Here is a 144,179-nt window from a genome sequence, read left to right as displayed (position 1 = left end):
CATACCCCCCATCATTATGTTAACCAAATATGCTTCCTTATTCTTCCCTCACATTTCCTAGGATGTATATCTTTATGGCTCTCCTAGGATGTACCTCCTTTGTTGAGTCCCAGTGATGACTTTAGAAAGATCCTCCAATGCAATGGCACTTGTAATTGAAACACTTTCTTCATCTGATAAATAATCGACCTGGTCAAGAAAGTTTTCTATTACTAGTTTCTACTTGTTCTTTTTGTTTCTGGGATGTGAGCTTTAACTTGTATTAAATACTTATTTAGTGCTTATTGAGGTGATCTTGGGGTTATACTCTCTTATGAATAGAATGATTTATATTAACAGTTTTTTTATTATCTCACAGTTTTAATATAAATTACAATACATTAAAATAGCTGGAAAGTTAAAACTCCTGGGTTTCATTTGCTTTTATATTTTTCTTTAAAATACTTGCCTACATACTTTAATTTTCAATCAAGTTTTCGAGGAATAATTTGCATACAATGAAATCCACTTATTTAAACTACACAGTTTAATGGATTTTGACAAATTTATATACCCATGAAATCACCACCATAGTTTAGATATAAGATATTTAAAAAAAAAAAAAAAAGATATTTTCATCATTTTTCTTATGTCCTTCTATAGTCAGTTTCCTTCTACCTTTAACCCCAGGCATCTACAGATTGCTTTCTGTCAATATATGTTAAGTTGATTTCTTAGAGTTTCACATAAATGGAATCATACAGTATGTACCCCTATGTCTGACTTCTTTCATTCAGCATGTTTCTGAGGTTCATTCATGCTTTGTATATATCCTTTTATAGTTTTGTGTATCTCCTTTTAAAAAGGAATAGTCTATTCCTTTTTATTGATGATTAATATTCTATAATTTTATCTGATTAACATTTGGATTGTCTCCAGCTTGAGCTATTATAAATAAAGCTGCTATAAACATTCGTGTGAAGGTTTCCCCAGTGGCTCAGCAGTAAAAAATCTGCCCGCAATGCAGGAGACTTGGGTTTGATCCCTGGGTCAGGAAGATCCCCTGGACTAGGAAATGGCAATCCACTCTAGTATTCTTGTCTGGGAAACCCCATGGACAGAGGAGCCTGGAGGGCTACAGGCCGTGAGGTCACAAAGAGCCGGACACAACTGAGCACACATGCAAACATTCGTGTACAAATCACCATGTGAATGTGGGTTTTCCTCTATCTATGGCTGGAATGACTGGCTCCTGTGGTGTTTAACTTTATAAGAAACTGCCAAACTGCTTTTCAAAATGGTTTGAAATGCTATATTCCCATCAGTAATATTGATTAATGGAGAAGGAAATGGAAATCCACTCGAGTATTCTTGCCTGAAAAACTTCATGGACAAAGGAGCGTGGTGGGCTACAGTCCATGGAATAGCAAAGAGTTGGCCACTACTAACCACACAGCACACACACGCACAATATTGATTAAAGCCTAATTCTTGCTTTCAAGCAGGTCTCCATCCCCAGGATGGAGTCTAGTCTACCCTCTCCCAATCCTTGTCATTCTGTGGATAAGTGGATGCCTAAATTTGAGGGAGGAAAGAGGAGGGAAGGGTGGGGAAGGTGTGGGGTCACGGCGTGGGTATGCTGAGTCGCACAATAGTCCCCTTGGTGGGCATTGCCTGGGCATCTATCTTCTCAGACAATGTGGCAATGACTCCAGATTCTCACCTTGGGACTTGATTCAGCAAGTGCTGAACAAAGATAAATACTACAAGGGAAGAGGAAGTCGATAGAAAGGGCCCACTGTCATGTACGTGAATGACCCTTTGTGCTTGTTTTTTATAGAACGGGAATCCTCAGCCTCTTTCTTTTTCACTGTCAGAGAAATGTGCTTGCTTAATTGCAACCCCTCCCCCAGCCTTCACCATATTCCCAGCCAAAGAGGAACCAAAAGTTCTGCTGTCAAAAGGGGAAGACAATGTAAAGTGACTGTCCCCAGACAGTAAAAACTCACATAAAACTAATTTTAAGTTTACACAGCCCCAAGCAGCTTCAGTTGCTAGGTCTGTAGGACATAGGTCTTCCAGCCATTAGACAAATAGGCCATGGTGGTTGGGTACCATTATTTCAGCCGAGTTTTCCGGTGGCATTGTGGGCAGCTGCAGGCTGTGTCTTGCTAAGTTACTAAGATGTTAAGTGGGCACAGAATGTACTGATGGATACCCAATCAGAAGGACTTGTCCAACTGCAGCAGCAGCTTAGCTGTCACCCTGGCACAGATGGCCTCAGCTGCAGAGAGTTGCCTTGTCCCAGGGCAGGCCTTCCCAGGCTGGCCCACTGATAGTGGAGGTGTGGAGGTTGCTGAAGCCCAGGTCTTCGGGACCAAGAAGTCATGGGGCAATTCTGATGGTCTGGTTAACTCTGCAGCTTCAGTAGGGTTGACTGAGGCTATCCAAAATCTTTTTTTTTTCTTTAATATTTTATTTATTGACCGGCCTGGGTCTCCGTTGCTACATATGGGCTTTCTCTAGTTGTGGTGAGTGGATGCTACTCTAGTTATGGTGCATGGGTTTCTTTTTGTGATGGCTTCTCTTGTTGCAGAGCAGGGGCTTTAGGGTGCTTGGGCTTCAGTAGCTGCAGCTCTTGGGCTCAGTAGTTGTGGGGCATTGGCTTAGTTACCCTGCGGCAGGTGGAATCTTCTCAGAGAAAGGATCAAATCTCTGTCCCCTGCACTGGGAGGTGGATTCTTAACCACTGGACCATGAGGGAAGTCCAAGGCTGTCCAAGATCTTGACTTCTTCTGTCCACTCTTGCTCCTGCCTTCCTTCCTTTCCACCGATGTTACATCCAAGAGCACTTCCTAGTAAGCATGTGGCACCCTAAAGTCTGTCTCAGAGTCTGCTTCCTGAGAACACATCTGGAGCAATGAGTTAGTAAAAAGTAAGCTGTGAAATTGTATGAACCTATTTGTGCAATGAATGAATATATACTTCTGTTCAGTTCAGTTCAGTTGCTCAGTCGTGTCTGACTCTTTGAGACCCCATGAACTGCAGCACGCCAGGCCTCCCTGTCCATCACCAACTGCCAGAGTCTACCCAAACCCCTGTCCATTGAGTTGGTGAATATATAGTTACAAATGCACAAAAAAATTGTGGAATCATACTGAAAATACTGTTAACAATACCTACCTCCACAGACAAGGGCTAGGGTCTTTGGGGAGTGGAGAGGTGTTACTTTATACTCTACTATACACATGAATCTCTTTTTCTTATATAATTTAAAAAATCTTTAATTTTAAAGAGACACTGGATTGCAATATACAGGGTTGTCACAGCTACTATTTGGGGAACACTTTCACTCCCTATACATTAGCATGCATTCTCTAATCCTCTCAGCGATGTGGGGAGGTGTTTCATTATCATGCCATTTTACAGAGGAGGAAGCTGAACTTCAGAGGTGCCAAATGACTGATCCAGGAGCATCTGTTACTCAGCAGTGGAGACAGAATAGACTCAGGCTCACCTACCAAAGTTCAGGCACTTTCTGAGCTCAATCAGGTTGCGTGTCCTTCTGTCAGTTCAAATGATAACCTCTCTTCTATGTGGACAGTGTGGCACGATGGAAGGTCAATGAACTGGCTGTTGAGTCAAGCTTCTGGTCTTGTCACTGTCATTAGTGACCTCTGAGTCATTTACTGTCTCTGTGCTGCACTTATCTATAAAAACTCGAAAGGCAATTTGGTGTAGAAAAGAGATCTAAGGGCCATTGGGTTTGACAGAGCTGAGTCCTGCTAGTTACTGTGTGATTTTTAACAAGTTATTTAACCTTTCTGAGCCTCAGTTTTCAATTATCTAAGGCAGAGAAAATAGACTGTAAGTCTCAGGGTTGTTATGAGAGTTAAACAAGGTAATGTAACAGCACTTAATATATTGCAGACACTCAAGAAAGAATTTCCTCCTCCTTGGAATGTAACCTTTGGTCCTTACAGTAAAGAAAAAAAGTTGTCCATAGTTTTAGCATAAGTAGCAAAGAAAGTTTGGTAAAGAAAATATATTTAATGTATGTGAGAGAACTGGTTTGGGATTCTTTTGTAGATTAGCTGAACAAAGAAACCATTTTTTCTCATGGCCATTGTTTAAACCACATAAGCTCCACATGAGTGAAACATCTGTGAGGGGGGATGGGCTACCTTGGAAGAGAACAAGGAGGACAAGAGATTCTACTCAGAAAGTGTGAAGGGAGAAAAATCAATCCCTAGATTTGGGGAGAGTGGTGCTGTCATGGATTCAATGGTGCCCCTGAAAGGTATGCCCATGTCATGACCCCTGAAACCTGTGAATATGACCTACTTTGGCAAAAAGGTGTATGCAGATGTGATGTTAAGGTGAGATCATCCTGAATTACCCGGTGGACCCTAAATCCAATCTCAAGTGTCCTCAGGAGAGATGTGGAAGAGAGACAAAGGGACAAAAAGTCCATGTGAAGATGGAGATGGAGATCTGGGGTACGCAGCCTACATGCAACTCCTGGAACCACCAGGAGGTGGAAGAGGCAGGATTGTCCCCCAGCCCTTCAAGGGGTCTTGGCTCTGAGAACACCTAGACTCCAGACCCTGCTCAAACCTTGATTTTGGACTTTTGGCCTCCTCAACTGTGAGGATGAATTTCTGTTATTTTAAGCTCCTCAGTTTGGGGTAATTTATCACAGCAGCCATAGGAAACAAATCCAAATGCAAAAGAAGATTTTAGTGCCAAATCTGGGAAAAGAATTAAGGTTAAAAGGCATCCCCAAAAGGACCTATTTGACTAAATATGTAGGGTTAAGTAGTAAGAATCAGACGTCAACTAGATTACATGTTGACCTTCTGAAACTAAGTCACATGAAGGAAGTAGACTGGCGGAACTGCCAGGAGTTAAGGGCAGGAAACAGAAGAGGCCGTGTTTCATGAAGTGAGAGTCACATCATTTCAGATCCTGACCCAATAAGGGCAGAATGGATTCTCCAAACACTGGGAAATCCAATAAGGGCATAAAGAGATGTGACCATGTTCCTTTTAGGATAGAAAAATATATGTATATATACAATAGGAGATGTTCAAGAAGCAGGATGGGTTTCCTTTCAAGGAGCCAATGAGTAGTGTCATGTGCTTTCCTCAAAGTCAAAGGTGTGAGAGGAGCAACTGACTGATTTCTAGAGAAAGATCTCTTGGAGAAATGCATCAGAGAGAAAGGGTGTGAAAACATCTAAATGTCCAACACCAGAGGGCTAGCTAAGTGACAGCATGATCACACAATGGGACACAACGCAGTCACTAAATAAGGCTCTGATTAATAGTCATTGAAATGAAAGATGTTCAAGACATTTTAAGTGCAGAAAGCAAGGGATAAAACAATAAGTACAATATATCCTCTTCTCATGTGAAGATAACAGTACCTGCTTTGTGGGGGTGCTATAAGAATTTGATTAATATATGTAATGGACTGAGCAGTACCTGGAAATGGTAGATGTCATACATCATGACAATTATTATTATCATCATCACTTCTTTCTTGTATTCAGGTCCATAATTCTGACCTCTGGGGGTGTTTTGGAATTTAGAATTTTTCAAATTTTACAAAGGTGCCCAATTATGGAACACATTCAGTCTGTTTGAGGCAGCAACCAAACCCATTAATCTTTCCACAGTGAGGCATGACTATTCACACTAACTGGGATAACTAAAGACTGTAAACAGCACTACTTCAGTTTGGATCAGGCTGCACAGCCATACAAATTTGCTGAAAACTTAAAAAACAAAAGCAAAAAGGTTTTACTTTCTGAATCATAGATGAGGGGTTGTAAGCCTGTGTTCCACATGGGCATCAGGAAACAAAATGCTGTTGCTGGTTGATGGAATTACAGATCATTTTTATTTTTACTTTTGACTTAGTCATGTTTTAAATTTTTCTGCAATTAGAATTTATTATTATTACTTTGCTATAGTTTCCTGAATTTTCATCTATTCTGATAAACATAACGCAGGAGGAGTAATGCATGAACCTCAAAAGGATCTTAGTCAATATCAGGCTCACAATTCTCATTTTTGCCCTTAAGAAAATATTTTTCTGGTGAAAGTGGAACACCTAAGTAGATGGAATGGAGTTTTCAAATCCTTTTCTTGGGCCTTTAAGCCAATCCCAGCCAACAGTCAATATCCTGGAAGATCAAGCCCCCAGGAGTCTTAATTTAACCAGGGCTTACCAAATGTCTCCTGCTAAGTATGTACTTGTTTTATATTAAAAGGTAAAACAACAATAACAACAACAGCAGCAACAGACTGGAAGAGAATCGTGAGAATGTGGGAGGGAAGAGGGAAGTCTGTGTGGACAGTGTCAAAGGAATAAAGGAAAAAGGAGCAGGTGAGGCAGAGTTCTCTTCCCTGCCTTCTGAGGAAGGGGTAGGAGGGGTTTCAGTGGAGCAAAGAAGCAGGTAGAGGGACAGTGAGTGAGAAGCAGAGAAGAGTGAACTGTGTCAAGAGCCAGGAAGGAGGTGTAGGTAGTTGAGCAAAACTGTGGTCCAGCGAAGCGGGGTGAGGTTGCTGCTGGAGGCTAACTTTGCAGCTGAGGAGACGGCAGGGCCCCAAGGGGAAGTGTCCACGTTAGAAGGTCTGCAGAGGCCCTGCTGGGTCCTACAGGCAGTGGAACTGGGGCCCTTTCCTGCCCAACTACTTGGGCGCTTGAACAATTTGAGGACGGAAATTACAAAATAAAGAGGAAATTTCAATGAGTGTATGTAGAATTTTCTAGTGGCTGAGAATTTCTTAGAATGTAAAACCAGGAATGTGAAAAATATATGTATAAGATTTTAAATAATATGTTGTATTTCTTTATAATATATAATATATGATAAGATTGGACTGCTGATTGTAGAGGGTCTTTTGCCCGAAGGATGGGCTGCCTTGAAGAAGGAAGTGACCCTAAGCCAATGGAAATCACAGAAGAAGAGGGATGCAAAGCACTTGCAGAAAATCTAAATAGAAACGGAGCTTTTGATTGGGCAAGTCATGGCTCAAACTTCAAACACATTGAAAGGTAGAAAGTGCCAGCTGAGGAAGAAATCAGGTACCTACAAAACTAATGGCCCCAAGCTACTTGGCCTGAGCCCTGCCCTGAGGACCCAAGTACGTCTGCTGGTGGAGGGAGACAGAGGAGCACCAATCTCAAAGGGAGAAGACCCTCCCTCCAGAGAAGACTCCAGGAGCTAACTCCCTCTCAAAGCTCACAGAGGACCTCCACCCCAGCCCTACCAGTGAAGTCCACAGACTGCCCGGGACAGAATGCTCAGATTTTCTTTACGGTTACTAAGCATAATCCACATGGGAATCTGAGCCTGTTGGGACGGCCAGCCCCTTATGGCCTCCAGTCCCTGAGGGCAAGCCTGAGAAAGGAGCTTCAGAGCAGCAGTGGTTCTTAAACTGTGCAGTGCTCAGTTGCTCAGTTGTGTCCGACTCTTTGCAACTCTATGGACTGTAGCGCGCCAGGCTCCTCTGTCCATGTGGATTCTCCAGGCAAGACTACTGGAGTGGGTCCCCATGCCCTCCTCCAGGGGATCTTCCCAACCCACGGATTGAACCCAGGTCTCCTGCCTTGCAGGCAGATTCTTTACCATCTGAGCCACCAGGGAAAGCCCACATAAACTATATATTTATTTAATATATCAACATTTGAGTGGTGGAAAGAAATTGTGCTGCCCAGGAGCTCCAACCAATGTGAAAGTGTTAGTCACTCAGTTGTGTTCAACTCTTTACAACCCCATGGACCATAGACCATCAGGCTCCTCTGTCCATGGAATTTTCCAGGCAAGAACACTGGAGTGTGTTGCCATTTCATTCTCCATCCACCCCATGAGTAAAGGCAAATAAACACTTGTCATTTGCTCAAACTCTGCCTCCTCTGTCCCTCTGTTCCTGACCTATAGGCATTTCTTCACTTGTTTGACAAACGTTTTCTGAGTATCTATGATGTGCCAGATAGTGTGGGTCTAATGATCAGCTGGCACAGTCTGGGCCCTTGAGAGCTCTTTGTTCCATGGAGGTGATAGATGATAGAATCTGCCACAGAGTAATGCAAGTTGAAGTAGCAAGAGGTGGGTGAGGGGAACTGGGAGGAAGCTAAGCTAGGAGAGCTACCCAGAGAGAGGCTCTCTGACCTGAGTACTGAGAAAGGAAGCGAGGGAGAGCAGTCCCAGTAAAGGGGGCAAAATGTACAGAAGTGTGGAGGCTAAGCGAAACAGCTCGGCCCATTCATGGGAACTATAAATCTATTTCAAGCAGAAAGTGGTTTAGGGGTTGGGGAGGAGCAGAGAGAATGGTGAGGAAGGGAAAGAGAATAGCATAGTGAGTAGGTGGAGAATAGAATCTACCTAGAAAAGATTCATTGAGTGGGTTTTTTTTTTCTTTTTCATTTATTTATATTAGTTGGAGGCTAATTACTTTACAATATTGTAGTGGTTTTTACCATACATTGACATGACTCAGCCATGGATTTACATGTGTTCCCCATCTTGAACCCCCCTCCCACGTCCCTCCCCACCCCATCCCTCTGGGTCATCTTAGCGCACCAGCCCTGAGCACTTGTCTCATGCTTCAAACCTGGACTAGCGATCTGTTTCACACTTGATAATATACCTGTTTCAATGTTACTCTCTCAGATCATCCCCCCCCTCACTTTCTCCCACAGAATCCATAAGTCTGTTCTATACATCTGTGACTCTTTTTCTGTCTTGCATATAGGGTTGTCATTACCATCTTTCTAAATTCCATATATATGCATTAGTATACTGTATTGGTGTTTTTCTTTCTGGCTTACTTCACTCTGTATAATGGGCTCCAGCTTCATCCACCTAGTTAGAACTGATTCAAATGTATTCTTTTTAATGGCTGAGTAATAGTCCATGGTGTATATGTACCACAGCTTTCTTATCCATTCGTCTGCTGATGGGCATCTAGGTTGCTGCCATGTCCTGGCTATTATAAACAGTGCTGCGATGAACATTGGGGTACACATGTCTCTTTCAGTTCTGGTTTCCTCAGTGTGTATGCCCAGAAGTGGGATCGCTGGGTCATACGGCAGTTCTATTTCCAGTTTTTTAAGGAATCTCCACACTGTTCTCTATAGTGGCTGTACTAGTTTGCATTCCCACCAACACTGTAAGAGGGTTCCCTTTTCTCCACACCCTCTCCAGCATTTATTGCTTGTAGACTTTTGGATAGCAGCCATTCTGATTGGTGTGAAATGGTACCTCATTGTGGTTTTGATTTGCATTCCTCTGATAATGAGTGATGTTGAGCATCTTTTCACGTGTTTGTTAGCCATCTGTATGTTTTCTTTGGAGAAATGTCTGTTTAGTTCTTTGGCCCACTTTTTGATTGAGTCTTTTATTTTTCTGGAATTGAGCTGCAGGAGTTGGTTGTATATTTTTGAGATTAATTCTTTGTCCGTTGCTTCGTTTGTTATTATTTTCTCCCATTCTGAAGGCTGTCTTTTCACCTTGCTTATAGTTTCCTTTGTTGTGCAGAAGCTTTTAAGTTTAATTAGGTCCCATTTGTTTATTTTTGCTTTTATTTCCAATATTCTGGGAGGTGGGTCATAGAGGATCTTGCTGTGGTTTATGTCAGAGAGTGTTTTGCCTATGTTCTCCTCTAGGAGTTTTATAGTTTCTGGTCTTACATTTAGATCTTTAATCCATTTTGAGTTTTCATTGAGTGGGTTTAAACAGGCAAAGGGCATGATGATCTTGCTTTAGAAAGATCATTCTGGTGGAGAACAGATTGGAGGGACAAAGACTCCAGACAGGAAAAGGAGTTAGGAGGCTTGAATTAAGAGAAGAAGAGAAGAGATGATGAAGGTTTGAGTTAGGAAGAAGCTTTTGGCTTAGGCCATTCAGTAGTTGGTGGTGCCCCACATCAAGATGGGAACCATCAGTGTGTGTGTATGTGTGCATGCTCAGTCATGTCCGACTCTTCATGACCCTGTGGATTAGTAACCTACCAGGCTCCTCTGTCCATTTTCCAGTCAAGAATACTGGAGTGGGTTGCCATTTCCTACTCCAGGGGATCTTCCCAACCCAGGGATCAAACCCAAGTCTCTTGCACTGGTAGGTAGATTCTTTATGGCTGAGCCACCTGTGAAGCTGGAGACTATAAGAACCAGTTTATAAATTTCAGTTTTAGGGACACTGAGTTTTAAGTATGCAGACAACAGTTGGAGCTATGTCTCTGAACATATGAGATAAAACTGGACTGGGTTTATAGATTTTGGAGCCAGTCAGATTTGGATGGTAATTGAACTCGAACTGCCTGAAAGAGATCATCCAATGACAGTATATAGAAGGAAAGCTGACCTGAGACCCTGGGAAACACCAATGTATATGACTCAGATGGAGGAAAACTGTCCACAGAGGAGACAGAATGGGTGATCAGAGAGACTGGAGAGAAACCAGGAGAGATGGTGGCTCAGAAGCCAGAAGGGGAGAGGGAGACACAAGAAGTTATCAATCAAGAAAGTCAAATATGACTAAACTGTGAAGTGGAAGAGAGATGGAGGGAGACAAACATGTTTAAATAATAATGGGAAAGAGCTGAAATTCCCTGGCAATTCAGTACACTTTCACTACAAAGGGTTAGGGTTCAATCCCTGGTCAGGGAACTAAGATCATGAAAGTCATGCAGCATGGTCATAGAAAAAAAGGACAGCATGTCTGAGAGAAAGAATTTGAAGATGGAGGAGATGCAAAGACCCACAACCATCTTGTTTGATGATGATGATGATGGCTTATCCCAAAGTTTTATCCCTGACTATGTGTCAGAAAATTTGTTATGTTTTTAAAGTAATCTTAGAAATCTTTACATGATGGAGATTTTCACAATCACAGACCTAACAAATGTTAACATTTTGCCAATCTTGTTTCCTCTAATAAATAAATAAATAAATAAATAAACAGGACCAAGGGATTGGAAAGTTCATATAAAAATATATTTCTGGGCCATAAAATACATTTTAACAAATTTTTAAAAATAGAAATCATATAGAAGTATGCCCTCAGACCACAGTGGATTTAAGCTAGAAATCAATACAGAAAGATAGTTGGAAAATTCCAATATATTTGGAGATTAAATAATGTACTTCTAAATAATGCCTCGGTTAAAAAAGAAATGTCAAGAGAAATTTAAAAAACATACTGAACTAAATGAAAACAAAAATACATCTTACCAAAATGTGTGAGTTGCAGCAAAAAGAGGGCTGAGGCAAATTATAGCATTATATATATATATTAGAAAAGAAACAAGATATTCCACCTTATAAAATTAGAGGAAGTAAAGAAATACTAGCCTAAGGCAACCAGAAAAAAAGAAAAAATGTTAAAGCAAACATTAATGCCCTTGAAGACAGAAAAGCAATAGAGAAAAATTAATGAAAAAAAAATCCTGTCTTTTGAAAAAAAAAAATCAATAAAAATGATAAACCTCTTGCCAAGCCAAGTTTAAAAAAAAAAGAGAAGACACAAAAAATGAATATCAGAAATGGAAAAGGAGTCTTCTCTACTAGACATTGAAAGAATAAAAGGATATTATTAAAAAAGAACAAACTTGGTACCCACAAATTTGCTACCTTAGATGAAATAGACAAATTCATTGAAAGAAACTACTAAAACTCATACAAGGAGAAATAGATAATATAAACAGACCTATAGCTATTAAAGAAATTGGATCAATAACTAGTAACCTTCCAAAACAGAAAGCAGCAGACCCATGTGGGTTCACTGGTGAGTTCTACCAAACATTTGAGAAATAAATGATACCCATTTTATATAATCTCCTCCAGAAAATAGAAGTAGAGGGAACACATCTTAACTCATTGTAAGATTCCTGCATAACCCTAATGCCAAAGCCAGATAAATATAAGAAAAGAAAACTATGAACCAATATCTCTTAGGAATGTAGGCGTAAAAGTCCTCAACAGGATATTAGCAAATCAAACTCAACAATGTATGCAAAATTATACATCACAACACAGTAGGATTTATCCCAAGTATACCAGGCTGGTTCAACATTTAAAAAATCAATTAATGTAACACATCACATCAACAGGCTAAAAAGAAAAAAACGTATGACTATGTCAGTAGGAGAAGGAACAGCATTTGACAAAATCTAATTCTCATTCATTATAAAAACCCTCAGAAAACTAAGACCAGAAGAGAACTTTCTCAAGTTAATAAAGAATATCTACAAAAATTTACAGCTTTTTCTTTCTTTTTTTTTTTTTTTTTTGGTCCTGCTATGTGGCTTGCAGGATCTTAGTACCCAGACCAGGGATTGAATCTGGGACCACAGCAGTTAGAGTGCAGAGTTCTAACCTCTGAATTGCCAGGGAATTCTCAAGCTAGCATCACCCTAATGATGCGAAAATAGATGTTTTCCCCCTATGACTAGGAACAAAGCAAGGATGTTCCTTCTTACCACTCTTATTAAATATTTTACTGAAACTGCTAGATAATACAAAAAGATAACAAAAGGAAGTAAAAGGTGTACAGATTGGTAAGGAAGAAATAAAACTGTTTTTGCTCACAGATGACATGCTTGTCTATGTAGAAAGTCCCAAAGAATTGACACAAAAACTCTTAGAACTAATAAGCTGTAATAGCAAGATTCCAAGATAAAAGGTCCATTGCTTTTCTATATACCAGCAATGAATAATTGGAATTTGAAATTAAAAACACAATATCATTTATCTTAGCACTGAAAGAAAGAGAAATTCTTAGATGTAAACCTAACAAAAATATACATAATCTGCAAAAGGAAAATTACAAAACTCGATGAAAGAAATCAAGTGAAAGTGAAAGTCTCTCAGTCGTGTCTGACTCTTTGTGACTCCATGGACTGTAGCCCACCAGATTCCTCTGTCCATAGAATTCTTCAGGTAAGAATACTGGAGTGGGTTGCCATACCCTCCTCCAGGAGATCTTCCAAACCCAGGGACTGAACCCGGGTCTCCCACATTGCAGGTGGATTCTTTACTGTCTGAGCCACCTGGGAAGCCCAAGAATACCTGGAGTGGGTAGCCTATCCCTTCTCCAGGGGATCTTCCTGACCCAGGGATAGAACTGGGGTATCCTGCATTGCAGGCAGATTCTTTACCAGTTGAGCTACCAGGAAAGAAATCAAAGAAGAGCTTAAAAAATGGAGAAATATTTCATGTTCATGAATAGGAAGACTCAATACTGTTAAGTTATCAATTCTTCCTAAACTGATTTATAGATTCAGTTTAATCCCAGTCAAAATCCCAGCAAGTTTGTGTGTGTGTGTGTGTATCAACAGATTTATTTTAAAGTTTATATAGAAAAGCAGAAGATTGAAAATAAGCAGTTCAGTGCTGAAAAAAGACCAAAGTTGGAGAACTGACAAGACTTACTTTAATGTTACAAGAATCAATATGAGGTGGTATTGACAAAAGAATAGACAAATAGATCAATACAACAGAATAGATAGTCCAAACATAGACTGACACAAATATAGTCAACTGATCTTTGACAAAGGGGAACAGGCAATTCAACAGAGAAAGGACAGTCTTTTCAACAAATTGTGATGGAAAATTGGACATTCATATGCAAGAAAATGAATTTAGACACAGATCTTACACATTTCACAGAAATTAACTCAAAATGATTCACAGATATAGCTCTAAACCAAAAAACTAAAATTTCTAGATAATAATAGAAGAGAGAATGTAGGTCACCACAGGATTAGCTATTATTTTTTTGATACAACACTAAAAGCATAATATACAATAGAAAAAATTGATTAAACAGTCTTTATTAAAATTTAAAAAATTTACAAAAGACATTTCAGAGAATAGAAAGACAAGGCACAGGTTGAGAGGAAATATTTTAAAACATGTATCTGATAAAAGACTTGCCAAAATATAAAATACAAAAACAACTCGTAAAACTCAACAATATGAAAACAACCTGATTGAAAAAAATGGGCAAAAGATCTGAACAGACACTTCACACAGATGACAAACACATGAAGTGATACTGAACACCATACCTATATCATTCAGTTCAGTTCAGTCACTCAGTCGTGTCCAACTCTTTGTGACCCCATGAATCATAGCACGCCAGACCTCCCTGTCCATCACCAACTCCCAGAGTTTACCCAAACTCATGCCCATCGAGTCGGTGATGCCATCCAACCATCTCATCCTCTGTCGTCCCCTTCTCCTCCTGCCCCCAATTCCTCCCAGCATCAGGGTCTTTTCCAGTGAGTCAACTCTTCGCATGAGGTGGCCAGAGTATTGGAGTTTCAGCTTCAGCATCAGTCTTTCCAATGAACACCCAGGACTGATCTCCTTTAGGATGGACTGGTTGGATCTCCTTGCAGTCCAAGGGACTCTCAAGAGTCTTCTCCAACACCACAGTTCAAAAGCATCAATTCTTTGGCGCTCAGCTTTCTTCATAGTAACTCTCACATCCATACATATCATTAGGGAACTGTAAATTAAAACAATGAAATACATTACAAAACTGTGAGAATAGCTAGAATTCAAAACACTGACAATACTAAATGTCAGAGACGATGCAGGGCAACAGGAACTCTCATTCTTTGCTAACAGGAATGCAAACTGGTACAGCCACTTTAGGAGACAGTTTGGCAGTTTCTCACAAAGCTGAACATAATCTTGCCATACAGTTGTGCTCCTAGGTATTAATATTTCCCCAAATGAATTGAGCTTATGTCCAGATAAAAATCTACACACAAACATTTATAGTAGTTTAAATCATAATTGCTAAAGACTGGAAGCAACCAAAACGTCCTTTAATATGTGAATGGATAAATTGTGAAATATCCATATAATACAATATAATATTGTTTAGTGATAAAAAGAAATGAGTTCTCAACCACAAAAAGACGTGATGGAAAGTTAAATGTATATTTCTGTTAAAGAAGTTGAAAAGGCTATATACTGCATGACATTTGGAAAAAGGCAACTATAGAGACTGTAAAAAGGCAACTGATTAGCATGAGTCCAGAGGCGTTGGGAGTGGGATGAATAAATGGAGCACAGTAAATTTTTAGTATGGTAAAATGATTCTATGTGATATTGTAATGGTGGACACATGGCACTATGCATTTACCAAAATTCATAGATGTAGAACACAGAGAACCTTAATGCAAGCTATGGACTTCAGTTAATAGTAACACTATCACTAATGGTTCATCAATTGTGAACAAATGTACCGCATTAATGCAAGATGTTAATAACAGAAATTCTGTGTGTGTGAGTGTGTGTGGTGGGAGGGTAGGAGAGTATATGGGAAGAGGGTAGATGCAAAGTCTCTGTGCCACATCCCCAATTTTTCTGTAAATCTAAAACTGTTCTAAAAAATAAAGTATTTAACTAAGAAACATAAATGTCTGAGAACAATTTTTTAAAAATTTACAAGGATATGGGATGGGAGAGGGCTGAGACTAGCTAGATTCACAGTCAATATCCAGCTACTAAAAGACTGCATTTCTAATGCTTCACTTTCAGATAGAGATATAAATAAACTTGTTAGATAGGACTTCCAGAAGCTTCCTAAAAGGGATGTTGGACAGCTGCATGTACTCTTTTTGCCCTTCCCTGCTCTGCTTGCTTCATGACTGGGATAAGGGATATATGGCTGGAGTTTCAGTAGCCATCTTGGAGCATGAGGCAATCCTGAGAGTGAAAGTCACTGCTAAAGGATGGCTGAGCAGAGTAATAGAAGGAGATTGGATTCTTAATGAACATGGTGCTACCATGCCAACCCTAGCCTACTGTACCAGACTTCTTCTACATGAAAGAAATAAACTTATTTATTGGTTAAGCTTCTGTTATTTGTATCTATGCTACTAGCTAAACACAATTCCTACATTATATACAAGATAATAAAATTTATTGTAATGCTGTTATAATAAAATCATACATAGCATAAGAATAAATAAGACAAGTGGAACCTAATAAAGAGTCCAGAAACAAATTCAAGTGGGGACTTTATAAATAAAGATGACATTTTGTTTAGAGGGGAAAGATGGTTTACTTAATATATGGTGCTGGCAGAACTGACAATCCATCTGGAAGAAAACATGGTTACACTTCTACCCCACATCACATGCAAAAATAAACTCCAGATGGATTAAAAATCTAAATGTGAAATATAAAAATATTAGATAGAAATGTGAGGGATTATTTATAAGATCGTAAAGAAGAGCTTCTGAAGGAAAAGATAAAATGCCGAAACTAAGAGTCGCCACCTGAAAATAATGGGCTTCCCAGGTGGCTCTGTGGTAATGAATCTGCCTGCCAATGCAGGAGATGTGTGTTCAATCTCTGGGTCCAAAAGATCCCCTGAAGGAGGAAATGGCAACTCACTCCAGTATTCTTGCCTGGGAAATCCCATGGACAAAGGAGCCTGGAGGGCTTCAGTCCATGTGGTCGCAAAGAGTCAGACACGACTGAGTGATTGAGTACCTGAAAATAATAGTCATATATTACCTTTTAAAAGTAAATGCATTTTTATATATCAAAAGAAACTATAAGCAAAATCAAAAGACAAAAGATGAAGAAAAATAAATTACTTTGAATTTCATCAGTAGAAAAGAAAAGAATTGATATATTATGGCCACCATGGAGTATTATACAAGTTTTAAAAGAATGACTTAGATGTGTATTGACCTAGAGTCATGTCTGAATCAATGAACTTCTCAAGTTCTCGAATGTCTATTTGAGAACTGTGTTCACTTAAGCAACAGAAGAAACAATTTGTATTTCATCTATTATGGAAGGAGTAAACTGAGGAAACTTGAGCAAATTGTCACCATATTTCTTTTTTTTTTTAAATTGAAGTATAGTTAATTTATAACATTGTGCTAATTTCAAGTGTACAGAAAAATGATTTAGTTATATATATATATATATATATATATATATTCTTTTCCATTACTGGTTATTACAAAACATTAAGTATAGCTCCCTGTGCTATACAGTAGGTCCATGTTTACCTATTTTATATACCGTTATTTAGTTGTTAAGTTGTATCCAACTCTTTACCGACCCCGTGGACTACAGCCCGCTAGGCTCCTTTGTCCATGGGATTTCTGAGGCTAGAATACTGGAGTGGGTTGCCGGTTCTTTCTCCAGGGGATCTTCCTGACCCAGGGGTCAAACTCATATCTCCTGTATTGGCAGGCAGATTCTTTACCACTGAACCACCTGGGAAGCCTTATTTTATATATAGTTGTTCAGTTCAGTCACTCAGTCGTGTCCCACTCTTTGAGACCCCATGAACTGCAGCATGCCAGGCCTCCTTGTCCATCACCAACTCCCGGAGTCTACCCAAACCCATGTCCATTGAGTCGGTGATGCCATCCAACCATCTCATCCTCTGTCTGTCCCCTTCTCCTCCCGCCCCCAATTCTTCCCAGCATCAGGGTCTTTTCCAATGAGTCAACTCTTCTCATGAGGTGGCCTAAGTATTGGAATTTCAGCTTCAACATCAGTTCTTCCAATGAACACCCAGGACTTATCTCCTTTTGGATGGACTGGTTGGATCTCCTTGCAGTCCAAGGGACTCTCAAGACCCTCTTCTCCAACACCACAGTTCAAAAGCATCAATTCTTCAGCGCTCAGCTTTATTTATAGTCCAACTCTCACATCCATACATGACCACTGGAAAAACCATAGCCTTGACTAGACGGACCTTTGTTGGCAAAGTAATGTCTCTCCTCTTAAATATGCTGTCTAGGTTGGTCATAACTTTCCTTCCAAGGAGTAAGCGTCTTTTAATTTCATGGCTGCAACCACCATCTGCAGTGATTTTGGAGTCCAGAAAAATAAAGTCTGACACTGTTTCCACTGTTTCCACCTCTATTTTCCATGAAGTGATGGGACCAGATGCCATGATCTTAGTTTTCTGAATGTTAAGCTTTAAGCCAACTTTTTCAGTCTCCTCTTTCATTTTCATCAAGAGGCTTTTTAGTTTTTCTTTGCTTTCTGTCATAAGGGTGGTGTCTTCTGCATATCTGAGGTTATTGATATTTCTCCCGGCAATCTTGATTCCAGCTTGTGCTTCCTCCAGCCCAGCATTTCTCATGATGTACTCTGCATAGAAGTTAAATAAGCAGGGTGACAATATACAGCCTTGATGTACTCCTTTTCCTATTTGGAACCAGTCTGTTGTTCCATGTCCAGTTCTAACTGTTGCTTCCTGACCTGCATACAGGTTTCTCAAGAGGCAGGTCAGGTGGTCTGGTATTCCTATCTCTTTCAGAATTTTCCACAGTTTGTTGTGACCCACACAATCAAAGGCTTTGGCATAGTCAATAAAGCAGAAATAGATGTTTTTCTGGAACTCTCTTGCTTTTTTGATGATCCAGCGGATGTTGGCAATTTGATTTCTGGTTCCTCTGCCTTTCCTAAAACCAGCCTGAACATCTGGAAGTTCACGGTTCATGTATTGCTGAAGCCTGGCTTGGAGAATTTTGAGCATTACTTTACTAGCATGTGAGATAAGTGCAATTGTGTGGTAGTTTGAGCATTCTTTTGGATTGCCTTTCTTAGGGATTGGAATGAAAACTGACCTTTTCCAGTCCTGTGGCCACTGCTGAGTTTTCCATATTTGCTGGCATATTGAGTGCAGCACTTTCACAGCATCATCTTTCAGGATTTGAATTAGCTCAACTGGAATTCCATCACCTCCACTAGCTTTGTTTGTAGTGATGCTTCCTAAGGCCCACTTGACTTCACATGCCAGGATGTCTGGCTCTAGGTGAGTGATCACACCATTGTGATTATCTGGGTCGTGAAGATCTTTTTTGTAGAGTTCTTCTGTGTATTCTTCACACCTCTTCTTAATATCTTCTGCTTCCGTTAGGTCCATACCATTTCTGTCCTTTATTGAGCCCATCTTTGCATGAAATGTTCCCTTGCTAGCTCTAATTTTCTTGAAGAGCTCTCTAGTCTTTCCCTTTCTATTGTTTTCCTCTATTTCTTTGCATTGATCGCTGAGGAAGGCTATCTTATCTCTCCTTGCTATTTGGAACTCTGCATTCAAATGGGTATATCTTTCTTTTTCTCCTTTGCTTTTCACTTCCCTTCTTTTCGCAGCTATTTGTAAGGCCTCCTCAGACAGCCATTTTGCTTTTTTGCATTACACCATCGTAAACAAATAACTGCTGAATAACAGTTTTCCTGTTATGCTTCCCTGACAGGGAAAGTTCCCTGAAGTGCTTCCTTGATAGCTCAGTTGGTAAAGAATCCACTTGCAATGCAGGATCCTCTACTGCAATGCAGGAGACCCCAGTTCGATTCCTGGGTCAAGAAGATCCCCTGGAGAAGGGACAGGCTACCCACTCCAGTATTCTTGGGCTTCCCTTGTGGCTCAGCTGGTAAAGAATCCGCCTGTGCTGTGAGAGACCTGGGTTTGATCCCTGGGTTGGGAAGATCTGTGGAGGGAAAAGTTACCCACTCTAGTATTCTGGCCTGGAGAATCCCATGGACTATTGTCCATGGGGTCACAAAAAGTCAGACACAACTGAGCTACTTTCACTTCTTTTTTCTTTCTATACACCATCAAGCTGGTTTTCTTAAAAAGTGAAATAAAGTTGAAAAAATTATAATAGGTATGATTACAAGGAAACTTGATTTAATAGGCATAAATGACTTTAATTTTCTCCCAAATCAACAAGTTCAGCTACTATATTTGCAGCTTCTCACTCTTGCTCTGTACCCACAGTTTTATTTCATCTATCAGCTTCTTTCTGATGGATGAAAGCATGCATTGATTTACCTGTTATGCAGCAGTTGTTTGTTTATGAGAAGCAACTGTTTATAAAGGAGTTATGAGTAGTTATGGACTTGGTTATTAGAAGAATCAAAGATAGCAAGCAAATATTTTGCTATCTGCCACTGATCAAGAATAAAAATATCAAGAAACAGAAATGTCATGATATAATTTTATATAGAATATTAAATATTTAGAAAAGCATATTAAAATAGAGCTTCCATATTTAAGGATAGAGTCACAAATTATCCATGTATGTGAAATGGATTAAACTACAGGCAGATTGCTGTTAAATAAAAGCTCAACTTTTTCTATAAGTAACTACAATATATACCAACAGCTTCAATTGCTTATTAATAGACAACATCTATGTAGAAGGGCTCATTGATATTTGGTAGTAGAAGTACAATCGAACTGTTTTGAAGACTCAGAGGATACAGCAGCTGTAAGGGAGAGAAAACAAAGTGAAAGTGAATTCGCTCAGTCGTGTCCGCCTCTTTGTGACCCCGTGGACTGTAGCCTATCAGGCTCCTCCGTTTACGGGATTCTCCAGGCAAGAATACAGGAGTGGGTTGCCATTTCCTTCTCCAGGGGATCTTCCTGACCCAGGGGTCGAACCCAGGTCTCCTTCATTGCATGCAGGCAGATGGTTTATCCTCTGAACCACCAGGAAAGTCTAGGAGACGGATCATCTCAAAAGGAGAGAGCAGGAGAAGGGAGCTCCAAACCGCCCAAACCTCTGCTGAATTTTTTAAAAAATTTAGCCAGTGGTCTTAATTATAGTGTGATAGTGCCTCTGATTCAATAGACTATCTACCAAGATACTATTATTTGGCATAAGAGATGATTTTATTTTTCAATACTGGGGGAAGGAGTTTCTTGTACTATTGCAACTTTTCTATATATATTTTAAGTTTTTTATGAAATGACTCTCATCTCATTATAATATCTTTTTCAAAGAAGGCTTTGATATGATATACAATATTTATATATATATTTATATATAATATATAATTATATATATTGTGAAAGTGAAAAGTGAAAGTCGGTCAGTCGTGTCCAACTCTTTGCGACCCTGTGGACTGTCGTCCATGGAATTCTCCAGGCCAGAATACTGGAGTGGCTAGCCTTTCCCTTCTTCAGGGGATCTTCCCAACCCAGAGATGGAACACAGGTCTCCAGCATTGCAGGCAGACTCTTTACCAACTGAGCTACAAGGAAAAGACAAGAATACTGGTATGGGTAGCCTATCCCTTCTCCAGCGGATCTTCCTGGCCCAGGAATCAAACCAGGGTCTCCTGCATTGCAGGTGGATTCTTTACCAACTGAGCTATGAGGGAAGCCCAATATATGTAATGTAATTATAATATATAATATAATAAATAATTGAAGTTCCATTCCCCTTTATATACTTCCTTGTTTTTTTTAACTTTTTATTTTATATTGGAATATAATCAATTAACAATGTTGTGATAGTTTCAGGTGGACAGCAAAGGGACTTAGCCATACATATACATGTATCCATTCTCTGGCAAACCCCGCTCCCATCCAGGCTGCCATATAACATTGAGCAGAGTTCCCTGTGCTATACAGAAGAATCTTGTAGGTTATCCATTTTAAATACAGCAGTGTGTACATGCTGACCCCAAACTCCCTAACTATCCCTTCTTTAGATGGTACATGAACATGGCATTGAATAACATTTAATTACACAATAAGAAAATTATTCTTTTCAATTATTTTGTCCTTAAATTTAAATCAAACAGAAAGTTTCATTCTGGTGCAGGTATGACTTGAGCCCCTAATCTCTGCTAATCTCCCTTTTCAACAGAGGGGTGGCTGCAGGCTGAGGGGCCTTCCAGCATTTTGTGTTTTCTTAATTTTATGGCAAGGGATATGGCTTTCCATTTATGGTATTCATATAAGACTTTCCTTTTAAAATAAACTTAAGTAAACAAATGACTGAAATAAAATAATGAAAGTAAATAAAGCAGGTGAAATGCAGCCATGACAATATTTGTGATGGTATTTTCACATGATTGAAGTTGGGAAACATTGTCCTGATTTTTCTGTTTTGAAATTTCCTTTAAAGCAATGGTTTTGGCAAACACTGAGATCCTTAGTACATTCATCACAAAAATTCTCAGCTTCCCTTCCTAGGTTGGGAACCCAGCTGGGATGGAATTTTCATCAAGTCATCAAGGGAGAAAAGTAATGTAATGTGGTGAATTTTTACCTAACACAGAATACATTCAGTTTAAAATATTTCTTTTTTTTCTGAAATCATACTGTTTCTACTTTTTTTGGTGTTAAAATCCCTCTCCTTTCTTGTGAAATGATAGTGATAGTATGGATAGATTTTGTTTTGTTTTTTAATGTCCTTGCTTAGCAAAATTAAAAAGTTGGAAATTAAGAACTTGTACTTATCCAGAAAACACAAAATTTGGGTGCATTGCTCAGTCACTTTCTATTCATGGTATGAGTCTTCTCAGTCACCTAGCAGCCTTGAGTATTTCAGGAAGGATGATATGGTCTGCTAACCCTTGAACTATACTACACTATATAGGGCAGACTCTGTGCACCCCAGTTAAGGCTGAAAGAACTGGACAGAGATCTGCTTGTTGCTCACCACAGTGGAGAAGACAGAGTTGGAAGTTTGAGTGCAGCCAGAATCACTACCTCCTCTTGAAGAACACTTTTCAAAGGCAAAGTAGAAATCAGTCTCACCAAATATCACTTACAATATCTAGGCCACCATCCAGTATTACTAGGTACATGAAGAAATAGGAAAGTAGGATTCACCTTAAGAGAAAAGGCAATCAGTGAAGACTGACCCCAAGATATGCTACATGTTGCAATGAGCAGATAAGAGTTTTCAAAGAACTATTATAACTATATTCAAGGATGTAAAGAAAGATGTATTCAGAGTGATTGAACAAAGAGAAACTATCAGCAGAGAAATGGAAATTTTAATAAAGAACCAAATGGGAATTCTAGAACTGAAAAATCCATTGGTTTGGGCTTAAAAGCATTTTAGAGACCACAGCAGGAAGAATCAGTAACCTGACTACAGATTAATAGGAATTGTTCAATCTGAAGAACACAGAAGGGAAAAAAGGCTGAAAAAAAATGAACAGAGACATAAGTGTCTATAGGATAATATTAACAGGTCTAACATATGTGTTAATGAAATCTGAGAAGAGATGAAAAAAAAAGAATGATGCAGAAAAAATATTTAAAGAAAAAATGTCTGAAGCTTCCCCACATTTGGTAAGACACATAAAATTACAGACTCAGGAAGCTTAGTTGACCTCATACAGAATAATACAGAGAAAAATCACATCTGAGCTTAATATATGCAAACTACTGAAAATCAAAGATGAAAAAAAAATATCAGATTGGCCAAAAAGTTCATTCCAGATTTTTCCATGCCATCTTATGGAAGAACTTGAACAAACTTTTTGGCCAACCCAATATGTAATTTAATGTAATCATTTAATGTAATTATTATACATAATATTAATATACATTTAATGTAATTAATATTAACATAATGATTAATATATAGTTCCACCATTTTACTATTTATTTACTATTGGTCCCTTCTTGTATTTTGCTCTTCTGACTCCCTTTTCCTGACTACTTACATTTATTGGTATATGTAAGATTTGCATTTTAATTTATTTATTGACTATTTAGCCATACATTTTAAAATTAACTTTTAGTGACTGTTCTAGGGATGAAAATATACTGTGCATTCTTGATTTTTTACAGTCCACTTAGAATTAATATTTTAATGCTTCCCATAAAATTTAAGAAATTAGACAGTCTAGTCAGGGCTATGGTTTTCCAGTGGTCATGTATGGATGTGAGAATTGGACTCTAAAGAAAGCTTAGCGCTGAAGAATTGATGCTTTTGAACTGTGGTGTTGGAGAAGACTCTTGAGAGTCCCTTGGACTGCAAGGAGATTCAACCAGTCCATCCTTAAGGAGATCAGTCCTGGGTGTTCACTGGAAGGACTGATGTTAGCTGAAACTTCAGTACTTTGGCCACCTGATGCGAAGAGCTAATTCATTTAAAAAGACCCTGACACTAGGAGGAATTGGGGTCAGGAGGAGAAGGGGACGACAGAGGATGAGATGGTTGGATGGCATCACTGACTCGATAGACATGAGTTTGGGTAAACTCCGGGAGCTGGTGATGGACAGGGAGGCCTGGCGTGCTGGGGTTCATGGGGTCGCAAAGAGTTGGACACGACTGAGCGACTGAACTGAACTGAGAACAATTTACTCTCTCCTCAGCCCCTTACATTATACTGGTGTTGTTCAGTCACTGTCATGTCTGACTCTTCTGCAACCCCATGGACTGTAGCCTGCTGGGCTCCTCTGTCCATGGGATTTTGCAGGCAAGAATACTGGAGTGGGTTCCCATTTCCTTCTCCAGGGGGGTCTCTCAGACCCAGGGATCGAACCCATGTCTCCTGCATTGGCAGGTAGATTCTTTACCACAGAGCCACCAGGGAATCCCTACTTTAAGCTACAATTGTCATATAGATAACATCTACATGTTTACAATATGTGTATCTGCCAGCAGAATCTGCTTTCTGACCATAATGGATCTAAATTGGAAATCAACAACATTAAACTATCTTAAAGAAAACCCAAATATTTGGAGATCTCACTTTTAAATTACCTATCACTTGAAGAAATTACAGGGGACAGTAGAAAATATTTTTTACTAAATCATAATAAAAATAGAACATATAAAATCTGGGGGATGCAGCCAAAGCATTGAATGGGGTAGACTTATGCTTTAAATGTTTATATTATAAAAGATGAATGGAATAAAAACAGTGGCCACATGTTCAACCTTAAGAAGCTAGGTAAGTGCAAAAAATGCACTTAAAAGTGAACACAAAGTAAACAGGCAGAAGGAAATAAAAAAGAGTCCAAATCAATGAAGTAGGAAACAAAAAGTAGAAAAATTAGCAAAACCAAAAGTTGATTCTTTGGAAAGATTAATAAAATTGATAAACAGCTATTTAGAATGACAGAGATTGAGAGAGTAAGATTGAGAGAGAAAGACAGAAGACACAAATGACTAATATCAGAAATAAAACAGGGGCTATCATTATGAATCCTACAGAGATTAAAAGGATAATAAGAAAATATTAAGACTGATTTCATATCAATAAATTTTTGAAATTTATTAAATGGACAAATTCCTTGAAAAATACAACTTATCAATATCGGCACACTCCAGGAACCTTGTCTTTTGAGGGGACTATAGAACTGGCTAGCGAAACCTCACAAAAGAAATTTTAGACATGGCTAGTTTTAGCGGTTAAATCTATTAAACATTTACAATGTCAAGTGTTCTGTTAGAAAATAGAGGAGAAAAGAATACTTCCAAACTTGTTTTATGAGCCCAGATTAACCTGGATACAAAAACTAACAAAAGATGTTACCAAAAAGAAAATTACAGACCAACATCCCCCATGAACACAGATAGAAAAATCCTTAACAAAATATTAGTAAGTTGACAACATGTAAAAAGGATGATATATCATGACCAAGTGGGGTTTATTCCAAACATTCAAGACTGGTTTAACCCTCTAGGAACTTGTGGCAGACAAAGATGAAACATGAGATTAAGGAAAACATTTTTCCACAATTGCTCTCTTTTACTAATGGGGGGAAAAGTGGTCAGATATAGCTAAAAACACCAGACTAAGAATCAAGACCAGGATTCTAATCCTGGTTGTGCTTCCAACTCAAAGTTTGTTAGAAAGGTCACTTTGCCTCTCTTGGTGTTAGTTTCCACACGTGTCCAATAATGACCTCTTAGGGCCTTTCCCACTTTAATATTCTAAGAGCATATGAGGCCAAGTCCTAAACTTTTTCTCACAGCTGCTTAAACTTTCTGCTTCAGCACCTCAGAAGGAAGAAGTAGAAAACGTGCAAGACTTGCTTTCATGCACAAATGAAGACACCATCTGTGTGAGACTTGAATTGCCGAGGACTCAAGGGGGACCCCTCACTTGAGAGCACCCGTGTGTCCTCAGGAAGTAATTTTAATTTACTCTCTGAAGTCATCCAGTATGTCCTTATGCCATGGAAAAGACCAAGGACTTTGGGTTTAGAATCAGTTGGATTTGAATCAGTTATGCTAACTACTGAATGACTGGAAAAACTAACATCTCTGAATCTTAGTTTCTTTATCTCTGAAGTGGAGATAATACTTGTGATTCAGAATTATTTTGAGGGATGATTATAAGATAGTATAAGAAAATTCATGAATTATAGTTGATGCTCAATAAATGTTAGCTTCCATTTCCACTTCAGTAAAGAATTAAGTTTGGTTACATATAGCAGAATACACAAATAATCATGGCTCTAGCAAGACAGAGATGTGTTTATTTCTCTTTCATGTAAAAGAATTCGAAGGTGGGAAGGCTGGAGTTTGTATGAGAGCTCCATGATCAGTAGGGAACCAGATTCTGTCCACCTTTGTGGACATCTTTCTCTGCTCTCCTTAGTGTGTGACTTCCATTCACATGGTCACCTTGAATCTAACAGGGCTGTCAGATCTCCAGCCATCCATTCACATTCCAAGTAGGCGCTAAAAGAGAGAAAAAGGCAAAAGGAGTATCTGGCAGCAGAGTTAAGCACACAATAGAGAACTTTTTGGATCCCCCAGCTAATGACTTCCACTTACTTCTTAGACTCCTCTAAGTTGGGGAATGAAGTCTTTTAGGGGGGCACATTACTGTCTCCAAATAAAGGGGTGATTGTGTTACTAAGGACAATAGATATTGGGTATGCAGTCAGCGATCTCTACAGCACTCCTTTTTCCTGTTATTACAGTCACTTTGGGTTTGGAGATCATGGAACTGGCATGGAATAGCTGGTGTGGCTTGTGAGTCACAAGTCATGACAAGAGAGTCAGCTCTTGCGTAGCGCATGGATTTGAATTCAAAATCTAGTTTTGATCCTTCTAAATACGTGACCATGGATCAGGCAGATTACCTTTTTGGAGCCTTAGTTTCTTCCCCTGTGAAATAGGATGTTAATAACATGCCTACCTCACAGGTTTCAGGTAAAGATTCATGAAAGCTGAATGAGTGACGGTACTCTGAGCAGAGCTGGCCACATAGCAGATGCCCAACAATTTGCTTCTCTGAACTGGAGGTCCAAATTGGAAATGGCCTCTGCCATTGCTCAAAATGCCCCAAGGAGACAAGTGGCAGAAACTTCATGGGGAGTGGCCATTTTGGTAGGTAAGGAAGGAAGCTCAAAAGAGGGCTAGGTTCTTAGAACTTGTCTAAAAAGCTGCTTATAATCGCAGAAAATGATCTATATAAGTTCTATGAAAGAACTGTACAGAGTTGTGACAGTGCATTGATAGGGGCCTGGGGGTGGGTAGGAGGTGTGGCTGACAGGGTGTGGAGGTCAGAGAAATCCTGAACATGGGGAATAGCTATAACGTATAGCAGGTAGTAAGCTTATCTCCTTTTTCAGAATTCCAGGTCTGTGGTAGCTAGAATAATGCCCCTATCCCCCAAAGATGTCCACATCCTAACCCCTAGAACCTGTGAATACACTGTTACACGGCAAAGAAGAATTAAGGTTGTAGACAATAATAAGGTTGCTAGCCTGCTGACCTTAAAACAGGGAGATTTTCCTGGATTATCTGTGTGGGACCAATGTAAGTGCTAGGCCCTTAAAAGTGAAAGGCAGAGGAAACACAGAAATATGTGATTAGGGAAGCAGGGTCAGAAAGATGTTGTTACTGGATTTGAAGATTGAGGGGGGCATGAATCAAGAAATGTGTGTAATTTCCTGTAGAAGCTGAAAAAGGCAAGGAAATGCATTCTCTTCTAGAAACTCCAGAAAGGAACCCAAACCTGCCAACACCTTGATTTTAGCCTGGTGTGGCTCATGTTGGACTTCTGAAATACAGAAGAGTAAGATAATCAGTCAGTTCAGTCACTCAGTCATGTCTAACTCTTTGCAATCCCATGGATCCTCTGTTGTCCCCTTCTCCTCCTGCCTTCAATCTTTCCCAGCATCAGGGTCTTTTCCAATGAGTCAGTTCTTCAAATCAGGTGGCCCAAGTATTGGAGCTTCAGCTTCAGCATCAGTCCTTTCAATGAATATTCAGGATTGATTTCCTTTAGGATTGACTAGTTGGATCTCCTAGCAATCCAAGGGACTCTCAAGAGTCTTCTCCAACACCACAGTTCAAAAGCATCAATTCTTCCGTGCTCAGCTTTCCTTATAGCCCAACTCTCACATCCATACATGGCTACTGGAAAAACCATAGCTTTGACTAGACCGACTTTTGTCGGCAAAGTAATGTCTCTGCTTTTTAATATGCTGTCTAGGTTTGTCATAGCTTTTCTTCCAAGGAGCAAACATCTTCTAATTTCATGACTGCATCTTTTAATTTCATATCTTATTCATGTAAGATAATAAATTTGTTTTATTTTAGGCCATTGAAATTGTAGTAATCTGTTATGGCAACAGTAGAAAATTAGTTCTTGGACTGAACCCTGATATTTCCATTTTAAAATGTCTTTCATTTCTTTCCACTTGCACAGAAAACCTATCTCTCTGTCATCTCTGCTCTCTGGACATCGCTGAGGACTGCAAGGGCACAGCTCCGTTCAGATCCACTATAGGAGCGGCAAAGGCAGTCGGATAAGACGTGTCAAGCGAGTGCGAGGGTGAAGGGAGAGTTCTAGCTCTGGTTTCAAACAGGCCTGGTATAGAACCTCGGGGAGCATCTGCTCTCTGTGGGAGTCTGAGCAAGAGATTTGGCTTGTTTCTTCAGCGCTAACCTGAAGGCCATGATAGGTGCTACCTCAAAGGCACAAAAGGCAATGGCTACGATACCGTGCATTTGACATACGAGGTTATCATTAACGCTCTTGTGCCTTCTGGAGATCGGGAATTCCAGGAAGGTCACTGGAGGGTAATCAAGGGCAACACCAAGCACCAGGGCCAGGTGCCAGAGAAGATGCCTCTTCCCCTTCCTGCCCCCTCCCCTTCCTGCCTGGGCAGCGGCTCAGGGAGAAAGCCCCAGGGAATGGGGAGATGGCTGGGCCACCTGTGCGCACTGACAACCCCCGCCCCAGTTCGCAGAGGCCGTGCAGCTAACCCTTCTGCCTCCGTCCTCTCTCAACGCTCCCCCGACTCGGGCAGCCCTTTGGTGGCCGACCCGACTGATTGCACGGGGAGCCGGGCGCACGAAGCCCCCCTGCCTCCTCCCTACCCTGAGTGAGCGATGGGGGTAACGCGGGGAGCTGGCTGGCTGCGGGCCGGTGGGGGGCCGTTCTCACTTCCCCTCCCCAACCGCCCCGGGAGCAGGTGCCGGGGGCCGAGCCCCGTCGGCGAGGCGGGCCTTGTGGACACGCCCTCGCGGCGAGTCCTCGCTGCCCCGCAGGAGGAAGCGCCAGAGCCGCGGCTGGTGCTGCGCGGAGCCGGGCGCCGCTCCCGTCCTGCGCCAGGGCCGCCGCCGGGCCCGCTCCGGCTCCGGGCCCCGCGCGCAGCGAGCCGGGCACGGAGGACCGCGGCCGGCGGCATGGCAGCCTCAGGTGCGTAGGCCGGCGCCGGTCCCCCCTCCCCCGTCTCCCTCCGCGCACCCTCCCGCCGCCGCCGCCCGCCGTCCGCTGTCCCCTCTCGCTGTCCCCGGCTGTTCCCTCGGCTTGGCGCTGGATCTGTGTTCTTTCTGTTCTTTCCTCTCTTCTTGTCGCAGACTTCCCTCCCCAGCTTTCTCACGTTCCCCTTCCCAGGCTGTTGCGCGATTCTCTTCAGCCCCTGCCCGACCTTCCCCTGTCCCTCATCTTCTGCGTCTCCTTTTCTCCCTCCAGCACTGGCCCTTGAGCTTCCGAGGGTCGATCTCCCCGTTGAACTAACTCTGTGAGCCGAGAGTAAAGTTTAAAGAATGTGGAGAGCCCACTGGTCTCTCCGCCGGCGAAATGCTTCTCTTCGGGTCCCATCGGGCCAATAGGGGGCGCTCAGACAGTCCGAGTTTGGAGATGGGCTTTGGGCCGCCTGCCTTAACCCGCTTCCTCTTCCCTCCTGGGCTTTGTTTTTTTGTCTAGAATTTCAGTAGGACTCTAGGAACACCACTCCTTTAGCTTTACTTTTCTTATGTCCTTGTCAGAACTTTGGGGACTGGGGAGAGGTGAGGGTAACTGGGTAATCTACCCATCAAAAGTTGCCAGGAGTCTCTTCTAATTAGCCCTGGGCTCCCTTCTGGTCCGTGGCGGGTACACTTGGCAAGCCTCTCACTCATTGAGATCCAGAACAAGCACAGTAATGATGATGAGACAACCAATGAGCACTAACTATGCAGTGCGGTGGATACTGTGCACCTAAATACGTCCTCACTGGTGACCAGGACACCCTAATCTCTGCTCTTCAAGGAGTTTATAGTCTGTGAAGGCAAGCCATAATTAAAACAGGGAATTATTAAATGAGAAGATTAGAGTTACCATGTTTGCAAGTGCGTTTACTAGTATCTTTCCATCCCATCTTATGATGTTTTAGTAGAGATAACATGTGAAAAAAGGATGTAAAATCTTCTTGAAAAATAATATCTAGTTGGCTGGGAGGAGGTGCTGTTTTTGGAGAAATTGTGGGCAGATGCTAGAATGAACGGTCAGCTTTCCCCAGGTCCCCTGAGATACACTCTTCTAATTGTGATTTGAAAGAGAAGGCCAATCAACGGTGACAGTTCCCTTAGATTTGGTAATGCAAACTCCGTATTTAAGGGAATTGGGAAGGTAGCTAACCTTAGCCTCCTGGCTCTCTAGCTGGGCACTACAGGTTAGAAGAACTTGTACTGTGAATAAGGTGATAGTAGGTTCGTAGTCCACACATTCCATTTGAAAGCCAGTGCAGAGTTAACTAGAGGGAGTCAATTCATTCAACATATATTTATTGCAGGCACAGTTCTAGGTGTCAGGTGTATATTTAATAAAACAGACATAAGCCATGACTCCTTGAAGCTTATGGAACAGTGAAGGAAGGCAGGCAATACACTGAATAAGGAAAGTGCAATGTGCCTGCGTGCTTAGTCATGTCCAACTCTTTGTGACCCCATGGACCATAGCCCACCAGGCTCCTCTGTCCATGGGATTTTCCAGGCAAGAATACTGGAGTGGGTTGCCATTTCCTCTTCCAGGGGATCCTCCAAACCCAGGGATTGAGTCTGTACCTCCTGTGTCTCCTGCATTGGCAGGCAGATTCTTTACCACTGAACCACCTGGGAAGCCCAAGGAAAGTACATTATGTGATAAGTGTGGTGGCAAAACAGTAGAGGGGTAAAGGGGGTTGGAGATACATTTTTAAAGGAGGCTGCAAGGTTAGGTCTCATCGAGAAAGGGTCATCTGAACAAAGACCTGAAGGAGAGCAGGAGAGGAGGCTTGTGGGGGAAGAGGACTTTAGGCAGGGGGACAATAAATGGGTGGATATGATATATTTCTGGAACAGGGAGCAGGCCAGAGTGGCCACAGTAGGTGGGTGATTGGGGAGAAGTAGGAGATAAGATCAGTGATGCTCCCACCTCTATTGCTAGGAACAGTTCCGGCTGCTGAGTCCAGGAAACAGCATACTTTGGGTGGAGAAAACCACCCCCCACCAGTGTCCAGTATTCATTGCCTCAGTAGGTGTGGCCAAAGGGGCTAGAATGATGTGCTTCTGTTCATACGGGGACTCAAGCTCAGTGGCCAAACCTGGGCCCCTTTATGGGCTCTGTAGTGGCTTTTTGCAGATATCTGTAATGGTTAAAGCTTTCAAATCTTCTTGCCATAAGCATTCTCTGTGGTGAGTCACCACTCCAGTTTCTGCAAGTGGGCCTTTCTGAGGTCTGGAAGGACCAGGTCCCGTGGTGGACGGCACACAGGTGAGAGCGGTGAGACTGTCTCTTTGCCAGAATGCTGTAGTCTCTGGAGCCATCCAGGCCACTCTTCTACATGTCTTCCTCCTTTTCTCTTCTTCCTTTGCCTCTTTTTTCCCTTCTTCCTCCCCCTCTCTGTTCTCCTCCATCTTTTAAATAGTTTTTTTTTGAGATGCATTTCACATACCATGCTATTCACCCAATAAAGTATACAATTCAGTGGTTTTTAGTATCCTCACAGACATGTACAGGGCTTCCCAGGTGGTGCAGGGTTAAAGAATCGTGGGTTTGATCCCTGGGTCGGGAGGATCCTCTGGAGTAGGAAATGGCAACCCACTCCAGTATTCTTGCCTGAAAAAATTCCGTGGACAGAGGAACCTGAGGGCTACACTCCATGGGACTGCAGAGAATCAGACACAATTGTACAATCATCATCACAGTCAATTTTAGAACATTTTCATCACCTCAAAAAGAAATTCCATATGCTTCAGCCATCACTCCATTGTCCCCTCTTCCTCTCTAGCCCCAAGTTCTACTTTCTGTCTCTGAAGATTAGATTTCCCTGCTCTGGACTTTCACATAAATGGGATCATATAGTATGTGGCCTTTTGTGACTAACTTCTTTCACGTTGTATAAAGTTTTCAAGGTTCATCCAAGTTGTAGCATGCATCAGTACTTCGTTTCTTATGATCCAATCATGTGGTCTTCTTCAGTTCCCTTCCACTGAAGGGTGAGCATTAGTTTCTTTTCTTTTTTTTTTTGGAAATGAATATTTGCTTGTTGAAATTGAGGAGAATCTTGACTCTCTATCTGAAAAAACTTGGAAAACGAGGTGAAATGAAATGGAATCAGCCTACCCTGGAATATTCTGTAGGCTCCTGATGATGTCTATTGTATTTACTCTTGAGAGAGAGGAGAGAGGAGCCATAAGTGATTTTCCCAAGTGGCCAAGCCTGGTTGAGTGAAAACTAGAATCCTTTCCTCTGTGTATCAGCCTCCAGGTATTTGAAGAAACCTCTCATACCTTTTTCTACCCCCACAAGGCTTCTCTTACCTCTAGATCCTTCTTCCATTCCTGGACTTATAGGACAAAAGAGCTTGAAGGGACCTACAATTTTTCTGTCATGTTACTTTCTGTCTGATCCTTGAAGTCCCTCAGTACTCCTGCGAAGTCTCTGAACTTGAAACTTTCAGAGTCTGGAAGCCCCTCGTGTTGTTTCCAGATCTCTCCCTATTCCGGTCACCTTCCTTGTGTCACGCCCCTCTTCAATATGGTGCCCAGATTCAAACTCGAGCTCCAGGTTGGATGAATGGAGTGGTCTGGGCTGGGTAGTTTGAGAAGCTGCCAAGCTCTTCTCAGGTCTTTTCTGGGGTGGATTCTGGATCTTTCAAAGGAAGCTGTCCTTCAGTCACTGTTCCTTACCACCGTCACTCCCTGTTGCCACCAGCCAGCCGTGCCTCTACTGTTATCCACTCCTTTCTCCTTTGAAAGCCAGACCTGGTCTCTAAGCTCCCCAAGGATAAAGACCCTTCCTTATTTCTGTCTGGAATTTATAGACTCCTTATTGGCTCTTGTATTTCATTTCTCTAAATAAACAAACAAACAAAAATGGAGGAATGATTTGGCACATGTGACGAAGTGACTTATGATTAAAGGAAGGGAATTCTCATTGAAGAAAAGGGTGTCCCTACGTATGAGAGAGAGTCCCTGATGAAACGTTTAGTCCCAGCAGGTTGTGGAAGGACTTTGACTTCCACTTTGGACTTTTCTAGAATTTCCCCAAGTTTCAGTTTCAGCAGCAGAGTGAAATTCAGGAAGATGATAGATCTCGTTGTCCTCATGTACATTGAGGCAAAATTGCTTAGACAGAGTATATTGGTCTGAAGTCACACCAGGAGTTGGTGACCAAGTAGGTTGTGATATTAAATAGCCTGAGGTACTAACCACTTCCTTCTCAAGTACTGGCATACCTCATTTTATTGCACATGGCTTTATTGCGCTTTGCAGATATTGCGTTTTATTTTTTACAAATTGAAGGTTTGTGGCAACCCTACATCAAGCAAGAGTATTGGCGTTATTTTTTCCCCAACAGCATTTGCTCACTTCCTGTCTCTCTGTCACATTTTGATAATTCTTAACAATATTTCAAGCTTTTTCATTATTACTATATTTGTTATGATGATTTGTGATCAGTGACCTTCGATTTTACTATTGCAACACATGGTTAAGGCTCAGATGGTAGCATTTTTTAGCAATAAAGCATTTTTTAATTAAGATATGTACATTGGTTTTTTATTATTTTTTTAGACTTAATGCTTTCACACAGTTAACAGGCTACACGGTATAGTATAAATATAACTTTTATATGCACTGGGAAACCCTAATTTGGGAGACTTGATTTTGCAGTATTCGCTTTATTATGGTGGTCTAGAACCAAACCTACAATAACTCTGAAGGATGCCTATACTTTCACTCAAAGAGGGTGAGTGAAATTTAGCACCAGAACCTCGGGAATGAGACATTTTAAGTAGATTTCCATTTAGAAGAGGCTAACCCTTTAAGTTGGAGAAGGAAATGGCAACCCACTCCAGTACTCTTGCCTGGAAAATCCCATGGATGGAGGAGCATGGTAGGCTACAGTCCACGGGGTTGCAAAGAGTCGGACACATTATATTTAAATTCTATTTTTAAACTTTTATTTTAGAAATTTTAGATTTAAAGAAAAATTGGGATGATAGTACAGAGAATTCTCATATATTGTATACCTCATTTCCCCTATTATTAACATTTAAAGTTTTCTTGATGGCTAGAAGTCTTTAGTGAGTAGTAGGTATTGCAGTGTGCTGTTAACAGAGGAGCAGGAAGTGGTGAGGCAGGATCCAGGGGGAACTGAGTACTCCCTCGTCCATGGCCCCAGAACTTGTCTTAAAAATGTTGTTTTGCTTTTGAGTCATTGAATTGATGCTTCTGAACTGTGGTGCTGGAAAAGACTGAGAGTCCTTTAGACAGCAAGGAGATCAAACCAGTCAATCCTAAAGGAAATCAACCCTGAATATTCTTTGGAAGAACTGATGCTGAAGCTGAAGCTCCAATGCTTTGGCCACCTGATGCGAAGAGCCGACTCATTGAAAAAGACCCTGATGCTGGGAAAGATTGAGGGCAGGAAGAGAAGGGGACAGAGGATGAGATGGTTGGATGGCATCACCAACTCAATGGACATGAGTTTGAGCAAGCTCCAGGAGATAGTGAAGACAGGGAAGCCTGGCATGCTGTAATCCATGGAGTCACAAAGAGTCAGACATGACTTAGCATCTGAATAAACTCCTTAGAAAAGTGGTATAAATCACTCATAGCTACATAGTCAGGCAATGTACCGTTGCTGCTTTCCTGCTAAGACAATCAGTGCTCTGAGACCCAAGTTTCCTTCTTAAGGGTATTTCTTAAGTACCTTTTAAGGGTGCTCTCAGAAATCATTTTCTTGCTTCTTCCTTACTCTTTAGCCATCACTTGTCAACCCTGTTGAAAACATTACCCATGGTTTCTCCATCACTAATGTATGGGACCACAACCAGTCTCTTCTGAAACCTTACTCTCCTAGTTTTTTTTCATAAACTATTTCTAGTATGTTTGTCTCTGTATGTATGTGGAAGGAGGGTATGTGACTACAGCTTCTTACTTTTGTGCTTTTAAGTAAATCCTGAGCACAGCATCACTAACTTTGCATCCTTAATATTGTAATGAAATGTAGTCTTGCACACTGCCTACCTGATGGGCCATATTCATGCCCATTCATATGCAATTACCCTTTACATTTAGAAGAACATTTGCTTCTTAGTATAAAACAGCCATGTAGGGAGGAGGAGCATAAAGAAGACTGGATGTTAACTCTGCTTTTTCTCAGTGTGAGCTCCATAGTTATGTAGCTTTGCCAATTTTATTCCTTTTGTAGTGCAGAAATTATTTTTCCATCTAGGTTCAAAGAAATATTCTACACAGAAGAAATTGGCAAAGATTTCACTTTGTGGAAGGCTGCACCACTGGTACATTTAAATTTTGTCCTTGATCTACTTAACTCTGGGACCAGAGTAAGCATTCCTAACAGGGACTGTTTTATTCAAAACTGAGGAAACAGACCATGTTCAGGATTGAGTTCGCTATAGAGCTACAGATGTCCATGGTGTCTTCAGAATTGCTGACTTTTATTCCAGTCTCAAATTGGCTTCTTTTAAATTTTGCGCACCTTCCCTTCAGAAGGACTCACAGAGGCTGATGCACTTGTTCCTACTGAAGCCTATTGGGTTTTATATTAGTACTGAATGAGGCGCTCCGAAAAGAAACATCACATTTTTGTTTTATTTACTGTTTTAAAAGATTTGGTACTGTCATCCTGGGGGGATATCAGAACTGGTGTTGGGTTTACATTTTATATGCCATTATTTTTATTTTGAATATGGAGATGGATGGGGCCAGGAACGGGACTTCCTTCCATGATGTTTTCAGAACTGAGAAGCTCAGGTCTTGCCCCAGTCCCGCCTCTGACATTCAGATAAATGTGGCCCAAGGATGGCATTTAATTGTGCTAATCCACAACTTAGATGAATCCTGTTTCACAAAGTTCCCAGCTTCCATCTCTGAGTGGGAGGAAGGCTCCCTGTTGCCTTGTAGATTCGTAGATACTTCTCTGTGCTCACCCCTTCCAAATCCCTTAGAATAGTTCTTTGAATTAATGGGAGATGAGGACTCACAAGTGTTATGTTAAGAGCCAAGCTTCTTTGAACTTCCATAATGGAAAATAAGAGTTACTGCTCATAAGATTCTTGACAGAATTCCTGATGGGAGGTAGCAGGTGAAGTTGGCAAGAGGACGGGATAGGAAACCAGGGGGGCAACCTCAGTTTCAGTCCAGACTCTGAACTAATTTGCTGAACGTAAATTTAAATAAATTCCTTTATCTTTTCAGATGAAGTATATCTTTTATCTGTAAACGAGGAGTTTGGGATCACTTTGTGATCCTCCAAAGATTCAACACTTCTCTGAGGCTTTGGACTCTGTTTCTGGCATTTGTATTTTATTACAACAAGAAGAAAGCCTATGTGACAGACCATGTGTGGTGAGGGGAACTTTATAAATGGCACTGTATAGGTCAATGTGTTAGTTCAACCATGGTTACCTTTACATTAATGCATTGTTTATATTACTGTGAGGATAATGACACCGGCTACTGAGGGTTTACTACATGCCAACCACTATGCTTAGCAATTTACATAACATATTTAATTTAATTCTCATGAAACGCTGATAAATATTGCCTTTATATTTCCATTTACAGATAAGTAAATGAAGTTTAGAAAATGTAAGCAACTTGCGCAGGGTTTCATGGCTACTACTTCAGAGAGCCAAGATGCTAAGTCTGGCTGCCTGATTCCAAATCTGTGCTTGTAACCACTGTGTTTGGAAAAGCTAGGTTCTGGGATCAAACTGAAAGTGAAAGTGTTAGGCGCTCAGTTGTGTCTGACTCTTTGTCACCCCATGGACTGTAGCCCGCCAGGCTCCTCTGTCCATGGAATTCTCTAGGCAAGAATACTGGAGTGGATAGCCATTCCTTTCTCCAGGGGACCTTCCCAACCCAGGAATCAAACCTGGGTCTCCTGCATTACAGGCGGATTCTTTACCATCTGAGCCACCAGGGATCAAACTGCATTGGTTCAAATTCTAACTCTGCCACTGGGGCTCTTGGATAAATTACTTATTCTGCCATACCTCAATTTTCTCATCTTTAGAATCTGGTTAGTAGTGGTATCTTGGAAGGTTGCTGTGAACATCTAATGAATTTTCTAGGCAATAAGCTTGGACAAGCTGCAATGTAGTAAGCTCTAAGTAAGTGCTTGCAGTTTCTTTCATCACTGTCATCCTATACTACATCAGCCACGGGCAGGAGAGGATACCAGCAGAAGCAATAGCATATGCAAAGATCTGAAACAGCATGGGGTGTTTGGACAATGGCAGGGAGTCTGGAATGGTAGGAACACAGGCTGTAAGTGGGAAAGAAGTGGGGCAGGTATGCTGGGGGTGAAGCGTGAGAGATTGTGGGTGCCAGGCCCCTCGTCTGGGTGGTGACTCTCGCAGGTCATGGGAAGCCCTCGTGGGAGCAGACATGTTAACGTGCTTCCGTGTCTCCTTCTTGCTCAGGGATGCCGGGAGGATGCGACATCCTCGTCGTTTACAGCCGAGATGCTGAGGAGTGGTGCCAGTACCTCCAGGACCTTTTCCTTTCCAGTCGGCAGGTCCGCGGCCAGAAGACGCTGACTTACAGGCTGAGCCCCAAGACATCCTTCTCCGCCGAGGACCTGAGCTTCTTTCTCCATGTGCGCTGCATTGTGGTGCTGCTGTCTGCGGAGCTGGTGCAGTGCTTCTGCCAGCCGAGCTTGCTGCCCCTGCTGCAGAGAGCCTTTCATCCTCCGCACCGCGTGGTGCGGCTGCTCTGCGGGGTACAGGACAGCGAGGAGTTCCTGGACTTCTTTCCAGACTGGGCCCACTGGCAGGAGCTCACCTGTGACGATGAGCCTGAGACTTACGTAGCAGCTGTGAAGAAGGCCATTTCTGAAGGTAAGGGTCTCTTCTGGAGTACAGATATGCAAGCCCTGGAAAAAAATGACCCATCCAGGCCTCAGGCATTTCAGGCGAGACATTGTGGTATTAATGGTCATCATTCCTCTTACAGACTGAACCTAGACCTCACTATGCTAAGAGCCCCAGTCGTATTTACTGGTTTAGAGCAGCCTGTTTCTGGAATGGGATTGTCCCATCCCAGAATAGGGTAGGTTAGGTCTCCTGGGTAGGGTAGGATAGGGTAGGTCTCCTGGACCACAGGAAAGAAAGACGACACTTTTCCTTGAGTTCTGTGCTAGGATAAGCCCTCTTTTTAGAATTGTCTACACCTCAGAAGACATTGGACAGAGACTCTAGCCTAGAGGACGGTGGGGGTGGGAGGCTGAGACTTAGTTTGGTGGGGATGTGCGGACTATGACTTCCAACCTTCCTGTTGCAAGCCACTTCCATTTTTTATCATCAGGTGACCTTAAGATTTTGGTTGAAAAGGTGTCACTTTTGGGTAACATGATTATAGAGAAAAACCTCCCTTCTCTTATTTTCCACCAGCCTAGCTTCTGTCCTTTGCCTTGTTTCTCCTTTTAAAATGGGAGAATTCTGAGCCTCTCTGACGGGACTAATGACTTCAGTGGCCCCAGGAAGTATGACAAATGCTCCGATTAGCAGTACCGGAAGATGTGCTCTGGGATGGATACATGTCACAGCTTTTCTTCCTCTTTTTGTTTTCTATTTTTGTTTCATTGTGGGCTATTGAGCGAGCTATGTGTTTATCTTTTATTCTCTTGCCATTTGAGCTCTTATACACCTGATGCCAGCAAAGAAACTTGGAAAATAATGGAGCAATGTAACTATGCTCAATTATTCCTGGTGTGCCTTGGTCATTAAAATTTGACTCATCCACCCCGTCTCGTTTGATTTGTGAATCAAGAATTCACAAATTCTTAGTGATCTTAAGTAGCTAGTAGAGTTCCTAGATGCTTTTATCCCAGGGATGGCCTGCTCCAAACCAATAAATATGACCAGGTGACCTAACACAGTAGGATCCCAGGCCATTCTGTAATATAAATGACAAATGTGAGTATAGAAGAAGTCTCACTTGAAACTCCTGGGACCTGGATTTTTCCAGAGTTTGCTTATCTTTACTTCAGAAGGACACAAGGATAGGGGAAAAAATGCATAATTCATACTTGCACGATTATACTTCATTTGTTTGAGGGGTCTGCTGAAATTTACAGAGAAGTGAGATGCAACTGGTTGTTGCAGAGCTTCTGTCACTGCTTAGCTTATGATCTGGTGGGCAGGCTGCTGTGACCCACCTGTCCATCATTCTGCACACCGTGGCTATGTCGTCACTATACTGACTTCATGGCGTGTGCACTAACAGACTGTTCTTTCAAATACTACAGTGGTATTGTTTTTAAAAATAGATGGTAAAAGGGATTCTCTGACTATTGTTTGGCTGTGTCTGATGTTCAGGTGCTTAGACAAATTGATCGCTTATAATATTTTACTTTTCACTAGTGACTCTGGCTCAGTGTGCTATGAGCCCTTAGCTTCAAGTGTTTCAGAAGGAATGACGTGTTTCACAGTGGTATTTCTGTTCTGAAATCAAATAACCTCTCATCAGAAAGAGATTTTTTAAATGGGAGATTAAAACCAGCTGCTTAGTGGAAAATCTATGTTGTTCAGAATCAATGGATATGTAGGGACGAATGGAATTATAGGAAACAGTATGAGGGAGGATGGCTTCTGCCGCCAATGTCACTTTCATATCTGATATTAGACTTGTGAATTTGGGGATTTGAGGTCTCTGTGTGGGGAGGCTAGAATGGCTTAGATTTGCTTTGGGAATGTCCATAGCTGTCTCCCTCACTTGGCCCAGTAATGGGGGGCTATATCTCTGATTTTTGTGCTGGACAAGCTTTCTTAACAAATGGAAGACTCAAAGTTTAACGTTGTAGCAAAAATGAGTAACGACACTCTATTGCCTGGCTCTGATGCTAAGTGGATGCCCGATATTGGGCAATTTATGTAGCCTCTTTGGGTTTCAGTTTCCTCTTTTGTGGGGCTTCCCTGGTGGCTGAGACAGTAAAGAATCTGTCTGCAATTCAGGAGACCTGGGTTTGATCCCTGGGTTAGGAAGATCCCCTGGAGAAGGGAATTAGCTATCCACTCCAGTATTCTTGCCTGGAGAATTTCATAGACAGAGGAGCCTGGCAGGCTACAGTCCATGGGGTCACAAAGAGTCAGACACGACTGAGCATCTACTACTAACACTTCCTTCTCTTCAAGAGGCGGGCTTACACTTGATCTAAGACACTTTCCAGGGCTGAAATCTATGAGTCCCTTAGGCCAGAGAGTCTGAAATACTTTTGAAGCACCACCATCTTGTCCTATTTCGTACCTGCTTTGACTCCCAGGAAGCTTAGAGCTAAAACAGTGTTTAAGGATCATATTATCCCTATACTATGTTTCTGGTATGAGTATGTCCTTAGTTATAGTCTCTATAACTTGTGATAATTTATTTTAATATCCTTCTTGTACACGTGAGGTTTTCCTAAGGTACTTCAAAATAAAAGTCAAAAATAAAATTTTCATACACCCCACTAGTAAAAGCTGCCCCAGTCCTTTGAGAAATAAATACATGCAACTTGTTTCTTTGACTTTCTCAGTTAAAACAATTCCAGTGGGAAACATAATGGAAATTTGATAATGGGGATGCACTAATGGTGGAGACAATAATTGTGGGGTTACTGATTGTAGAGCTCTTGAAAGCTACAGGGAGACACATTTCAGGCATCTTTCTAACAACTGAAGCGTGCAAAGATGGGATGGGTGGCCTTTTGGGGTGGTGCGTTCCACATCACCAGGAGTGTGCAAGCAGAGACTGCATGTATGGTAAAAGGAATTCAGCTTTGGAACCATGGTGGGACCATGTGACCTTCACAATTTTTTGATCATAAAGTTCTCTTACTTGAAGTTTCTGGGGTTTTTTTTTTTTTTTTTACTAAGGAAACATGTCTATACTGAATCCAGTCTTCCTGCTTCACCAGATCTCCCTGGGGTTTCTAATTCCCAACTGAAGAAATATTGGTCATATTCCTACTATAACCCCAACATAAAATAACAGGAAAAAGATTTCAATTCATAATCTATGTAACCCTTGAAAACAGTAAAACTCCCAGAATATTTATATACATATATATTTTTAATTTTAAGGTATTTTGTGAGAAAATGTGATGAAATAAATTTTTATTTTAAGGCAGGGCAAGAAAAAAATTAAACATCAAACTCTCTGTGTGTATTTGGACCTCTCTTCCCCTCCCCCATGTGCAGTGTACATCCACGTTGCACACTGGCCCACGAATGGGAGTGCCTGCTTGACCGTAAAAATCAATTTTTTCTTTCTTCTGACACTAACAATGTAACTTAAAATAATAGTTTTCTTTCCCAACTTTGTACAGGGTCGTGATGACTTGTTGCTCGCTTTGTCTGTGCCTACCTGGACCATCTATCCTTGATGAACTTTATGTAAAACATCAGTATGTCATTTTGATGTACAATCCTTTGTCTCAAAAATGTTTTTGACTGTGCCTTTGACTTCTAGCAGGTAGGAGAGCTTTCTGAGGATCTACTTGCTAGGTTATAACCCTCAGTATGACTCAAATAAAATTCTTTTTGTCTTCTTAACTTGATAATTAGTTGAATTTTTGTCAACAAATATTATTATTTAGTAAGATATTCATTGAGACCATTTAAAATTTAGGCTAAATTTTAGACCACTTAAAATTTAAAATAAGGCTTAAAGATCAAAAGCTTTAGAGAATAGAACAGGTAATAGAGGTAATTATTCCAGAAACTTGGATTGGTTGTGGTGGTGGTTGTTCGTGTCTAACTCTTTTGCCACCCCATTTTCTGTAACCCACTAGGTTCTTCTGTCCATGGGATTTCCCAGGCAAGAATACTGGAATGGGTTTCCATGCCCTCCTCCAGGGGATCTTCCCAACCCAGGTATTGAACCCGCATCTTCTGCATTAGCAGGCAGGTTCTTTACCCCTGAGCCACCAGGGAAGCCCTGAATGAGGTTACAGGTAGTTAGTTATACTTTCACTTGCTGCTGTGTTATCTAAATAAGTACTTCTCAAACTTTAATGAGGGCGGGAGGACCTGGTATTCTTGTCAATATGCAGATTCTTACTCCAGGAGTCTGGATGGGACCCAAGACTCTGCATTTCTAACAAGCAATCAGGTGATGTTTATGCTGCTGGTTAGGGGTCTGCTGAAAACTGAGCTAAGGTCTAAGTCACCCTTCCTTTGTCAAGTCAGTTGTCTTGTACTTCTGTTATGCCTGGATCATTTTCTCAGATCTCTACTTTTCTGGAAATGAAGGCACTATCTCATAAGGTTATCTCCTGGACCAGTGTTTACGTATAAAATAAGACCAGTATTTGGTGCTTAGCCCAGCAGACTTCAGGATAGGGCTCTTGAGTTCTCTTCCTGGTCCTTGACTCACAGATTCAATGTTAGCTCTGACAGCTTTCAACCTCTTAGTTTTCCAGGCGTAAGTGGTCCTGACATCAGAGTAGGGGTATGCTTCCATCACAATCCTTACTGCTTCTTCATTTAACAAGCGTGTTGATTATAATTACTACGCCACTAAAAATGTTTGGGAGGTTTTATTTCCTACCCCCTCTCTCCAAATTTGTCAGTCACCTTAAAACTGAGCAGACGCTTTAATTATAGAGTCTTCCATGTGTTGTAACAGCCACTTTATTTCCCAAGGCCTTCATCTGTAAAATGATGGGGTTGGACCAGATGATTTGGAAGATTTCTTCCAGTGCCCCAGCACTGTAAGATATCATTGTGAGTTTTCCAAATAGATGGCAAATTACCCAGAATCTTTTAACCAGTTTAGTTTAGTTCCAAAATGTTTGCAGTGTTATATACCCAAGGCATAGAAAACTGTACTATTGTTCTGAATTGTTTGGATTTGTTAGGTGATTATTTTAAAATAAGGAAGTGAGAAAAACCCAGGTACAGTGCAGAAATTATTTCCTCTTTTTATAAGCGCTCTTTTTTTTTTTTTTTTTTCAAGCGCTCTATTCTTTACTGCAAATCTCATTGAATGTAAAAATAGATTCTGTTAGTCTGTGTGGGAGAGGTCTTGATGGGAAACACGGAGTTTTATTTCAAAAGTTCTCATAATTTAGTGTGTTCATATTTGTGTGTGTGTGTGTGTGTTGAGGGGAAAGGGAACCACTGAACCAATTCTTCCAGTATTATTCAGTATTACATTGGAGATCTTGTCTGCTTTCTTATATGTATTTTCTCTTTACCTCCCCTATCTTTTCTCATGCTCTTTTTGCTTCTTATGCTCAGAATCATAATGAATTTTGCCTTTTTCACATGGGGAAAATTTAGAGGGATATGTCCCTCTGGCCTTCCTTTGTTGATGTTAGTATTCTAATCTGATTGTTAAACTGGAGTTTAAAAGGAACACAATTGAGGTACAAATACTTTTAGCTAATCAGATGGATTCCAAAGTCTTCTCCCAGATTTAAAAAGAAACATTTTCTTTTTTGAAATAAAATACAGTTGACCCTGGAACAACCTGTGGGTTAGGGGCACCGACTCCCCTGCCCCCACCCATGTAGGCAAAAATCTTTGAGTCATCCTTTGGTATTGGTGGGGGATTGTTGCCAGGACCCATGTAGGACACCAAAATCCATGCATGCTCAAGTCCCACACAGGCCCTTGGTATCTCTGGTTCTAAATTTATGGATTGAACCAACAGGGGATCATGTAGTTGATCATTTTTATTGAAAATGAAATCTGTGCATAACTTGTCAGTGCAGTTAAACCCATGTTGTTCAGAGGTCAACTGTAATGAATGTTTATCATAATGTTGAAAAAAAGAAAGTGAAAAATACACCTGTAGGCTATTTCCAATTAAAAAATAATAATGTTGCAATAAATCTCCACATAGCTTTATGCCTAAATCTTTGCCAATCTCTGTGGATTTCCACCTAGCCAGTCTCCGTAGAGTTCCTAGAGATGGTGCTCACCTGCTATGTGCATCTCCCCACTTTCCCCGTGTGACCTGAATTCATGGCCCCTTACTGTGGTTTTTTGTTGTTGCAGTTTATGTACTTATTTTTCTTTCCCTTTATGCCTAAGTCAGTGATTTATGTTTGCAGTTTCTCTTGCAAAGATACTCATATGGAGAACTGCCCTGAACCGCTCCTTCTCCTCATGGAAAGAGCTAACACTAAGGTGATGCTGTGACAGTTGCTGTGTGTAATACACTGGTCACTTCATGGGTATTTATTCCCCCCCACAGCCCTGAGTGGGTAGATGGTTTTACCATCAGTTCACAGATGAGAAAACCGAGGTTCAGCAAGGTTCAGTAACTTGCATGCAGACTGGGAGCAGCTCACATGGAAACACTGGGCCTTCAGACTCATGCTCTGCTTTGTCTTGCTTACTTCTAAGCCTCTCCCCCCAGTCCTCCTCTTCCTCATGGAGACAAGAAGCGGGAAGAAAGCCTGGGAAAGAGAAAGGATTAAGGACAAGGAGGCTTCCCTGAGTTCTCTAGACCACAGGATCCCAAGTCAGACTGGATATTGGCATTGCCGCCTACTTTGTTTAACATGCTGGTGTCCCCGCCTTACTCTAGACCGACTGAACAAGAATCTCAGAGGTTGGTTCAGACAAAATGAATTTCAAAAAGACTCTGCGGTGGGTTGTGATCTGCAGCCATGCTCTGGAGGCTCTGCTCCGTGCCTGCAGCCCTGTCCATTGGTTTTCTGGTTGGAGGAGCTGGCAGCAGCTCAGGCCTTGTGGGCTGTCACAGGGCAGGTCACGGGGCAGTGTTCCCAGGGGCTTAGAGCCTGGCCAGGTCACAGCTCACTTCCACGTCACAGGCAGCAGCTTTTAGAGAGGGGAAGAGAGACAGACCCTCCCAGCAGAGGGGAAGTGGCTGCAGCCTCCTTGCTCTCCCTGGTGTAGCAGCCTCGCTGATGGTAAGTCTGTGATGGCTTCTGGGGCGTCTGTGCTGCCTTGCAGAGACTGAGGGGAGAATCTGGTCTGGGGCCTCTTAAAATAGCCAATTTTTGTTCTGCTGTCCTCCCGCCTTGTGGCCTTGGGTTGGTGGGTCTGCTGTCTCTCTGCTGTGGTTTAGTCCACACTTAAGGTTCCTCCTTAAATGACCCTTGCAGAAATATGTTTCCTTCGCACAGTCTTCTCTTTTGAAATAATCTTTGATTTGGAGAGAAGATGCCCAGCTGGGGTGGTAAAGTCTGTCCCAGTGTCACTAAAAAGCTGCAACATGTCCCAGGGTCTTTGGATTTCCCTTGCCAGGTACCCTGACCACCTCATAGAACGAGATGCTTCCTCCTAGCTACACCTAAAAACAATCAACGACGACTAATGCCCATGATAGATTTTTGTGCCCATGGATCTGTATGAATTTCCCACAGAGCTGTGGGCCCAGGTGGTGTTGTGGAATCGGCCACCCTGCTGCTTCGAAAGCCGCCCAGAGACAGCCTTCTTCTCCCAGTTAGACTTTCTGTGGTCCCTCAAGGAAAATATCTGCCAGTCACCTTGTCAACTGTGGTTGGTGAGGTGCAGTGAAAAGGGAGTGATGAATGCTGAAGTTTCCACTGGTGTGAGAATCTCAAGTTTGCACCTGTTTTTGTATACATTGTCTAATGCAGGCCGGAATGGAAATATCAGATGTAGGAATTTTATCGGTTGGTTTCTTACCCTGTTGTTTCTGTAGTTCTGTAGTGAGTTCTGCTACTCACTTCTCCTGCGATTATTGCTAGAGGAAAATACTAGGATGGAGGAGTGATCTGACATTTGCTTTACCCCTTCAAAGCCCTTTTGTAAACATTATCTCATTTGGTCCCTGCTATTTTCTTGTAGTGTTATTTGCTCAGTCGTGTCCAACTCTTTTCGACCGCGTGGACTGTAGCCTGTCAGGCTCCTCTGTCCATGGGATTCTCCAGGCAAGAATACTGGAGTGGGTAGCCATTCTCTTCTCCATTCCCAACCCAGGGATCGAACCTGGGTCTCCTGCATTGCATTTTCTCATAAGGCAGACATTATTATCATCACCATTTTAAAAATGAGGAAAACAAGGCCTGGCAGGTTCACACAGCTGTTATTCCATTAGAGCAGGATCAGGTCAAGCCCTCATGCCTGTAGTCCAAGGCCTAACTATTTTCTTATCCAGACATTACAGTGAGCCTTCCCTTCTCAAGGCCCTGTGCTAGGTGCTGGAACAGAGCAGGGAAGCCAGATATAGTCATTGCTATAATAGTCTCTGTGTTCTAGACCAGCACTATTCAAAAAATGTATAACACAAGCTACATGTAAAATTTCAAGTTTTCTGGTAGCCATTGTAAAAAAAATAAAATACTAGAATAAAAAGAAACAAGTGAGTAAATTTCAATAATGTGGTTTACCTAGCCCAATATATCTAAAATTTCAACCTATAACCAATGTAAAATTATTAATGAAATGTTTTCTATCCTTTTCCTCATACTAAATCTTTGAAATCTGGTGTGTGTTTTACACATAGAGCACACATTTTAACTGTTCAATAGCCACATGTGGCCAGTAGCTATCATATTGGACAGTGTAGATCAAGAGTGATGCTTCTTAGAGAACTGGGGGCCATATCTGTTAATATTTTAATACATGAAATGTCATATATGTTTTTAGAAATGTTTGTCCTGGTTTTTTTTGTTAATTTATTCTATCAGTCATTTAGCAAGTATTGAATGAGCATTTGTCCTGTGCTAGTCTGTAGGGAACGTCTATTCCTTGTTTTCTTTCCTCTCTCATCTCCTTTTTCTGGCTTTTCTTCCTTATTCCTCCCCTTTCTTTGTCTCTTTCTATATTTTGTCAGCTATTTAGCTATGTTCCCAGGCTCTGCAAGTATAGCATTGGTTAAGACAAAATTAAATTTGATTAACAACAGCGTTTCTGTCCTTGGAATGACCAGTTTATCATATATACTAGTGAGACTGGACTCCTGGCAACCTATTTGAAGGCAGAAACTAACCAGGGTGCTTCTGTCTATCTGTTTACCTACCTATCTACCTACTCATCTATCTAAATTTTACAAGTATGTATAGAGCAGCAGTTATATATATTTATGCCACTGTATATGTATCTATGTATTTTATACTAGTTTATGAGCTTTTTCGCTACAAGGATACACAAGGAATTGTTGATAGTGGTTGCCTTTTGGCAGATGGAGGACATTTTGAACTTTTTATTTTAGACATTTCTCCAGTGTTTTAATTTTTCTACGATGCTAAGTTTTAACTCTTTGAGATTTTAAAAGAGAAAACTGATGGGGGTCATAGGGATTTTATGAATCTAGAGGAAGGAGTTGGACTAACACCCAACTACTCCGAGTAGGTTGAGTTTCAGGTTAAATTCCTTTGTGCAAACTCCTTGGCCTTTTTCTCAGCTTCGTTAGATTGATCTTCTGGGTAAGGGGAAGTGACACTGGTTTGTGTTATTGCTGTAATGACTGTCCCATCAGTCACTCCGTGTGGGCTCTGCTTGAAAAGAGGGAACAGCCACTTATCACTGAGTCGTAGTTTTACTCTTCTCAAATGGAATTTGACTCTTTTGGAATTTAGATTGATGTCTCCTTAGGTTACTTCAGTCTTTGTGACAAGAAATAAGAGAATGTGGGTGTATATTTCACAGACTTTGACACCAACTGGCTGTGCCACCTTGGGCAAGTCACCTGGCCACCCTGGACCTATTCTTGTCCTCATTAAAATGCCGGGAGGTGCACAGATTGACATCTCATACCTTTAAAGTCGTGAAATTCCATGGTTCCAACCACATGTAATTTTAAATATCTTACATTTCATTGTTCTCAATCTGACATTTTTCAAAATCCCATCAAGGTATTGTATATTATTTCAGCTAACAAGTTATCCTTTCCAACAGAATTTAAATAAAACTTTAAATGACATAAAAATAGCTTCCTGTTTATGGACATTAGCCTAAATTCAGTCTTAGAAGAACACAGCAGTATGCCATTATCTGTGTGGAAATGAAAGAATGAGTGTATTTCACATTTTATATATACTGTTTATTGTGGATGTGTAGATACTTGGTTGTGGCTCACAGGAAGATAATGGGGGCAAGGGAAATGGGGGCAAATATGCATGACAGAATGGCTTTGTTAACTTCCCTATTTTTGCAGGATGTTTTCACAGTTTTTCAATTTAGTTTCCATTGCCATTCACATGACTGAGAGTGTGTCTGAGATGGCTGAGGAAATAGGATGATTCATGCTGTAAAAGACTCTTTATCTGCTAATTGGAGAAGTTATTGAAATCATGGCAGGCTTGTCATATAGACCTCTGGGCAGAAAACTTGCCAATTTAGCCAGTTTGGTAAAATTTAGATGTGAACAGTGGTCAGTTGATTTTCTAAGGCACAGAAAAATGAACAAAGTTAATAATTGATAAAGTTGCCTTTTCTCTAGGGAAAAAAGCATTTGGAGACTGTTTTACTTTCACTGTATTTATGTTTTTAAAGAAAATACTTGTCTCCACTGACAAATGTTTTGTGCTCAGTAAATGATAGTGGATGGATGAGTGGCTCTGTGGGTGCATCCATGGCTTGTTCCAGTTTTCCTTGTTCTTGAGCCCATTTTGAAGGTCCTAGTTGGAGAAAAAGATATCCTTCCTGTGAGCACCCTTCTTATGGAGCCGGGCTGCTGGTGACATGTGGATCATCAGCTGTTTCCATGGAGCAGATTTGTCTTGTGGTCACATAGTCAGGATGTGTCTAAACAGAAACTCGTCAAACTGATTCAGAGCGAGACAGCGTCTACTGAGTGCATCTTTTTTTTTGCTGTGTCCATACTTAAACATGTACCAGATATGACAACCTCTCCCAGAAAAGAACCAGGTATGCCATTATAGAGGGCAGCTAGTAACTTGAATTGTTAACTCCATGAGGGTGTGCATGGATCATTAGCAGCAGAACTTAAACTGAGTGCATCCTTTTGAAGGAGAGCATTGAAGTGAAGAAATCTGAAGTGTTCAGATGAGACCTCTAGGACTGGCTTAGTGGTTTTGGGAATTCCTTGATATTTTTTTTCCCCCTGGGTTTGTAACTTCTGCATTTGCGTATCTTCCTTATCACTCTTTCAAGATTAGACCCATACTAGCCTTTCATTTAAAAGAATGCTGGTTGAACGTGCATATTTTGTCTGCCAAGTTGCCAGTTTCATAAACAGATTGCTGGCTCGCTCTCTAACATCTGATAACACAGGAAATAGAGAGGAAGCTGATGATGAAATGAAAATGCTCTACTTTTTAACTGGACTAAAACAAGTTTCCTTTTATATATGTCAGCTAACGTTTGAGGCTGTAGCTAAAGTTAAAGCTTGCAGTGGAATTGACATTCATCAAAACTAGCAGATAGAATATCAGTGTTAGCTGTTGATTTTTTTTTTTTTTTTGAGTGTGTAAAATGTGGGGAAACATTTTTTGTTGCAGGATATGGCATTTAGCATCACAAGTGGAGTTGTAACCTGAAAAGAAAACTGGATTCTTGGTTGGTGTTGAGCCGAAAGACACAACCTAGCCAAAGATCAAGAGAATGATTTATTATTACTTGTAGCAAGTAAGGAGAACTCTGGGGATCTTTCCGGAAGCAGCGTCTCCATGAACAGCAAAACTGGGGAAGCTTAGAATACATGCATATTCATGAAAGGGCTGGAGCAGAGGAGAATTCAGCATAGACTTGGGGCAAATGTGGACAGAGTCCAAGCTTTAGTTGATTGAATTCAGGAGGATCAGTTTCATCATTCCATACTCCACCTGGGTTGGGGCCTTAGTTCCATAGAACTCAAAGATATACTATTATGTATAGCCCCTGAGGAGGAACTAGGACGTTGGTTTATCACTGCACTATTGTTTGACTGCCTTCTCTTTGTTTCCTTAGGATCATAGATTACTGGAAATTACCTGGCAGTCCAGTGGTCCTGCTTTCATTGCTGGGGCCTGGAGTTCAGTCTCTGGTTGGGAAACTAAGATCCTATAAGCCACATGGCACAGCCAAAAAAGAAAAAGGAAAACAAAAAGATCATAGAGGCTTCAAGGGCAAGCATGGTGGCCAGGCTGAGACCACAAAATGACTTAGGCCGAAAGGGCTTCTCTAGAGTCAAGAAAGTCATTCCCAGTTTTCTTTCCAGGGACTCTCTGACCCATCTGCTTACAGAGTCAGCCTGTTACTTTTTCTAAAGCAGAGCCCCCCTTTTCATTTTCTAAAACTATCTGAATATCATCTCTTAAAGTCTTGGTTTGTTGCTAGAGAAGGTCTCCAGCTCTAATTATAAAGCATTTTTATAGGAGAAGTTTTTGGGCAAAATGTAATGTTGAAATAATCGTACAGTAATTGGGCAGCCTAAATGTTTATTTTCATGTTGAATTCAGAGTCCTATAGACTATAGAAATCCTTTGACATTGTTTCACTCCAATGGTACAGGGTACATGGTACCTGTACATGGTACAGGGTGTTCATTTGATCAAAACTTGCCCATGCTCTGGAAACAGTCTAGCTTTAGAGTCTCTAATGGCAAAAGAGGGACAGGGAACTGTACAGTCAACCAGATGGAAATACAAAATATTAACATGAGAAAAGGCAACTTTGGGATCATCTGGCTCAGCCTCTCTAGTTTAAAAGGAACAAAGTAGGACTCAGAGAGGTAGAAGAATTGCCCAGTGTTACTCAGTTAATGGCAGAGATGAGCATGCTAATTTCTGTTTCTAGTCAACAAATGTTTATTGAGCTAATGGAGTGCCTGCCATGGGGGTGGTACTCTGCAAGGTACTGGGAAGACCTGATGGAAAAGTCATACTCAAGTCCTGCTCTTCAGGAGTTCATGTGTCCTGGAGGTAGAAGGCGACTAAACAGCCAGTTGTTCTTTTAATTACTTAATGCCGAGAGGGTACAGCATTATGAAGCAGAAGTCAGTGAGCTCCCTATGAATAATAAAGGGGATCTGTGGTTTTCTAAGGGCCCTTTTGATAATTCCTTACTGTCATCCATTAAGGAAAGAATGAGTTTCCTGAGCATCCATCTTGGAAAAGAGAAGAAAAGGCATGCTGTTGATTTGGCAAATATTATACACCTGCTTATCTAATGGTAATGTATTGCCCAAATTAACCATGGCTTTCAGGCAGGGCTTTCATATTCTCCAAGTAGTGATTAGGACTGTCTAAAATTTTACATAGTTTTACTTAATTTTAAAATGAGCATTTTGATCATTTCTGTAAGTTTATAGACAGCAGTGATGTTGAGAGGTATTTATTACTATGTTCCCACAATTTAGAACTTTTACATTCTTGTTTACCTAAATGTGAGTTGGTTGGAAGGACAGGCTAAAGATAAGTTGAAAATGAATAAGAATCAATATAAAATCCTATTCAGTATTCAAGAAAATAATTAAGCAGTTGTACAAGAACAGGATGAAGGAATATATATGTAAGAGTTGTGCTTGTAAGGTCTGGTGGTTTTAGTTGAAGGCAAGCTAAGCATGGTCAACAGAGCACTGTTGCCCCCAACTGGGAGTGACCAGTTGGGAAGCTTTGCCACTGATGATGGAACCTTGAGTCAAAACAATCTTGGCAGGCAGGAACCTGGCTCCAGTCCAACATACAACATTTTACAAGGCTAGGTGTTTATTTGCAGTTAGGTCTCAAACCTCATCCCCCACCCCCCACCCCCAAACAAAACTGGTGGAGCATGTGGAGGAAAAAGCATGGTGGAGGAAAAATCCTGGATTCCATGGTTTACATGAAGAAGTGGGGACTTGAGGTGACCACATGCTCAGTATGAATCAGCAAGGTGGCACACCTGCTCTAAGATGCAGTCTTGAGCTTCCCTTCTGAACAACAGCCAAACTGGAAGAAATGATGGCCCTTCTTGTGTTACACCCAGACTGTAGCTACCCATCTGGAGTAACTGTTGGCAGAAGGTGAGGGGGTGGAAAGTTAGGTTAGGGGGATGAGGAGACCTATAAGCCAAAGCTGTCTCTTTTGGGGGCCTACTTAGAAAGCTTAGTGTATTATTCTGGACTTTCTTGCTTATAAGGAAAGAGCCCTGACCTGGGCCCAAGAGGAATTAATTAAGCTATGGGAAGGATAAGAGTGTTAGTCCTCAGAGATAACATGGAACTAAGGACTTGAACTCCAGAGTTACTTCTTCACCTCTCTTCCTGTGTCTCTCTGCAAACTAGAATCATTCTCTGATGAGGCATCTCCAAGAAGGAGAATTAAAGCTTCTAGGAACTGCCACTCCTCAGTCCTCCCAATTCCAGCTCCAGAGAGGAACTGACACTTATTCTCTCAGGTCCACAATTTAAAAATCCCAGGATAGGCTCTAACTAGTTGAACTTGGGTCAGGTGCCTAACTCTACGCCAAGGAGATTGGAGGACTGTGAATGGCCCATTTGATAGCCCAGGGAGTGGGATTTCTATAAAACTTGGCAGCTTCCACTCAAACCAGATCCCAAAGAGGATCTGATATTCTGTCCTTATCAACTGATGCAAAAGACAATTGCCACATAGCCTGGATGGAAGTGGAGTTTTGGGGAGAATGGATACATGTATATGTATGGCTGAGTCTTTTTGCTGTCTGCCTGACTATCACAACATTGTTAATTGGCTGTTGTTGTTTAGTTGCTAAGTTGTGTCTGACTCTTTGTGACCCCATGGACTGTAACCCTCTAGGCTTCTCTGTCTACGGGATTTCCCAGGCAAAATACTGGACTGGATTGCCATGCCCTTCTCCAGGTTTTCTTCCCAACCCAGGGATCAAACCTGCGTCTTCCGCATTGGCAGGCAGATTCTTTACCGCTGAGCTACCAGGGAAGCCACTAATTGGCTATACTCCAATACAAAATGAGAAGTTTGTTTTTTGTTTTTTATTGAAAAAACAGTTGTCTCAATGAGGGATCTGGAAACATGCTTGTGCCTAAGGAAACAGAGGAACTAACTGAGGGTGTTTAATCATAGAATTATAGAATTGGGGGCTAGAGTAAAAGGGAGGCTCACTTTTGTCAAAGGACTTGCCCAGGGATGCTCAGCTGGGTGGAGACAAAAGCCCAGGCCTCTAACTCTGAACTTAGAGTTTCATTCACTATACTTGATTGTCTTCCTAAGAAGAAAATATCAAGGGAAGACAAGAAAATTACCTTCAAACATTTGAAGGACTGGTGTGTGGAAATATGAATGGTGTTGTTTGATGATGCTTCAAAGGGCAGGTGAGAATTCATGGGCAGTGGTAACCGAAAAGCAGAATTCTACTAGATATAAGGAAGAATGTCAACCCCTGAAGTGGCTAAGCAATGGAGCAGACTTCCTCAGAAGGTGGTGGACAGAAGTCCTGTTGTCAGAAGCCTTCGGGCTAAAGACTGTATCTTAGAGCAGTCATGCTACCTTGTGGATCCATACTGAGCATGTGGTCACCTCAAACCCCCAGATAAAGATGTTTATCCAAACATCTGCCATTGATGTTGAAGAAGGAGTCCCTCAAATCCCTTTCAACCCAGAGACACTTTCAAGTAAAAACCTGGGTGGTGTTGCTTTTTACTTTTTTCCTACAACTTCCTCCAGTTGTGTCGTGTTTATAGTGTGAGATGCTGTGCTGACCATTTTATAATGATTACCTCACTGAATCTTCACCTATCATGTAGATACTCTTATCATCTCCATTTCACAGCTCAGGCACAGAAACATAAAGTTACTTTTCCAATGGCATGTGAAAACTTTGTTTTTGCTCCAGTGCCCCTAGACTTAACCACTACATTCAATGACGTCTCAAAAACTACTTGTTTTTAGTTCCATTTTTACAGTGTCTCTATCAGGTGTCCTCAAAGTGTGATCCTGAAAATACCCATGTGAGAACCGTATATTTTGGGGTTTGATGGAGAACCAAATATTTTTGAAACTCATATTTTTGTAAATATTCACATTCCTCATGTATTTGAACCCTGCATTTTTGGTAAATGTTTATGTTCCTGAGCCCTACCTGTTAACCAAGGAATCAGAATGTTTGTGTGGAATGGATGTGAGGTATGTATTTCAATTTGGGAATACATATGTATTTCCAATACATCCAAGTACTCAGTATGATTCCGATGGGCAGTAAAGTTTGAGAACCACTGGTCTAGAGCTTTCTAAGGAAAGCTGGAGGGTAGACCAGATCCTGAAAAGCCCCATAATTCTCTAAACAGCTTAGACTTTCTTCTGAAGGCCAGGGGGAGACCTTGAAGAGCTAAAAGTCAAATCTGACTTGATCTGGATTGATTTTCAGTAAGTTCAGTCTGGTGGCTGTGTGGGCATGGCTGGAGGCCAGAGACTGAGCAGAAGGCTCTTGTATCCTTCATGGGAGAGGTTGGGTGTAGAGCTCAATGTAAACAGATCCTACTTAAATGAGAAATGAAACCTAGGTTACATGCAGATTTTCTGATGAAATATTACAGTCAATTTCCAAAGGCCCGTGTGAGTATTTTCTTGAGATAGCATCAAATGCTAAGTTCCTCTGACATCTTATTCTTGCCCTTTGATTCTTATCAGCCCCCCTTTACTATCAGTGGTACATACCCTGGAGAGCTCAGGCGGTGTGTTTGTGCAAGGCCTCATCTCCGGTGGGTGGGGAGTGATGGTTGGCTCGAAGGAGCAGAGACCTAGTATAGCCTATTGAATAAACAAGGGAAACACCATGGTGTGTTGGGGTGGGGTGGGGTTGTTTGTTCCTAAATCTGTACATAACTGAGGGTTAGTAGTGTTAGTCACTCAATCGTGTCCGACTCTTTGCAACCCCATAGACAGTAGCCCGCCAGACTCCTCTGTCCATGGAATTCTCCAGGCAAGAATACTGGATTGGGTTGCCATTCTCTTCTCCAGGGATCTTCCTGACCCAGGGATTAAACCCAGGCCTCCCACATTGCTGGCAGATTCTTTACCATCTGAGCTATGAGGGAAACCAAGGGTGGTGAGGGCATTAAATAGTTGTGACCAAGCAGCCATACCATACAGAGGGTGAATTAACCTGAAAGCTACGGGTGCTTTTATGGATACTGTGAAATGCCATTATGCTTCTAAGAGGCTAAGGAAAGCCCTGGTTTTTCTCTCTATCCTGTACTTTACTGGCTTCCCTGGTGGCTCAGTCAGTAAAGAATCCACCTGCAATGCAGGAGACTGGGTTCTATCCCTGAGTCGGGCAGATCCCCTGGAGGAGGGCATGGCAACCCACTCCAGTATTCTTGCCTGGAAAGTCTCATGGATAGAGGAGCTTGGTGGGCTACGGTCCATGGGATCGTAGAGACGGATATGACTGAGCAACTGAGCAGCCATGTCCATCTTCTTTAGACTCTGATATCCATGGTTTCTCCTCTCTCTGGACTTTAGAACTCATTTGCAAGACATCCACAGGTAATACTCACTTATCTAGTCGTTTCCTGAATTTCAATTGGGTTCCCCAGGTAAGAGTTTAAATTCTGTAGGAGTGGGGCCTGTGTATTATTCCATGGGATTCTCCACTGTGCCTAGCACAGTGTGGGAACACAGATTTTAGTAAATGCTACTGAGTTGGTTGGCCGCTTGGTTGAAATCTTGGAGGACAGATATTATAGTTACTTTGCAACTGAAGCCGCTTTGACAGAGTGATTAAATTACTCTTTCAGTAGGGTCACAATCATTATCCATCACAAATGTGCGTTGACTGCCTACATCCTGAATTGTTCAGAAAAAAAAATGCTTTCAGAACACTCATGATCTAAATAAGGAATCAAATGCAGTTTCATATTTGCTTCAGGTGATCTTGCTGCCCTTCCATTAATATGTATTTATTAAACACCCACTCAGCGAATGCAGTGAGGACTTGGTGCTCTATTAGATGCTCTGGATGCATTACAGATTCTGTAGGAAACATAGGCTGTGCTCTCAAGAATCCTCATGAACGAAGCTGGTATGTGGGCATTTCTCTGTTAAAGAACAGTTTCAGCGTCTAGGACTTGCTTCCCGGCGTGGGGGATGGGAATAGGTTTCGGCCTTACCATTCTCTCCTTTTCCGACCTGTGTTGTCAGAACTAGCTCCCTGTTTCCTACTGCTGCCTGGGATCAGAACTTGAGCACAGAAGAGGCTATTAAGAGGACCCTGAAGAGGAAGAAATCAGTTGGCCAAGGCAGTTAAGTCTAAGACCTGGAGTCAGGAGGGCCAGGGTTCTAATCCTGGCTTTGGTATCTTCTGGGGTCGGGGGCAAGATTCTCCAAGAGTCCATTTCCGAGACTCGCATTTTATCTGTAAAATGTGGTGAAAATGCCCACCTCACAAGAGCAGATGATGGAAACACACGCCCCTCCACTCCCCCACAGCCTCCTCCTTCCCCCAGGTTCATATCTGCTCTTTAATCAGCATTTGTCTGATGAGTTTGTTCCCCTCTTTCTATCTTCATGACGACTGGTTTGGTTTTAAGCCCTGATCATTTCTTGTCACAGAAACTTGTTTCTTTTATTTTATGGTAATTTTTAATTTTTTAAAGTGTTAGAAATCTCAAAAATTATAAAGGTAATACATGCTTGTTATAAAAAAATTTTTTTTAACCATCAGAAATCTGTATAGGAAAAAGTGAAAATATTTGTCTGCTTCCCCAAATCCTCATTCTCTTAGAGGTAACGACCATAAACAGTTTGGTGTGCCTTTCCAGATCATCCTTATAAATTTATGAAATCCACACAGATTTTTTTCTCTATAAATAGAATCATTGTATACATATTATTCTTTATTCTCTTTCAATTAATCCTTTCTTGTGAATTTATGACATATATACACATAGACTTTCTTTTTTTTACAAAGTAGATTATTGTATACATTTTGTTTTGCAGCTTGCTTTTTATCTGACCTCATGGACAACTGTGTTTTAATTGGTCTTCATGTTTCCATTTCATACCTCTCCAGCCCATCCTCCACTAAACTGCCAGAAGACTTACCTAAATACAGATGGGGAACCACTGACTACAGGATACAGTCTAGACTTCTTAATATGAAGAGTTCAAAGCTCTGGACCATCTGTCCCCTGCTGACTTCTGTAATTTTGTTGCAGTATTAGATTTGTGTTGTTGGCAGCAGAAACTTTTTGTTCTCTGAACAAAACCTGTTTTTACCCAGTGTTTAAAACAGGTAAACATGGAGCTCTTGGGGTTAATGTGTACATTGGTGGGGCCTACAGACCCCAGCTGCTCAGAGACCCTCCCCTATACCCCAAGCACAATTCTCTATCTTGTTTTATATTCTCTTGCAGCTTGTTGGTCCTTCTGAAGTCAGCCTAAAAAGATCAGAGATGTATACAAACTTTCCCAATTTCTCTTTATTCGTACAGGACTGCAGCTCAATAAAGAACAAATTTGGGGGAGTTCCCTGGTGGTTTGGTGGTTAGGACTCAGTGCTTTCACTGCCATGGCCCTGGGTTCAATCCCTGGTCAGGGAACTAAGATTCGGCAAGTCATGCAGTTCACAGCCAAAAAACCCCCAATAAATTTGGAAGCTTTATGTTAACCTTGTTACTGGGAAGAAATGAATTCCCTATGTGTTAACTTTTTGTAACATGTCCTGAATGATTCCTTGAAGATTCTAAGATGTCCAAACTTAGACATGGAGATTTAGAAAGCCAGTTTTGGGGGCTCATTCTTGTCACATTAGGCATTCTCCTCTTATTGACCTTTCTCTTTCTTCTGGAGTAACTATTGTATTATGTTTCGATCTTTATGGTCCAAAGACTATGAGATCCTTTAGGATTGAAACAAGATCTATTAGAGAACAGCTGTCCATGAGCTAAGAAAGACAGCTGCAAAACAAAATGAATCCAGCTGAGTGGTCCCAGTATCTGGCTCAGTGCCTGGCACATAATAAATGTTCAATAAACTTTTCATCCCCAGAAAGCATGTTGGGTATGACAGTTCCCTTGGCAACACAGAGGAAGAGATACAGTCGTTCCTATTGCCAGGCGTGTGGCGATAATTTGCTGTTGATATAGCTTTGCAAGTGGCCCCCAGGACTGTAGCAGGTGACGCTGGTCAGCATCTCTTCTTGCCAAACCACAGCCAGGCTTACTCTGCTTCTCCCAGCTGCATGGACTGTAACAGAAAGGGGAAACTTGAGGTGCTCTCTCTGCTTAATTCACACCAGTGATAGGCTTGTGCATCTTGAGTTTGATGACCACTGAATGACCACCCAAAAACCATGCTTGAATTATTTTAGATTTAACACCAGTCATAAGAAACTCTGAAAAAAATCAAGATATAAATAACTCAAGTTAAAATTTGTGGCTTTTGTGGATCTATCTATTTATATTTTTCAAAAGCAGTTAATCTGTAGTCTTAAGATACTCAGAATGACATTCTTTGCTTCTTTTGACCACAAAAGCCACACATCTGTTTTATTACTAGGAGGCTGTGTTGGGGAAGATTGAAATCTTCCTCCTCATCTTTAAAAAAGCGAAAACAAACGAAAAGCCAAGAACTCCTCTGTTGGTTGCATTGTATGTATTGGGTAGGCTCTTCAACTGTTAGAAAAGGAATTGAACTTTATCCTCACCCTGTCTTGTTAATTGACAACTGGCATATCCATCAAAGGGTGTCATCTCAAATGTTCTGACCTCTGAATTCTGAGATTATATTTATGCTTTACATTTCTTACCCTTCTTGGTCCATTTTTTTCTAATATGGAATGTGTTCAGTTGACCCATCTTTTCTGGTCAGTTGGAAGGTACCCATTCTGTCTTAAATTCTGCTGATTGTGCCTCAACCTTTTTTCTTGAGATTGTTGACACCAGTTCACTGGTCTTTGAGTGCATTGGGGATCTTCTTTTTGATTATTCCTCTACACTGTCCTCGGAGAAGGCAATGGCAACCCAATCCAGTACTCTTGCCTGGAAAATCCCATGGATGGAGAAGTCTGGTAGGCTGCAGTCCATGGGGTCTCGAAGAGTCAGATACGACTGAGCAAATTTACTTTCACTTTTCACTTTCATGCATTGGAGAAGGAAATGGCAGCCCACTCCAGTGTTCTTGCCTGGAGAATCCTAGGGACGGTGGAGCCTGGTGGGCTGCTGTCTGTGGGGTCGCACAGAGTCGGACACAACTGAAGTGACTTAGCAGCAGCAGCAGCAGCAGCTACACTGTCCTAGGTAACTCAGTGGCATGTATCTCCTCACCCCTCCTCCAGCATGACCCAGGCTCCCCCCACCATGGTCTTGTAGAGCAGCATATATTGTACAATACTGCCTGCCTGCTCCCAGGTCAGACTTCATAAATCAAGCCATCTTTTCTCAGCCAATGCTGATTGGCTTCAGCATTGGTCTCACTCAGGGGTCTGGACATCCAACCCCATCCACTGGAATTGGCATTTGATGTGAAACCAGCATCCCATTCCTGGTCTTGCATTCTCCCCATTTATTAAGTGAGATAACACTCTCTTAATATCTAAGATTTCTCACTTCTGGGCATGTGAGATATTTTGGCCATTATCTGTAAATACCCCTACCTCTGCTCATGTTGCCTAACTAGCTATGTCAACACTTAAGTGGAAAAGGATGACCAAATACCTTCAAGAGCTGCCTTGATTCCCACAGCACGTGACTGTTAGAAGTGTTTGGGGGAGGCTTCTTTATCATTTAGGGTAGAATTCATCCATATCTCCTGAGGAGCAGAGTTGCCCTGGGAACAAGTCAGGACATTTTCAGAAACTTCAAAATGAATGTCCTCTGGTGAGCTCTGCTAGGTCTTAGTAGTAAAACTGAGCCATTGGTCTAGTCTCTGGTGTCCATACTGAGGTCATAGGTACAGCCAAGGGATGGGCATCACCTCCTGTGTACAGACAGAACCTTGAGAGAATTCATTGAGAGAAAAGGTGTTAAGATTTCACTGACATTTTGGTGTAAAACATCTGCCATCTGATGGAATTATAAAAGTAAAACTCTCAAGGTCTTGGATGAAGTCTCACTCATCTTTGTGAGATGTAGTTCTCAGCATATGGTAGTATCTAGTGCTCGATAAATATTTGATGAATGAATAAATGAACAATTGGAGTATCACATTATAGTTTGGTTTTCAGGAAATAAGCAAGATCAAATTATTTGGCTTATGAAAAGTGATAATTTTGTTGTCTCAATTTTTCAGTACATCTGAATTGCCAATTTCTGAGACTTTAAGTAGCAAGAGAATGAGAGGAAGTGATGAGATGGATGTATATTAATTTGTTATTGAGGTTAGTGTCATAAGTAGACCTTTTTTTGTCTCAGTAAAATTTAGAAAGGTATCTTTTCTTACCTTTGTCTAAATCTGAAATATATTTCCAACAGCTGCAAATACTCAGGGCTCTTGTGGCATTGTACTCTAAACTAAGAAAAAAGTAGATCTCTTGGGTGGGGATATTTTATCCTTTTTTATTTCTAGTTTACTCTCCATTACCTTTGCATATTTCCACATGGCTGTGAGCCACACCCACAATTGAATATCTCCTCTTCAGTCAACAGGTGAATCCTGAAAATTTCAGATTTGCCGACTGCACATTGAATATTCAAACTAAAATCTTGTTTTATTTAAAAAAAATTTTTTTTTCAACATGATGCAAATCCATTTTGAAATTAGCAGAATTTTCTGCCTTAGCTCAGGGTCATCATCTTGGGGCACTTTTCATGAGATGGTTGTCACAATTATAAGTGAAGCCTTGTTTTGATTTTAACAGTTCTTAGTGCAGAGGCAAACCCTTGAGACTTCAGCAATGTACAGCCGCCAGTTGAGGGAGAAAGTGTATGGTGCTAAGTGTCTAAAATCCACTTCAAATGCCTGTTTTTAGAACCTTGTTACAATCATTTTAAATGCAGTTTTCAAAATAGATTTTTAATGGTTATCTTCTGAATAGCTTGGATTTGCAACTGAAAAGAAAAACAGCTCTTAAAAAAAGTAGATGATATCAGAGTGGGAAAAGTTGTATTTAATTCTCTGTGATGGTTGCTATGGTGACGGTTGAATGTAAATTTCAGTTTATGTAAAATCCTGCTAAGGTTTTGATTAGAGACCAGAGGCAAGACTTGGTGTCAGTTGGTGAAGTGACTAAAAAGCATTTTTTAATGAGGCAAAAGGGAAAAAAGAAGAATGGGGTCACACAGCTCTCTCCCCACCCCAGGTATCAGGTCAGCACATACTAACCACGTAGTGGTGACCAAGGCAGTACAGATTAGAGCAGGAAATGAAAAATGGTGCTTTTTTCCCTTGACAATTTCTTCCTTGAGGAAATTGAAGACAAGAGTGCTTCCTCGGAGAAGAGGCAGCTCTTGCAAAGATGAAGCCCCATGTGCCAGTTTCATTAGTTTGAAACAGGCATTTGGTTGTGGGAAAGGAATTCAAGCATTGGATGTAGGAGCTGGGCTGAATGTCCTCTGCAGACCTTCTAGTCTCTACTCCCATCTTTTGAGTGCTTGCTCAAATCAATAGGAAGGAAAAACAAGCAAATGCCTGGCCAGAGGGGTTAATAACATCATGTTACCAGATAGCTTCAGGCCCTAGAGCTGTAAATCTACCTTGAGAGTAGGCTTTTGCCTCTTAAATTAATGGATTTAATCTAAGAAGGAACAGTTAAGGATCAGTAAGTAACTGAGCTAATTATTATACAAATAGGTATTTGTTTACTCTTACTGTTTATTGCTACCTACTTAATTCTTCAGTATTTATGTGTAGTTGCTCTAATGGTACACACAATAATAAGTATACTTATTATTTAAGTGTAATAAATATACTTATTTATTATTCATATTTGTGGGTATGTTTTTTAAAGAGGGCTACAGTGAGAAAGCCTAGCAATTGCTTTCTATTCATCATGTCTATAGAGACAGGGGTCTTCAAGTCCCTGGGCAGAATACCAAGTCGTTGTTGCCCACCTGACTAATTACAGACCAGAGTAGTGAAGACAGGCATGGCTAATCTATGCTATGGACAAAAAACTCAAAAAAAGCTCAAACTCAGTCGCTAAGTCATGTCTGACTCTTTGTGACCCCATGGGCTATAGCCCGCCAGGCTCCTCTGTCCGTGGGACTGTCCCAGGAAGAATACTGGAGTGGGTTGTCATTTCCTTCTCCAAGGGAACTTCCCAGACCAGGGACTGAATCCTCGCCTCCTGCCCAGGCAGATTCTTTACCACTGAGCCACCAGGGAAGCCCATGCTATGGACACTCAGGGTAATTGTCAGTGTCTCAATTTCATTTGCCACTACTCTTGTCCTATGTAAAATTGGGAAGTAACTGAACTTGCCTTTTGATAACCTTGTAGCTCTTTTTCTTCCAATATCCATACAACTCACTGCTCAGCAGGCCCTTGATTCAGCACCTTCATGTCCAAAGTCATGCACTCCAGCTGTGGAAACACTCTAGTAGAAATGCCCCAGGTTCCAGAACAATCTTTCTCTCTAAAACTCTTCTTGATATAGTTCAGATCGCCTCTCCAAAGTGACTGATGTCAGCTGAACATGAGAAGCTAATTAGGTTAGGCTGTTCATTAATGGCCCTCTTTAAAGGATTATCTAGTGGAGTACCAGATTCTGGTCTTAGATTTCCTTTTCAGAAAGCAGACCTGCTGATATACTGATTTTGAACTTAGCCTCCAGAACTGTGAGGAAATAGGTTTCTCTTGTTTAAGCCACCTAGTCTGTTATTTTGTTATGGCAACGCTAGAAAACTAATACAAATTTATATTAATAGATGGATAACATTTATAGGTGGCTGGATAGTTATTACATTGAGTGCATGCATGCTAAGTTACTATAGTCATGTCCAACTCTTTGCAACCCTATGGACTGTAGCCCTCCAGGCTTCCCTGTCCATGAGATTTTCTAGGCAAAAATACTGAGTGGGTTGCCATGCCCTCCTCCAGGGAGTCTTCCTGACCCAGGGATCAAACCCACATATCTATGTCTGCACTGGCAGATGGGTTCTTTACCACTAGCGCCACTTGAGTGGCAGAAGCATCATTCAAAATTATCTTGATCTAGTTCAGTGGGGATGATCCTATGTTCTATTCTGATGTTGTAAAAGCAACTCAGTTTGTGCAACAGGTTAGAAATCTGGTGTGATATTCACTTGTAAAGATAACAGTATGATCTTGCCACCAAAAGCTATTACAAAACTAAGCTACATTAATAAAAAGATAGCTCCCCAGTTGTGAAATATTGTAATTTCACTCTGTTCTACCTAGAATGGGGTTTCATTCTGGATGACACCTTTTTAGGAGGAAACTGACCAACTAGATTATGTCCAGAGAAGGCCAGCCAGGGAGTTTGGAAATATGTATGAACCATGGTTTTGTTGAAAGGGCTGAGGCTGTGTTCTGAATTGTAGGGGGAAGGAAAACTCTATTTGAGGTGGATGTTCCTAGGAGGTAGGGATGGTGGAGTTACAGTGGAAGTTCCAACATTCTTTCCATGCTGGATGGTGAGTGGAGCCAGTAAGTACATGGCATCCCCTTGGAGACAGTTATTGTGCATATAATAGAAGCTGAAACAGAGTGACAGGAAGAGTTTATATTCCATGCTTGGGGGAATATTCTTCTCTTTTTCTTCTGGTGCAAGTGAATCTGCAACTGCCACAGCCATCTTGCTACCAAACTGAGAACGAAGCTCAAGCTGAAGATGATAGACTAGAGAAATGGAAAGGACCTGGGGCCTTGAGGGTGTTACTGTTGTTCAGTTGCTCAGTTATGTCTGACTCTTTACGACCCTTGGACTGCAGCATGCCAGCTTCCATGTCTATCACCATCTCCTGGAGCTTGCTCAAACTCATGTCCATTGAGTTGGTGATGCCATCCAACCATCTCATCCTTTGTCGTCCCCTTCTCCTCCTGCCTTCAATCTTTCCAAGCATCAGAGTCTTTTCCAATGAGTCGGTTCTTTGCATCAGGTGGCCAAAGTATTGGAGCTTCAGCTTTAGCATACATCCTTCCAATTCAGGACTAATTTCCTCTAGGAATTCAGGACTAATTTCCTTTAGGATTGACTGGTTTGATCTCCTTGCAATCTAAGGGACTCTCAAGAGTCTTCTCCAACACCACAGTTCAAAAGCATCACTTCTTCAGTGCTCAGCCTTCTTTATGGTCCAACTCTCACACCCTTACATGACTACACCTCTTATTAGTATCTTCTGCTTCTGTTAGGTCCATACCATTTCTGTCCTTTATTGTGCCCATCTTTGCATGAAATGTTGAGGATGTTACTGAATCCCTATGTCTGTCACCCCCAAACCCCCCAACTGTTGGACTTGCTATTCTGAGAGATAAATGTCCTAATTGTTTAAGGCGTCTTGAGTTGGAATTACCTTTACTTGCAGCAGAATCATCTTAATAGATTCTACAGGGTTCGGTTGAAGATAAGGATGAGTTTTCACACAAAATTCCAAATACCCATCAGTGGAGTTAGACCCTTTCAAGAAGGGAACTTTTGTTACTGTTAACTATTCAAATAGAGATTGACTATGATTTTCTTAAAAAAGCCTTTATTGAGTAGAATTTTGCTCTAAATGATTCTCAAGTGTCATTCAAACCCTGATGATCTAAGATTCAAAAATAATTCTTACTAAGGTGTGAGTGACCATGAAGCTGAACTTTTCCCCAGGGCATTTGCATTATCTCCAGGGTAGCTCAGATGAAACTTTTATCAGTAGAATGTGGAGGTGGGGGAGGTTTTGTGCATGAGAGCCTTCCAGGTGCTCCTTGGCTGCATCATGTGAGTGAGTCATGGTCCTCTTTGCCTATAGGAGTCTGTGTCTGGGCTCTCCACTTTTGGAAGGTTGCTGAACCCTAACCAAAAGGGAAATAAACCATATTGTGACTGCCGGGTTTGCAAAACACAGCATGCAAAGGGCTACAATGTGGAGAGGAAAAGTGAGCGAGACAAGGTTCTGTGGACTGTGGGCTCTTAGTGGGAGGGGCCCAGAGGCTGGGGGAGGGGAAGAGGTAGACAAAACATTTCCAGGTTTACAGGGATGCAGTTTTCCTCGCATTTTATAATAACTCATGGCCTCTTTTGATAAACATCCCCCTTCCATAGTTCATATTACGGAATTATAGTTAAAAAATTTTAAGCAGAATATTGACTGTGCTTAACAAGCTACACAGCTTCTCCATCCTAACCCATCACATTTGCAAACACTCCTCTCTCCCCTCCAAGAAGACGTGAATCTCTGAGATAGATTTTTCTTAATACTGGTCCCAATGTTGATTAGGTTTCTAGTGGTTTCTGTAATTAAATATAGTAGTAAAAATTATATTTGCCCTCATGCTGATGATTCTGACAGAAAGTGTGATCTCACACTGTATATCTTGTATGACACATAACCAGACTGGGCTTGTTGGGGAGAAATTTCACAGAAACTGAGAATGTAGTTGGTGAGGCTGCTGTGGTGTCACTCACAGGGGTCAGGGCTGGACAGAGAACCGGAAATACAACTGTATTGTCCACTCTGCCTTACCACAGAGGAGGCACTCTGTGAGCAGGCATGTGACTCCCTGGGGCCCGGTGGTTAATGAATCACTGACCTGAAGGTGGGAGTGTGAGAATGTCCAGGTTTAACTTCAGGGGATCATTTTTTAAGAATTTGGATTTGCAGGGAAACTGAATCTGATTGATTTTCCAGTTAGTGAGAGGGATCAGTGCGAACAAGAGGCCAAGGTGGTGTGAAGAGGCTAATTACTAAGCTTGTGGATATTTTCATGTGTAATGGGGCCAGAAGACTGTCCAACCAGTGTTTCCTCCCTGGTGGTGGCAGTTCTCTGTCTCGGGCACGGGGCATGTCTGGTGTCAGGGTAGCCAGTGCTTTCCTAGCTCTGACTGAATAACCAGAGGAGAAAAAGAAGCCGAGTTCAAAGATGGGCTTGGTGCTTTTGTTGGTTGTATGTACAAGTGGCCAGCATGGTTACTGCTCTGAGGTTTTACCTCCACTTCTGAGAAACCTCATATTCTCTCGAATGGGAAAACCTACTCAGCCTGGTTGGGGGCACTCAACCAGTTTCTTAACTTCCTGCCCTCAACTCTGACCTCGGCTGACACATAGCAGTTCAAGCATTGGATTCCAGCTCGAACACGGAAGCTTAAAATTTGCTGAAAAAGTCCCTATAAAATGGAGAATATCATTCTGGAAGAAACAGTTTGATCAGCTCTGTTAAGAGGTTAATTATTAAGCAAAATCAATAATCTTTAGTTTGATTTTGACTCTTTTCAGTTTAAAAAAACAACTGAAGGTCATTCTTTCAAAGATTAAAAAAAAACAAACGAAATCCAGAAATCCCGGCATGTTTTTGGTGACCCTCCGGGAAGTGGGGGTTAGAGAAAAAGCCTGTGAGGTGGCAATGAAAGGGATCAGAGTATGGTTTCCAGTTTGGGGACTCCTTTTTGTGGGTTCTTAGTTGTCACTGCCACCATGGCACAGAGTCTGCCAGGTCGGGGAGAGGCCCAAGCCCGCTGAACTGAGGCCATGAATGCTGTGACTGCCTCAGGTCAGAGCCAGTCCAGCAAGGGGACTGTGGACTCCAGTCAGATGGAGTGGCCAGAAGCCAGCAGCGGCCATCAGTGACCACTGCCAGAAAGTCAGCCAAGGTTTTAATGAAACAATTAAGGTCACAAAGGCAAGCAAGGAGTCCCACACAGGTGCTCAGAACATATAGCATAGCAGGGTCATGCCTGTCAGAGCCTGTTCTTGGGGGGAAGGTGTGCGAATGATTGTTTCCTTCAAAGGCAGACAGCTGGCAGGGGATGGGCCAAGAACACTGCAGGCGAAGTGCAACCAGTGGAAGAAAGCGGAGGGATTTGTGGCTGCAGGTGGATTCTGGCACAAGACCTACCCTTCCCCTTCAGGAAATAGCCAAACTAGAAAAGTCCCTATGACCTTTCATTTGTAGACAAACTGGTTTACTTGTTTGAATTGTGATCACGCCAAACCATGGTTTTAAGGCTTATGTAGACTCATGAAACTCAAATTCAAGCATGTTGTTCTCATATCCTAATTGCTAATAGAAGTACTTCATGATTAGTAATAATAATGGTCAAGGAAAGGACAGCTGCCTTTTTATTGAGCACTTAATATGTGTAGGCACAGTGCTCAATAATAATAATAGTAAGAGGCTGAAATTGTAATTTTCAATTTACAAATAAGGAAAATGAGGCGTGGAGGGGTGGAGTTGCTCGTTTAAGGTAGCCTGCCAGTAAAAGCGAGGATTCACCTTAGATTGGTAAGAGCACTGAATCCCCATGCTCTCAAGGACTACCCCGTGATGGCCATGAAAAGGCATCTGGAAGACCTCCAGCTCTAGGAGTGCAACTGACTGGGAGCCTCAGGCCTGTGCTCTGAATCCATCATGGAGTTTGACCAAGGCCCTGCTTCCCACTGGCTGTTCCCAGCCAATGACCACATGATGGGGATGCTGCAGCAGACTGGCTCCCAGACAGCACAGGACTCGTCCAGTAGCCAGCCTCAGCTTGTGGAACTTTCTAGAATGCTTCCACCCATCCTTCCTTCCTGCTGTTCTTCATTCAGGCTCAGGCCATCTGGTGTTTCTCCTAGCCTCCCTCTTCATTTTCTGCTGCAGGCACTTTCTCTAGTAAAATCTTTGCATATTTAATCCAATTTTAGTGTTTGTTTCTCAGAAGACCAGTACTGAGACAGTGTACCACACCAATTGTTGAGGACAGCTTGGTTCAGCCTGCCAAGGTAAACGGGATTAGACAGTTTCCTGTTTGTCTTTAAATTCCACACTAAAAGGCTTGAGGCCTTGCAATGGTCCTCCCTGTTTGTATTTCCCCCCGTCTGGCAACTAAGGTGGTTGGTCTTATCTCTTTCATCAATTCATCCATTCACACAAGAAGCATTTATTGATTTCTCACTGTGATTTCTAGACCCTGGGGATCCAGAGATAAATGTCAGGGAATTTGCCCTCAAAGAAATCACAGTCTAGTGGAAGAACAATTTGGTTGACAAACAGACGGCTCTGATTGCTGATCACTGTTGAGTACTTACTCTTTCTCAGGTACTCCTTAAGTGTTGCATATAAATCAGCTCACTGCACACTATTGAGTGAGGTAGGTGGTATTATCGTTGCCGTTTGCACATGGGGGAAACTGAGGCACGGGGGAAACTGAGGCACGGGGAATTAAGTGACGGAGTTAGAGTTTGAATGCGTAGAGTCCTCTCACTCACTGCTGTGCCACGCTACCCTCGCCATGCCACTTCTTAGAGAGTGTGAGTGTGCCCAGGGAAGGCAGGCTTCTATTGTGACAGAACCCTGAGCCCAAAGCAGCTCAGTTTCCCCCTTAAAAATCCATATCAGCTGCCACAGTGATCTGCTGAGCAGTCTGGTGGGTGCAGACGCCTGCTCGTTGTGGATAATCAAGGCTTGCTGTTCCTGCCTGCCTGGAGGTAGGAGGATCTCTGCTGGTGTCTGTCTCCATGGTTACCCAGAGCATCCCTGGGTTGCCTGACAGTCACTTCCTGGGTCACGTGTGACTGACTTGCCCTGTACTACTGTATGCCCACTTCCACACAGAGAATCATTTCATAGGAACTGCCACTCGTTAAATGACTAATAACAAAAATAACAAATACTTAACTTTGTCTAGTACTTTTCAGTTTTCAAAGGGCTTCGTTTATCACTTCATCCCAGTAAGCCTGTACAGCAGACCAGACAGGTGTGAATATTTCCATTTTAAAGAAAATGATATTGAAGCTTTGAAAAGTCATGGTACCCTGTGACTTGGGAGAGGGGACTTGAATCCAGGCCTCTCTCCTTGACTCTTATCTCTTCCAGAGCTCCTCAGTAATTGCATTTATGTTGCTAGAAGATATTACACCATATCTTTAGAGCTTTGCCCCTCATAGCCCAGATTTCAATTATTGGGGGCAGTCAGCAGCTTCTGTGTTAAAGAAATTTTTATTTTGGCCCACAATTATTTAAGCTGATTTGGATGCCATCTTGTTCTTTATTTTTTAAGCCAATCACCGAAGAGAGCATGCTCCCATCCCAGCTTGACAGTACTTGGAACCCAGATACAGCGTCTCAGGGTGAAGAGTGAGAGAAAGTTACCCATTCCAGAAATGGAAAGTGAAACTGACCAGTCCAGTTTCATAGTTTCAGCTGGTCAGAATGCTAAAGGTCTGCAAAAGTGGGGGAAGTTAAATGCCCACTTGGCCTTTCCTGGAAGTGTGATGACTGAGTGGCAGAGAAATGAAAGAAGAATTTTCTTTACAGTTTCTTAGGCTCAGTTCTGCTATCAAGAGTTGCCTTCAGCCTCAGTTCTTGGCTGGGGGAAAATGAACTGCATTATCGTAGTCTGCCCCAAACAAAGCCCATTTGTCTCTCCTCATAGCAGCAAATCCAGATATCAGTGTCTGCTTAGATTAGAATTGATTCCTGAACCAGGAAACCAAGAAGAAGCTGTTTAAAAGCTAGTTATTAATGGCCTCATTACAAACCTGTGTCATGCCATTTGAACGAAATTTACATAGAGAGAGGAAGCACATTTATAAGTGTTGGAAAGAGATGAAGAAAGAGGAAGCTTTCATGGGGGGCTGTGGTAGCCCCTGCTTTGTTAGCAACACTGGGGTTTCCTGAACGATGAAACAGGGGCCTGCTGGCCTCCAGCCCTGAGATCCCTGGTGGAGAATTTTCTCCCCAGTGGTGGCCTTCGAAATGTGGTTGTGGACAGTGCGTCTGAAGACTCTTGGTAAACCTGGCTATTGAGCAGCCCCACTCACTGGAGCAGCCCCAAAGATCATGGGTCCAGGATAGAATGGGTTTCTATGGAACCTTGTTCCGACGGTGGGGCAGCAGATTTTTTCCCCCAACCCTTTCCAGATTTATCCCAGAGAGTGGTTGAGGGCACTTCAGCCTGTGGCCAGGAAGCAGCTCATACAAGGAAATGATTTCCCCGCTGGCACTGTGTTTCCCAAGAGCAGCTGTTCCTTTGATCTCGGAACTGGAGAAGAGATGGGAGCCTTGAGTTCTTAATGGGGTTCTACCCTTAATCCAGCAGCTAATGACCGAGGGCATTGACATCAGTTCATGTCCCTGTGCCCCCAGTTATCCATCTGCAAAAGGGAGGTGGTCATATCTGTCATATGTGCCTGGGGATACCGAAAGAAACAAACAAAAACACACTAAAAAGTTCTGAGGCACTGGGTGGTGCAAGAGCTCCAAATATCCCTCGGCTTCTCAGCTGAGTATGGAGCGACTTGGCTGTGCTACTCAGAGAAGTTTTTCCTGAAGGTTGAACTTGGGAGAGGGCTGGAGGGCCTCAACCCCAGCTGGGCGGGTGGGAAGGCTGCAGGCAGATTTTTATCATCAGTGGACAAGGGTGAGCCCACACTTTCATCGGTTGTCATGGCAGCCTCAGCTGTGGGGCTATTTTTATTCAAGCTGAAGAGCAAGTGGGGTGAGTTGGGGAGGGGACGGGAAGAACCATCATCCTTTGCTTTAAAGCTCGACTGAACTGACACTTTGAATAGCTCATTTAGAGCAGCTAGGTGGGGGCTGCCCTAGGGCTCTGCTCCTCTTGCCCTGTCCTCTTATCCTGAACTTTGAGGACCTTGAGGAGGGCCAGGGGAATTGCCTGGTGAATGAAGGAAAAACGATTGCTTGTCTGTGTGAGCTGGATAAGACTGGGGTTGATGTACAGTAGACTACTGATCCAGAACCCTCTACCAAGTGCTGGGAAGCCATCGATGTGTGGTGAAACCCGGCAGCCTAGGGAATCTGCAGCTAGCACGGACCACTGGATGGCAGAGCAGGTCGGATGTGACAGGTGAGCCAGCCTGTGCGGGGAAGATCAGCAGCATCGACTGCCACAGGAAGTCAGTGTGGACTTATAAGAGGAGCAGATCCATCCTTCCTTCTCCTTTCTACTTCTTTCTCCTTGTTTCCAGGGAGGTAGAGAGGCCGCCATGAATTCGTTTAAAGTCTGGGTCAGGGCTCTGTCCATAAGGCTCTCTCTGCCTTACCTTTTTGGCATCATGAGGATGATGATGATGAAGGTGACAAGGACAATGATTGATGTCACTGTAATGGATTCACACTAGCACCACTAAATAATCATCACCTCCTCCCCATACGCCGACCAGTTCCAGTAAGACCCATGGGGGGTAAGAGTCTGGCATTCCACTGAGTCCTCTTAACATCGTTCTGATTCATGACTGTATATGACTTAAGGGGGTAGCTGGTGACTTGCTGGCTGGGTATACTTACTATGTTTGGGGCTTTTTAAGTGAAAACGGTTAGTTGGACGGGAAATTCGATACCTATTAACCGAGGTGGGTGAAAAGCGGGGAAGAAAGACCCATGGGTGATGACTAAAACGAGAAAGCAGTCTTGATGTTTGTCAGGAAGCTGCGAAGAGGTGGGGTTGTTGAAACCCAAGATCTGAGTCCCTCTCACCTCCCCCCAAGAACCCACATGCTTTTGCAGTGGAACAGAAGCTCCTTCATTGGGATCCACACATTTGGAATCTGGGGACAAGGCCAGGATTGAGGTCTCCCTTTGTACTACGGACATAGCACTAGCAATGACACTGATTTTTTAAGCTTATAGCTAGTGTAAACAAGAAAAACAGTAGGAGAAGTGTTTTGCCTACTTAAGAACCATTTTTCTGAGCATTTTGTGAACCGTGCTTGTGGTATGCTTTCAGACACTGGGTTAATTATAGCATCTTATTTGCTCATGAAAGCAGGTAGAGCAGGATGTTGGCTTGGCAACACTTTGTTAGCCACTGGTTCGTGTTATTTTACAGATTTAAAGGCATTGCTTGCTCAAGGTGTGATGGGTGGTCAGCAGCTCCACTTCTCCATTCTGACTAAGATTTAGAAAAGAGCTGACATACTCTGCTTGTGTGTCTGGAATTATTTCAAAAACAAGCAAAGAAAATTCTTAAACTTTCAGAACAGAATGAAGCCATGGTTTGGGAATTCCCTGACAATGCAATGGTTAGGGCCCTGCACTCCCACTGCAGTGGGCCTGGGTTCATTCCTGGTTGGGGAACTAAAACCCTACAAGCCACGTGGCACAGCTAAAACAAAAAAGACTTATGGTTTTAATCTATATTTCACAGAATTTCCTTTTCTCATGAATACTGTTTGCTGACAGGTCTTCATTGTGCAGACCAAACTTGTAACATGGCATTTGGGATTCCTTTCCTGTCCTCCTCTCTCCCATCACCCTCCCTCCCCACTTCATACAGAAGGTGCCTCTCCCCCTTGCTTCCTGTGGTCCACACACATCATTTGCTCTCATGCCTTTGTGTCCTTAAGCTTGCCTTTACCTCTACCAGGATAGTCTTTCCAGCCCCATGTCCTCATTCTCTGTGCCTTTCAAGGCCCTACTTGTCACATCTTTGGGGAGACCCTTCTTTGATCCTCTAGTGGCCATAAGCTGTTTTATAAATCCCTGCTTGTCCATTTGAAGTTATTCCTGTTCTCTTTTGTCTCTGGAAGGTGGAGAGAACCTGTTTCTCTCCTCTGTGGTCCCTTCACTTTCAGTGAAGCTGAGATGTTCTCACTGTGACATTTCCTGGGAGGCCTAGTCTAGGGTTTGAATATTTGTTATTCATTGAAAGGCATTGGATGTTTGTTGAAGGAATAGAGGAATGAATTACCAGTTATTTTATTAATTTAAATGGAAAATATGCTTTTTTCATCAAAAGGGTAATCCCAGCACCCAAATGCCATTTGCTCTGGTTAAAGTAAATTAACTTCTTCATCCTTCAGGAGGTTATTCTCAACTTCTCTAAACTTCTGTTATGTTTTTTTCATGTGCCAGCACTTTTATAAACAGCTGGAAACCCAACTCACTTTATTTAGTTGTATTTATGGTCTCGTGATGCTTCCTGGTATGACATAGTTCTCTCAGTTGTTTCATGTGGAGCCTTATCTTCCCAGTTCAGCTGCCGTCTCCTTAAGGCTGATGCTCTCCAGGTGCACTCTTGGGAACCCCTGTGGCATCCTTGTCTTGCATATTCAGTGGATACTTACTTGGTGATTAGGAAGCAAGACTTGGACTTTGAGAAATAGTTGTTTTGTGATTTCATCATCGTGGTTTAGATAGGATGGATGAGTGTCAAAACAGCTGAGAAATTTCATCCTGATTGGAGAAGTCTCTGGAAGTTTGTCCAGACCTCAGACAACTCTCTAGACCTCTGCCCCATCTGTGTGGTGGTTAAATTTGGGCCCTGACCCGGGATACAATTGCAGAGGGAACATGGCTCCTTTTTCTTCATGGGCCACACTGCCTAGGTTGTTTGACTATTCATTTTTGCTTTCTTCCAAGAACCTTTGTCTTGTCTAGTCAAGGCTATGGTTTTTCCAGTGGTCATATATGGATGTGAGAGTTGGACTATAAAGAAAGCTGAGCACCGAAGAAATGATGCTTTTGAATTGTGGTGTTGGAGAAGACTCTTGAGAGTCCCTTGGACTGCAAGGGGATCCAATCAGTCCATCCTAAAGGAGATCAGTCCTGGCTGTTCATTGGAAGGACTGATGTTGAAGCTGAAACTCTAATACTTTGGCCACCTGATGCAAAGAGCTAACTCATTTGAAAAGACCCTGATGCTGGGAAAGATTGAGGGCAGGAGGAGAAGGGATGACAGAGGATGAGATGGTTGGATGGCATCACCAACTCAATGGACATGGGTTTGGGTGGACTCCGGGAGTTGGTGATGGAGGAGGCCTGGCGTGCTGAGGTTCATGGGGTCGCAAAGAATCAGACACGACTGAGTGACTGAACAGAACTGAACTGAAGAACTTTAAATCTTCTTCACTCTTTCTTTCATCAGACACAGTAGAATCCTGAGCACAAAATGATGGTGTCCTACTTCATATCAGCAAAGAGACACCCATGAGCCCCTGACTGGCCTCGATGACCACTTCTATTTCATCCCATTTTTCAGCTTGATTGGTAGAAAGCTCTTAATTCTCAGTTGAAATTTATCTCCTTAGTTTCCTTCTTTGTTCACTTTCTTTTTCCTTGTCATCTAAAACTTGGAGAAAATAATTTGGCATGTTTATGCTACAGGCCTTTTTCCTGCTTTCCCAGCTTTGCTTTACCTCATTCTAAAAATCGCTAATAAATTTAATTTGACAAAATGAAAGCAGTACAGCATAATTCAGCTTTTCCCAAACTTTGGTCATTTGAGAATCCTCAACATGGTTTTGGTTTTTTTTTTAAACACCTTTTTGAGATATAATTTATATGCCATATAATTTATCCATATGCTGCTGCTGCTGCTAAGTCACTACAGTCGTGTCTGACTCTGTGCGACCCCATAGACGGCAGCCCACCAGGCTCCCCCGTCCATGGGATTCTCCAGGTAAGAAGACTGGAGTGGGTTGCCATTTCCTTCTCCAATGCATGAAAGTGAAAAGTGAAAGTGAGGTTGCTCAGTCGTGTCCAACTCTTAGCAACCCCATGGACTGTAGCCTACCAGGCTCCTCCATCCATGGGATTTTCCAGGCAAGAGTACTGGGGTGGGTTGCCATTGCCTTCTCCAAATTTATCCATATGGAGTGTGCAATTCAGTGATTTGTGGGTATATTGCACTATCAATTTTTTTAAATTGTGACAGTATATATAACATCATATTTTCCATTTTAACCAATTTAAAATTACAATTTGGCAGCATTAATTACATTCACAATGTGCAACCATTACCAGTATCTATTTCCAGATTTTTTCATGGTACTTTTAACAATACTTTCTTTAAGTCAGTTCCTGTTTTTTCATGTAAATAAATTTATTTTAAAAGGAAAGTTTGCTGCTGTAAATTAAAAACCAATATCTCTGGATAGAGACAAGGTAACTATAAAAATAAAGACAATAAAAACAGAACAGTGATATTAACTTCTACTATACACTAATGCCTGCAGAAGCCTATGGGCTTAGTGCCTTGTTCTCTCCATGGTTCAGAGGGAGGTAAGCACGTTAAGGAGAAGTTAAAGGCATCCTCTTACCAAATTGAGCCTTTCTTCTTGATATAAGTGAGACTGAGAGGGTTGAAAGGGGACTGCTTTCTTACATGTGGCTCACTGTCAGCGCGTGTTTGCTGTACGCTTTGAAATCATCCCCTGTGTACTGGTCACATGGTCCCCAGAGTGGGAAACACTATCAGAGTGCATGAGAGCATGGATCTGGGGGTTAACTTTCTATACAGCATGCACTGTGTGACTTGGACAATTTATTTCAATTTGGGTGCCCTTGTTTTTTCATCTGTGAAATGGGCAGAATTATTCTAATCTATTAGTTGTGATCAAATAGAATCATTTATGTCAAGGGTTTTGCCTGGTTCCTGGCCTATAGTAAATGCTCAGCAATGGCATTTGTGGTCGTTTTGAAGAATGATACTTGTTTATGGTGGGGTTTCTCTGGTGGCTCAGTGGTCAATGAACCTGCCTGCCGGTGCAGGAGACATAGGTTTGATCCCTGGGTCAGGAAGACCCCCTGGAGAAGGAAATGGCAACCTACTCCAATATTCTTGCCTTGGAAATCCCATGGACAGAGGAGTCTGGCAGCAACAGTCCATGGGGTCTCAAAGAGTCAGACACACTTTTTGACCAAACAACAACCCCTGCCTATGGTACTTTCCCCAAAGCTTAGCATTACCTTACAAGAGAAGTGAGCTTGTATATTCTGAGAGGGGAGTGGGGAGAAAATGTTTCAAGATCAGCAAACATCCTTCTCTGGCCGTCTTCACCCTTCCTGTCCCTCAGACTATTAAAAAATTGTCCCGATGGAGTGCCAGACAATGTACAGGAAAGAAGCAGTCAGCCCTGTGGTCTGAAAACTTGTTTGGAAACTGAGACTGTGCGGCTTCGGGCAGAGGCCCCTGGAGCACACGGAACCCTGACTGGTTCAGCTGGAATTCAGTGTCCTCTGACTTAAATTCTATCCTTGGGATGTGCCTGTTGGCCCTGGTGGTGGGTCATGACACCTAACCAAGGCAGCATCATTCAGAACAAGGCAGGACCACCAGGTGCTGGTGAACAAAAGCCCACATCATGTCTCTTGAGCCACAGTCAGAACCTCAGACCGGGAGTAGCGAGTGATGCTGCTTCCTGCCCTCATCCACATCCACAGAAGGCAGGGCACAGTCACCTCGGGGCAAACGCCCACGCGTTTGGGCAAACGCCCACGCTCCCCCTTGCTTACCTGTGGCACGGCCTGGGCTGGATTCCTTCAATCCTTCAGGCACAGTGTTTCCATCTATAAAATAGGAATAGGTTGTTGATTTCTATCTCACAGGGTGGACGTAAGAATTAAATGAGATTGTCTAGTAAGGCAGTCACCACAACATTCAATGAATGATAACTTTTATTGTTATCATTGTTAGTAATATTGAGTCTGTCACCCAGCCCTCTTATTAAAATATTGAGTAAATGGTAACTTTTATTGTTATCAATATTAGTTGTCCAGGTGGCTTGGTGTGATTCCAAGTACATAAAGTGAAAGTGAAAGTTAGTTGCTCAGTCATGTCCAACTCTTTGCGACCATTTGAATGGTAGCCTGACAGGCTCCTCTGTCTATGGAATTCTCCAGGCAAGAATACTGGAGTGGGGAGCTAGCTATTCCCTTCTCTAGACGATCTTCCTGACCCAGGGTTCGAAACCCAGTCTCCTGAATTGCAGGCAGATTCTTTACCATCTGAACCACCAGGAAAGCCCCAGATCCAAATACACACACATACTCAATTCATTTAAAATTAATAGTTTATTTAGACTCAAATAATGTTAAATAACTATTTAGACTTCCTTATAAAGGAAAAAAAATTATGAACCTTCAGTGTGATAAGTTATTTTGATGTTGTTCAGATGTGTATAAACATATTCAACTCCTAATGCTTATTATTCTTTCCCAACTCCAAAAGCAAAACAAATGAACCAGATTTACACAGTACATGTGTGAAACAAATACAGGGCATATTTTTTTTTTTTGTCATAGATCATGGTCATTTTCTGAAACAGCATCATGAACGTGACATGAGGCTCTGGTGCTTGCTGATTCTGTCAAAGGGCCTTGTACAACTCCCCTGTATTATTGGGGGACTTATCTCCCACCACATTACTCAATGTGAAGTGGTGTGTGGAGAAACCTTCTTGTGTTCACTTGACACAAATGCCTCATGTATGTGTCATCCTGCCCCCTGTCTTCTTTCCTGATTAGCCCCTGATAGTCAGCTTAGCATGACCTAGCGGCAAAATGATTACACACACACACACACACACACACGCATGGACACATGGACACCACAATCCTGTGGCTGGGCCCAATTGTTACTATTATTTTAATATTTGTTTATTGCTTGTACCAGGTCTTAGTTGTGGCATGGGGGATCTTTAATCTTCATTGTGGCACGCAGGATCTTTAGTTGTGGCATGTGGAACCCAGTTCCCTGAAGAGGGAGTCCTCTGCATTGGGAATGCAGAGTCTTAGCCACTGGACCGCCAGGGAACCATTTATAATATGGTCACCTGGATAATCTGGAATGTCTTTGCATTACATTTTAAAGGCACCGTCATCTAAATGAAAAGCCCAAGCACTAATTCTCATAAGGACTGTATCTGAGGACTTTTGGCAGATACCAGGTTTGAGAAACATTGACTCACACCCTACCTAGATCCCCAAAATGTTTGAAGCAAACTCCAAAGTTAAACACAATATAAAAAAGAGAAATGGCAAGAGGAAGACCTGGATGAAGGTGTTAACAGTGGTTAAGAAACAGAATGGAAACTGAGCTACCTGGCAGCAAGGGCAGAAAACGAAACACACCATGTTAGCTTGTGTTGATGAGAGAAAGCAGGCAAGTTCTCTGGAGAGACAGACTTTCTGACACTGAATTCAAGGAGTGTTTTGCCACATGGGTCCTTAATAGATAAGCTAGATATACAAAGTCTTTTTCTATAATTTTTCCACGGTTTCTCCAGGCCTCATAAAAGCTGAGAGGAATATTGTTAAATTTTAAAGCAATAAGGATACTATTTTTGGTGTTAGTTCTGGAAGGTCTTGTAGGTCTTCATAGAACTGTTCATCTTCAGCTTCTTTGGCATTAGTGGTTGGAGCATAGACTTGGATTACTGTGTGTTGAATGATTTGCCTTGGAAATGAACAGAGATCATTCTGTCATTTTTGAGACTGCATCAAAGTACTGCAATTCAGACTCTTGTTGACTATAAGGGCTAGTCCATTTTCTTCTAAGGGGTTCTTGCCCACAGTAGTAGATACAAAGGTCATCTGAATTAAATTTGCCCATTCCCACCCATTTTAGTTCACTGATTCCCAAAATGTTGAAGTTCATAAACTCCAGGAGACAGTGAAGGACAGGGAAGCCTGGCATGCTGCAGTCCATGGGGTCGCAAAGAGTCAGATATGACTTAGCGATTGAACAAGGATACTATTGGTGTTTTGATAATATTTTAACTGGGGAGGATCCTTGGGGTTTTCAGTGTTTTGTTTTCACTCAAACATTTATTTATTTGAGTCTCAGGACAGTAAGGATAGTATTATCGTCAATGTGGGGAGGGAGTGAGAGGAATTTACATGTGTAAGTGGGAAACTTTGGTGCCATCTCATTCTTTCAGGTGGGTTTTGATGGTGCTTTTGTCTGGGTTGGTATTTCCTTCAAAGGAAACTCTGAATCTGCTGAAGTGGTTGGACCCTGACCCAGTGCACAGTGGGCTGGGAAGAGGCCGATGTGGCTGAAGAAATGAAAGTGATGCTCAACTGGAATTCACTGCCCTGCAGAGTGAATGGCATCCTGCCTGACTTCTTGAAACGAATTAGCCTCCAGTAGCTCATTCATTTCAGGTGACTAAATGAATAGACCTACTGGAAGGAGCTGTTTCTAGGGCCGACCTGAACACTGGAGAATATCTGCAACATGCTCTACTATTAGGACCAATCTCATCATAAATGATGCCAAACTGGTGAAGTGATTAGTCAAAAGACTTAGCTGCTACTTCTCTCTGCCCATCTTCACCTCTCCCCATTATCAAAGTGCTTTCTCACTGTGGAGAATATGAAAATGTATGAATGGTTGGAAGGTAGAAAAGATGGAGGGAAGGGTCATGCACAGTTTATCCACACATTTTCTTTATAAAAAAAATTTAATTAATTTATTTTAATTGGAAGCTAATTACTTTGCAATATTGTGGTGGTTTTTGCCCTACATTGGCACGAATCAGCCACAGTATCCACACTTGTTTTTTTCTTCTGACTTTTTTTTTTCTTTTTCAATGTTTGGTTGCGCTGTGTCTTCGTTGCCATGTGAGAGCTTTCTCTAGTTGCAGAGAGAAGAGGCTACTCTCTAGTTGCAGTGTGAGGGCTTCTCATTGCAGTGGCTTCTCCCACTGCAGGGCATAGGCTCCATAACATGCAGGCTTGAGTCGTTGCAGCCAGACTCAGTAGTTGGGGCACACCATCCCAGTTGAAGGGCTTCCCTGGTGGCTCAGGCGGTAAAAAGCGTCTGCCTACAATGTGGGAAAACCCGGTTCATTCCCTGGGTCAGGAAGATCCCCTGGAGAAGGAAATGGCAACCTACACCAGTACTCTTGCCTGGAAAATCCCATGGATGGAGGAGCAATCTTCCTGGACCAGGGATTGAATCTGCGTCCCCTGCAATGGCAGGCAGATTCCCACCCACTGTACCACTGGGGAAGTCCTCTTCTGATGTTTTAAAATGCATTTTCCTTTATATAACTGGTATCTTATACTCTGAGATATATGACTTTATATTCTGTTTTTTTTTTTTTTTTTTGCTTAACATGTCATAAACTTTTACATAAAATAATATTTAAAGTGAAATATACTTTTAATATTCTTTTATCGGGTTGTTCTTTGTTTCTCAGAGATGCAAAGAATGATTTAGCAGACATCTTGGTTCATTACCTTTGTCTACATTTTGAACATTTATTTCCCTACCTTAAGAGAGATTTCTAGAAGTAGAGTTGTGTGGCCGAAGATACGAACATTGTAAAGACTTGCTCTCTTGGTCACATGGCTTTCCAGAAAGAGTGTGCCAGTTTATACTTTCTTCAGCAACCAGTAAGAGTACCTGTCCTACCTCACCTTCAAATATTTCTTAATTGGAAAAAGGTGAAATAGCAGTATATTATTTTTATTTGCATTTCCATGATGATTAGTGATAATGAATGATTTAATTTTTCTGAATGGGGAGGTAAGTTTTGTTTCTTCCTTTGTGAATCATCTACTTATTTGGCTTTGGGTATCTTTAAAGAAATTTCTGTGATCTCTTCATATATTAAGGAGATTGTCCCCTTGGCCTATTTATTTCAAATTTTCAGTTTGTGGTTTGCCATTGAATTTTTGGTAACAGCTTTATTGATATATAATTCACATAGCAAACAATTTACCCATTTAGAGTATACAATTCTATGATCTTTTTTGTATCTTCACAGACCAGTTCAACTGTCACTATGATCAATTCTAAAATATTTTCATCACCTCAAAAAGAAACTTCATACCTCTTAGCTGTTATCTCCCAACCTCCCCACCCCTTCCCAAGAATCCCCAGCCCTAAGCAATTACTAGTCTATTTTCTGTTTCTATGGATGTGATGATTCTAGACATGTCGTATGTTTGAAATCATGTAATGTGTGATCTTTTGTGGCTGGCTTCTTTCACTCAGCATAATGTTTTCAACATTCATCTATGTTGTAATATGTATTAGCATTTTATTCTTTTTTGTGGTGAATAATTTGTCAATCCATTCATCAAAGAATGGGTAATTGGGTTGTTTCCACCTTTGACTATTATGACTAATGCTGCTAAAGCATTACAATTTTATTTTTAATTAAATTTGTTTACCTAAGTTTTAAATTAATGTCATCAATGCTATTGCTTGTTTCATTTGTATTTCTTCAGTTGTTTTTAAGATAAACAAATCTTTTCTCAAAACAAAGATAAAATTTTCACCCACGTTTTGATATACTTTTATCTTTTAAAATTTGTTTTATTGTTCATTTCCATCTGTAATCCATCTAAATTTTCTTTCGGAGTGTATGAGAATTAAGATTCTAAACAGTCTCTCTGTCTCTCTATGTCCATCCCATATAGCTAAATTTTTTCAGCAGTGCCTGCTGAGTCATCCCTTTCACCAAACATTTTCTTTATTCTGTACTGATTTTTAGTGCTTTCTTTATTACATATTTAGGTGTTTTTTTTTGGCGGTTCAATAACTTTTGGACAATCAGCAGTTAATTTTCATCCACATTAACTGTAGATTTTTGAAAGTTGTGACAGGCACATAGGTAACCAATGTGTGGTTTGTTTGGTGAATGTTTTCTGACAAGTGCACACAACTAGGGTATGGGACATTCCTTATTCCTTTGGCCCAGACAGGGTTGTTGAGCCTTATGTCAATGTGCACACTTAGGGTTCCCATCTCCTTCGTGGCAAATTTCTAGATTTCTCTGAGTGCCCGAGGGGCACACTTCTTGAAACCCACTCCAAGGATGAGCTTGTGAACATTGATAGTGTATTCTTTGGTCACTCTGTTGATGGCAGGTCGGCCCTTCTTCTTCTCGCCACCCTTCTTTGTGGGAGCCATCCTGCGGGGGTGGGGTTGGAAAGAGAGTGCAAGGGATTGCCACATACTAAGTTTTTGTGAGGATGAAACTTGGTTTGGGAGTTGTCTATTGTATTTAATTGCTCTGTTAAATTTTTTTATACATTTAATATAAAATAAGACTTATCTTTTATTGTTTTTGTAAACTTTAGTAGAAGACAGAAAACCTATATAAATGGAATTTTTCTAGATAGGAAACACTGTGGCAACTACAATTTAAAATTCAGCACAGGAAGGGTGTGTGACCTGTACTTTACATTTTATTTGAAAGTCAGAAAAATTTGTGATTATTGTTTTAGTCAGATTTTCTACTTACTTTGAAACAGTTTTGATAGTTTATATATTTTCTGTAAAAATTGTATTGAAATTTAAAAAAAACTATTAGCAACAAATTTTCACATCAGTATATTTCTAAAATTTTCTCCATATTTGTTGTTATCATCTCTTTCTTGTTTGGCTTATTTCTATTTCTCTATTCTTTCCTTGATTGTATTTATTAGAGCTTTAATTCTTTGGCCAGCCAACTAACTGGGTCAGCAATTTGGGAGAAATGAAGAGATTTTCTTTTTTGAAGCAATAGACCGTACTGTGAGTCTATCCTAAGGCAATTATATCTGTACAATAAATTAGAATAGGTAGTTGGCAAAAGTTCTACCCACTCAGGATAGTATCTAAACAATTCTAGATCCATAAGTAGTTCCAGGGAATTTCTTGCAGTTTTAAGTGACTGATGAATGTTTTAAGTCAATGAGGTTATTTTCTCATCCAGGAAGAACCATAGAAATGAAAAACTGGCATGTTTAGGCAATGAATGATACAGAACTAAAGCTTGATGTGGTGTTACATAGTTATTAACAGGGAGAATATTAATTGTCCCTGATTTTTTGGCTCTTTCACAAGTTCCCGTGGTGGGTGGGAGTGTGCCCGGGTAGCATGTATAGTTCTGTTCATGGGGATGGGCCCTGGCCATTTTAATAGTGACCAGTCAAGCAGAAGGGCTTCCCTCATAGTTCAGTTGGTAAAGAATCTGCCTGCAATGCAGGAGACCCCAGTTCAATTTCTGGGTCAGGAAGATCCGCTGGAGCAGGGATAGGCTACCCACACCAGTATTCTTGCACTTCCCTTGTGGCTCAGCTGATAAAGAATCTGTCTGCAATGCAGGAGACCCGTATTTGATCTCTGGGTTGGGAAGATCCCGTGGAGAAGGGAAAGGCTACCCACTCCAGTACTCTGGCCTCGAGAATTCCATGGATCGTATAGTTCATGGGGTTGCAAGGAGTAGGACAGAACTGAGCAACTTTCACTTTTCACTTTCAAGGAGAAAATGTTGTGGAGAAGGGCAGATCCAGTGGAGAAAATGTCAGCCTTCCCTTAATTTGGCTTGGATGGCACGGAGGTGGGGAGACTACTGCACTTAGCCTGTGTGCAGGGGTCGAGGGGCACTGGTCATTAGCCCTGAGTGAGAGGGGTCAGTAGGCCTGAAAGGAAAGGAGAGATAGAGGAGATTGTGACTCTGGCGCAGAGTGAGAAACAGTATCTGTCTCCTTGGGACTCAGCACTAACTTCTGCCTGGATTCCCATTGTGCTAACAAGGTCAGAGACCAGGCTGCACTCAGCCCCGCCTTCTGGACTGGTGCGTCTTGGATGAAATCGGTACCTGCCTGGCTGTCCATCACACTCTGGACCTGTGTGTAGACATCTGTCAGAACACATGTCAGGCTCCAGGACAAGACCCCTGCCCAAGGCTATGGAGCTTTTCACTTGCCTATCTGGGAGACCTTGGGCCCTCCCCTGGCCTGGGCAGGTTCTGGAGACCCTTGGCTCACAGTTACAGCCCTAGGACAAGGTGGTGATTGGTTCCCCACACCTGCTCTGGCACCTCAGCCTTCATGGTGGTGGGAGCACAGCCCTCCCCTGGCATGACCTGGGATCTTGAGAACAAGCCTGTGTTACAGCTTTCTTTGGGGACATATCTGCCTGATCTGCCACCCCAGCTTTCTCCCAGGACGTATGTCACTCCTTCTGTGGGAGGCCAGCCTGCCAGAATCAGCCAAATTAATCTCTCTCCAGCCTTTCTAAAAGATGGGCTCTCTGAAGGCGGGATGGGTGTTTGGTTCATGCTCGTGTTCTTGCAACACCTGGCACAGTTGGCTGACTCTGTCGGTGGTTCAGAAATGGAGAAGAACAAGCCTGAGGAAGGGACTAGATGGACTTTCCTGTTCCTTGCAGCTGTTCTTAACCATTTTGTTCCTCTTTGAGGATCTGATGAAGCTCTGGACTATCTCCAGGGAAGTTTAGGCAAATACACACACACATGCACACACACAGACACACAGAGAATCTTGCACACAGGCACCCTATCAGTTGTTGAGCCCTGGTTAAGAGTCCCTGCTTTAGAGCTCTGGTAGGTTGCAAGTACCCCCATCTCAGCATCATCTCACTCCATGGCATGCTCTGTCTGCACACCCCTGCTCACCTGCTCCAAATCCAAGCACGCTCCAGTCTTCCCATGGCAAGGGTGTTGGCTGTGGTACTGATTTGGGACCCAGTGACTCTCTAAGGTTTGTTGAAAGTGATTGCCTTTTACCATTGCCCTGGGGGGAGTAGGCTGGCTAGCCATGACCTTGAGGAATAATGACTTCCTGGAAAGCACAGGTTTTACCTGATGTTCAAAAGATGGCCTTTAAGTGGACAGCCTAGTCTCGACACCCCTCCCTTTGAGGAGAAGGGGCCTCTTTCCGCAGTCACCAAAGCCAGCCCTGCAAGAAGTCCAGAGGTGAAGCCTGCAGAAGTCTGTTGTTTGCTGCCAGGCCTGCCAGCCCCAGACAGCAGCCTGCCCCAGACGTCTTGGCCTTTCTCTCCACCATCATCTTCCTGCCGTCACCCTATCCTCGTGGCCTCCATGGGGGTTGACTTTTTCCTCTTTCATGATTTCCTGAGTCACTCCCTTCAGCTTGTATTTGTTTGACATTCGGAGCCATTTCCTATTTGGTAACGTTTGGGGTTTTAATGGGGGTGGGACATGCCCAGCTCCGCTTCCCTTTCTTTCCATTCAGCTGTGTTCTCTGTGCCATAGATTCTGGCTGCGACTCAGTCACTGACACCGAGACTGAGGACGAGAAGTTCCTTCCCTACTCAAAGCAGCAGAGCCTGCCGCCGCCGGAGACTCCGCCTGGGAACCTGATGGTGGTGCAGCCGGAGCGCATCCGCTGTGGGGTAGGCACCTCTGGGGCTGGTGGATGGATGTTGGAGCACGGGCTTTGGGGCTTTTCAGTGGATGTAGTCAAGGGAGCGGTATTCTCCTGTCACACCTTTGTGTAATCCCAGCTTTCTTGTAGGGCTTCCATATACATTAGCCACCCTGGGACTCCCAGGGCCTGGGCCCTGGACATGCCTCACTCCTTTAAGTCAAAGGGAGAAGAGCCCAGGAATGTATGTGTCATCAATTCAAGACATGAAGTTCATGAGACGAAAACTTAGAATGTGTTGAAGGCCAGCAGACATGAACATTACAGTACACTATATGCCAATACTGGAGTTAGAGGCCTGGGTCTGGTCCTTCCAGCCCAGTGCTGGGCATTTTGACAGCTTGCTTCTCTGTCAGCTGGCTCCTTGTATGGCCCCAAAGTGCCTCAAAGCGTGATGGCTGAAACTTGCCGGCCAGTATCATTTGCAAAAGGAAGAAGCTTAATGCCTGAGCTGCTGCTGCTAAATTGCTTCAGTAGTGTCTGACTCTGTGTGACCCCAAAGATGGCAGCCCACCAGGCTCCCCCGTCCCTGGGATTCTCCAGGCAAGAACACTGGAGTGGGCCGCCATTTCCTTCTCCAGTGCATGAAAGTGAAAAGTGAAAGTGAAGTCGCTCAGTCATGTCTGACTCTTCGCGACCCCATGGACTGCAGCCTAGCAGGCTCCTCCGTCCATGGGATTTTCCAGGCAAGAGTACTGGAGTGGGTTGCCATTGCCTTCTCCGTAATGCCTGAGCATAACATGACTAACATTTTCACGGGTAGGACCCACGTTAAGAGATGATTTGAATGTGATAACCAACTGATGAGCCACTGTCATTTGAATACTACCACAGTATTGATAGTTTTTCATTATCTTTCCTTTTCTGATGAAAAATGTGTAGTATTTGGTTCAGAGCAGTGAAATGCTTTTTTGTGGGTAGGAGCCTGTGCTAGGTTTGCCACTGTGGGCTCCTGGAGGCAAGAGGGCGGAAGGGCCATGGAAATGGGAAGTCTTAGCTTCTCTGCACTTGTGAGTGGCTTTCTGTGCAGCCTGAGACCTCAAGGTGTTGGGCAAGGACGCCCTCCATGGGGGTTGCAAGCTGCTTCTTCAGACTGGATTGAACTCATAGATGTGTTTGGTTTGAGCTGCTCAGTGTTTTAAAAATTAGGCATGAAAATCTGTTTCCAGCTTCCTCTGGATCAGAATCTGGTAATAACCAGGTCTGAGATGAGCAGCTGGGCCATTAGATGCATCCCTGGTTCTCATCAGTCCCTTTTTTTTTGTACCCACTTCACTCCTTTTCCTGACCAGCCAGGCTTTGTGGTGGGCATGCAGTTTCTAGTCTCCCTATACTCTTTCCTGCCTTCCCCACGCCCCTCTCATCCTGACATCAGGCTGGAGACTGAGAAGGGTTTGGAACTGAAGAATAATACCCCACCCATACCTCCCTGGTTTTCCAGGCTTTGGCTCCTTCTCCTGTGCTGGCTCCCACTGACCCAGGATTCTCTCTGCTGCCTGCTCCAGGTCTTTGGATCCTGGGGCAGCTGGGCTGGAGTTGGGTCATGACTGTCAAGGGGGAGACACACTCATTTTCACTGGCTCCCCACCCTCCTTGGGAGAAGGAGCAGGTTGGACAGGGCTGGACCCACAGTGGGAGACAGGTCCACCACAAACACACTCACATTCACCCTTAGCAGCCTCTGTGAGCCAGGACCACAGCCCCCCTCCCAGCTGCTCTGGAATCAAGAGTGGCCCTCATCACAAAGGCCTACTCTAAAGGCTTGATAGCAGAATTTTACAATGAATTTCTGGGGATTAGCTATGGCCAGAAATTTCTCCTTTCCCCCTGTTTTTTGGACAGCGTGTCCTTTCTAGTTCAATGTCTTAAGAACTTAACCAGCATAACCATCACAGTAAAATAGATAATTCCATTTGGCAGGTTTGACAAGAGATCTCAAAACAATATAAAACTGCACTCAGGTTGCTCAATGCCTTGGGGAAATTAATCCTCCAATCAGTTATTTTTGTCCCTCTGAGAAGAGCATAAATTCCAAAACTCAAGAAGCCTTCTGTAAATCAGTGCCTCTTGCTCTGTAAGGCTGACTCACCTAGGGGTCTTGGTAAAGTGCAGACTCCGATGTGGTGTCTGGTGGGTCCAGGCAGGGCTTGAGATTCTGTGTTTCTAACAAGCTTCCACAGATACCAATGCTGCTGGTCCCTTGGCCTCAGTTTGGGTACCAAAGCTGATCTAGAATCAGTTCAGTTCAGTTGCTCAGTCGTGTCTGAGTCTTTGCCACCCCATGGACTGCAGCACCCCAGGCTTCCCTGTCCATCACCAACTCCCAGAGGTTGCTCAAACGCATGTCCATCGCGTCAGTGATGCCATCCAACCATCTCATCCTCTGTCATCCCCTTCTCCTCCCACCTTCAATCTTTCCCAGCATCAGGGTCTTTTCCAGTAGTTGTGTATGGATGTGAGAGTTGGACTATAAAGAAAGCTGAGTGCTGAAAAACTGATGCTTTTGAACTGTGGTGTTGGAGAAGACTCTTGAGAGTCCCTTGGACTGCAGGGAGATCCAAGCAGTCCATCCTAAAGGAAATCAGTCCTGAATATTCTTTGGAAGGACTGATGCTGAAGCTGAAACTCCAATACTTTGGCCACCTGATTCGAAGAACCGACTCATTGGAAAAGACCCTGGTCTAGAATACTGCTTCTCAAACTATCTGTGGTGAAGAACTTTTTTTTTTTAAGAACTTTTAAAAAATATTGTTCTTTCAAGTTTCCAATTCTGCCATAGACCAATACTTTTATAATACAACAAAAAAGAAATGCTATAAAAAAGTAAATGAATAGACATATAAAATACCAGCCCCAGGTTTTAAAATTATTATTGGGTTTGACAGACATAAGATGATCAAATTGCTATTAAGGGTTATAAATGTTCACTCTTGGGCTTTGTAACTGGTCTTTTGGGACCTGTGGCCAGCAGTCACTGCCTGGCACTGGACTGTAGACCCCACCCTGCTCTGGAGCAGCTTCACTGGGGAGAGCTGGGGCTCCAAAAACCAGGGAGAAGGAACAATGACTGGTCTCCCATTCCAGGCAGAAACCACTGTCTACGTCATCGTGAGATGTAAGTTGGATGAGAAGGTGACAACAGAAGCCGAATTTTCTCGTGAGGATTCTCCCTCGATAAGGGTGGAAGCCAAGCTGGAGAATGAGTACACTGTTTCCGTGAAAGCTCCCAGTAAGTAGTCCCATTGACCTCCAGAAATTAGGCCTGGTGTGAAGAGGCCCCTTCTTTCTTTACCTTGTTGACAGCTGTCTTTATCAGTCATTGAGAAAAGTGACAACCAAGATTTGGGTTGGTTGTTATATTCTCTTGAAAGGAAAAAGAAGTTGTAGAAGCATACATGTGTGATGGGGAGGAAATGGATATATTACAATGTTTACAAAGTTAATGTATTAACATTTTTTTAAAATTAGAGAAAAATAGGAGAAGTAGGGATAAAGTCATCTGACACCCTGTCACTAGGTCTTCTTTGCCTTTGTTCCTAATTTTTAAAAACATATTTGTTCCAATAGTATCTATTACCTTATATTCTGATTTTCTTTATGTAATCTTAATTTATCCTGTCTCCATCCTTTTACCACTGTACTATTACATGGACTTTGAAACTCTCAATTTTATAATTTTTTTTTCTATTACAAAAGTAATGTGTGCTCAATATAGAAAACTTGGAGAATACAGTAACCAGAAAAGAAAGTAGGTGGAAAATTACCCATATGCCCCCAAAGGAAATCACTGGTTTCTGTATTTTCCCACATCTGTGTACATAACTTTGTCTTGCAACCGACTATCATTACCTGAAAATACACTGTGAATATTTTCCCATGTTAATAAATATTCTTTTGACAAAATGATGCTTAATGGTTGCAAGGTAATCCAATGTGTAGATGTACCATAATTTATAAAACTAGCCCCTTGAATTGGACCTATATCTTAAAACCATAATTTTTAAAGCTATATAACACTCAGCTGAATAGAAATATCTTTTAATTTTCATTTCCTCATTATTGCCTATTTATGTCATTTTTTATTTCTTATTGTCTTCTTGTTATTTTAAGTGATGATGTATTGAGCCCCTTTATGCATGCAGGTTAGTGTCCTCGAGATGGAATTCCTGAAACATTGGGCGTTTTTAAGGGTCCTGAAAGATGATGCTTAGTTGCTTTATGGGATATTACTACTGTCAAGTTTATCTGCTATCTCATCACCAACACTAGGCCTTGTCACTTTGAATATTTTTGCTAATTTAATATCTTTCTAAAAAGTAGTCCATGGTTTTAATTTGCCTTTCTTTGATTACTAGCGAGGTTAAGTATTTTTCCATGTTCTCTACTTGTCACATTTCCTCTTTTGTGAATCGAATCTTTGTGGTTGGTGTATTTTTAATTTTTTCTTTCCCCCTCAAAACCCCTTCCTGTGGTGTAGAAGAGAGAACCCTCAGGGAGAGCGCACAGTAATGACGGCAGCACAGCAAGTGAATCAGTTCTACTGGTGTGATGGGTGAAGTGCAGAGTCCCACCGCCAGCATCCCCCCTGCCTCTGGTGACCACTGGCCAGCATCTCCCCCGCCTCTGGTGACCACTGGCCTTTATATAAAGTGCTTTAAATTCAGCTCTTCTTCCTGTCTATTGTGACTCGGGGCCTGCAGTAGTGAGTAAAGCAGATGGCAATCTTCGAAAAGTTAAATTGCAGACCCAGTGCGGATAATCCCTCTGACCCAGAGCTCTCCTGTGTGTCAGTCTGCCCACTGCTTCTTCTGCTCTGCCCCTCACTTCCCAACCCTACAGTTCACCTCCAAGCCCTTTGTTCCAGTCCCCAATTCATGTCTTCACTGTTTAAGTAATCCAGGAAGACTTTCCCCTGTACTCTTATAAAAAAAAAAAACCAACAACAGTTTTTTAGTATCTTTTCTTCCATCCAGACCTTTCATCTGGGAATGCTTCTCTGAAGATATATTCTGGGGACTTAGTGGTATGTGACACCATTATCAGCTATTATACTGACATGGAGGAAATTGGGAATTTATTGTCCAATGCTGCAAATCCTGTGGAGTTCATGTGTCAGGTAAGGACGATGAAAGGACCCCAGAGTTTTCTGTACCTATAGTTTCTGCTCATGGTTCACAATCTGAAATCTGTTGGGTGGGAGATTGTTGTTGTTCAGTTGCTCAGTTGGACTGTGGCACGCCAGACTTCCCTGTCCTGCTCACCATCTCCCAGAACTTGCTCAAACTCATGTCCATTGAGTCGGTGATGCCATCCAACCATCTCATCCTCTGTTGTCCCCTTCTCCTCCTGACCTCATTCTTTCCCAGCATCAGGGTCTTTTCCAATGAGTTGGCTCTTTGTACCAGCTGGCCAAAGTATTGGAGTTCCAGCTTCAGCATCAGTCCTTTCAATGAATATTCAGGGTTGATTCCCTTTAGGATTAACTGATTTGATATGCTTGTTGTCCAAGGGACCCTCAAGTGTCTTCTCCAACACCACAGTTCGAAAGCATCAATTAAGGCAAAAAGATGTAACAGTATGAAAAGGGTGGGAGATAGCTGGATTTAAAATCTGACCGTCTTCACTTTTGTATTTAGGCCTTCAAAATTGTGCCCTACAACACGGAGACCCTTGATAAACTTTTAACGGAGTCCCTGAAGAACAACATTCCTGCGAGTGGGCTGCACCTCTTTGGAATCAACCAGCTGGAAGAAGAAGACATGATGACAAGTAAGTCAACAGTCAAAACTCAAGGAAAAGGCAGCAGGTCGATTTCAGTTGGTCAGTTTCAGCATGCAGTCAGCCTGTGTTCATGCTTTCTATTGGGTCTTGCTCTTCCGTTCATCCTCTGAGAAACAGTTATTCTTCTCTGGTCAGCCTGAGATTCTTCTAAATTATAAGCCCAATTATCTCACTCCCTTACTGAATACCCTCTGTTGTTTCCACTTGTCTTCTGAGGTCCAAACTGCTTAACCTTTCACAAGCCCTTCCCCAGGGGCTTCTGCAGTGTTTCTGCTCTCACCCCTCTCTGTTCTCTCCCTTGGCTTCTATGCTCTGCTCTACAGAAGGTATGAACTTCTTTCACGTAATGAAAATTCCACCCTGCCTCTTGCTACCTCAAACTGTGAGACTACAGCTTCTTCCTCCCCTCCTGCTGTAGCAGCTTAGGAAGCACTTTCCCAAGTAGGTCCCACCTGCATGCTGTAGGCTCCCCTAGCATGTCGGGGTCTCGTACTCTTCAGCTTTGTCTGTCTTTTTTGCTGGTCTGTCAGCTGGATGAACACAGGGACAGTGCCTGGTGGCTCATGGTAGGCACAAAACGATTATTTGTTTGACGAGGGAGGAGCAGTCTTGTGGGCATGTGTGCCTTGCTGGGAGCTGGAGAACCACTTGCATGGGGATGGTGCCCTGCACGCTGGACTGGATGCTTGTTGTGGCACTTGTGTGGATGCCATTTTTCCTTCACGCCACAGCTGCACTGCCCAGGAGGAGCCCAAGTCTCTGGTTACTCACTGCCTGCATTTTATCCTTCCACAGCCTCTGAGAACCATAAGGATGAGGTTATGTTACCTTCAAGTACTTCTCCTGGGGGCATTTTCTTGTTGCCTCTCCCCATTTTCCTACTGTGGAATGTTCTTGCATCACTTTCAGTGGGTGTTAATATTCCCTATTCGGGCTCAGGAAAGAATATTTCATAGCTTGACAATCATGGGCGATCCTGGGGACATTTTCAGACCTTCATTCCAAAGATTATATCCTGGTGAATAGGATGCTGGGCTTGTCTTTTTTTTTTTAGGTTTTTCTCAACATGGACCATTTTTAAAGTTTTTATTGAATTTGTTGCAGTATTGTTTTTGTTGTTTATGTTCTGTTTTTTTTGGTTGCAAGACATGTGGGATGTTAGCTCCCTGACCAGGGATTGAGCCCAAACCCACTGCATTGTAAGGCGAAGTCTTAACCACTGGACCACGAGGATGTCCCTGGGTTTGTCTTATTAAAAAAATACATATACGTATTTATACACACACACACACATATATATATGACATATGTATATATGCATATATTTATCTGTTTAGTTATCTATCACTTTTGGGATTCCCTCATAGCTCAGTTGGTAAAGAATCTGCCTGCAATGCAGGAGACCCCGATTCAATTCCTGGGTCGGGAAGATCCCTTGGAGAAGGGAAAGGCTACCCACTCCAGTACTCTGGCCTGGAGAATTCCATGGACTGTGTAATCCATGGGGTCAAAAAGAGTTGGACATGACTGAGCAACTCTCACTTTCACTTTGGGCTTAGAAATCAACTTTTATAAAAATAAAAAAAAGAGGTTTGTCCCTAACTTCCCAAAACAAACACGTCTATTCCCTGGTTGAGTTTGACTTGCTGTATCACGTGTTAGTAGGTGGAGGGGCTCCTGGGGACCAATGACTCTCAGGAGCACTTGATTTCTCACAAATCGGAAGGTTAATGGACATCCTGGGGTTCGTGTACGTTCATACCATCACTCAAAGCCTGTCCTCAACAAAGACCTCACTGAAAACCACCTTGTTAATCCTCCCAGGTCCCTTTGAGGTAGTCTGGAAATATTTTCTAGTTCAAAACTAAAGGTCATGGAAAGTCTAAGTAACAGCCTCAGGATTACTTGGCACATGTTATGAAACTGGGCATAAGAGCTAAGAAGATGGATTTTTTTTTTCTGCCGTGCCACACAGTTTGTGGGATCTTAGTTCCCTGACTAGGAATTGAACATGTGCCCACAGTAGTGAAAGCACCGAGTCCTAACCACTGGACCACCAGGGAAGTTCCAGGATTTCTTTCATTTAATCGGCATAAAGCGGTTGTTTGAAAGTGTTCTGAAATTTGAAGAGACATTCAAAATACGATCCCTGTTGTTCTTCATGGCTGTTTTTTTAAAAAACCCTTAGAACATCCACATATTTTGAACTGGTGTTATTTCTCAGGATTCTCCAGTCCTTTTAGAGAAAGGAGGCAGGATATTCATGATAGATTTGCTAATTAATTGACAGATCATTTCTTCTGTCATCTTCAGTGGTGCCCCAGAGGAAAAGCCATTAGATGTTAGGTCAGTCAACCAAGAAGCAAAGATTGAGCATCCGCTGGGTGCCACACTAGGTTTCCAGTGTCATCTCCATGAGCATGGTACCCTGGGCTTTCTCTGATCATTACATTTTGCTTGACAATTTTTCAGATCAAAGGGATGAAGAGCTGCCCACTTTGTTGCACTTTGCTGCCAAGTACGGACTAAAGAACCTCACTGCCTTGTTGCTCACCTGCCCGGGAGCCCTACAGGCCTACAGTGTCGCCAACAAGCACGGCCACTATCCTAACACCATCGCCGAGAAGCACGGCTTCCGGGACCTGCGGCAGTTCATCGACGAGTATGTGGTAAGGTCAAGGCAGGGGGGCCCCGGGAAATGGAAATGCACGATGTGGTCCCCAGGGCTGCCTTTGCACCAAAGATCTAGGTGGACTTCATCTCTAGCACATCCTCATGTGCCTCTGCTGGCAGGGCCAGTATACGCAGGCTGAAGAGATGAGCCCTGGAGTCACATGTCGTGCACGCGTGCGTTCTAAGTCACTTCAGTCGTGTCCAACTCTTTGCGACCCATGGACTGTAGCCCACCAGGTTCCTCTGTACATGGGATTCTCCAGGCAACACCGGAGTGGGTTGCCATGCCCTCCTCCAGGGGATCTTCCCCACCCAGGATTGAACGCAGGATCAAACCCACATCTGTTAACATCTCCTGCATTGGCAGGCAGGGTCTTTACCACTAGTGTCACTTGGGAAGCCTGGAGTCACATGGACCTGGGTCCGGTTTCCTTATCAATACTTGTTAACCACATGACTTTGGGCAAATCATGTATCTATCCTCTTTCTCTCTCAGTTTCCTCATATGCAGGAGAAAGATGATAATAGTTTTACTCTTAGGGTTGTTTTGAGGATAAAAAGAGATAATGTAGGTAAAGCCCTAAGATCCACCCTCGAAGAATTTACAGAGACATTTGTCGAGTGAATCTGCTGAGGGCAAAGGCCAACTCCTCTTTCTAGCTGCCTCCCCACCAACCTCCAAGGCACTTGGCAGGATGTTCCCAGCTGCTTCGCCCACCGTCAAGCCCAGGTTAACTGTTAAGCTTGGTTCCTTTCTTAGCACTGACCACAGTAAAACTCTGCAACTGAGGCTATAGGGAGGCCAGCCGTGAGGCCCCACCTCCTGACAACCTCTCTGTCTTTCTGAGCCTCTGCCTGTCTTCAGGTTTAACTGCTTCTCTAATTTAGGATCCACAGATCCTCCTTGATCATTGACTTGGGGGTCTTTCTTTGAGTGTAATCTCATCCTGTATCTTGGCCTTGATACATGCCCCCAAATTCCTTCCATTGTTTTGGAGGCAGATGCCCTTTGTGACTCCACCCTTTTCTGGTTTTCTTCCGTTTCCGATTCACAGCAACAATGCAGAAATAGCTCAGCCTCTCCTATGAGGCTATGACCTCAAAAGGAACAATGAACACAATCCAGTCAGACAGGAGTGAGCCTGACACCTCCCCAGAAACTTACCTCTCTGCTCTGGACTTGACAATCTACAAGGCAATGACTCACTGAGTTATATAGAGAGGCCCCCAAAATTTGGGAGGTGATTAAATATATTGAATGAATAGAATAGCATGAGTGCCTATTTGGTGTATCATTGGCATAAATGAAGCTAAAAGGTACTTAACAGTCTAGAAGCATTTACTTGGCTTCACTTTGGAGTCAAAAATGTATAAAAGGCAGTGTTTCATTTCCCTGCCAATAGTTTTTGTTAAGAGCATACTGTGTTCATATTAGTGACCACTATTTATTGCATTTATTTGATTGGCAAGTGCATTGTCTCCTTGAGTCCTCACCACTCTTCTTTGAAATTGACAATATTGTTATCTTTCTTCAACAAAGGAGGAATAGGGCCTCAAAAGGCAGAGTAGTTGTGCCAAGGGCCCCACACTTGTCAGGGTGGAGATAGGATGTGAACCTAGTTGATGCTAAAGCTGGGACCTGTTATCCTACTTTATGTCATAGGGACATGGAAAGATGCATGTCCAGTTTGCACTGAAGTTAATCTGGTTCACATTTGTTGTATCATCTTTGTTCTCAGACTACAATCACTTCAACCAATGCATCTCCAGCTTTACCCCACAAAGGTCATCCCTCCATGTTGTTCATGACTCCAAAGAACCATCCCATTTGTTTCCTCTTTCCAGCATATCAAAACCAAAAGCCAGACTCTGAGTCTCCAACACTCCACAGTTGTCACATCATCTGTTCCTTGGGGTTCATCAGGAAACCAATGCAGAGTGTCAAGAGCAGATTAGTGCTCGTGGGGTGGTGATGATGAAAATGAGGATTTTTGTGGGTTGATGCTGAAATAAGGATTGTGAAACACCAGAGTTTCTTACCAGGAAAAGTTGTGCAGGGGTTTCAGAGAAGTCACCTCTCTGGCTTCACCACCACCTGGAGGCAGAATGACCAAAGGCAGGAGGGTCTCTCCGACTTCAGTGCATTTCACCCAAGACCACCTCTCCCTCGGACACAGGATTTAAAACTGAGGTGGGCACTTTGGAGAAGTGTGCTGTCAGGCACTTTGGAGCAGCCTAATGTAAGGAACAAGGACAGGTGAACCAAGTTCCCAAGGGACTTCTGACTATGCAACTTAGCTGCAGCCCTGTTTAGCCCATTTGAATTTCCATCTGATTAATCAGCAACGGTTCCACCTTTGTGTGCCATTTGTTCCCGTTTGCGGAACCACGAAGGTGTGGTAGGAAAGTAGAAGCCAGGATTGCGGATCCTTGAGTAAGGCACTAGATTTTTCTGAGCTTTGGTTTTCTCATCTGTGAGCCAGGGAACAGAAGCAGCAGTGGAAAGGATGTTGGGAGACACTGCATGAGCCCATCCCTAGCCCTTGCCTGACACATCAAAGGCACTCATGAGAAGGTGGGAGATTTGTATCCTTCGGGCATTGGACATTTAACAGATGTCCCCTCTGAGTGCCTAACTGCTCCTTAGTGTTGGAGGAAGAATCAAAGGTGAAAACAAAGGACATGGAACAAAGACTTGGAGCCTGGCTCCTCAAGGAGCTTTCAGTCTGGTGGGAAATACAGACCTGCACACCCAGTTGCAACCCTGATTCTTGTGAACTGTCACAAGCCCACTCGCGCACCTGACGCTGCCCAGAGAGCCCGGCTGTGTCAGCGTGCCCGTGGGGCCCTCCCTCTCTTTCAGGAAACTGTGGACATGCTGAAGAGTCACATTAAAGAGGAGCTGATGCAAGGGGAGGAGGCTGACTCTGTGTATGAGTCCATGGCCCACCTGTCCACAGACCTGCTCATGAAATGCTCCCTCAACCCCGGCTGTGACGAGGAGCTATACGAGTCCATGGCGGCCTTGGTCCCAGCTGCCACCGAGGACCTGTGTAAGTAGCCCGGCTCAGTTCTGTTTCTGTCTTTCTGCTGACAAAAGCGTTTCTTCCTTCTGCTGTATGTGGGGGAAGTCCCTTGCTTACCCTTACCCCAGCTCCAGAGAGATGAAGATCCCATTTTACACAAAGTTAGACAGGTCATTATGTGCTATGACAAGCAGAATTGTTCTCCAAACTTCCTGCTTTGTTACGGGAAAGTTTAAGCAAGGGCCTGGAAGGCAGAGTTGATGAAAGTGTTGCCTTCAGATCCCAGAAGTGACATCAGTGGCTTTTGACTCTTATCAGTCCCAGTGGCTCCTTTTTTATAGCACACATTCTGTAATGCTCCCCCATCCACTACACTGACATGAGATTTCGTATAATATAAGCCACCTAACAATACACATGAAATTTTTAGAAATCAAGTATGGCCCTGATTGAAATATAGAAGAGAACTAGGAGAGGAATGCTGAGGTGTACCTGCACCTGAGGACATGGTGCATTAGGCAGATGCAGTCACCTACACTCTGAATCACTGCCACTGGCACAGTCTCAAATGCTGGCCGATATGTTCGTTGTTTTGGTGACTTGGCTACTGCCAGAAGTGCTGGCATCAATGCCTGGATTTTCCTAAATGGTGAGTGATTTCTCACATTCTCCTCCCCATTTTTATAGTAATGGAATTCCTGGAAATTTTAATGTATATGACAACCATGCAAAAGTACAAGTTGTATTTTATAAATGAAGTAGTTTAGCTTCTAGGCTCAGAAAATTATGAAAACCTTTTTTTTCCCATTAACCTAATTTTACTGGATTAATGTAGAAGAAGCTTATTTCCAAAATATCATATCTCCAGGGCATAATTTGTTTTGTAAATTGCTTAACAAATTTTGCCCTTTTTTGTTTATCTTAATTGTTTTATTCAATAGCAAAAATAGCACATTTTTCCAAAAATTGGAAACAAAAATGTATAACCAAGTTATTACAAGTCTATGACTCCACTCCACCAACCACTATAGCACTTTAAATAGTTTGGTAGATATTTTTTGCCCATATTTTTCCTTATACCTGCTGATATTAATTTTAAAAATATATACACATGTGTATATGTATTAACAGATCTATATGAATACACATATATGTATAAATACATATCATAAGCAGTTATTTTTTAAACACATGTGTGGGTCTAGCGAACTATTTTAAAGTCACAAGGGACCCAAAATAGCGCTGTCCCCCTGGGCACTGAAGGTGTTGTAGCCTCTTTCTGTCTTCTGCTCAATGTCAGTAGTGTCCCTGTATCATGGTGACAACCCAAAATACCCTCACAAATCTTCCAAATACCCTCTAGAGGGCAGTGCTGCTCCCCTGGAGAACCACTGGTCTAAATAACATTGGATTTCAATGCACGTATCAGCGTTTTAGCAGGAGGACCACAGAGAGGCCCTCTAAGAGCCTTCTTTTCATGTTACCATTATTTGCTATGAGATGCTAAGAACTCTGAAACATTGCCTACATCTTCACTGTCCTTCCCTCTGGTCTAATTAGTAGATTCAAGAAAGACAAGACAAATACTCATCAATGCATCTATCAGCTCTTTTGATAGAGGACTTTCTGGAATGGGCTGGATTGAGTATTGCCAACTTTCGGCCTGAGAAGAAGACCATGTGGATCTGGCCCCGCAGGGAGTGGAGCCTGATTTTCCCACCTATGAACAGAAAAGCGGGCATAAAGAGGGTGTTTTGGAGACGCAAATGTGGGCAGGTTGGGTGGCCAGAAGTGAACCCTGATACCACAGGGCCTTTGACACTGCAGCCCCAACACCTGGAAGGTGTGGTCCTGTGGTTGCTAGGTGCTTGCCCGTCAGACTGGCTGCTCCTCTGGGGGAGGGGAAGAAAGAGGGAAAGAGTGGTAGAAAGTCTCTTCCAGCACCTGACTGGGAGGACCGGAGGTGCTGATGGAAGCTCTTCCCAAATGAGCTGTGACCCAGCAGGGAGGTGAGGAAAGAAGGCATCATCCCCACCATCCGCATCCTCTACCCCGCTGAATCGTCCAAGCAGCCGGACAGGGTTACTCTTAATTACCTGCACTTTACAAACGGGGAAAGTGAGGCACAGAGAAGTTAAGCAGCTCTCCCAAGGTCTCACAGCTAGTAAGTGATACAGCCCAGGTTTGAACCCAGGTCTCTCTGTCTCTAGGACTACATTCCTTACTCCGTTCCAGAAATCTCCATCTAAAACCACAAATTTGTAGTCCTGGTTTCTTTTTAGAAAAACCATCCAGCAGCTCCAGCCTGGCTTCCTCTTTCTGTGGCCCAGATGTTGGCTCACAAAACAGCCTCTGGTGCCCTGTGGCCCTTGCACACCCATCCCTCTCTCCATAGACCCAGCAAGCAATTCTGGAGCATCGGTGTTTCAGCCACTTACTTCTCCCCATTGTTGGTGAGAAAATGAGGTGCAAGGGAGACACGGTCCCTTGCAATCTGAAACACAGGCCCATTCACAAAAGAACGTTTGGAGAACAAGAAGTACCCCTGTGGGAAGCCAGAGACCACGCATCAACATTTCTGCCCTGGGTCCCTATGGTGGAGCAGTTGGACAATGAGAGAAGCCCCCACTTTATTGGCAGCTGATTTAGTGTTGACAGAGAGCCTTAACCCCCGTTATGCCTCTGGATGCTCCAGCACACGAATCCTCCTACCACATCAGTGCAGAGCTGGCGGGAACGCTAAGGGCAGCCATCCCACTCCTCCTAGTCTGCCAGGCCTCTCACAGTGGGAGCCCTGAGCCTCTCCAGCACTTTCCAAGGCAGTGGAGTGCTAGGGAGCTTGCCTGGTCTGCGGCCAGTTGGCAACTTGTAAAGTTACATGGGGCCAGGATAGGGTGGGGGGAGATTCTGGTTGCCTTGGAGCTAGCAGGAGGTCATAGACGGGCAGGCTATAAAATTCGGCTGTTGGAGGAATGGGCAAAGGAAACCTGCTGCATTTTTCACTTGCTAGATCCTGTAATCTCTGAATTTTCTGAATCTAGATATGATTTGTGTTTTTGTCTGTGGTTTAACCTTGAGAATGACTACTGGCCCAGAAGCAGCAGCCACTGGTACATGGGGAGGAACCATTCATTTCACTACCAGTGGCCAGTAAGTCTAGGAGAGAAGGCAGGTTAGGTCATAAACAAGCAGGGCAAACCGATCAATCTAAGACGTATGTTTGTAACAGCACCCAGCAGAGTTATCACTGGGAACATTGGCCTTTCCTCTCAGTGCACTGATTTTATCTCTGTGATCTCATCTGATCATCTGGGGCTTGGCGAGTAGTCATCTTCATTTTAGAGAGAAATGGCCATTAAGGTGCCAAAACTAAGTAACTTTCTTAAGTCCTGTCAAGGGAGAACTGGGTCAGGAAGCTGGGTTTGCAGATTCCCAGGGATCAAGGCTCTCAGCTGCCCACTGGGCTGGAGGACCCTCCTGGCCTGCCCTTCCTTTCAAGTCTGCACTTGCCCGCCCTGGGACAGATACTTAAAGGAGAGTTATTTCAAATGGAATAGCAGAGGTTATCAGTGTCTCGCCTTGTTACAACTCAACCCTAGAAGCTGAAAATAAATATATTAAGGAAACTAGGCTGTGTTTATTCACTAACTGACTCAATGGCTCATTCACTCATCTGCTCACAGGACAACGTAATGGATGCAGCTAGGCCAGCTCATACCATTGCTCCGGAGGTCATCTAACTGTGTTGGGACAAATCTGCCCCTTTCTTTTTTTTAACACCAAAAACATTTTGTATTGGGGTATAGTCAGTTAGCAATGTTGTGATAGTTTCAAGTGAACAGTGAAGGGACTCAGCCATACATGTATCTATTCTCCCCGCAAACTCCCTCCCATCCAGGCTGGCACATAACATTGAGCAGAGTTCCATGTGCTATACAATAGGTTTTTGTTGGTTATCCATTTTAAATCTGCCCCTTTCTGACTTAAATTTTGGAAAGGGGATAGTAATATGGTCCCCAAAGGGAATTCAAACAACTACTAAGTAGGAAGGTTGTCAGAGAGGCTCCCAGTGTTGAATGAAAGGGGCTAGGGAGCAGTGTTGAGTTCTGATCCTGAGATTTTTGGGCCCTTCCCCTGAACTTGTGCATGTGCGTGCATGTACACACACACACACACACACACACACACACACACACACACACTCCTCACCATCGCTGTCTTTAGTTTAAATATGCTGCCACCAAGTGGTAGCTACATGTGTTTGTTATCAGACTTTCAACTTTGCTCCCAATTCTCTTGAAAAGTTTGTGTTCAAGAGCCCCACAAATTTAAACCATCATGTTCCACACCATACTAGATAATAAATGTTTTTAGGGTAAAGCTTATGGAAACACTAAACGAAAATTATAGTACATCTCTCTCTGGGTGACTTCACTCTCTGTTGATCTTTTTCTCATTTACTTCTTTTGCTTCCGTCTTTGCCTTCAGAGAATGGTACAGTGTTCCTGTCGGTCCTTTGACTTAGGTAATACATTTAGGTCACTTTGTTGAGGCTCTGGGTGCTAAGGCCTCAGGAGTCTCTTCTGGGTCCAGCTGTTTCCCAGGTATTCCACTTGTGGATTTAGCGCTACTTGAATATCTCAGAGGCTTGTCTTCCTCCATCAGGAAAAAGGAAAAGAAGAAGAAAGATGCAGTGACTTGCTACTGGAAACTAAACTCACACGTGTCACTCTAATCCATCCCAGAGGGCTGCTCTGCTTCTGGGACTCCTGCTTTGAACCTTTCTCTTGCGCCCCTGCTTCTTCCACCTGCTTATGTGAATCAAGTTTGCCTGCAGTGGGGAGAGACAACTTGGCCCAAGCTAATGGCCCAAGCTAACAAACGTGCTGACTTCTCTTAGCAACCTCCTTGGTAACTGGCGTCTTTGTAACAGATCATCTCCAGCAGTGTTTTCTTTACCAGAGCTCTCTGATTACAGTCCTTCTCTGCCAGCTGGGTCCCCTCTGAGGTCCAGTGGGCTTCAGTGAAGGTCCTCACAGCCCCGCCATGTAAGATCTGAGCCCCCCGAAGGACCATTTGTAAGCAGATCATTAGGTTACTGATTGTTAAGTTACTGGAATATGCTACCTTCCCCATCTGCACACTTTTCTCTCAAGAGTCTTCCTTCCTGCAGCAGCATATGAGTTCTTACCCGCAGGGAACTCACTCTGAGGCAGAGCTGGCTATTCCTGTCTTGTCTGGGCCTGAAACTGACCTAGCGAAGCCAAGGCAACCTCAAGACACTTCCGACTTCTATAGCTTTTCTGTCCTTTAGATGTACAAGAACGGTGTTGCAAATATAGGCACTTAGTGAAAGAGCACTGGATTGAATGTTTTCAAGTTAATTAAGTTAAACTCCTCACCACCAGCAGCGACCTTGCCTGCCTCTGCAGCCGCACAGCTGTGGGCAGGCCTTCCTCAGGGCACTGCCCACAAATCAGTTTGCATCTGGTCATGTACCAGCTTCTTTGGCTACCTGCTCCTACTAACGTTAGCAAGTATCATCCACAGGCCCTGCACCGCAGACGTTTGATTATTTCTTGACTTTGAGAGTTTCCAGAAAATAAGAAGTCATCCTAGATGTTGTGGTGTGAAATTACTTGTTGACATTACAATGCAAGGACTTCACCTCTCCGATAGGTGGTAGTGAGACATCTGTGAGATGCCCCCAAAGGTGGGACATCTGTGGCTGCTCCCGGCTGCCCATTTTTTTTTTTGCTGTGTCTCCATCCATCCGCCCATGCTGGTCCTGCTGCCTGCGTTGCCCTTCTCTTTTCTCAGCTTGGAAAATGCCCAGATCCCTTCCCCAAACCCGAAGACCTCCATAGCCATGTATTCATTTGCTTCTTCTTCACTAGTCTGTTCACTTTCACATTCATTCAACATTTATCAATCCACTCAAGTGTTTAAGTCACCGCACCAGGTGATAAGGAGTCAGCAAATAAGCCAGCATGGTCCCTGCCTTCTAGCATTTCCCTTCTAGTGGGAAAGCTGGATATTAAACAAAGAGACTGCATAACTGAATATATAACTACAAACTGACAGTGCTGCAGAGGAAAACGACATGAGGCCCTCGAGAGGGTAGCTAGTAGAGAATGGATCTTAGCAAGTTCTAGTACCCACTGCACCCCACCAGGAAACTGACCTGTGAATTCCTTCCTGCAAGGCAGAGGGTCTGTGTGCTCACTAGGGGCAACCGCACTGAGGCCCTGCTTGTCTGCTAAGAAATTCACAGAACTTGACATGCTGCTTCTCCTAACCCTTTCACGTTAGCCTCTTCTGTGTCATTGCAAATCACCTCTCAGTCTCTCTAATTTCAGACTCCAGTTCTCCTCTTTCTGTCTGTGTGTCTCTATCTCTGTCTCTCCCCTCCACAACTCCCTCTTCCTCTCTGTTTCATTGTCTCTCTCCTTCTTCTCCCCTCCTCTGACTCCCACGTCTGCATGTGTGTGACTATCTCTGTCTCTCTGTCCCTGTTTCTGCCTGTCACTGTCTCTCTCTCACCTTCCCCCCACTTCTCCATGAGGGTGGAGGAAGGTTGGACTTTCCTGTTGACATGGTCAATCATAGCCATCCTTCTACCTGTGTGCCAATAGAACCAATCAGGTTTCAAGTTTGTTTGTTTGTTTGTTTGTTTTCAAATGTTTCACCATGCTGCTCCTTGCTTTAAGCCTCTTTTCTAGTCACAATAGCACTTGCTGAAAATAAAAAGTTTTTGGCCTGCTTTCAGTGTTTGAGAGCCTTTCCAGAAGAATAGTCACTCAGTATCTGATATTTTACTGTATTATATACTCAGATTAGGTTTTCTATTAAATTAGTAACACATAATCTGAATGGAGTTTCCACCGCGGCTAAGCAATCTAGATTTATGTCCCAGGAAGAGTATCATATGAGCACCTTTGAAAATTCATTTTTGCTCTTGACTTGTTCCTTAATTAAGTGCCTGCCTGCCTTAACTCATCTGTTCCAGCTTCTTTCTTCCTAGGAATGGTTTCTCTGGGATCAACTCCTGTAAAAAACCATAGTGTAACTCTGCAGCTGGCTTTCCCAAAAGGAGACTGTGGTCCCAGAATCTCCTTGTTATTGTTTTGGGTTGGTTTTTTTTCCCAATGAAATGAAATAATTTTTTCCTTAGATTCCTGCATTTTTTCCTTAGATCAGCAGGTTTCAGCACATTTCAGTTTATTTTTAACTGACCAGTGGTGAAGGTTAAATGCTTAGAATCTGAAGTACAAGGCCTGAGCATCCAGGGATGCAGGATCTGTTGCTGTTGCTGTCCTTTTCAAAATATCCTCTGTCTGGAAACTGACTCCATTCATTTCTGGAATTTCCTATGTATTTCAGTTACTCTTGTGTTACTGTATGCTTGGGTTGTATGCACACATGGGTTGTCAAATTTAGAGTCTGAGGGTTTGAACTGTCATTAACTTGAAACAACCAGGAGCTTTTTCTTTTCTTTGTTCTTACAAAGGTAGTATCTGCTACCACTTGGACTTACTGCCTAATACAGCTATGGCAAATAGTGTTTTAAAAATAATTTCCACATCAGTAAGCTGGTGTTGAGGTCCTGGGAAGCTGTGTTGAGAAGGATCCTGAGGCCACAAAGAAGGCAGTGACTGAATAAAGATATTTACCTTGAATACGGAGTAGTGGTGTGGAGGCCAGTGTGCATCTGCTGTTCCTTGTCTAATTTAAAGATAGTTTTGTTTTGTTGTTGTTTATTCGCTAAATCATGTCTGACTCTTTTGTGACCCCATAGACTATAGCCCACCAGGCTCTTCTGTCCATGGAATTTTCCAAGCAAGAATACTGGAGTGGGTTGCCATTTCCTTCTCCAGGAGATCTTCCCAACCCAGGGATCAAACCTGCATCTCTTGAATTGGCAGGCAGATTCTTTACCGTTGAGCCACCAGAATAGCCAGTTCAAAGATACTTATGCAGTCCAGTGGTTAACACTTCATGTTTTCACTGCAGGTGGCATAGGTTTGATCCCAGGTCAGGGAACTAAGATCCTGTGTGCCCCACCGTGTGGCAAAAGAAAAAAAAGTACTCATGACACAAACCTATGTGATATGTACTATTATTGATGCAGAAAGCTTAGCTTCTCTGTACACCAGTGCTAAATCAAATCTCAGAGACAGAGTTTTGGGTGAAGTAAAAAAGGATAGCTTTATTGCTTTGCCAGGCCAAAGAGGACATAGTGGGTTGATGCCCTCAAAACCGAGTTTCCCAACCTGGGGGAGACAGTGAGAAGTTTTATAGTAAAAGTGGGGGTGATCAGCTTGTGAACATTCTTCTGATAGGTTGGTGATGAGCTAAGTAGGAGTCAGCATCGTCAACCCTCAGGGTCAACTGGCCTGGGGTCTACATGCTTATGGGCAGCATACCATAACTTCTCCCACCTGGAAGGTGTTTCAGTATCTGCAGAATAGGTCAAAGATAATGTTGTATGTATCCATTGATGGGGAAACAGGACCTTGTTCCAAGGCTCTCTTGACTGTTTCTCCCTGGTCCCACCCTTCCCTGATTAACAACTGCCTGAATCTACCCTTTGGAACTCTGGGAAGGTCATGGAGGCTGAATGAAGGCTGTTTCCTATAATCAATGAAACTGGGACACAGAAAGGCTCTGTGCCCAGGAGCCCCACAGGGCCCTGCAAGGTATCATTATTATCACCATTTTAGAGACAGGAAAACCACCTGAGAGGATGTAAACAACTTGGCCCAAGATAATAGTGGACAAAGAGTTAATGTAACAGCTCTCATTTCCCTTCTCCAGGAGAATTTGACCTTCATTGACTTCCGCTCTGTTACCCTGGTAACCTGATAAGAGCCATATGTCCATTATGTCTCTAGGCAACATTGCCTGTGATAAAAATGACCCTTAATTGGTTGGCAAATTGCATCTGGAACTAGAAGGAGTTGTATGTGAACTATAAATACTTGAAAAGGACACCATACTTTGGGCTTCCCTGAAGGCAGTGTCTCTGGATGCCTCTTACGGGGACCTTGGAATCTGTGCCTCAGGAGGTGCTGATATAACTCAGGAGTTGCGAGATGCTGCTCCTCTGAGGCACCAGGACATCCCCTCCACTTGCCTGATATGGCTCTGGTCTCGTGGCATGAGAGTTGCGAGACTCCCAGAATGAGGAAGGCGACTTGGTACTGTCCTGCTGGTGTGTATCTTCCAACCTTCTGAGTAGGTTGGCACCAGCATAGCCCATGGTCATCTTGTAAGTCCCAATGATCAGCTGGATCTAAAAAGTTGGATCTAGAAGTGAATTGGCCCGGGGTGTTGCAGTCCTACAGTCAGAAGTGGAAGAATCAAAATTGGAACCTATGCATTCCGACCCAAATGCCCATATCTGTCACCATCCATCTAGAGTGCCTCAAGGAAGAGAAATAATTCTACAGATGTCTCAGGACTGATGTTTATCTGATCCTAGTTTGTCTACTTCCAAAACCATGCTCTTAACCACCAGTGAAGGCGTGGCTATAGAATAAAAAGATCTGTTTGTTACAGGTAGCCCTGCCTCGTTCATCGTACCCATGGATACATGGTTCACAGGACTTCCTGGAAGGTGACTTGATAGTGTATGTGGACAAGAAGGGGTCAGTGTAGGTCATTCCCAGAGCTTATGCTTGCATTTCTTCCTCTCCTTTTCTCATCTTTCCCTCCTCTCTGTTCTTCTCCTTTAAAAAAATAAAACAAAACAACAACACAAACTTTTGAACTACTTTTAGATTTTGAGAAAAGTTGCAGAAATGTTACCCTTCCTGTATGCCTTTCATCCAGATTTCTCAGATAGTAACATCTTACATAACCATAGTTACTAAAGGTGTGAAATGAACATTGGTGCAATACCACCAACTAAACTCTAAGACCTTGTTCAAATTTCACTAGTTTTTCCCCAAGGCTCTTTTTCTGTTCGTAGGTGAGACTAGATACTGTTCCTAGAAAGGAAGCCGCAGTGTCTGCTGTCGTTCTCCTTAGTCTCCTCCAATGTATAACCACAGTTCCTGGTCATTCCCCCTCTTGGATACTCTGGCAGAACCCCAGTCAGTTATTTTGTAGAACGCCCTTTAGTTAGGTTTGCTAGATGCTTTCTGTGAATGGACTGAGGTTATAAGTTTTGAGCAAGACTACCATAGCAATGACATTACATCCTCCTCCATGCACTGTATTAAGGGATCATGATGTTGATATGTCTTATTACTGGGGCTCATTCTTTTCTTCTCTATTTCCTTTCTTAATGTCTTTCTTTAACCCACAAAAAACTCAGCACATTAAGATGGGGTCATAGTACCAGGAGAGAAGCCCTCATCCTTATTATAGAAGTGTGAGAGATCCAGCCAGGGATGCTCTGGCTGCTTTCATTTTTCTTCTACATTTTGCTTTTCTAACTCTTTGTAGCTTCTTCAGTTTTTCCAGTTACATCTTGAATATGGGAATCAGTTCTGTCAAACTGAACTTTGTTAGTGAAATAGCTAGGCCATGTGTGACTCTTTTACTACTGTCAGTGGGGGTGACCGATTGAGGTTTGCACTCTGGTGTTGCCAGCCTGGGAGGTTTGATTGTTGGTGATCGAAACTGTCCTGATGCTGCTCTGCCCTCACCAGATTCTTAGAGATGCCGGAGCCTGAGGGGGCTGCGATTCCTGGAGGATGCAGCACTGGGTGTAACAGAGCCCAATGATAAGCCCATCCTCATCTCTAGGAGTGTCTGATGCAAGCAAGTCTTTCCATACAGGGTCTTTCCCTCTGTGTTCTATTGCTTTGTGAGTTAGGAGTTTCAAAAGTTGCCTGGGTCAGGGTCAGGCAGCTGAGGGGTGAAGGGGTGTAGGGATAGAAGTGGGGAGGGTAGAGGAGGGCCCTATGACCAGCAGGGCACATCTGTAAGGTATGTCTTTCTTCCCTTGTTTTCTAACTTCATGGGGAAAGTGTTCCATAAAACCGCAGTTAAGCAATTTAAATAGAAATCTCAAATAAGCAGAATTTCTCTCCTCTTCAGTTTTTAAGAAATGGATTGTGAGTTCTTATCTGAGATTTATTTTTAAAATATTTCTAGGTATGTTTCAGGATCAATACAGTTACCTTAATCTCTACAGTTTAGTTTATAGAATTCAGTGTTGACCAGAGATGTTTACTGAGTTAACAGTTTCCCATGTGGAATCACAGGGCTTTTTGGACTAGAGGGTATCAAGGTAGATTATATTCAATGTAATGTCTTTACTACATTTATTTCAAGAAATATTAAACTGAAAAAGTAGAAAAAAGGAAAGGAATTGGAAAAAAGATTCATCAAGAGTATATATTTCTTTTTTCTTTTGCCTCAAATCTTTTTTTTTTTTTTTTAAACTACATATTATATTCCCCCATGAGCCCCTTCTGGCACCTAATTGTCTTCCCTCTCTCCCAGAGGTAACCACTACCATGAATTCAGCATTTATCCTTTCCAGCATGTCAGCAACTTTTCATATGTTTATTAGATATTTATGAATTTGTAAACCACATGTAGTATCATTTTACAGGTATTAAAATTTATATAAACTACTATATATACTGCAAAGTGCTTTATGTAAAATACTTTATATACTACAAACACCAGTCTGCAACTTTTTCACTCAATATTGTGTCGTGTTTAATGGTCACAAAGTTTATATTTTGATTATCAAAAGATTGTCAATGTTTGAAATAAGGTCGAGTAAAAGCTATGCTATGTAATAATGTCATATCTGCTCACTGAAAAGTTTAAAAATCAGTATTTTTATAATTAAATCAATAACCTGGTAATTGACAGGTGAGCCATAATTTATTTTTTAATAACCTAAAATTATTTTTGCTTTGGGAATCTAATTGTACAGACTTGATCATAATTACCTAGACTTTAAAGTGTTGATAGGATTTTCTTCATATATGAATGCAACACAAGCCACTGTGGATAATCTGGAAGACTAAGAAAAGTGTAAAATAGAAAATAAAATGTTCACAATCTGAATTGTCCATGATCTACCTATACTAATTCTGAAATAGTCACTATATGCATTTTGATGTATTTTTTTTCCAGGCTTTCTTCTATGTACATACAAATATCTTGTTTCAAAACTAGAATTATGTCATATGAAGTTTATTATCCTTAACATGATTTTATGAACATGACCTCTTTTCAGTGAACATTCTTGGGAAATGTGATATAAATTTTTCATGCAGATTCACCAGATTGTATTTAACTGGTCCCCAAAGATTAAAGTAGTAGGAAACAGTATATCTATGTATAGTGATTAAATTCAAATGATTTTTTTTTCTCAAAGCATAGTATTCAAATTACATATTTTGCCTAAGGAAACAAATCTCCAGTAATTGTATGGTATGACTTACTGAATGCAAACTCTTGATAATATCAAAGCTCTACTTTTAAACGCAAGGCTGCAATTTTGCTCCCAAAATGCATACTTCAGAGTCATAAAGTAACAGCTACAGCTAGTTACTCAGGTTTAAGTATAATCTGCTATAGTAATTGAGTAGTTTTCACATAGTTTTGGTCTCCATGGGTTTATGCTTAATAGTGAAAAATCAAAGGTCTGTGAACTCCCTCCTTATAAATGACCAATTACATCGATGACCTAAAAAGAGTTCTGGTTGTTATGTTTATGAGATGGTACTAGAGTAGCTCCAATACATGCTTTTAACTGTAACAAAATGGTTTGTAGTTTAAATAAATTACAATTTATCTATTCTTTGTTGTTTTTGCTTCCAATTTTTCTGTCATGCAAAAGACTACAGTTATATATTTAAAAATTAAGCCTATTCTTTGAAATGCAAATGAGCATATCTATACCTTTTAAGTCCTGTGGTCCAGGAAAGGGCCTGAAGATTGTAAATATTGTTTTCGTTTATACCCAATACTTACTAGGTAGCCTTGCTGAGTAGGTAAATTGAATGGATGCATGCGTGCATGGATCCATGGATGCATGGTTGATTAGATGGATAGATGGATAGATGGATGGTTTAATCAATTTTTAAATCTCTTAATTTGTCAAAACTTGTATTGGATTGGCCAAAAAGTTTGTTCAAATTTTCCATAAGATGTTACACAAAAAACTTGAACAAACTTTTTTGGCTGAACAATGTATCCATTTATAAAATGTCTGCATGTGTGGAAGGACATATCAATTCTCCTTTTTCTTCTAGATGTTGAGATGCTTCAGGCCAGTACATCTAATCCAATCCCCAGGGATGGTTTCTCTCGGACTACTAAGGACTCTATGATTCGCAAGTTTTTAGAAGGTACGTTGCATCAGTGAGCAGGAAAGCAAAAAGAAGGAAAGCGAAACAAATATAGACATTGCCTGGCTACCTATGAGGGTTGCTCCACTCAACAAATGTACATGGCACATGGTGTGATAGAAGACCCATGGGCTCCCCCATCAGCCTGTTACAAGTAAGCCAGAAGTTCCCACCAGTGGAGCCACTACTTTGGGTAAACAAGTTGCCTTTAGCAAGCCCTCTTTTGAAATACACAGGTTAATTTTTATTTGACCAAAATTTCATGAGTACCTACTATAAGCAAAGAACTATTTTAGATGCTGGGCTAGGGTCACAAAGGAAAATAAGATATGATCAATACCCTCAAGAGACTTTACTTTCTGGTGAAGGAGGAGAGCATGGGGGACATACATATGTTAAAGGTTGCATTAAATCAAGGCTGTATTGTATAGTGATTTTACATATATATATATATTGCCCAGTTTCCCCACTATTTATGAAGAGATGTCTTTGCCTCCCTTTGTATTCTTGGCTCCTTTGTCAAAAATAATTGATCACATAAACATGAGTTTATTTTTGACTTTTGAGTCTTTTCCATTGGTCTACAGTGGTTTGTTTTTATGCCAGTACTATACTGTTTTGATTACTGTAGCTTTGTAATGTAGTTTGAAATCAGGGAGTATGATACTGTCAGCTTTCTTCTTCTTTTTCAAGATTACTTTGGTTATTTGGGGTCTTTTATGTTTCTGTACACATTTGAGAATTATTTGTTCTGATTCTGTGAAAAATGCCATTGGTATTTTGATAGAGATTGCATTGAGTCTATTAGATTGCCTTGGGGAATATGGTCATTTTAGCAATATTAATTCTTCTAATCCATGAATGTGGTATATCTTTCCGTTTGTTTGTGTTGTCTTCAATTAGTTTCATAAATGTCATAATGTTCAGAGTATAGATCTTTTACCTCCTTGATTAGATTTATTCCTATGTATTTTATTTTATTCCTAGGTATTTATTCTTTTTGATGCAGCTGTTAATGGGATTATTTTAATTTCCCTTTCTTACAGTTCATTATTAGTGAACACAACAGATTTCTGTATATTAATTTTGGATTCTGCAACCTTACTGAATTCATTTGCTAGTTCTAATAGCTTTTTTATGGCATCTTTAGGATTTCCTATATACAGTCTCATGTTATCTGTAATCAGTGACAGTTTTTCTTTTTCTTTTCTGATTTGGATTCCTTTTATTTCTTTTTCTTATGTGATTACTATGACTGGGACTTCCAATACTATGTTGTATGAAATTGTCTTGTTCCTGATCTTAGCAGAAATGCTTTCAGCTTTTCACCATTTGTATGATGTTAGCCATATGATATGGCCTTTATTATGTTGAATTATGTTCCCTCTGTATGCATTCTGTTGAGAGTTTTTTAAAATTATAAATGGATGTCGGATTTTGTCAAAAGCTTTCTATGCATCCATTGAAATGATTACACAATTTTATTCTTTAATTTGTTAATATGACATATCACATTCACCGATTTTCAGATATTGAATCATTTTTGCATCCCTTGGATTAAATCCCACTTCATCATGATGCATGATCCTTTTAGTGCATTGTTGAATTCCATTTGCTTATATTTTGTTGAGGACAATTTTGCATCTATGTTCATCAAGGATATTGGCCATAATTTTCTTTTTCGTGGTGTCTTTGTCTGCTTTAGGTGTCAGTGTGATGCTGGCCTCATAGATGAATTCAGAAACATTCCTTCCTCTGCAAATTTTTGATGTGAACTCTTCTTTAAATGTTTTCTAGAATTTACTTATAATCTGTCTGGTCCTGGGCTTTTGTTTGTTGCAAATTTGTAAAGTTACTGCTTCAGTTTCATTCTTGATAATTGGTCTGTTCATGTTTTCAATTTCTTCCTGATTAAGTCTGGGAAGATTGTATGTTTCTAGGAATTTATCCATTTCTTCTAGATTGTCCATTTTATTGTCCATATAATTGTTTGTAGTAATATCTTGTGATCCTTTGTATTTCTGTGATGTCAGTTGTAACTTCTCTGGTTTCATTTCTGATTTTATTTATTTGGGACTTCTTTCTTTGTTTCTTGATGAGTCTGGCTAAATACTTATCAGTCTCTATTTTATTTATTTTTGCTCTGATCTTTATTGTTTCTTTCCCTCTACTAACTTTAGGCTTTGTTGTTCTTTTTCTAATTCCTTTAGGTAGAAGGTTAAGTTGTTTATTTGAGACTTTTCTTGCTTCCTGAGGTAGGCCTGAAGCTCCCTGTTAGAACTGCTTTTGATATGTCTTCTAGATTTTGGATTATTGTGTTTCCATTTTCATTTGTCTCCAGGTATTTTTTATTTCCTCTTTGATTTCTTCAGTGACCCATTGGTTGTTTAGTAGAATATTGTTTAGCCTCTATTTTTTTTTTTTTTGCAGTTTTTCTTGTAGTTGATTTCTGGTTTCATCTTGTTGTAGTTTGGAAGATACTTGATACAATTTAAATCTTTTTAAATTTATTGAGGCTAGTTCTGTGGCCTATCATGTGATCTACCCTGGGGAATAGTCCATGTGTGCTTGAAAAAAGTGTGTATTCTGCTCCTTTTGGATTCAGTGTTCTACCAGTCAGTCAGTCAGTCAGTCAGTTCAGTTGCTCAGTCATGTCTGATTCTTTGTGACCCCATGGACTGCAGCATGCTAGGCTTCCCTGTCCATCACCAACTTCTGGAGCTTGCTCAAACTCATGTCCGTTGAGTCGGTGATGCCATCTAACCATCTCATTCTTTGCCGTCCCTTTCTCCTGCTTTCGATCTTTTCCAGCATCAGGTTCTTTTCTAATAAGTCAGTTCTTTGCATCAGGTGGCCCAAGTATTGGAGCTTCAGCTTCAGCATCAGTCCTTCCAATAAATATTCAGGACTGATTTCCTTTAGGATTGACTGGTTTGATCTCCTTGTAGTCCAAGGGACTCTCAAGAATCTTCTCCAACACCACAGTTCAAAAGCATAATTTCTTTGGCACTCAGCTTTCTTTATAGTCCAACTCTCACATCAATACATGACTGCTGGAAAAACCATAGATTTAACTATATGGACCTTTATATATCTATTAAGTCTATCTGGTCTAATATGTCATTTACAGCCAGTGTTTCCTTACTGAATTTTTGACTAGATGATGTATCTGTTGATGTAAGTGATATGTTAAAGCCTCCTATTATTGTACTATATTATTGTATTACTGTCAGTTTTTCCATATGCTGGTAATATTTTCTGTATGTATTTAGTGCTCCTATGTTAGATGCATATATACTTTTAGTTGTTATATCATCTTATTGGATTGTTCTCTTTATCATTATATACTGTCTGTCTTAGTCTATTGTTACAGTCTTTGTTTTAAAATCTACTTTTTCTAATCTTCTTCTGGGGGTTTTCTTGTTCCTTTGTTTGGCATTATTTACCTGCCCCTCATTTTGAATAATTCTCTCTTTTAATTTTTGTGTTTGGTAGCTTGGAAATGTTTCCCAATCTGAGAGAAGTGGCCTTATATAGCAGATATCTATGGGGCCCAGTAGCATACACCCTTCTGGTCACCAGAGCTATATACTCTAGTTGCGCCTTCTACTTGGGCTACATGGGCCTTTCTGCTGTGGCAGGGCCAACTACTGTGGAGGTGCTGGTAGGTGGGGCTGGTCCTTGGCCTGGTTGGCTGCCAGGACCTACCTAATGCAGAGGCTATCAGCTTACTGATGGGCAGGGCTGGGATCCAGGGCAGCTGGTTGCAGAAGTTGGGCATCCCAGGGTTTGACAATTGTTTTAGTCACCTTTCTCTCTGTTTCTAGGCAACAGCATGGGAATGTCCAGTTTGGAGAAAGACCATCTTGGTCAGGAAGAAGATGTATATCACACAGTGGATGATGATGAGGCCTTTTCAGTGGACTTGACCAACAGGCCCCCTGTCCCAGTGCCCAGACCAGAGGCCAGCGCATCTGCCACTCACCAGCTATCTGACAATGAATCATACATTTCTAAAGGCAAGTGTGGCAGGGAATGATGCCCCATGGGGTCTTCAGGGCCTCTCAGCAGGAATTCCCTGGATCCCCTACCTCCTGAATTATTGCTCAGAGAGTATTCCCTCCTGAATGGTCTCCAACCAGTCCCCGGAGACAGGGTCAGAGTTTGGGGCAGATTCTGGAACTAGACTAGGGGCAGTGGTCAGATTCAGTTCTGGCCTTCCTGCAGGAATTGGCGCATAATGGGAAGATAGAGATAAATAAGATGTCTCTCTATTCCAAATAGCAAGATCCCTGGTAATTGTTATCTCCTGAAACTATTATTATTAATTTTTAATATTTAACATTTATTGAAATATACTGAGTGCTTTATTTGGAATATGTCATAATAATCTATTAGGTACAGGGCATTATCATTTCCATTTTACAGATGAGAAAAATGGAGGCTTACAGAGGTTGCTTGATAACCATGTAGCAGAGCTAGGATTTGAATTCAGGGAGTCTCTCTCTACAACCTTGGTTTTCAATCACAATGCTAGGCTATCTACCTACCTACCTACATTGATAAAAGTTGATGATAATTGAGTTTTGAGTTCTTCACAATGACCTGTGGGACATTAGATGCTCATAGCATTGTAAGTTTCACTATCTTTCAGAACTTGATTTTATTAATATGATTACAAGTACTCTAAGAGTATAATAAGAATTGCCAGATCTGTGCACTTGACCTCCATTTCATGTTTAATAGTATAACAGGTTGTGGAAGGTATGGCAAAAGATTATAAACTGGGAAGATAGCCCTCAACCAGAGGGCTGTGGTTGTCAAATAAAATACAACCATACCTCATTAATTATGAATTCCAGAAAAACGGCACTCTTTTTTTCAGTCTTTATTTTGATTTGTTAAATCCAGCAATCCAAAGTTGGGTAGGAATGCAGTAGAAGGAGTTTACGTGTTGTCTAGTGCCCTCAGTCCTCATGGTTTGCCATGATGGTACAGCTCATTGTGGGAGTTCAGTTAGAAGGGGCACAGGCAATTCCTAAAGAGCCCTGGAGGACTTGCTAGGACATTGTGGAGAGCAAAGGAAAGGAGAGAGGCAGGAGATGACAAAAGGGCAATGGTTAGGAGGCCAGAACCTCTGGGTTCAAGTCTCAGCTCCTTGCATTTTTCAATTCTACAAAATGAGACATTGGGTAAATCATTTCGCCCTCTTTAGTTTTAGTTTCCTCACCTATGAAATACATATCATAATAATATATGTATAAATTTATGCCTAGTAATATACTCTGTCAGAACCTTATTATGCAGGTCAGATGAGATAATACATGGGAGTTCAGTTCAGTTGCTCAGTTGTGTCCAACTCTTTGCGACTCCATGAACCGCAGCACACCAGGCCTCCCTATCCATCACCAGCTGCCGGAGTCTACCCAAATCCATGTCCATTGAGTCAGTGATGCCTTCCAACCATCTCATCCTCTGTTGTCCCCTTCTCTTCCTGCACTCAATCTTTCCCAGCATGAGGGTCTTTTCAAATAAAGCATTATACAGACATCCTATCTCTTATTGGGATTTCTGTCCTATTGGCATCAATCTCAAGGTTTAGATATGAATAATGATAATAAAGGGCTTCCCAGGTAGCTCAGAGGGTAAAGAATCTGCCTGCAATGCAGGAGACACAGGAGACGCAGGCTTGATCCCTGGGTTGGAAAGATTTCCTGGAGAAGGAAATGCCAACCCACTCCAGTATTCTTGCCTAGAGAATTCCAGAGGAGCCTGGTGGGCTACAGTCCATGGGGCTGCAAAGAGTCAGACACGACTGATGTGACTGAGCATGCATGCAATGATAATAAAAGCTAACATGAAGTGCTTACAGATGCCAGGCACTATTCTAAGCACTTTCCATATATTAACTCATATAATCCCCACAACAACCCATAGCCAAGGGTACAATACCATCTTCATTCTACAGATCAGAAAACTGAGGCAAGAAGAGTTCATGCCTCTTGCCTTAGATCATGTGGCTCATAAATGGTAGAGCCAGGCTTTAAATGCAGGGAGTCATGTGCAGAGCCCAAGGAGCCTTAATCCCTTGTTAATCTTACCACTGAGTGAACGTCTGTCACTTCCTAGTGTTCCCTATGAGCCTTTATGGATTCCTGATGCATGAGTGACATCATCTAAGTCACTCTGGAGCCTTGCACACATTTTACATGTCCCACTGCTCTGAGTTCTGTCTTATGGCACTTATTGACATGTTAAGTGGCACTTCCTTTTATTCTCAAACTTCGGGGTGTTCCATGGCTTGCTTCAAATATTCAAGGATCCAGCACACATCCTTGTTCACTTTACCCTTTTCTTTAATGATCTCATAAATGCTGATGGTGTCCTCTGGCTGGCTTTGTCTTTCTGGTTTGAGACCTTGTCTGTGTGATCTGTCTTCATGTTGTAATCCCTAGAGCTTCCATTCTTTGGTTGCCTCCTTTAAAGGGGCTTGTCTGGTGGCTCAGTGGTAAAGAATCTGCCTGCAATGCAGGAGACTCAGGTTCAATCCCTGGGTCGGGAAGATCTCCTAGAGAAGGGAATGGCAACTCATTCCAGTATTTGAGGAGCCTGGCGGGCTACAGTCCACAGGGTCACAAAGAGTCAGACCCAACTGAGCAACTAACACTTCACTTTCTAGAATTTTGATTTTTAGAACTGCGTACAGTGGTCCAAGTTGTGATCCATTACTATTGATTTTGGACAAGATTTTGGTAATTTTTCTGCTAAATGTATAAAATATTATAAAGCTTCTTAGAAAGAGGTACTATTTGGCTTTACTTAGAATACTCTTTATCTCATAGTTTTTGCAGAAAAAAGTCAAGAGAGGCCTGGGAATTTCTATGTTACCTCAGAGAGCATCAAGAAAGGTAAGCAGATGTCCTCAGCTTTCTTTCTTAGGACCTGAACTTCTTGGTGGTGGCAGTGTTCATGTTTCAGAGATTTCCAGGTGTAATCACTCCTTATCCTTGAAAAACAGAGGTTCAAGAAATACCTGAAGGGGAACTGAACTGAAGGTGAAGGGAGAGGAGAAGAGATTGAGGTGACTTAGAACACTGTACAAATTGATCATACCAATGACTTTAGTACCCGACAAAGTGTCTGTAACAGCACACTAAAATACTATTTAGACATTGAAACTGATACCAACAAGATGAAAGTGGGCAGCCCAGCACCCAGTCTTTCCTTAGTGATCCAGCCCTACCGTGCTATTTACCTAGGCTATCTGTATTAGCTAAAGTATACTTTAATTCAACTTTTATTTGAGACATTTTGTTTGCCACTGGGTGACATTTTTTTGAAAGCTTTTTAAAGGAAGTTTGAAGAGATAAGTGCTCTTTTGTTCTTGATGCATTTCCTTGTGCTAAACAGAGGTATTGAGTAGTATCCCATTGATAATTCTTTTGAAAAGGAGCCATGACACCATCTAAACATGGAAAGCATCCCTAAAGACTTTGGTCGTAGGAGACTGGAACTGACTGACTTGTGCAGTTTTATTTTGTCCCCACACTCCATCTCCCAATATAATTAAAGATTATAGGGCAAACCTGGGAGAAAGGTATGTGAGTGTGTGTGGACAAAGAGAATGGTGGGTAAGGATGATGTATATGTTTCTTTGAAGCTTTTTCAGTACCCACTGGGTGAAGTCATCTCTCTTTTTCCTTCATGCCACCTCCTTGAATCACAGTGTCCAAATGGGGTCCTCCTGGAGACGTTTAGAATCAAAGATAGCCCCACAGGAAATGAGCTGTGAAATGTCACGTTGTTTTCATGTGCTTTAATGGCTCCATCACTTCCGCAAATCTAGCTCACTCCCCACAGAACCTAGAGGAGCCACACAGCCTGGAGAGAGAGGAGTTGGCGTCATACTTCCCTAGAACATCTAAAGCAGAGAATTATATATTTTTAAGGTGGGAGGGAGGTTGGCACATGAACAACCCAAGGAGACTCACTTGGGACCCAGCACCTAATTTTTACCTGGTGACTTTGGACCTGGGTCATGATCCCATTAGCCTTCCAGTCTCCTCAGGCATTTCACACCTATTGGTTCACAATCACTGTGCCCTATGCTGCTTCGAGGAAGGCAGGATGGGGGAGGGCTAGAAGTGCTGGGAGAAGCATCCTGGTTAGCCTTTCCTGTATAGTCTCTTCTGGGAGGATTTTAGTCTAAATCAGTGGTTCTCAACTCGGGGTGATTTCTCCTCCACTCGCTAGCACCGCCCCACCCTGCCATTTGGCAACATCTGGGACATTTTTTTAAAAGATTATTTGTTTATTTGGGCTGCACTGGGTCTTCTTGCTGCAGCCAGGCTCTCTTCAGTTGTGGTGAGCAGGGGCTCACTCTCTACTTGTGTGTGGGCTTCTCGTTGGCGGTGGTTCCTCTTGTTGCAAATCATGGACTCTTGTGCATGCAGGCTCAGTAGCTGTGTCTCTTGGGCTCTAGAGCACAGGCCCAGTAGCTGTGATGCATAGACTTAGTTGTCACATGGCATGTGGAATCTTCCCAGAGCAGGGACAGAACCTGTGTCCCCTGCATTGGCAGGAAGATTCTTAACCACTGGACCACCAGGGAAGCCCTGGGACATTTTTTTTGTTGTGGCAACTGAGGAAGGAGATGCTATTATCATCAAGTGGGTAGAGGCCAGGTATGAGGTTAAACATCCTACAGTGTACAAGACAGCCAGCCGACCCCAACCAAGAATTACCTAGCCTGAAATGTCAATAGTGCCAAGGTTGAGAAACGCTGGTCTAAAGACTTCTCAGTAATTCATGTTGACTTATCTACTGGATACTGCATGCCTACATGTGTGCTAACTCATTCAGTTGTGTCCAGCTTTTTATGACCCCATGGACTGTAGCCCACCAGGCTCCTCTGTCCATGGGGTTCTCCAGGCAAGAACACTGGAGTGGGTTGCCATGCCCTTCTCCAGAGAATCTTCCCCACCCAGCGACTGGACCCACATCTCTTATGTCTCTGTATTGGCAGGCGGGTTCTTTACCACCAGCCTGACCTGGGAAGGCCCCCTGGTTGCTATACCTTTCTAAAATGTTGTGACCTTGTCTACTTTAGTGTCATAGGCTTTGAAATTATTAGCTGCTTCCCTCTCTCTGATTCCATGTAGCATCTCCCTTGTCTTGATTCCACATGTAATTGTTCTTCTGAGACATGTCCTCTTGAACCCACGGCCGGCATCATGAACCCCACTCACCCGGTCAGCTCTTTGCAGTGGAGGAGCCTGGAAACTGAGTTTCTCTTTCCTTTCCAGAGCCACCTGTCAGACCGTGGAGGGACAGGCCTCAGTCGAGCATATATGATCCCTTTGCTGGGATGAAAACACCAGGCCAGCGGCAACTCATTACCCTCCAGGAGCAGGTAAAGCTGGGCATCGTCAATGTGGATGAGGCCGTGCTACACTTCAAAGAGTGGCAGCTCAACCAGAAGAGGCGGTCAGAGTCCTTCCGCTTCCAGCAGGTAACTGGCTCTGGATGGACTTTGTTTCACGTCTGTCTCTCCGCTGGACAGTACAGAAGGGCTGAGTCCCTGGCTGTCCTGTATACTGCTGTAACGGCACACCCGCGGCTGGGTCTGAGAACGTTTGTTTGAGATTCATGATAAGTCAGTGCATACTTGGATTTGTCACCTGTTGTCTGTAACCATATGGCTCCCTGGCCGAGAGCTGGTTGGCCTTTCTTGGTGTCATGAGGCTCCAGATCAGGAACCGAGACTCAATTATAACCCCCAGTTCTATACCTGCCACTTCCCTCTGCATGTGGCCCTATACTTTTGCTTTCTAGCTTTTTGCTTTTCAGAGGCATTCTCTCTACTCCTAGTGCCGACACTCCCACAGAACTATCACACTTTAGAACTCAGAGAACTTGGATAGCTCCCAAGAATTATGCTTAAGTGAACAAAGCAAGTCACTGACATAAAACCACTCAAGTTAAAACACACTCTCATATATACACACCCACCTCCCGCCCCCCGCCCCCACACACACAGATGCACACACACAAACTGTAGGCATGTTTGTGTGCAAACATGCACACATGCACACAGTGCAAAGATCTGGAAAGGATGACCCCACACCCACCCCAGTGGTTACCACTCAAGAGGAAACTGGGATCAGAGGGCTGGGCTGTCAGGAGACTCCTGCTGTTACATGAGGACATGTAACTCCACACAGTGACACACAGGAATGTGAGTCCTAAAGCTGCATTTGTCCAGCTCTGACAACAGTCTGTGGCACTGTGCTCGGTGCTAAGTGGACCCAATCTCTTCCACCCCTCACAGCAGGCATGGACATAAATGTCATTGGGCTTCCCTGGTGGCTCAGACGATAAAGAATCTGCCTGCAATGGAGGAGACCTGGGTTCACTTCCTGGATAGGGAAGATCCCCTGGAGAAGAGAATGGCTACCCATTCTTGCCTGGAGAATTCCGTGGACCCAGGACCCTGGTCGGCTACTGTCCGTAGGGTCGCAAAGAGTCAGACGCAGCTGAGCTAGTAACACTTTCACTTCACTTTACAGAAAACTGAGGCTCAGAGGGGTGGGGAGGCAGAGTCAGGCTTCAAAGGAAACCTTTCTCATTTCAGAGCCTGTGCTCCCTTCTCAATGCTGTGTCTGCCCTCTGAGTGCTCCTAAAGCAGGGTCACCCTCTCTCCCAGCCTATCTCCCTCCCTCTGGTGGTCTGGATGCAGAAACCCAGGGCCCTCCTCACCCAGGAGACCCAGGGAGGCTGCAGTACTGCTGGGAACAGGCTGGTCTTGGCCAAACACTGATCTTCTGAGTCCTTGCCAAGTTGGTGCCATGCAGCATGGTCGTCAGGAGTAGCCAGGGCTCCAGAGCCAGGCAGCCTGAGTTCAGCCTTACTCTGCCTCTTTGGACTGGACAACCACAGCCTCTCTGTACCTCTGCTTTCCCATCTCTGAAGTGTGAAGGGAGAGGGCTAAACCTTGTGAAGCCCTTGGCGTGCCTGGCACATAGTAAATGCTGAGAGTCCTCCATGCTCTGATTGCCTCCTGGCACTTACAGAGCCAAGGAGTCCAAGGACTGGACAGTGGGAAGACCATACCAGGGGCCGCCCCATTGTGCCCCATCTTCCTCTGTCTCTCTCCCGCACCTCCCCTCGCGTGAGCAGGCACTTTCCCTTCAGCTCCTTCTCTCTTCAGGTGACTCTTGCATCTGTGTCTCTGGTAACATCTTTTCAGCCACCAACTGGGCGTGTCCCCCGAGGTATCCTAGACCTGCAGCACATCCAACAACACACAGTTCCTTGAGGCCTCTTCCCTGTCCTGACTCCCTGTGTCTGTTCACCTATTGTTACCTTCCAGAGGCTGATGTCCAGACTTCAGACTCTCCTGGGCTCTTTTCCACACTCCCCCACATCCAGCCAGCTGTGTGTCTTGCTTGGTCTTGCTCTGTGCGTTCTCCCTCTTGCCTCTGCTCCTGTCTTTGCGCTCCCTCTGCCAGATCCTCATGCTGACCTGTATCACCTCCGTCTGCCCTATCACATCGTCTTCAGGTGGGTCTCCTTGCCTCCAATGCCTTCCCCCTCCTCTCTGCCCGACCTTAAAGCTATGGCCAGCCCCCAACTTCCAGTGTCTCCCTGCTGCTTCCTGGACCAAGCTCAGTCTCTCAGCTGCAGTCACAACCCAACCAGTCTTTCTGTTCTGCCTCTGTGGCTACCTCACAGGAACGTTCTGCTCCAGCCAGATGGTCTGAGTGTTAGTCCCTGGGGCATTTCCCTAGTACGCTCAGACACTTAATTTCAAGGTGATTGTTGTTTATGAACTAAAATTATAACAAATATTCCTCCTCACATGTCTGTTTAACATTTATTGAATGACTGTGATAGCCTAAACAGCAGGATTACAGGAAGGTGCAAGAGCTGGTCTCTTGCCCTTTAAGAGCTCACAGTGCCTCTGAAGAGACTACACACACACACACACACACACATACACACAGCAAGGCATCATAACCCAGTGCCACAGGGCATGGGTATCACTAAAGATTGGGACAGTCTGGTGTTGGGGGAGGTGGTTTAGAAGGTGGGCCTTGATCCAGACTTGGAACAGAGTCTTAGAATCAGTGTCCCTCAAGGTCAGGGGAATGTGCGAGAACACGGTCTCAGAGGTGGGAATGAGGGTGGAGAGCTTGTAAGCAGGTAGGAGATTGGCCTGTCTAAGGGGCATACAAGGTGGGGGTAGGTTATGAGACTGGGAAGGAACTGGGAACCAGAGAGGAGGGGAGACCCTTTGTTGTGGACAAGATGTCTTCTCTTCAGGCATAGCTTCTAAGAGGACTTGAATTTCTCTGGGAGCTGATTACAAATGCACTCAGCCTCATTTGCATGTTGGAAATGTTATTGCAATGTGATATATCTTGCAAATGTCATAAAATCAGAAAGAATCTCTAATGCCTAGAGGGTATAATTCTGGTGTATATTTTTAAAAACAAACTAAATTTTTCCAGGAAAATCTTAAACGACTAAGAGATAGCATCACCCGAAGACAGAGAGAGAAGCAAAAATCAGGAAAGCAGACAGGTATGTGGCTTCCTGGGGCTGCTGCACGCTGGGGGACTTTGCTATGGTCTGTTTTCCTTGACTCTCTTTTCTGCTGGGGCCTGAATGGGCAGACCACTTGCCCAGCACCTGTCACCCTCTTTATAGAAATGGGTCCCCCAGTAGGCTGTAAGGTCTTTTGGAACAACTTTGTCTTGTTAATTCTGTAAATCTAGTACCTGGCTGGCACATAAGGCACGTCAGCAAATGAAAGAAAGGAAGGCTTGAACTCTGTATGATTCCCTCCTCCCATGAAAGAGGACGATAATGCTTTCTCCCAGGCACCTGACTCTCCCCTTGGCATTTGGGAAGACATGTTTCTCTGAGCAGAGAAAGGAGAAAGTCCCATTCATGTAGCGTCAGTTTCTGGTTCAAGCAGGTCTACTGTGTCATCAGTGTCCACACCACATGCTGCTTTGGAAGCCCGGATCTCAGGAGCAGCAGAGCTCCTGCCACGTGTAGTGGAGGTCCAATAGCAGGGCCATGGATTCCAGTTGTGTGCAGTGAGAACCCTCTGCTCCCCTTGACCCTCCCTTCTCCAGGTGCTACCCATGTGGCAGCACCATCCCTGGGCAAGGAGTGGGCAGAAGGTCAGACGGGTCATCCTCAGACTCCTGCTTGGGTGACGAGGTTTTAAATGTGTGCTGCCACTAGCCACACTCATACTTGTCTGCCTTCTGGTTGGGAAGAGGACAAAGGAGAAGAGGAAGAAAATCTAGTTCAAGAGCTGTATTCATCCTAGGGTCAGACGGCAGGGTACCTGGTGGTAGAGGGCGGAGGTGCTTTTTAAAACTAGAGCACATGAACCATGGGACATCCCTGGTGGTCCAGTGGTTAGGACTCCATGCTTCCACTGTAGAAAGTCATGGGTTTGAGCCCTGGTCAGGGGACTAAGATCCCACAATCTGCACAACATGGCTGAAAAAAAAAAAAAAGAAGAAGAAGACTTGACTGAATGAAACATTTCAAGCTTTTAAATATATGTAGTGTCAAAAAAGCTGTGATTTGGCAGGGCATGTGGGGGCTTCCTTGGTGGCTCAGTCGGTAAAGAATCCACCTGCAATGTGGGAGACCTGGATTCTATCCCTCCATTGGGAAGATCCCCTGGAGGAGGGCATGGCAACCCACTCCAGTATTCTTGCCTGGAGAATCCCCAAGGAGCCTGTTGGGCCACAGTCCGTGGGGTTGCAAAGACACAACTGGACACAACTGAGCGACTAAGCACACACACCCACAGCTGATTTGGGAGGTGATCCTGGGGAGCACGGTAGGGGGTGGGGAAGTGAGAGAGGAAGAAAAGGTGGCCAGCAGCCTGCAGTTAGCACCATGGAGACTGCAGCTTCATCTCCGCACAGATGCTAGTTGTCCACGGAGAACACTCTGGAATGGTTATCTTTCCCATGGGGCATTTAGGCACCAGCTCCTGTGTCTTTGGGTGAGGCCTGCTGGGAGATGGGGGTTTGGAATCTGGCTCCCAGAGAAAGCTCATGCAGGTGGAAGCTTGGACCCTGTGCTACCTGGCGAGGCCCCTGGGCATCAGAGCATCTGCCGAAGCAAAGGCGTCATTTGTGGCTGGTGCCTCCATGCTTGTAGGGTAGCAGGTAGGAACAGGGTGGCAGTTAGGGATGGGGTAGAGGGTAGATTAAGAATGCGACCGGACTTGGGGCCCCTTACCCTTCAACCATTGCAACTCCTTTACAAAAAAATCTGTTTCCATTTTGAGCTTCTGTTTTCTTTAGAGGAAAGAATTCTGCTTTACAAAAAACAAAAAAAAAAAACATTTGAAAATTGTCCACACAGGATAACATTGACCTATAGGAGAATTAGGGCTGATGAATGGCATTTCTGCTTGAACAATCTTTTCCAGGAATGGAGGCCACCCCACTCAAGGACTGACTCTATTCATTTGGAAACTTCATTTGCCTTAGAAAAGAAAAACAATGATGATTCTTCTTTAATTTGGGTTAAAAGACCAAGGACGATTAAGAAGTAACAGTCTGTTCATAACTTGCCGGTCTGTTCTCAGCCCTGGAAGTTGGTTTGCTCTCACTGAGACAGTGCAGAGCACTGATAGTGTAGGAAGTCAGAAGAGGGCTGGCTGGCTCAGGACTCACTGAATGCCCTGGCCCCACAGAGAAGAATACCAATATTTGTGTTCTGGGTGTGTCTGTGGTCAGTGCAGGGCGGGACCTGGAGGAGCAGGCTGGGTCCCAGGAAGCCTGGGGGTTCTGATCCCAGCTTTGTCTCCAAATCATTTCATGATCCAAGACTTTTCCATTAACCACTTCATGCCTCAGTTTCCCCATCTGTGGTCACACCCGGTTTATCTGCTTAACAGAGTTGTTGTTGTTTAGTCACTAAATTGTGTCCAACTCTTTGTGGCCCCATGGACTGTAGCTTGCCAGGCTCCTCTGTCCGTGGGGTTTCCCAGGCAAGAATATTGGAGTGGGTTTGCTGTTTCCTTCTCCAGGGGATCTTCCTGACCCAGGCATCATACCCGCATCTCCTGCATTGGCCGGAGAGTTCTTTACTACTGAAACATCAGAAAAGCCCACTTACCAGAGTAGCAAAGTTTGGAGGAGGAATATTAGCACATGTGAATGCACTTTGGGAAAAGTGCTTCCCAGTATAGTGATGATAATTATTTTTCCTGACACTGTTCCTCTGTTCAAAGAATATCAGGATTTTGTGGACATTTAGCCTGGTCCTTCTTGATTTTTTTGAACTTTGACTCCCAACTTCTTTCCTCTGTATTTTACTTACCTTTCCTTGAACTGGTTGTGAGCTGAAAACTGATTCATTGAAGTGAATTAAGCAGTCACGAATTTACCTTGAGAAGATTGTCATTAAAAACCTCAGTCAAAGCTGAGGGGGAGAAATGTGTTACTTGTTTGGGCTCTGAGACACTGTGGGTTCACACCCATGTGTGGGTTCACTGACTAGTCTCTGCCCACACATTTCCAAGCTTGGGCACACAAGTGGATGGGTGCTCCCACTGCTCAGTTATAACCAAAAGAGGCTAAGGATGTGAAAAAGATCTGTGTTACACAGAGGTCTGGAAAGCTAGGACCATACACTACCCTTGGGATCAGGGTCTCTAGAATGAGGCAAGTTCGAGCCCATGCAAGCCAGCAATCCGCTGTTTTAATACTCTCCATGCAGAATGTTGAGCACACGCTCCATCCACCCCATCCTCACCCCCGCTCTTCCCTGCTGTGCTAGTTTACACGTTCACCTTTCTTGGCAGACCTCTGGCTTTGGCAGGTGCCACACTCCCTTCCTGCCACACCTGCTCCCTAGCAGAGGGAAGGCAGAGGAAGAAGTAGTTCCTTGAGATGAAGGGCACACATACCCAAAAGCGCACCCACGCTTACACCTCTTCCTAGAGTCTCTGCCCTGAGACTTGGGAAGGTCTGGGGCCTCATGGGGAGCGCTGTGACAGGAGCTCAGCTGGCTTTCACACTTCCCTGGGGAGGAAGCTGCGTTGGGCACCCACAGATACTTTGTTCTACTTGTCAGCTGGAGTTGTTCTCTGCTCATAGCAACCAGGGGTGGAAATCCCCAGGGTGGGGGGCGGCGGGGGACGGGGAAGAAAGACCAGTCACTGGCCGGGCTAAGCCAGTGAAGAGGCCAGGTTAATGCTTTGCAGGACAAAGGAATTATCTTGCTGAATCTGTGCGGTCTCAAACCACTGATCAGCCTTGCAAGTCACAAAATCTTTTTGGACCTTATGGACCTCTTGCCATAAATTCTCTGGATCATTACTGTCATTGTGGACCACCCACCCTCCGTATGGGAGGCAGTCTGAGTGCTTAAGGGCCTGGACTCTGGAGCCTGCGTTCACATTCCAGCTATCTCACTTACCGGCTGCTTGACAGGGACTTGGGACATGCTACTTCACGTCTCTATACCTTAGTTTCTATTGCGCATGCTGACAATAGTATTTATTTCATGGGTGTTGGAGGACTGAAGAAGCTAAGAGTATGGAGGCTCTTGGAACTATGCATGACATGCAGGATAACCTAGTATTATAATCAATGGCATTCGTAACCGCTCCTTAGAAAAGGAAGAAATCAGAAGGCTTGGTTGACTAACTCAAGTTCCACAGTTGGCGAGTGGCAGAGCTGGGGCACCCACGAACATGTTAGTCTCTCAGTCGTGTCTAACTCCTTGCAACCCTATGGACTATAGCCCGTCAGGCTCCTCTGTCCATTAAATTCTCCAGGCAAGAATACTGGAGTGGGTGGCCATTCCCTTCTCCAGGGCACCTTCCTGACCCAGGGATTGAACCCCAGTCTGCTGCACAGCAGATGAATTCTTTACAGTCTGAGCTACCAACCTTTCCCTAATGGCACATTCTTTCTGTCACCTGATGCAAAAGCACTTCTCTGCCCTTTCCAGCATTCCCCTAGCCAACCTTCTGTCAGTGATTGCCACGCATGGTTCTGCCGAGCTTCGGTGCTGAATTGGGCAGGGTCCCCACCCTCCTTCCCCTCCCCTCCTCTCCTTCCCCTCCCCTCTTCCCCTCCTTTCCTTCCCCTCCCCTCTTCCCCTCCTCTCCTTCCTCTCCCCTCCAGGTTCAGGGGAAGGAGGCAGGTAGAGAGGAAGCAGCTTCGCAGTTTGGTAACTGGCATCCCGGTTCCTTAAAGCTGATCCCTTTCTCTCTAATTCCAGACTTGGAGATCACAGTCCCAATTCGGCACTCACAGCACCTGCCTGGGAAAGTGGAGTATGGAGTCTATGAAAGTGGCCCCAGGAAAAGCATCTTTCCCCCAAGGACAGAGCTAAGACGAGGAGACTGGAAAACAGACAGTACCTCCAGCACAGCAAGTAAGCAGGTGGCCCCCAGGCGCCTTCACAGCTGGCCCCCAGGTGCCTTCACAGCTGGACTCCAGCAGGTGCCTTTGGGTCTTGGAAACATGCTCTATGATGAGCCCAGAAGATCTTAACTGGAGCCTGGTTTGGGCCTAGGAGGTGTAAGAAATGAGGGACATTTAGCCTGTGAGGTTTGCCTTTTTTTTAGGGCACAGAAGACCCTTTACACAAATATCCCCGGAAGGCAGATTGTGTGATAATTATTACTCTATCACTTTTATAAGTGAAAAACCCTAGTAATAATACTGGTTAATATTTATTGGGCATTTACTATATGCTAAGCCTCTTCCACAGATTCTCTGATTTAATCACTCTGCAGGATAGGTACTATCACCTCTATTTACTGAGGAGGAAACAGGCAGCTTAGTGCCTTCCTCTAGGTTAAATAGCCACCAAGGGGTAGCACTTGGATTTTGAACTCAGGCAGGACTGGATCAGGGTCAAGACCCTTGCTTACTCTTCTTTTTGCTTCAGCCGTGGTCAGGGAAAGGAAAGGGCACACAGTCAAAAACATTAGGTAACAGTGGATTCAGATTTGAGAATTCCAACTGTATAGGCAATTGAGGATCTGATTTGGAAATGTCTTCCTTTTGGCTTGAGAGCTTGAATAGGAGTCTGATTGCAACAGACAATACCCGCTGATGTGCGGCAGGAGCTGGGGCTTTGTTTCCGGATCCAGGGCAATGTTCACTGACTTCAGACACACCAGCTTCACAAACCAAATAGATTGAGTTTCCCTGCTTTCATACATTTCAGTGTTAACAAAGGTGGCTAGGGGGAAAAAATAAAAGAGCAAGAGACAAGCTGAATTTCATGACCTAATATTTCTCCTTAAATGTCAGGTGGAAGACCGCCATGTGGAGGTAGGAACTGGAAGCTCATCTAACCCAGGGCTTCTTTATCTTTTCTGTACCACAAACCCCTTTGAGAATCTGACATATGCTCTAAATGTCCTCCCTATATAAAAATACACTTGCACGTGTTCACACACACACACAATTTTGCCCATCCGTGGACTTAGGTCAAGAGCCTCTGAACTGTTCCTCCTCCTGACTTAATTAGCAGAGTATTTGTAACCCAGAAAGGGAAAGAATTTTGCCCCAGGTCCCACAGCCAGTCAATGGCAATAGGAGTAGAACCCAGCTCTTCCCTCTGCCACTGTTACCTGTTGAAACATACCCAAAGCGTATCACACAGCAATGTTAAGTCTAGACTTGATAGAGAAGAAAATCTCCCCTTACATAATGAGGTTAATAATATATACTACCCCCTTGAGGCAAATTAGCGAATTCTGACAAGTTCAGAAATGGAAGAGATTTTCCCAGCGATCACAGATGGCAGAGGAAGCAAGGGGCAGGCAGCCCATCTTAGATGTGTTGTGGAGGAGAGAAGTGGTGTAGACACTCTGGGGGTGAATGCAGGGCTTTCTGGGGTAAGGGCAGGGGAAACTTAACAAGATAAACGTAGAATACTCATTTCAGGTTTGGATTCATTTAAACTATTTTATCTGTATGTTTTACTTTGAGTTACCTTGGAGTGAGAATAGAATGGAAAGCATAAATTCTGCTTTTTACCTTGTGTGGTGGTTTACTGCCCGGGGATCGCTAGCTAATTGGGTAAGAAAATGTTATTAAATGACAGACCAGAAGGTTTTATTTTACTCTGTGGCTGTAGATTGCATCCGGTCCCTGTTATTTAGTTATCTATTGCTGTGTAACAAACTATCCAAAAATGCAGTGGCTTGAAACATAATCATTTATTTATGCCTGATTCTAAACTTGGCCAAGAGTCAGTAGGGGTGGTTCACCTCTGCCCCATGTGGTCAGTTGGGGTCACTTGTGCAACTGTACTCAGCTGTAAGCTTGGCATGGACTGGAGCATCCATGATGGCCTCTCATTCTTCAGGGCCTCTCTATATATGGCCTCTAATTCAATAGCCTGAACTTCTTGTGTGGTAACAAGATCCATAAAGGGAGCATTCCAGAAAAACAAGCCCCGGTGTGCAAGTGCTTATCAAGCTTTGCCTTACATCACACTTGATAATGTCATATTGGCCAAAGTGAGTCCCATGGCTAAGCCAAGAAGGAGATGAGGAGGAGGCAGTACAAAGGTGTGGATACTGGAGGTGGGGTCCTTGAGTCACTAATAGATAATCTGCCATCTTGAAATTGATGATGATGATGATGATAGCTGCTATAGTTAATTAAATGCTTGCTCTTACAGGCTCTGTACCAAGCATGTTATCATACGATCTCATTCTATACAATAGTGCTGTGAGATCAGGAAACAGAGACATTGGTTAAGCATCTAATCCTGGGTCACTTGACAATTAAGCAGAGGATCTGGGATTCACATACAGATCTTTCTGTGTACTCAACACTGGGGACATATTTCCTTCCAGAGAGAGATAGTTCACAGGGCAAGGAGAGAGAATGAAGATAGTCCCGCTCTGAGCCACCAGCAGCCCTTCAAGCCCCAGAACCATGCCCTAAAAACAGCACTATTTTATTGTGCTGCAGCTGTCATCTCTTGGAAACTATAGGAAAACAGTTTCAGGTTAAATCTAGTTATATCTAAAATTTTAAGCACAAGATATTTGTGTTATGTTTAAGATAACAAAAGTTTCATTACAGGAAGACCATTGAGCTTCTTCTAGTTTGCCTGATTCAAGTTTCTTAAGAGTCATATACATGATCATTTTTTTCTCTCATTCATACCTCCATCAATATTGAGGACTTCTCTGTGCATATGAAGCTAGACTGTACACTAGAGACATAAAGCTGAAAAAGAAACAGGGTCTGTCCTCTGGGAGCTTATAATGGAGGAGAGAAAGTGTAAAAAGAGTACAAGTTATAGGCTTGTCTGATCCTACTTCCCTGGTGACAGAAGCCTGGCAAGGCATGGGCACTGCCCCTTCCCCCAACAAGAGTGAATGTGATGGGGGGCCAGGGCCAGAACCTCCTACCAACGGTGCCATCCAGGTGGGTTGGGGCCAACCAGGTCATCGGCCTTGGAGAAGGGAGAGGGCCAGGGCAGATAAACCAGGAGTGAGGGTTCAAAGTCAAGCACTGGAGATTAAAAATTCAACAACACCAAGGGAAAGGATAGTGAGAGCTGGTGGATATGAATTTCCAGGATCCTAGAATCAGCTCCTGGACACCTTTTTGCTCCCTCCCAGCAGATAATCTTTGGAAGGAGTCTGGTTTGTTGTAAAGGAATAAGATGAACAGTGATGAATGACGTGGGAGGCTTGTCCCCACAGGGATGGAAGCCCATGCACAGGAGGGGTTACTTCCATTTGGGGGAATCAGGAAAGGTTTTGATAGCATTTGTCCTGAGCGTTGGAGCCTGAGGAGGTTTCAAATTTGTGGATGGAGTGGGCTGGGGAAGTGGGAAGGAAAGGATGTTCTAGCTGAGCGAACAGTGTTATATGTGGGTAACTAGGTAGATAGAGACAGGGTCGTGTGGTCCTTAACTCTGAAACAAACTCTGAATCCCCTGGTTTCTAGAAATATTTTGACACATTATCTTAAATTTAAAAATCTGCCTCCAAGAAATAATCCAAAATTATAATCTCAACCTGCTTTTGTCAAGCTGGTATCTAAATTAATTAGGTCAAAGTTGATGCCATAATGAAGTCAAAACTAAGACAATTTACCTATAAACTAATATAAGTAGCTATTTTGAGTGAACATTCAGCTAAGCCTAAGTGCTGGCAATACTGGTAACAGGATATATTGGAAAAATGAAAGTCAAAGTTTTAGTTGATTAACTGTTAACCTTCCTTCTTCACTGCCAGACCATCACGTCCTTGAGCTTGTTCTAATGCTGTCCTGTCAAGTACAGTAGCCCATAACTGCAGGTGACTATGTAAATCTGTTCATTAAAATGAAATAAAATTTAAAATTCAGTTCCTCAGCTGCTCTGTGTCACATCAGCTACCAAACTGAACAGCACACAACAGAACATTTCCAGAAAACTCAACTGGATAATGCTGTTTCAGTAATTTAGGTGATACATCCTCAGCTTACATCTCTAAGCAGCTGAACTCACACAGTCAAAGTTCCTATCTGGTGTGTAAATTATACTTCTGAATTTGTGCTTTGTGCTTTGTTTTGCGTCACACTGGCCCCCTTTTAGAAGGTATGCATATACGAGTGATACTTGCACGTGTAATTCCTAAATAGGTAAAAAAACTTTAGTAACCAACTTTGTTTGCAGATTTAAGAAACACCACTGAACAGGTGAGAAATAGAGCATCTCTGCTTCCTAGTCTGTCAAATCGAAGCACTAGTATCAGATAAGGTTTTCCTAGGGATTAAATGCAGTCATGCTTTTAAAGCATGTAACCTGGTGTGAGCTCTCCGTAAATGGTAGCTAGAAAGCAAAAAGTGGTCATAAAAAGATAACCCGTTTTTATGCTGAAAGAAAAACTGAACTCTAATAACATGGTATGTTATTAGATAGCAGCAGTTTGAAGAATCCCGTATTCACAGCTTATGTACTGTTTCTATCAGTAAGTGCTAGATTTTTGCCTTTTACCTCATCTCCAGAGCCTGCACAGCCCAGCTGACTCTGTTTGTACCCTTCAGGCAGCGCAAGTAACCGGTCCAGCACCCGGAGCCTCCTCAGTGTGAGCAGCGGGATGGAGGGGGACAACGAGGTGAGAGCTGGGACACCCTACCCTCATAGGTCTTTGTCTCAGGGGTCATTTCACTGCAGGAAAGAGAAATCCAAGAGAAAGAAGCCAAACACAAAAGGTCACCCATTGTGGGACTCCATTTATATGAGACGTCCAGAATAGGTAGATCCATTGAGATAGAAGGTTGGTGGTTACCAGGGCTGGGGATAGGGGAAATGGGGAGAAACTGCCTAAGGGATACAGCGTTTCCTTTAGGGGGTGTCGGGAAAATGTCCGGGGACTAGACAGAGATGGTGGTTGCACGATATTGTGAACGTACTGAATGGCACTGATCGTTCACTTTAAAATGATCGTTTTATGTTATATTGATTTCCCATCAATAAAAAGAGGTGAAGAAAGAAAGGAAGGGAGGGAAGAAAGGAGGGAGAGGATTAAACCAAAAGGGGCGTCTGTGAGAGGGAACTGGGTGAGTATCCGGGAATCCAGGGGCGGTGGGGTCACCTTTCTGGGCCTGGGTCAGGAGCGGCAGGCATGCAGAGCCGGGGCTGGTGGCCTGTGTCCCCCCCCCCACCCCCCAGCCCCGACATCACCCCTAGGCCACACACTCTTTGGTCCCCACGAATCACGCGGGGCAGCAAGGAAGGCAAGCTCAGATCACTAATAATATCAATAACTCAGGTCCCATTGTCTCTTCTGTGACCCTGGTTGTCAGAGTCGATGGAAAACTGCCCCCGGTGTTGCTGGGTAGATTTTCCGTCAGTGAGTAGCCTTCCGCCGAAGCCTGGGGAGAGCGGAGGAGCTTGTGGGGTTGGCTCTGTCCCGCTGTGCTGCTGCTTAATGTCATTTTCAGCCTTCTCTCTCTTTTTTTTTTTTTTTTTTGCTGTAGGATAATGAAGCCCCCGAGGTTACCAGAAGTCGTAGTCCAGGCCCCTCACAAGTGGACAGCATGCCCACCGTGCCCCTTGAGAGGCCCCCCAGGGTGCCACCCCGAGCCGCCTCACAGAGGTAACAAGGAAGCTGACAGAACCTTTTTTTCCTCGCTCGTTGAGTCTCAGGGCAGAGTAGGGTCTGGGGACATCTAAGGTGACCTAAGAGTGAGTACAGAGCTAAGCTCACTGAACTGCATACTTTGGACACATTTCAACGTGGACTCTTCATTCACCTAAGTGATGCTTTATGCAGTTGCAGACTCTAAGTAACAAATTCAATATTTTGTCAGTGAAATACACTGGGAAAGGTCAACATTTTGCATATTTTTTTAAATCTGTTTCGCTAGAATTCAACTCCTGAATAATTAATTCCCTTGGTGGTATTGCGGGACAGTGCTTCTGGAGGACCAGGAGATAAGAAGGAATTGGGGATGAAAATGCAGGTGAGAGGCAGTATGGTGTGGTAGTGGGAAAGCATCACCTGGGAAGACCCCGGCAGCCACTTGTGTCCATGGATGAATTGTTTAACTTTCATGAGACTTTATTTCTGTGTCCAGTAAATGGAGGTAATAAATGGACTTCCTCACAGAGTTGTAAGGATTGAGTTTCTGGCCCTAAATAAGAGCACAACTGTCTGTGTGATTCTTTATACAGAAGGATGAGCCTATGGAGATTGGAGGCTGGGCATTAGACAAAAGAGTGTCACTGACTTATGGGGCTCTGATGTATGTTTGTGTTCTGGTTTCTGGCAGGAACCCTTTTAAGGTCTTATGGAATCACTGAAAAGGTGGTCAAAGCTAGCTTGTGTAATTGTCTGCTAAGGCAGAAAGGAACCTTTGGGAATAAAAGCCTAGGTTTGTCTTAGGAGTTTAATTCTTTGATGTCTAAAATACAGTGTGTGGGTAAGAGGTGATTAACTAGGTTTTTTTGTTTGTTTGTTTGTTTGTTTTTTTTACATCTTGAATCTTTTAACTCAAATGAACCTCATCAGTGAGATTTGTTGAGAAAGTGCCACAGGGAGGTTTTTCTTCTGTTTTTCTGGAAAGAGCAGCTGACTCTGCACTGAGGATCTCTCCATTTCTGTCTTTGCTGTTGAGGCTTTTCTGTGTGTTCCTGGCAACATTCACGTACTAACACTTGCTACAAAAACCTCCCACAGTCCCAAAATGCTTCACACTCACCAAACATGTTTCTCTGTTATAGACTAGAGGTCACATATTAGAGCATTAGCCCTAGAAGGAACTTTAGTGATAATCTAGTCCTGTCTGCTGAATCTGCATTATGTTCTGTTACTTGAAAATTATATATAGTTGGTGATTGGGGAGGGATGTTTATGGAGAGCAGTTATGGTAATAAATACTTGTATTTATTGGCACTTACTATGTGCTGAGCATTCTGGTAAACTCGCTAAATGCATTAACTCATTTAATTCTCTCCACAACTTCAAGTGGTAGATGTTTAGAGTTATCCCATTTTGCAGAGACAGAGACTGGGGCTTGAGACTGGATGGAGACTTTATCTGTGTGCTAAACCTAGGTGTGCCTGACTCCAGGGTCCAGTTGTTTAGTCATTGTGTTATACATGTCCAAGGAGGTCCAGGTGTCATGGGAGAAGATCTAAGATCTAAGACCTTTTATTCTTGAAGGTAAGGAGGGAGTTATCTAATTGTTCCAAGATTAAAAAGAATGTCAGTCTTGAATGTAGAACTTCAAAGACTCTGTGGAACTTTGTCTGCAGGAGAGAAAACAACTATGGAAGTGGATTCCAGAAATTAAAGACTGGAAACGGGGATGCATTTAATGTGTAAAGAGAGATGGCAGTTGAATTGTTTGGGAGATTCTGGAAGCATGTTGTGATAAAGATAGGGAGAGAAAAAAGAGGAAAAAACATTTGACTAAAGAAATGGTGTTTACAAAGAAATCTGTAATTGATAGAAAAAGGGTGCATTTTTGGTGTGAAGATTGGAAAAGATGCAGTTGTTCTGAAACTGTATGTAATGTTCATAATAAAATGAGGGGATGTTTGAGCAACAAATAACGTGGGCCTTTGTCCTGAATGCTTGACCCACTGATGGATAAGAGGGGAGGCTGACTGAATATTCTTTCTTCACTTCACTTCCAGATCTGGGAACTGGCAACTCTTCCCCCTTTACGTTCTCCTGAACTTGCCTTCCCCAAACAGCACATCCCGCTCATCACTGTCTCCAGTCCTGGTCCCTTCCTCTCCTCACTCTGCATGCTGTCCCCAGAGCTTGAACTGTCAGCTCCAAGTCCATCTCCATCTCTACCTTGGCCTTCTGTTTCCTGCTTTTCACTGGGGACCTCACCAGGGGTCCCAGAGATCTCAAACATGGGTGCAAAAACTGAACTCATCATCCCACCTGCCTTCCTCTGCCCTGAACTGCCTTCTTCTCATGACTTCCCAGCCAGAGACATGACACGCTTCTCTTTCTTCCCCAAGTCCCTAACCCCGGAGGCAGTCTCCATTGCTCCTTTGCAGCTCCCCAGGCTCTGTTCATTCTGCTGCCCTCAGCTCCACCCCCTCCTCTCCATCTGCCCATGCCTAAGTTCATCCCTGCATTTACCTCCCTGCCTCCAGTCAGTCCCTCCTCCACACGGCACAAGAGTGCACTTTCTAGAACAGAAATAGCTGATGATGTCACTTCCTGACATAAAAGCCTTGCATTTACTTCTGTATTTTTTTAGCATGCTGTAGCCCTAAGTCCCATCTCTCTCCTGTATTCATTGATATTCCACCCCTTAAGCATTCCTAGTGAGCTGTGCCATTTTGTACAGTCTTTGCCCAATCTGTTCCTTTTGCCTAGAATGCTGTCTTCCTACTCCTTTCCAATCTCTGCCTAGAAGATTCCTACACATTCTTTAGGACTCTGTCGAAACCTCACCTCTTCTTTGAAGCCTCCCCTGATGTTCCTCTGCAGTGTGAACCTTCTGTGTTCCCCAAATACCTCTATTATAACTCACTCCACATGGCCCTTGTTTGCTATCTATCTCCCGAAGTAGATGGTAAACCTCAAAATGATAAAGATTGTTTTGATTAAAAAAGTTTTTTCTACTCTCCCCAGTGCAATATGGAGTTAACTCAGTAGTTGGCACATGCTAGGAACTTAGCAAATATTTATCATGCAAGTAAGTGAATGGGCAGATGATAGATTGGTACTGGTTGGGTTGACAGCTAGCCATCAAGTCGTGTACCACAGTGCAGGTGGGTTACAGATCAGTAGAAAGAAGCTTCACATTCCCACTGGCTGTAAGTTCCCAACAGACTTCAAAGTTAGGGAAGGCAGATGGTGACATGAACAGGAGCAGATGCATTATATCCTTGTATGGCGTTTCCCTTGCAGTTCCCACAGAGTGGGCAGCTGACAGTGTCACATTCTTCATAGGTACAAAGTCCTGCCAGTAGAGAAAAAAAAAAGCCAATATCTTGCTGAGACATTGCCCCTTTGTTTTTGAATATGTTTTGCTGTTTACTAGTGATTTTGCCAATCACTATGGGCTTCCCAGGTGGTGCAGTGGTAAAAAAAATCCTCCTGCCAATGCAGGAGAAGCAAGAGATGCGGGTTCGACCCCTGGGTGGGGAAGATCCCCTTGAGAAGGAAATGGCAACCCACTCCAGGATTCTTGCCTAGAAAATTCCATGGACAGAGGAGCTGTCCTGGTAAGCTATAGTCCATGGAGTCACAAAGAGTCAGACACAACTGAGCACAATGAGCCCAGCACAACATTCTGTGCACTCCCCTTGAAGGCACAGCCTAGGTGCTGACAAATCAGAACATATTTCTGAAGGCTTCCTGGAGTACCAAGAGTTAACCTTTTAGCTGCTTGGACTTCCCTGGTGGCTCAGCTGGTAAAGAATCCGCCTGCAATGTGGGAGACCTGAGTTCGATCCCCAGGTTGGGAAGATCCCCTGGAGAAGGGAAAGGCTACCCACTCCAGTATTCTGGCTTGGAGAATTCCATGGACTGTCTAGCCCACGGGGTCGCAAAGAGTCAAGCACGACTGAGTGACTTTCACTTGTAAAGATATCTGTGGAATCCCTAGGCAGGAGCAGGGGGGGTGGTCAAGAGAGTAAGGGGACTTGGACATGAGGCTATTTACTAATAGGGAAGCTTAAAAATATTTTTTAACAATGTTGTGATCATACAAAAGCACACTGTCTAAATAACAGACCTGCTTTAGAAGAATGTTAACCAACATTAGGATTGCTGGGTTCTTGAACCAAAGTTATCTCCTCAACATGGAGGAGAGAGCAACCAGTGCCCAGGTCTCTGGACTGGACAATCCTGTGTCCAACTCCAGCTTCCCAGTGTCCTTGGAGGCTGTTTCCCCACAGACTGCCCCTCAGTTCTGATTTGATACACTTTACTTCCGTGGTTCTGCTATGTCTATAATCACAAATCCATTCCCAAAGACAGGGCTTCCAATCCTTAGCTGGGTTGTTCATCAGAAAGAAATACGGAAATGGTTTGCTTGTTGCTGCCGCTAAGTTGCTTCAGTCATGTCCGACTCTGTGCGACCCCATGGACAGCAGCCCACCAAGGCTCCTCTGTCCACAGAACTCTCCAGGCAAGAGTACTGGAGTGGGTTGCCATTTCCTTCTCCAGATTTGCTTGCAGACCTGCTCAACTGCAGAGTGGGTCAACAGAGGAAGAGTGACCAGGAGGGAATCGTGCCTCTCTTTGTGATAGAAGGTAAAATGTAAGGCTCATGGGGCATACATGGGGAAAAGGTCCAAGAACAGGTCTTTAACCACAAATAATAAAATTATTAGCTTTACCTCTTGAGTAAAGCTACTCTTAAGCCAGAAAGTGCTCTCCGTCTTCCACCTGTCATCTCCAGGTGGCACACATTACTCCAGTGTGGGCATCTTTACCTCTGTCTGGCAGATGAGAAACAGAGAAATTTGAACTTGTTGACCTTGTCCTTCAGATGTGTGCATGAATGCCTCTGCCATGTGTTCATAGGTTATGAACGTCCCCTAACAAAACATCTGGTACAGTGCACTGACTTTCCCTATTATCTGTCTCATCCATTATAGTCTCAGCACTTTGAGGGTGGGATCAATGCCCACTTTACTTACTGTTATATCCCCCACCAGAGGTTAATGCATTATAGATATATGTTTGTTGAGAGGAAGGAAAGAAACCATCAAGCCAGCCTTAGCTCACTTAGGTGATAACTGGTAACACCCGAGGGTTCTTCAGCTTTCTCCTGTAAACTCACGGTTCATAGGGCAGGTTGGGGCAATGGAAGGAGACTGTCTGTTTTCTCTGGATAAAGAGACAACCACACAAAACCATCTACTCCCAGGTGCCACTGTAGGACCTCTTGAGGATATCCGTTGTTATTCTTTTCTACTTCTGCCTCCCTCTCTGCCTTCTGAGATGGCCCGTCTTTTCCCAACTCCTTTATCATTTCCTTGACCTACGCAAAACTTGGATTCAAGAGACATTTAATAAATATTTACTCATCGATTCATTCAACCAAGTATGCAGTTCCAGGGTAGCACGGTTCAATTACAGCACTTGACAAAGCGCCCTTTCTTGACTTATTGACTTGCTTCCAAAAGAATTAAATATTGGTTTTACAGCACATGTATGGAAATACCATCTCGATTGTTGAACCTCTTGTAAATACATTCCACCAGGTCTATCTGGAGTGTCGTTTAGCATTGTTCAAAAGCCATCTAGGCTAATGTGGAGGGAGGCCTCTAGGAAAGCGGATGTGGAGTTGAGACAACACTGAGTGATCCCAAGTAGAAGTAGTTGTGAGAAGCTGACTTCAGAAATTCTTAAGTCCTGTCTCAAGGGATCTCCCTACTGTAGTGTGTCTGCTGCCTGGTTGCATATCTGAATCACTGGAGTTTTAAAATATAGATTTTATTATTATTTAGGTGTGGCAAAGTCAGCATATCAGGAGACAATTGCCATTGAATAGGTGGTTTGTTATACTCCTAGATCTCAAGAGGAGGCGGGCACATTATGCTGGGGCGGGACACACAGGAAAGCCCCAGGTGTAGGCAGGAGAAAGGGCAGGGAGCGGAGAAGGATGGGCAGGAACTTTTCTTGTGGGTTCTGCAGGAAGGAACCAGTGAGGCAGGCTAGGCAGATGTAGGATTGGCTAGTTTGAGTAATTTCTGCAGGCTCTTGGGCTCAGGGGCTGTCTCCAGTGGCCCGGCACCTGGCCCTGGGGTGATTAGGGCAGGTGGATAGAGGCCTGGACTTTAAGAGTCCCAGTACTGGAGGTGATTGGGATATGGACTCTGGATTGGTTAGTTTGCATGTGAAATGTGTGCAAACTGCAGGCTGTTTAGAGGAATTAGCTTACCCTCAGAGGGGCAGGCCTACCAGGATCAACCAGGACCCAGATGTCAAAGCTTCACAAAATAAACCACATGGTTAATACAACTGGTTGAAGGAGGAACACTGTTTACATGTTGTCATGCTTGAGCCTTATCCTCCAGAGGTTATGATGGAATAGGTCTGGGATTGAGCCTGAGAACTGGTATTTTTCAAAGCCCCCTACCCAGAGTGATTATTGTTGGCTAGGATTGCAATCCACAGATGAGCATGTATGCCACTGAAAGGTCTGTATGTGTCTCCAGTTTTATTAATTGAAGGATGTGTCCTTTGCATAGTATACCGTAGTATACCAAGTTTGCAACAAATCATGGATTCCTAAAAAGTAGTTCATCAAATCTGTTTGATCATAATTGCTTTGTCTTTCATTTCAGGCCTCCAACCAGGGAGACCTTCCATCCTCCTCCACCTGTTCCACCCAGAGGTCGCTGATTCCACCTCTTAAAGGCTACCTCCTTCCAGACTTGGAGACTTGCAGTTTTCAGCCTCAGTCTTCATGTTGAGTTTTATGGCCTGACTGCTGACCTTAAGACTCACTCTCATCACTGATATTGTTGTGGCCCTGCTGGTTTGGGCTTACCTTGAAGAAGATATTATTAAGGCACAAAGAATCAAAAAACTAAGAACTTCATTCACCATCATCTATTGACCCATATCCTTGTTTACCAAGAGGATGACAACTTAATTGGAACTGGACTAATTTGACATGTCAGGAGCCTGAGAAGATTGATCAGAAATGCACAAGTGATTTTACAGAAATGCACTTATATTAGGTCTTACTTGTTTGCTAGTCCAATCTAACTTCTGTGGTTATGATTTAAGACTTACAGTACCTGATTTTTAAATGATTCTTCAGCTTTTCTGTAGCTTCAGGAGGGTGTTTAAATGCCAGGGCTGGTCACATACAGCAAACTCAAAGGGACTTTAGAGAGGGATTAGTCCTAACTCCTTTTAGATAGAAGGAAAATCTAATTTCACTGAAGCCTGGGGCAAGAGTACTCAGTTGGTTAGAGGAAGAGGTGGGTCTAGAATCTGGACCCGCTGATTCCAGGTCATCACACTTCCCATATCCAAATGGCCAGTCAAAAGATGCCCAGATGTAGAAATGTGTTCAGTGACTATTGACCTTTTAGAAGTTTCCTTTTTCCATATCTCCCAGGTATGGGACTATCAAGTATTTGGGGCATTTATAATTCAGTATGCTTGCCAAAGAACATCTAAAAATGGTTGGAAACCAAAAGCTTGGCATGCCAGGGACTCCACTTATTGCTCTGCATCCTTTATAGATCTTAGTTCTGGCCATAGGAGACAGGGGGGATCCTTGACTTTCACTTTGCTGAGGGGTCAGAAGAAGAAGGAAGAACTTAAAACAGTTCTGTTTTACTATAAGCTTGTTATTAACACCAGGTTTGGGAAATCTGTGCAGAGAATGTAGAGCCTTAGGTATATCATTAATTTTGAGTCCTTAGCATATAAATCTACCTTGAAAACACAGGTCTTTAATTTGATGCTTAAATATACAGTAAAATTAGTATCAGACCCATTTCTTTAAAAATTATTAGAAATCTGATGGTTCTCCATGAAATTATTCTCCATCCCACACAAAGATATAAAAACTATACTATTAAAGATCCATTTAAGTACAGTTTTATTGAGTCCTCTTCTAATGATTAATGATTCTTTTTCAGGTGAATTCCTCAGTTCAGCAAACAATGATTGAGTGAAGTTAACAGCTTCTGGGATCTTGGGGTTTTGTTTTTCTTTTTTTTCCTGACATAAAATATACTATTGTCACTGGCCTTGAAGAGAGTATTTGTGCAAATTACCTACCGCAATTCCTGGCACACAGTAGCTGTTTTGGAATGGTCCCTTTACTCTCCTTGTCACTTATCTGGGAGAAATAAGGAAATATGAGATAAAAGAACAAGAAGTATGAGACTGGTATTCCTCTTATTTATAGACAGTCTCTATTTTAAGCATGCTTGATCTTGATAAAGCTATACTTTTAAAAATATTTAATGCCTCTAAGCCTCCTTTTGGATGACAAATTTAATTTTTTTTAGATTCGTTGATAAATAAACATTTAGATCAGTCACATGACAAAACCTACTGCTAGCCAATGGTGTTACCATCTTGGTATGCACATCACTGTGTAATATTGGAATATTGTATGGCATTTTATTCTTGTAGGAAAATAAGTGGAAAACATAAAATTGAAAGTACTTATGAGAAATCTGGGTTTCATAAATGTGGCACACTTGAGATGGGCCTCAAATGATCAGGAGTGCCAAGTCAAAAATGGCAAGTTTTAAATCCTCATTGAATGTTCACTGAACATCCACAATGATTGTGTGTAAAAGGAGGAAATGAAAAATTTGTATGAAGCATGGGGACCATGTTATCAAGGAATATCTCTAAATGATGGGGTGAAATTTTTCATTCTCCAGAAACAGAACCACTCATTATAATTTAAATTTACTCAATTTCTACACACTCAACCTTAGTATACATTTTTAGGAATACAGAATGTAACAAAACCATGAATTTAAGTACAATGAGAATCAGAAACTAAATTGTAACTAGGTATCCAAAGAGACGGGTAAAAAGTTCCTTATAGGATGCCTCTCCTTCCCCAAGATGTTATAAACTGGCTCAATAGACAGTGAAGCTCTTAGTCATATTCACCGCCATTGCCTTTGCCCCTAACTGTGCAGGGTACTTTGTCCTCCAGTTCCCAGTCCAGCACTGTTCCTTCATCTTATGTTAAAACCTGTGAGCAGATAACCCAACTATATGAGCAACAAAGTATGAATACTGAGAGACTCTAAACAGGAGGTTTGTATTACAATTGAATAATTTAACTTGACATATTTAATGATGTGAATAATCCCTAAGGCTTTGCCATAATTAGGTAAAGTAATAGTATGTAAATGACTTCAATGAATATTTTTCTCATCAAGCTAAGCTACCTACTCTTTCCCCCTCCTTTTGTCTTTCTTTGTTATTAAAAAACAGGGATCCTAGTCCACCCTACATTACCTCAATAGCTGGGATTTTTAGATCCCTCTCCCATTTGCTCCAGGAAGTAAGTTGGTTTTCTGTGCTTGTCTTTCAAAGAATACTGTGTGGTTTTGCAACTGGTTGGCTGAGGAAGCATTAGTAACGGACTTATTTCCAAAGAAGACAAGTAGCTAATTTGGATATCTCTAGAAGATTCATCCTAAAAATTGATCCTCAATTTTGAGGACTCTGACTGTATAAATGTTTGCTTTGGTTTGATAAACAAATTGTGTTCTATTCGTTTGCAAGTATAATAAGTTATTAAGAATAAAAAACGGTCTTCTCTATTCATTCCTGTGGCCAGATACTATGTTCACCAGAGAGGTGAGAGGATGAGTAGGAGGTTGAAAGATGTATTCTGAATTCTGAGCACAACGCAGAATTAGTTTTCTCATAAAAACTGTAATAAATCGTGGGTTCCCTGGCTAGCCTGCCAAAGCCCATTTAAAATGTCTTAGCTAGCCATGCAGTAAGAGTTAGCATGATGCAGGGAAGGAACACTGGCTTGGAAGTCAGGAAAACAATTTTATTTTGGACTGCTGCTGACTTGATGAATTCACCTACCTTGACTACCCATCATCTGTGAAATAAAACGTTTTGTGTTTAGTAATAACCTAAGTCCCTTCAACTCTGTAAATTTAGGACTAAGGCTAGGAGTGAGGAATCACGCATTCTGAAGAAGGAAGGAGACCACCATACTGGAGTGACCACCTAGTTAGCAAGGGGTCTTATTATGTGGCAGCTCCTATTCCATGCCCTCTATTATTGGTATGACAGATCAGTTAAAAGAAACGTATGAGAAACAGTAAAATGGGAACATAGTTGTATTATAATACAACTTATAATATTATAACTTATAATAGCCTCAGTTGTTCTTTGGTCTAAGAACCAAATGTTTTAAGTGATTGCTTCCTAAAGAAAGAATTCAGAACAATTATAAAGTTCCTCAGTATCTAGAACATTTCAGCTAGAACAGAAAAGGTAGAGGCAGAAGGTGAAAAATAGCAATAGAAAAGTAGATTACTAGCAAGACAAACATAACAAAGTAGAAAGAAGAAATAGAATTTCAAAGAAAGGGTAGCTGAGGATGGAAATCAGAAGATATTTTGTCATCTATAGACCAAAACTTCTGACAGTCATGTTTACCAAAAATAAAAGATTGAAACTGTGGTTTTCTGGATCATTCGGTAGTCATAAACTCTTTAACCAATTGAGCCTTATTAGAAGGACCAGAAAAAAGAGGTTTTACAACCATTTGGGAGGGGTTGCCTTTCACTGGGCTTCCCTGGTGGCTCAGAGGTTAAAGTCCCGCCCTGCAATGCGGGCGACCTGAGTTCGATCCCTGGGTCAGGAAGACCCCCTGGAGGAGGAAATGGCAACCCACTCCAGTATTCTTGCCTGGAGAATCCCATGGATGGAGGAGCCTGGTGGGCTACACAGTCCACTGGGTCACAGAGTCGGACACGACTGAGTGATATATGGGTATGGGCCTTTCACTGGCATTTTCCCCCTCAATATTTTTGGTGTCAGGGAATGAGGTCATAAATCTAGATGAAGAAACTGATGAAATAAGATTTATCAATGTTTTTCAGTCCCCAG

General features: G+C 42.8%; 1 protein-coding gene and 1 pseudogene across 1 annotated transcript; one reads left to right on the top strand and one right to left on the bottom strand.

Moving 5' to 3' along the window:
* Positions 1 to 29,090: 29,090 nt before the first annotated feature.
* PIK3AP1 (phosphoinositide-3-kinase adaptor protein 1) lies at positions 29,091 to 142,871 on the top strand. Its single transcript, XM_043927007.1, has 17 exons — positions 29,091 to 29,415; positions 37,916 to 38,332; positions 85,116 to 85,255; positions 88,372 to 88,516; positions 90,261 to 90,403; positions 90,924 to 91,056; positions 93,541 to 93,737; positions 96,605 to 96,794; positions 109,997 to 110,092; positions 113,920 to 114,111; positions 116,935 to 117,000; positions 119,398 to 119,603; positions 122,605 to 122,677; positions 127,370 to 127,525; positions 132,163 to 132,233; positions 133,099 to 133,217; positions 139,895 to 142,871. The coding sequence occupies exons 1-17, from the start codon at positions 29,106 to 29,108 to the stop codon at positions 139,950 to 139,952; spliced, it is 2,712 nt and encodes a 903-aa protein (XP_043782942.1). The 5' UTR covers positions 29,091 to 29,105; the 3' UTR covers positions 139,953 to 142,871.
* LOC122709139 lies at positions 81,662 to 82,072 on the bottom strand (annotated as a pseudogene).
* Positions 142,872 to 144,179: the final 1,308 nt, after the last annotated feature.

The sequence above is a fragment of the Cervus elaphus genome, chromosome 15 (genome assembly GCF_910594005.1).
Source record: "Cervus elaphus chromosome 15, mCerEla1.1, whole genome shotgun sequence".
Taxonomy (NCBI): domain Eukaryota; kingdom Metazoa; phylum Chordata; class Mammalia; order Artiodactyla; family Cervidae; genus Cervus; species Cervus elaphus.
This window is presented reverse-complemented; position numbering and strand designations above follow the sequence as displayed.

Excerpts from the sequence above, each read along its gene's own strand:
- PIK3AP1 (XM_043927007.1), top strand. The coding sequence starts at position 29,106 with ATGGGGGTAACGCGGGGAGCTGGCTGGCTGCGGGCCGGTGGGGGGCCG. Across the intron at positions 90,404-90,923 it reads CTGTGGAGTTCATGTGTCAG|GCCTTCAAAATTGTGCCCTA; the intron begins GTAAGGACGATG and ends TTTTGTATTTAG. Across the intron at positions 133,218-139,894 it reads CCCCGAGCCGCCTCACAGAG|GCCTCCAACCAGGGAGACCT; the intron begins GTAACAAGGAAG and ends CTTTCATTTCAG.